We start from the raw sequence: 113,182 nt of genomic DNA, 5'->3' as shown, positions 1-113,182 counted from the left end.
CCAGAAGCGATCTACTCGCAGCAGCAACTAGTCGGCGTGAACCGTCCGGCTGAGTCTGGCTCAACGTATCACCAATACCTTGATTACTGGCGTCTGTAGTCACAATTGTCTCCCACGAGGGAGAATATACAGCTAATACAGGAGGCTTTCTGAAAATGTCCTTGACAGATTAGAACGCTCTCTTTTGAGTGTCTCCCCAATACCACTCAGTGTCTTTCTTCAGCAGATCTCTCAGAGGCTTGCTAACCTCAGCTAGCTGACATGAGAATCGGGCAAACCGATTTGCTAGGCCCAAGAAACTCCGCACTGCTTTTATGTTGATCAGTTCAGGAAAATCCAAATTGCCTTGGATTCAGGGACCAGCATGAATGCCGTCCTTGTCAATGACATAGCCAAGAAAATCCACTTCTTGAACACCGAACCGACATTTCGATTCATTCAGGGTCATTCCAGCTTTGTGTATGCTTTTCAGGACCAATCGTAAACGGCTTGCATGTTTATCCTCCGTCTCTCCAAATACAAGTATATCATCCTTATGAACAATTACACCTGTGACACCCTCAAGAATCTTATTCATTTCTGCCTGAAAAATCTCTGGAGCGCTGCACAAGCCCTGTGGCATACGAAGGTATCGGTACCGTCCTCTATGAGTCAAAAAAGTAGTTAGGTGGCTAGAACTTGGGGTTAATGTGATCTGCCAAAAACCGCTGTTGGCATCAATTTTCGAGAAAATTTTTTTGTACCCAAAGCAGCCAAACTACTCTCAACTGTGGCCATGGGATGTATCTCTCTGACCACAAACTTGTTTAGCTCAGTGTAATCAGTGCAAATGCGAACTGCGCCATTAGGTTTAGGGACCACAACCATAGGCGCGACCCAAGGTGTTGGGTCTGTGACAGGAGTGATTACACCATCCTCAACCATGCGATCTAAAGCCTCATTAGTTCTCCGCCTTAATGGAAAAGCTACAGGGCGAGGCACATGAATTGCATATGGTGTGGCGCCCTTCTTGAGTAGTATACTATATGTTCTCTCAACTCAACCTAATCTCTCAAACAACTTTTTTTCTACATGAATAACCTGGCCAATTTCACATTTGTCTTTATCCATTGACACCAGCTGGAGGAGTTTACAGGCCTTGCGACTGAGGAGTGGGGTCTTCTGCCCCTCTAATACATAGATATTCTCCTCAACACAGATGTCATCCACCTGCAGTTGTGTTTCATTCATCCCTCTGCACCTCAGAGGGGTTCGTCCTGGGCCATACAGTTTGACGGTTGTGGGCTGAATTTTTCCCTCACAATAGGCTGATCTACAAACGGTCAGTGAAGCGCCCGTATCCAACTTAAACCTAATAACCTGGTCTGGGCTACTCTTGTTACTTTCACATTTGCAAACCATGATTTCCTAGCTGCAATCTCACTAATATCAGCAACCTTACCTAAATACAACTTCTCTAAGCTGGCATTTGCCGTTTTCTCATCTTCCACCTCACCAACTCTATTCACCTGAGATGACTTAGACTTGCACATTGCGGCCCAATGTCTCTTCATCCCACCCTTATTGCATTTCTGATTATAGGCTGGGCACCGCCGAGGTTCTTGATTACGCCAAAGCTTGGCTACTTGATTATAGCCAAAGCTAGTATTCGTTCTTGGTTGCCTTTTGTGACCTGCATTTCTGCTGACAGAGTTTATCTCTGATGGACCTGGATTTAGTTCCTTCGAAGCCTCCTCAACTCTAACTGCTCTAATGACATAGTCCAGAGTGAGCACTTCATCTCTCTCACGGGTTATTAAACGATCTCTAAGCTTCACATTATCCAGCCCAAACAAAAGTTTATCCCTAATCAATGAGTCACGTTGATCTCCAAAATTAGTTCTCAGCCAAGCGTCTAAGCCTCATTAAATACACATCAACTGATTTGCCACTCTGAGAGCTACCATGAAATTCAAAGCGGCTCGCCACCTCACCAGATCTAGGGTTACAATAGGTTTAGAACCTTTCTAACACCACGTCTAGTGTTCTACCCTCCTGACCTTCTGCCACATCAACAGGGTTCCCATCTCCACCCTCCCCAACAAACTCCATTTGGCTGTAGATCTCTCTAACATCTTCTCCACCCACGTGGCGGAACAAAGCTAGCTTGCGTCGCTCTCAAACCTGGTCAGCAGCAACCAAATTGATAGCTAACAAGTAATCTCTGAAGGATCGAACCCAATGGCGCTATTCCCCAGACAAGTCGACAGCCCGCAAGTTTAACTATTGCGGAGGGTGAATTTCTTCCATTATTCGACCATAGAAACTGCTGCCACCATGAGAAATTAATAAGAAAAATGTTCTTTGGTAAATATCGTATATGCACACTCAGTTGTTTACCTGGATTACATCATAGTGAAGGTCAAGATGTGTTGTCATCCTAACTAAGATGGATTGTCGTGGCTGGCCAGCCCAACGATCAATTAAAGCAATTATAGTCGAGCTTATTGTATTTACACGTTTTAACAATTCTTTCATTTGGAACGGAAGTCTCCTACGATTTCTCCTAGCCCTCGAGAGTCCCAGGTAACGGACATGGTAACTAAGTAACTTATTTGTGATGCTAATAATATAGTTCGATATATATATATATATATATATATATATATATATATATATACAACATTATGGTGTTTTGTGTTTGATTGTTATTGATAGTTGTGTAAGAGAGTTAACTTGTTAGTCAATGTTTGTTGAATAGGTAACTCAAGATGGTAGAGTGAAGCCCGTCATCATGGCTCTTTACATCACAACAGTAGAGAATACTGAATAGGATGTGAGCAATAAAACAAAATGTACAACTGAACTACTATGGAACATGAAGTATGTAGATCTGAGGCCACTACTTGTCAGGGTTTGACAGATTTTTCAATATGTCTCAAAGTTGTTTGACTACTAGTGATTTGATCGGACATGCATCGCACGTCATGACCATCTCCTTTACCGTTTTTGACCGTTCAAGTCACCAGACTGATCTTTTCCATAGATTTGGCGATTTCCAGATTCCAGATTTTATAGTGACTTCCCTCATAAATCCTGTTCAGTATTTCTTGTCTCTCCAACAATGGTACCGTAATTTGGTTTTGATATACCAGTAGGTCATAGGATGGATGCACTGTTATAAGCGCTGTCTCCTCAAAATATGGTTTGATAACATCAGTGCAAGAAAATATGAAGGCCATTCCATTACTGCATATCAGCGTACTATCTGTAAGACTTCATCATTCTTCGGTGCTTTTGCAAGACGCTCTGAGCTAACATCTGTGGCAGGAAAGGGTATGGCCCATTTAAATTCCTCTATTCATTTGCTGCATCAATCCTGTGAACAGTTGGTGCTTCTAAAGGGTATCTTGAGAGTGTATCATCGGAGTCATTTTGTTTTCATAGTACAAGACAAATGTGGAACTTGTATTTCATTAATCTAAGTTTTAAGTGTAGTATCCTGAAAGGCATATTGTACAAGGTTTGTCTTCCAGAAGTGGCACTTGTGGTCTGTTTGAACCTCCAAATCCCAGAAGATAGTTGGAGAACTTGTCACAGGCCCAAACCACCCCCATAACCTCTTTTTTAATGACCGCATAACCTTTTTCAGCTGATGTTAGAGATCTGCTAGTGACCGCTACTAGCTTTCTTGTGTGTTTGTCCTGTATTTGGGTCACGATGACACCTAGGCACTTGTTCAAAGTATCTGTGGATATAGTAGTTTGCATATCCACCATGACTGGTGGTTTCAAAAACTCCTGTTTCAGTTGATCGAAGCCTTCTTGTTGTCAATAGTCCTATGCCCTGAGCACACCTTTTTTTTGCAGTTCCCACAATGGCTGACGTAAAGTCAGCCATCGTGGGAACTGCGAAAAAAAGCTAACGTAAAGTCATTAAACCTGAATCGAGCTGGCTGATTCACTAATTCCAAAAAACTCTGTCTCCTACCTCAGAGAGTGTGCGGAAGTATGTGATATTTCTGATTTGCTCTTCACTGGCATGTATTCCATTGGCATATAATGATTGATCTAGAAAAGTTACTCTTGGTTCGCTGAACTCGCACTTGCTCCTGTTCAAGGTCAAACCAGATTCTTTAATTTTCTGAAGTGCCTGATCCAGATTAGCATCATATTTCTGTGGGTCCTTATCAAAGGCTATCACAACATCCATGTGGACAATCACACTGTCTACTCCTAGTATCCTTAACATCTCTCGGCAGAATATCACTCGTGCGGAACATAATCTGAACGGGAGGTTCTTAGACAGAAATTAATTGAATGGAGTAAGGAATGTGGTCAGTTCTTGAGACTGAGGGATAGGAAATCTGCCAAAAGCCACTGTTGACATCAAGTTTGGAGAATACTTTTCCTGAAACTTTTGATATACTGTTCTTTACATTTTCCATTGGGAAGACTTCTTGTTTCAACTGAATGTTTAGCTGTGTGACATCGGAGCATATTTTCACACTTCCATTACTCTTGGAGATCACCACCATTAGCGAGCACCAGTTCGCTGGCTTTATAACCCTCTCAAACACCCCCAGTTTCACCAGTCTCTCAAGCTCAGCCTTCGTTTTGTTCAACAATGATATAGGTACAGGCCTAGGGATATTAATACCTATCTTGATATTGTATGGTGTCTCTAACCTGGCCCAAACTTTCAAATACAGACTTATACATATTCAAATTTATTTCGCTAACAGAACAAATCAACAAGCCTAGAGCTCTCATGCTCAACAAATTGACTTTCTGTTTTCCTATGGCATAAACATCTTCCATAGTACTGTGAATATTGTGTGATAATGCAGTTTTTGTTACTCCTAGGCATGGTATCACTGCATCACATATGCCTATGAGGTGTCTCTTACATTCTGACTGAGTTATGTCGCATGGTAGTTCATTTGGCACACATACTGTTACAGCCGCACTACTGTCTGGTTTGTATTTAATATCCAAGGATTTGTTTTTCCTGTCATATAATGTTACAATTACCTATGATTATTACCGACAATTACCTACCAATTACCATGGTGCTGCGGTTCCTTCCGCTTTCTCTATAACTCTGGGAAGTAAATTGCAAACCTCATTTGACACATTGTCTAACTCGCTGACAACCCTCTTGGTGTGACACTTCCTCATGAAATGTCCCACACTGGCACCATTGAATGTCTTGTTGTTTGCCAGGCACTTTGAGCGAGGGTGTGGGGGCTTGAATCCGCAGCGAGAACTCTCATCCGTTCGATAACTAGTTATAGCAGTGTGTCTTTTGTCATTTTGATATTTGGTACACCGTCTGATAGCATTTACCTCTACTGCCACATTACTGCTATTTGCTTCCCTGACTTCAGCTTGCCTGCGTATCGGTTGTGCTCGGCTCAATCGAGTTGGTAGGCCGAGAGGTATGGCAAGGATTTGACGATTCTAGCGGATCGCGAGACTCTCGTGGCAGTGGATGATGGGGTCCCAGTATTAGTGGCCAAGAAGATAATATCAGATCGGTTTCGGTGTAGGTGACTACCACTATTGATTTAGGTCACAACAGATTTAGTGAGATCTTTTGATGGTGGATAACAACTCCTTTGTCATGGGTGGCTCTCATGACTACCGGAGCATCCTTGTTCATCGGACAAAGAGGAATGGCTTTGTAAGTATTATTGGGACAAGTTTAAGAGTTCTCCTACTCATTATTTTTAGCCTTGAACATCTCATGCTTTGGAAGTTGAGGTCTTACGTTGTCTGGATGGATGATTACAGTGGTTCTGAGAACTATTTATCAGTAGTTCTGTTGGAAAATAACCACCAATGATAGCCCTTGCTCGCTATGACAACATTGCCAGAGTTTTTCTCAAGCATCCTTGTTATAGTCTGAACTGCACGGCCAGCAGCTCTGTTAGTCTGGGCATAGTGGGAGCTGCTTGTGACATAAGTGAATGTTCGATCTGTGGCAAAACTGAAAAATTCTGTGCTAGCGTATTGGGAACCATTGTTCGAGACGACCACATCCGATATTCCACGCTTAGAAAAAAAACTCTTTCGATCGGTGAGGATTTTTTTAAAGAAAGTACCATCATCAAAGAATGCTACTTTTGGATACTTGAAATAATAGTCAAGTACCAGTAACCAGTAAGTATACTTCGCCTTTGAACTAAAATAAATCAGTTTCTGCTATTTGCCACGGTCGATCAGGAATTGCGATAGGCTGCAATAGCACCAAAACTTTGTTAGCATCGGTTTTACAGACTTGGCACTGAGCTACCATGTTGTCGCTTTCTCAATTATACCTAGATCCTCTCTTAGCCTCAAGTCATGATCTTCCTCAGTCTGACCAAATACAACAGTATCATCCACATAAATGACTACGCCTGATATATCCTTCAGTATCTTGCTCATCTCTGCTTGTAAGATTTCTGGCGCACTGCGTAAACCTTGATGTAGTCGAAAATATCGATACAATCCTTGATAAGTTGTCCTTGAAATGGTGTAAGTCTGCTGACTCTGCACTCAATGGAATCTGCCAGAAGCCACTAATGCTATCAATCTTGGACAAGATCTTTGCTTTACTAACAGTAGCCCGATTATGTTTGATAGTTGCCATGAGGTGAATTTCTCTCTTGACAAACTTGTTTAGTTCAGTATAGTCCATGCAGATTCTAGCCTTGTCCTGACCAGGTTTGGTCATGTAGTACTGTTGGTACTATCCACAAGGTTGATTCCTTTACAACTGTTATCACACCCTGCTTTACTATAACCCCAATGGCCAGTTTAGGTTTATCCTGTAATGGAAAAGGTACACAACAGGGCATGTTGATAAAAAAAGGCTTTTAATCTTCCTTCAAAGTGATAGAAAACTTTTTAGCGACTTTTCCTAGACCTCGAAACAGCTGTTTGCTCATGGTCACCTATTCAACCACACAATTGTTTTTGTTCCTATTATCAGCTGAAGATTCTCACAGCCTTGCTACTCAGGAGTGGGAGTCAGATTATCGACTACATGAATGTGTTTCGAAAGAACACGATTACCTGTGCCAACACAAAAACTGATAACTCCCAGACACTTCATTGGTGTGCACCTCGGTCCAAGTAACCTTTTGCTAGTCGGTTGTATCTGACTAATCACATGCCTAGTTTTACAGGCACTCAACGCTGCACCAGTCTCAAGCTTGAACTGAACTCAACAGACTGCTTAGACTTCTATCGTGTGCTAACATTGAGAATGGAATACCACGAACCTGTGTCAATGTTATCTATCTGTGCTATTTCTCCAAAATAGACCTCTTCTGTACAGTTATTTTTATCATACAACTCATTTATAGCTGGTTCATCTCTACAAACATTAGCCCAATGGTGTTTTTTATTTGCACTTGTAACACTCCAAACCAAATACCAGGCATCCATTTGGAAAAAAGATTTTTTCACACTTTCCACAATGTACCTGGCCCTTTTTTCAGTCCATATTTTATGGGCGACTTGTGTTTAGTCTACCTCCAAGACTGATTGCATTCATGTCAGCAAAAAGTTTTTCATTTGACTTAGCCACTAGCTGCTTCAGCTGCTCAAATTGAAGAAAGCTTTTCTTGAGCCTCTCTCATCAATTTATCTATAGTCTTGCCATCATTCATTTCAAACATCAGCTTGTTTCTCACAAAAAAATCACATTGATCACCGAAGTCACAACGTTCTGCCAAATGTCTCAACCTCATGAAATAAACATCCATGGTTTTATCATTCTGAAAACCGTTATAAAATTTGTGCCTAGAGACTACGGGACCAGATCTTGGGTTACAGTAATCGCAGAATCTCTTTAAGACAACCAATTTCCTTCTATCTGTACCCTCCGCAATAGTGAATAGAGAATTCACTTAGTGAATGCTCTTTGAGTGTACACTTCACGCACATCTATCTTCCTCTCTGACCAGGCGAAATAGAGTTAAATTCATTTTTTCAGCAGCTAGAGTCCCTGCAATCTCATCAATAGAAGAAAATTCTCCAAAGCTGTGGAACATTTTCTCCATTCACGAGCAATGCCCTTAGATCTTAAATTCAGGCGTGAAATACCATCCATAATTGACGTGTGAGTAACGATTTGCGCTGCTATCATGTTAGATTATTTGTTTGTTGCTGATATACCTGTTATATATACCTATATATTTATGGAGACATAATCCAAAAATGTGTGACATTATTTTTTCTAATATGATGCATGCTAGATGAACAGCTCTTCAATTTTATACTACTCACCTTGTATAGGTATAGTGCAATCAGCCATCCAGTATTAAAAAAAATTTAAAACTGCTTGCAAAAGATATGTACTCTGAATTCACTGAACATTTGTAAGGCCTTTACCTATATATTGGTTGGAGCTAAAAAACTTTTACTAGTTGCAAAAACATGAAAAAGATCAATCGAATAAATTGTTCATGTCTTTAGTTTTTTTAATTACGATTAAAACTCATAAATCATGAGTTAATTTTTTTGCTCAATTTTTCAACTTGACTCTGCTGGTTGTAGAAGTTTGTTCTACTCAACAGAGCAAAGGAAACTACCTCCTGCCTTTTCTCCATCTCCTCTTTTTCTTTATCAACTCCATCTCTCACCCCTCTCTCTCTCCCTGCTCGCAATTGCTCTGATTAGCGTATAATGTTAATGACGTGTTCCTTAGTGGCTCAGTGATCCTATTTTGACTTGCATCTTTTATGGCTGCAGATACAGATGAAGGAGCCAATCTTTCCAAAGATTGAGCTAATCTGTTTTTTCTCGCTGTTCAGAGTTTCTCATAATGCTCCATGCTCTCAAATTGAAAAAAATATCTCCGCTCCTTGATTCACTTTACTTCATATTATTCCGTTTTCGATTTGACTTTTCAGATATTCAGGTTCATGCAGCAATGCTTCGAACCATGTTTTAGGTTTTCTTTGAACTGTTTATTTTTCCCACCTTTCTTCCATTTACCATTTTCATGCTCAGCATACAGTAATTATCTTAGACAACCGTTGTCATTCTTCCTCTTTACATGTCTAGTCCATCTGAGTTTGTTCTTGGCTGTGATACATTCTTTGTTTGGGATATCTGATTGCATGTCAATACTGCTGTTGGGCTGACTAGTTGATGTTCGTAATATTCCTCAAGACGCCCTTGAGGATATTTGTAGATATTTTTACACAAACAGTTTCATATCAGTTGTGAAACACTCGCTCTCTTAGTTGTCCGTAAACAGTACTTTGGTGATTGAACTCGTCTTTCAGTCTTTTTGTCACTATTAGCATTTCATGAAAAGATACTACCATGCATGCATCTATGTATCTATGTACCTATGTATCTATGTATACGTGTGAATTGGTCAAGACCTTCCAGATACTACCCACTTGTCTCAATTTCGGTTGAGTGATTTCATCTTATGTCCTGCTGGATTTGGCTAGTAGATGACTTGTCTTATCAGTATTCAGATGCAGTTTGAGAGCAATTAGGCAAACCTAAAATTATTCATGGTAGTTTGTAGATATTTTTCACTGCGTACCTGTTGTATCCTATGTGAAGTTAACAGTCTTGTGTGTTGGAATTACATTTATGAAGTCACTGTATTTTATTCCAATCTTTGTCTTTGTTCCAATCAGCTAGCTTCGTAATTTTTAAGACAACACAAAAGCGTTCTTCCCTTAAAACAAAACGCCACCTACCATACACTGGGCACACAACTCTAGCAAAGTACAATTTACAGAACAATTGGAGAATAACTCCAACTTAATTTACACAAAGCATTACAATGCCATTGCTGAATTTTTATGGGCATATCAAGGCTCTTAACTCTCTTCAGTTTAGAACACTCTTGATGGTGGTGAAGATATCATCATCAACTTTATATCAGATATTAATGCAAGATAATGTGCAAGATTGACCCAAATGTAGCACTGCCAGAAGAAATGTGGAGAATTGAGTTAGTGTTAAGACACAGCCCTGCTTGACTCCTGTGTTTACTTGGAATGTATCACTTCTTCATCAATCGTAACCCATTCTCTCATGTAGCAGCCTGTCTATGGACACAAACCTTTTGTGCATCTTTTTCTGCTTAGTCTCTTTCATAAGGTTTATCTGTTGACAGTGTCAAAGACCTTTCTTTGATCGATGAAAGCAATATATAGATCTTGGTATCGCTCTTTACAGTCCTGTAGCTGCCTTGCAGCAAACATCAGGTCAATTGTAACCCTACCAAGTCTGAAGCCACATTGGGTCTCTGGTAACATCTCTTCAGCTAATATAGACAGCCTTTGTGCGAGTAACCTCAGTAGTATTTCGTTAACTTCTGCGATAAGTAATATTTAACAGTAGTTATCGCATTGTGGTTTGTTCTTTTTGAAATACAGTGAAACCTCGGTTCACGAACTCTTCAGTTCTCGACCAACTCGGTTTTCGACCAAAGAATTTGAAATTTGTTCGTCTCGCATCTTGAACATAAATTCGGTTCACGGCGAAACCGGAGCATGCGCATTAGATTTAAATGTTCGGAACAGCTCCAGAAACAGCGTGGAAACATTCGTTACCATGGCTTCAAGAACGAAAAAAGATGCTGAGAAAAGACGAAAAATTGTTTGCAAAATATTGAATTTAAAAAGGAATTGATAGTTAAATACGAATTCGATGTGAGTGTATCTGCGTTGGTTAAGGAGTTTGGCATGGAAAAATAGACCATAAGTACCATCGCAAAAAACAAAGAGCAGCTTGAAGCAAGTGATGTTGCTAATGGATCTAGTATTTTTAGCTAACAAAGGCCACAGCTACTGGGAGAAGTGGAAAAACTTTTGCTTATTTTATAAACAAGAAAAAGTTATCCAGGGACATTCTGAGTGAAGATACGATTTGTAAGAGCAAAACCTTCGAAGTGTTTACTTTTTGTTCTCTCTTTTCATCATAGAAAGGATTAAAATTATATTATTATATAACTTTTATTAGAATTAAACAAAGTCTATATTTACCCATTTTTATTTATAGTATGCAGTATACAGTACAGTTTATGTTGTAAAATGTTAAAAAATACTCTACCAAAGTTCTTTTCTCGACTTAGAATGGATTAAAATTTACATGCATTAATTTTGATGGAAAAAAATTGTTTCGGGTCTCGGACAACTCGGTTTTCGAATAGACTTTTGGAACGGATTATATTCAAGAACCGAAGTTCCACTGTATAATTATTGTAACAGTGTCTCAATTGTCTGATAGAATTTCCATAGTCGTTTAATCAAGATGGTTTTCCCCTTTGAGTACTTTTTCGGGGATTCCATCACATCTTGCAGCCTTTCCATTTTTCATGGCTTTAACTACTCTAAATACACTGTCAACTTCAGCTCATGCTTCTTTTGTGTCAGTCTCAGTTTTTACTGACAACATCAGAATGGGCCCAAGTGTCTCCTCATTTATTGTAGAGTGTTATTTGAGCAGCTCAGACAAGTGTTCTTTCAAGTGTTCCCAGATCGTACCTTTGTAATTGTGCAACGGCCTATGTTAAAAATTGTCTTAGTTATCTTAGGTTGGATTTATGCAAATTTTAGTTGGCAGCGTAAAATTCTGGTCACGTTCCAGTCAGCCAAACCATAAATTTCATCAGCTTTATATTTGCACCAATCATCTTTCATCCCGCTTCTATTTGATGGTATGTCTTTTCTTCTTTTCACATTTCTTATTGGTGTTCTATTCTTGGAAAGCTTAATGTTTGTCAATGGTTAGCTTGTCTTCTAAGAATGCTCATAAAAATAGTTCTCATTGAGTCTCTTTGCTTTACTTAAAGTTCTTTAGCACTCACACACACTCTCTCTCTCGTCAGTGTCTTTCAGGTTGTCGAAGTGTCAAAATTGACACTTGTCATACACAATGGTGTCAAATGGACACCAGATGTCAAAATTAATCTTGTCAACTTATAGAAGAACTTTCAAAGTTTCTGGTTTGCTAAGTTTCATATTTTGTTCCTAAGTTTGCAAAGATGTCATACTTCTATTATGGTTGTCATTGTAATTGGCTGCAATTCTCCTTCAGCATAGACCTGAAGGTAGAGCAGATCATCTGATGGTCAATCTAGCAATTGTCTAACAGTTTGACCGCTCTGCTGATTTGAATGTCTCATTTGCCAACACTTCTCACAATGACATAATCAGTGAGATGTTACTGCCCAGGTTGAGGATGGCACCATAGTTTGTTTTCAAACTATTTCTCCGTGTGAAACACGTATTGGCTAAGACAATATGATATTCTAGGAGGCTAGTTTCATTGAGCTTACCTATCTCATTGTTGCCTGTTACATTTTTTTAGGTCTCGTTGTTTTTACCAAAGTGACCGTTGAAGGTGCCGAGCCTAATTATTCTCCGATTATTTGGGGTTTCAAAATTCTCCTATATAGGTCTCAATAAAAGATTATTTTCTTCAATAGTTGCCTGTAGTGTAGGAGCATAGGCTGAGATAGGAGTTGTTCAACATTGCCTGTCCAGCTCTAATTGGAGTGTTATGAGTCGTTCATTAATACCAATTAGGAGATGTTCCATTTGATTCATGAACTCATTTTTGGCGAGACAAACTATCTTTAGCCCCTTCCTCTCATCGAGGTGACCATAGTGGATAATGAACAGGTATGTTCAAACATGAGACCAACTACTGAACTGTTGTCCTGTCCCTTTCTTAGAACAGTGTAACTAACATGATTTACATTGTTTTTGACTAAGAACAGCACGGCTTCACGTCCATGTTCTCGTTGCCGTACCCCAATCACCAAATGACTTTTTGCAGATTTTAAGTAAAAGCTGTTTGTGACATTAACGTAAGTGACAGGTGCACGTCTGTTACTGGTGATCTTGACCGACGTCATCTTGGCCTGGTGGTAAAGAGAACCTAAACAGCTCGAGAGCGTTGCAATGAGTCGCCATTAGCTCATTAATAGGCTCTTTTACTTTGACTCAGGTGTTTTAGTTCATCCTGTAGGGTCTCATATACCCTACATATCAAGGTTAGCACGAGTTGTGGGTGCCATGTTTAGTCACCGGCTGTTCAACATTGATTGTTAGCCATTGGCTGTTGAAGTAGCTCATCCGCCTGAGTCCAAGGAACCAGTTTGACATATGGCTGCTGACCCTATCGTGGGTTGCTCCGCCCTCCGACAGCAATATTTACGCTGCCAGGATGTTCATCTACTCACCACTATTTTGGGATCAGATCATATGGGACTCCAAGTCGTCTTTGTAAGCGGGTTATACTAGCTTGCCATAATTACCAGTAGCGTTTTCTGCCAAAGTCAAACTTGTCCTATTTCCTTTGGTTCGTTTTAATAATTTGATTTTAATGGCACATAATGAAAACATATTTTTGCAAAATGATATCGATGTCAAATAAAGTTTACAGCTACGTTCTACTAGCTGTTTTGTTGCAGCATGACTGAAGTCGTGGAGGCTATTGCTAACCTACTTAAATTTATTAACTGAAATAGTGTCAAACGTTGTTAATAATGGTTCAAACTTTGATCGGCCAGTCTTTGCACGTTTGTTACTGCCAACCTCAACAACAAATGTGTAGTAATTGTCTTAGGTGATTTTTTAAGGATTTACAATCTTTTAGGCGAAGTTTTTTTCCACAGTCTATTGAAAATGGATGCTGACAGCCATATAGACGATTTAACTGCTGGGGTCGTCCAAGTCGATCCTGAGGTCGCCAAACTTATTGACTCTGAGAAGGCTCGACAAGCTAGAAGCTTAGAGTTGGTTGCTTCCGAAAACTTTACTAGTCAAGCTGTACTGGACTGCCTTGGTTCATGTCTCACTAACAGATACTGTGAAGGCTATCCAAACAAGCGGTTAGTTCAACTTTTCATTTCTCAAGCTTTTCCTACTGCCTATAATCATAATTTGTTATAAAACCTGAGGAATTTGTATTTGTAATTAAATGTTAACTCACGGCATTTTTCAATTACTTCAATTTACACCAATATAACTAAAAATTCCACTGTCATACAGCCCACGACCAAAGTGATAAAGGAAAAAAGAACGGGTACTGCTGGTTGTTGAAAAAGTAGTTGTCAGCAGGAATTGACAGAGTATAGTGTAAATGAGAGTTGTTTGAAATGATATAAAATAAATTTGAGGGAGCATCATCATCATCTAGAAACAAAAGGGCTGCCAAGTCCATGTCATTTACATCGCGTACATCTACTAAAGAATTCTCTGAATCAGATGAGTTGTTGTTATTAATTTGAGTAGCGTGTTGTTGAACATTAGCATTTGATGTTGATGGGTGCTGTGAGGACCTTCTATTTATCCTCCTATTGAGCTGTAATAATTGAGAGGCACGTGGACGGCCACTGCGTCGACAACGTGGTGTTCTGGGGAGTTGTATGTTCATGGTAGTTGTCAAGTTGTTTTGAAATTAAATTCAAAAAGTCAATTATGCAAAACAAAAGGTTGTCTAAAATCACACCTAATCTACTACTATCTCAAACCTATGTTTTACAACAATAAGATAAATATTAATTAAAGCTGTAGGCCTAACCTACTGTACGTAATTTAACTAACAACAGCAATAATAAGATATGTTTATTATATCTCTAAAATGCAATATTAGAAGTAAAATAGCAAGCTGCTGTGTAATATACACAGTTTGAAAGTTGGTTGTGTTGAATGTAGAATGGTTTTGACAGCGACCTGTAACAGAAAGCGAGCATCAGAATTCACGCGCCTGGAAGTTTTATGCAAACTGGAGCAAAATAAAAAAATGTTCTCGTCATAAAGGGGCATTGTAGTCCGGCCCTAGCTTGTACATAAGGTGTAAAGAATAATTTAATAAAGAAATAATTTAATGAAACCTTCGGTAATTGGACAATAAAAACATAGGCTGATAAACTGTGTACCACAATTTCGTACCTGTAAATCGGTCTATGCCTCAAACGGTCTTCGTTTATTACAGAAACCTTTGGATAAATAAATTCGAATGATTATTCTTATAATTAAATCTTATAATAGTTTTATAAAATTGAGTAATTATTCTTATAATTAAATATTTTTGCAAGATATTAAAAATGGAAAGATATTAGAAACCTTCGGCAATTGGACAATGCCATAGACTGGTGAAATTTGCACGTTTTTCTCGTGAAATACACACAAATTAATGTCCTACTCTCGGTCACACGGCTTTATCGGCGTTTCGTTGTTTTGATTCTTAATTTTGATTTAAAAAGGCCCGTCAGGTTTTAATATCGATTTTATGCCAAATTAATCTGTTTAGTTTGGTATTATCCGATCAGATGGGTAAGGTTTAGGATATTGTCTACAAATTTCAAAGACTTGGTAACATATTTAAATAGGTTTATATGTGTTTTGTATCGTTATTATACTTAAACGAATCCATTGAAAAATGGTTAAATTTGTTGATGAGATTTCGGTACAAGGGTTTGCGACGGTGTTGATGAATAATTTTCGTGAGTAGTGTGCACATATGCATTTATCATAAAGCTCTCAAACAATCGCTTCGCTCGTGTTTGGTCGTGGATCATGAAATTTCGTTTTTTTAGCAACTATTTTGATATTTGTTGTATTACACAGATGGAGAGGATGGCTTGGATTAAAACGAGAGCGATATAAGATCGTTTTTCTTTAATTTTGTATTTAACCGAAAACGCATGGTCATCCCCAGACATGAATATAATGTGCTCGTAAAATGCAAGAGTTGTCTACTCTTAATGAAAACATAAACATGAGAGGATAACTCGCACTTGTACTAATATCATTACAACATCCCTTCACAAGCTCAAAAGCTGGCATATCTATATAATGATCTACTAAGATAAATCGGCACATAAAACCTGTGACAACCACATAAGCTATCGTAAATTTGTATGGGTAAATGCAACGCAAGTAAACAACAAGAATATTAGTCAAGATAGGTACGTAATAATATGCAATAATGATTGTCTAGAGTTCATAGTTTGTTGCTCAACAATATGATGTAGCAGCATGTCGCAGTATGGTAGTTACCATACCCTTAAGCTTATGCCTCATATTTATCTGGCTGTTGCCTGAGCCGCATACTCATCCTCGGGGTTGCCGTCATAGCTGATCTGACATTAGCTCTGCGTCTTTCCGCAGTTACATTAGAGTCATTAACTGAGATTACTGCTGACCTGTTCCTTACCAAGTGCTGACCATTATCTCCCTCTATGATAACCTTTCGATCACCATCTTGGTTAGCTCTGACTACTGTGCCCTCCTGGCTACTATCTCTCACCATAACACGATCTCCACCACACACTGCTGGAAGATCTTTTACCTTAGGATTGATATCGTGGTTCATCTTCATTCTCTCTTTGTAAAGCTCATTCTTGGCTTTAAACTTCTCATGATCGGGTAGCTTTGGCATTAGACTATCAGGATGTACTGCCAAAGTTGTCTTCAGCATCCGTCCCATAAGCAATTCAGCGGGAGAGTATACTCCTAACTGTGGTGATGCTCTGTAAGCAAGGAGAGCTATGTATGGATCTTTCTCCTTGCTGAGCAAGGATTTTACTGTTGCAACCACTCTCTCAGCTGCACCATTGCCGCGAGCATACTTCGGGCTACTTGTGGCATAGGTGAATCCATACGCTTTTGCAAATATCTGAAAGTCCTCAGATGAATACTGCGGTCCGTTGTCAGACACTAAACAATCTGGAATACCGTGCCGGGAAAACATACTTTTCATGTGGGATATGACATTCTTTGATGTAGTATCTCTACCTAGTAAAGCTATCTCAGGGTATCTTGAATAATAATCTGTCACTATCAGGTAGTTGTTTCTCTCTAGTTGAAACAAGTCAGTGCCTAACATTTGCCAAGGGCGATCAGGGGTAGCGGAAGGTCTCAGGGGTTCGTATGTTATATTCAATTCTCTCTTACACACTTCACAATTAGCTATCTGTGCCTCTATTGCCTTTGCCATAGACGGCCACCACAAACTGTTTCTAGCCCTTGCTTGGCATTTAGTAATGCCTAAATGTCCCTTGTGTATATCTTCAAGAACCTGACTTCTCTGAGATAGGGGAACCACCAATCTCATGCCTAGCATCAGCAGTCCCTTGTTCATAGTAAGTAGTCCTCGCCTTTCAAAGTACGGCCTCAGGATTGTGTCCATGGATGAAAGGTAAACTGGCCAACCCTGTTCAACATAATGAATAACCTGTCTCAAAGTTTCATCTTCCCTTTGTTCCATTTTGAATTTCTCCAATCTGTCGCAGCTTCCATTCCAATGCACACTCTCTCGTACGTAGCTCTCAATCACTTCTACTCGTACTATATCACTCTGTTCTGGTTCCTTAGTGTTATATCGTGATAGTGCATCCGCTGCCTTGTTGTCAGTTCCACTCACATATTTGGTGTCATAGTAGAATCTCTGTAGTCGCAATTTAAAGCCTTGAATTCTGGGAGGCAGCTTATCTAGAAACTGATTACCGAACAAGGGAATGAGGGCTTTGTGATCTGTTTCAATCGTTACATCTTTCATTCCTAAAACATAATGAGGAAATTTCTCCATTGCCCAGCACACTCCTAGCGCCTCCTTTTCTATTGCTGCATAACGTTGCTCAGTTTCACTAAGGGATCTACTAGCAGCCGCCACTAGCTTACGAGTGCCGTCACCTTGAAGTTGACTCAGAGTAGCTCTTAGTCCTTGATTGCTGGCGTCTGTGGTCACAAATGTGGGCTTTTCTGTACTGTATGGAGCAAGGATGCTTGGTTTGCTGAACAGCTCTTTGTCTTCTTGAAATGCACTCTCCTGCGCATAACCCCAGTGCCATTCAATACCTGTCTTCAGCAAAGCCCTCAGAGGGGCACTCTTCTCAGCCAGCTTCTCTGAAAAGCGTGCATATTGATTTGCAAGACCAAGGATTCTTCTTACAGCTGTCACGGAAGTGGGTGTGGGAAAGTCTTGTATTCCTTGTATTCGCGGTCCAGCGCTTATACCCTCCTTGGAGATGATATACCCAAAAAACTCCACACTTTTTTGACCAAACTTACATTTTGACTTGTTCAGTGTCATACCCGCCGTCTTGATTGCGGCCAGGACCAGCTCCAAACTTTTGTCATGTTTCTCTTCCGTTTCTCCAAATACACCCACATCGTCCATATGAACGTCACATCGTCACTCCTTCAATCCCATTCAGCATTCTATTCATTTCTGCTGAAAATATTTCCGGGGCACTACAAAGGCCTTGGGGAAGTCTTTCATACATGTATCTTCCCTTATGAGTCAAAAAAGTAGTCAACTTTTTTTACTCTTGACTGAGTGGTATCTGAAAAAATCCACTGTTAGCATCAATTTTTGAAAATTTTACACCATTTCCCAGACTAGCAAGACTGCTCTCCACAGTGGCCATTGGATGAATTTCCCTCATCACATATTTGTTGAGTTGGGTGAAGTCTGTACAAATTCTAACTTTGTCTTGGCCATCTTTTGGTACAACGACCATTGGTGCAACCCAGGGTGTTGCTTCAGTAATTGGCGTGATGACTCCATCCTTCACCATCTCATCTAATGCTTGCTCTGCTTGTTTCTTTAGCGGGAATGCTATTGGTCTAGGGACGTGTATGGCAAAAGGTATGGCATCCTCCTTTAGTGTGATGGAATGTTCACTCTTCACTTTTCCTAGACCCTTGAACAGCTGCTGGTCCACATTCACATCACTCACTTCACATCTGTCAACATCCACTGATATTAACTGTAGTGTTTCACAGGCTTTTCTGCTCAGCAATGGTGTCTGTTGATTCTCAACTACATATATATCTTCTTTTGTGGCAAATTTACCAGCTTGGATGCGGCACCTTATAACCCCTAAGCAATTTAACTGTGTTTTACCTGCCCCGTATAATCTTTTAGTTGAAGGCTCCAATCTCCCTTTGAAGTGATTTGGTCCCCAAACACTTAGTGCAGCCCCAGTGTCCAATTTAAAGCTGGCTGTTTGCCCCTTCTTCAAGCTTGTGTCTACTTTGACTGTAGAATGCCATGCTCCTGTGTTGATGGATTCCACTAGGTTTATTTCCCCTAAATAAACCTCCTCCTGAACCTCAGTTTCATCTTCTTTTAGAACATTTATTTCTGCTCTTCCTCTGCACTGTCTGGCAAAGTGGTTAAATTTATCACAGTTTCTGCATTTTGGACCCATAGCGGGGCACCTTACTTGCTTGCTATGATTCCTTCCACATCTGCCACAAAAGCCTCCACCAACTGTTTTTATTGCTGGTTTGGTTTTCCAGCTTTTCCTTTCACTCCTTACTACCTCAATATCTCCATCCTTGATTTCCTGCTTTTCTTGCTGTGAGGTGGCAGTCACATTTTTTAACTTGACTGCCATTTCTTGCACTCGAATTGCCTTGACAACGTACTCTAAAGTGAGCTTCTCATCAGGCTCTCTCATTAGCTTATCACGAAGCTTCACATCATCCATTCCAAAGAGTAGTTTATCTCTGATGAGTAAATCCCTCTGTGTTTCAAACTGACACCCTTCAGCTAGCCTCTTCAGCCTCATAAGATATACATCACATGACTCACCTGACTGAGTGCAGCCGTGGAATTGAAATCTATTCACTATAGTTCCGGACCTTGGGTTGCAATAATCTTGAAATTTCTTTAACACGTCATTCAACTTCCTCCCCTCCGTTCCTTCTTCTATCTCATGAATCAGACCATTTTCATCAGGGTCAGTTGTGAATTCCAGCTGTGAATATACTTCCCTTACATCTTCACCTCCCACATGTCTGAACAAGGCAAGCTTCCTTTTTTCTGCAGCCTTGCTTGTTGCCACCAAATCTATGGCCAGCAAATAATCTTCAAATGATCTGGACCATTTTCTCCACTCTCCAGAGAGATCATCAGCCCTCAGATCTAAGCCGTGTGGAGGCGAAACACCTTGCATGACACCCAGGAACAAGTTTAGATCGCTGCCACCATGTTGTATTACACAGATGGAGAGGATGGCTTGGATTATAACGAAAGCGATATAAGATCGTTTTTCTTTAATTTTGTATTTAACCGAAAACGCATGGTCATCCCCAGACATGAATATAATGTGCTCGTTAAATGCAAGAGTTGTCTACTCTTAATGAAAACATAAACATGAGAGGATAACTCGCACTTGTACTAATATCATTACAACAATATTAGTGGAACAAGCAACCAGTTTTGGAGACAAAACATTCGCGAAGTCAGCTCCAAGCTGTGAAAAGAGGTCTTTTGTTGACCAATCATAGACGTATGATATTTGATGTCAATGTTGACGATTAGCCAATGCATGAAAATGAGACATATTCCCCATCTAGTCACCACATCACATGCTTTAGTTACCCAATATCGCAGATACTTCTAACACAAGGTCAAAGCAGGTTCTGCAAATATAAAAAAAGTCTCTGTATCGTATTTCTATGTTCCATATTAACCGTCGAGCATTACTTATTGAACTACACCAATTTGCTTGCGCGTACACTTTGTAGAGCGCGCTCGTAAAAAAAATTTTTCATACAAATAAAAAATTTAAAAGTTGTACGTAAGAATTAACTATTCTCGAAATCATTTCTTCGAACTTGTTAATGCATACTCTGTTTTCGTGAATAAAGATTTTGAACAGACATTTTTTAAATAATCTATTTTGCAAGACAGTGATTTTAATATAATTACATAACATTGCAGCTGTCACTTGTCGATGATTTGGAAAGGCACAAATTTTTTTGTACATTTTCACGGTTTGAAAATGTAGATTAACCCTGGTGTTTGATCAAAATTATACAAGACTATTACTTGAAGCTCAATCTGTAATGTTGTCTGCCAGTGTTAATGCAATAAAAATGTGTGCATTCAGTTAACAGGCTGAGAAGTGGTTCTCACATAAAATGACATGATTAGTTGCAATTTTAAAAGGATAATTAAGTGAGATACATGTAGTTGTACTCACTACTGGTTTGTCCTACTACCAGTAACTATAGTACTGGTCACACAGACGTATTATGTGTTAGAATATAGAATGTATAACTAATCACATGACCTTTTGCTCTGTTGATTCATGATAATGCTTATTTTTCGTTATAAAGTAGTTATTTATTTCATTATTACTAAGTTGTTATTTCATATGTATTATTATAACTAGAATTCAATTTGTATCGCTATGACTTGCTGTCTCCAACATCGAAAGGTTAGGAAATTCTGCCAGTGATTAATTTAATTAATGCTTCATTTTTATTCATTTGCTCCTGGCAGATGTGGAGGGTAGAAAATGTGGAATTGTTTACCCATCGTCTTGTTACTTCATATTTTTCCATGTGTGTGTTTGGACTGTCATACTTACAGTGTTTGTGTTTGGACTGTCATACTTACAGTGTATGTGTTTGGACTGTCATACTTACAGTGTTTGTGTTTGGACTGTCATATTTACAGTATTTGTTTTTGGACTGTCATACTTACAGTGTATGTGTTTGGACTGTCATACTTACAGTGTATGTGTTTGGACTGTCATACTTACAGTGTATGTGTTTGGACTGTCATACTTACAGTGTATGTGTTTGGACTGTCATACTTACAGTGTATGTGTTTGGACTGTCATACTTACAGTGTATGTGTTTGGACTGTCATACTTACAGTGTTTGTATTTGGACTGTCATACTTGCAGTGTTTGTGTTTGGACTGTCATACTTACAGTGTATGTGTTTGGACTGTCATACTTACAGTGTTTGTGTTTGGACTGTCATACTTACAGTGTATGTGTTCAAACATTTAGCTAATACTAATTTTTCAAAGCCTTCCATAAAAAAGTAAATAGTTATTAATGCAATGACGTTATTAATTATTGACTTAATGCAATCATGTTATTTATTATTGACTTAATGTAATCATGTTATTTTATTAACTTAATGTAATCATGTTATTAATTATTAACTTAATGTAATGATGTTATTTATTATTGACTTAATGCAATGATGTTATTAATTATTGACTTAATGTAATCATGTTATTTATTATTGACTTAATGTAATCATGTTATTAGTTATTGACTTAATGTAATGCTGTTATTAATTATTGACTTAATGTAATGATGTTATTAATTATTGACTTAATGTAATCATGTTATTAATTATTAACTTAATGTAATCATGTTATTAGTTATTAACTTAATGTAATATTATTATTAATTATTGACTTAATGTAATGATGTTATTAGTTATTAACTTAATGTAATCTTGTTATTTATTATTGACTTAATATAATCATGTTATTTATTATTGACTTAATGTAATGTTGTTATTAATTATTGACTTAATGTAATGATGTTATTAATTATTGACCTAATGTAATCATGTTATTAATTATTAACTTAAGAAGCTCCTAAAATTAAAAAGAAGCTTACAAGTTTTGCTTAAGAATTTGGTCGTCAGTTTTCCGGAAAAGATTCTCAGTTTACTCTAAAAGGTCCTATTCGTTCTAGATTGGCTCAATTTTGTTAAACTATTTTCAAACTTTTGTTTTTTGGAGTTAAAATTAAATAGAATTAAAATTGTGATAAAATTGATCTCATTCTCATGCTTCAGTATCAGAGATTTTTCTTTTCGAAGAGTTTAATATAAACATTATTTCTGCTCATATTAATAGCCTTCATTTAAGTACGAGACTTAGCTAGTTCTGTTCATTCAGTTACTATGGAGGCCAGGAATTTATGGACCAGCTGGAGCTGTTGTGTCAGAAGCGAGCCTTGGAAACTTTCAAACTTGATCCTAGTGAGTGGGGAGTCAATGTCCAACCTTATTCTGGATCCCCAGCAAACTTTGCTGTCTACACAGCTATAGTTGAGCCACATGGTACGCTATATTTAACATAGATAGAGATGTGAATATTAAAAACAAAGTTTTTTCAGCAAATATCATTAGATGCAACAACGGATTTTCAACAAAGGCCTTCCTATCAACCAGTTTGTGCAGACATCCAACTTGGTAGTGCTTTTTATTGTTGTGTTGTTATTTTAATGATTTACTGCTTTAAAAATAGGGTGCTTTTAAAGATGATACATCTATGGATATGTGTAAATTATTGCTAAACACAGATACGTCATCTCTTCTACATAAGAATTTCTCAGTGGAACCACAATGGAACAATAGAAATGAAACGCTACATTATCTTGTATCTAATCGATGATCGTAATAATTCTCCTTCTCCGATATCAGAAAAGATAAACCAGCTAATGATTGATCGTAGCAGTCAGCTCTCTTGGGTTAACAGGGAGTTGCCTGCTCCTTTTGCTCATTTAAGAATTCAGGAAGCTGTAACATTGTCTCGTTGTCATCTAACTGCGTCATTTTTGACCTTGAAAATGCTAGAGGATCAGAATTACTTTTGTCATGAACGTTTCCAGCATTCGTTGAAAATTATAGTTGAATTATACAACCCAATACAATCCGATTGAATTATAGCAGCCCCTTGAGTGATTGCAAGTGATCAAACACTTGCTTCCAGATACCATGTTTCTCCACATCTTAACTGCATGGTGGTCAGACTAATCTCATTGTCACTAATAATCTCTAAACAGTCAATAGTAAAGGGCAGCAAAATAATTTTATCTTTGAGTTAGGGTCGGATGTCATCCTGTCAACCAGGTTTGTAAAAGTTTTACCAATTGCACCGTGTTTTTGTGTTTCACTGTGATTAGCTAACTCAGTTACAAAGGTTATCTTAAGATATCTATCAATATTTTAGTAGCATACAGTCGTACCTCGATATGTCAACTCTATCCTTTTCAACATATACTTACGCTTTCTATGTATATTCTCATAAAAACACATTGTATTTCGTTTAATTTGTTCAACTGCCTAGAAAGCAATGATAAATACTTATGCTAATTACATATAGTTTTAAAATGAATGCATTATCTGATGCAAAAATGTAATGAACTAAATTATATGCAAAAATAAATTGATAAAGTAGTGATCAGTAAAAAGTGTTTGTTTTAACTTCTTAGAAACTTTTTGTAGAGAAGCGTAGGCTATGCATAGGCTTCTCATCAAAATAAGTTATAGAAATGCACAATGTAACTTTTTGTTACTAAAGTTTCATATAACTTTATTTGTATTTTCTATTGTTTTTGCTAGGTTTTTACTTATCCATTATAAACCGCTTCAAGAAACATGAGACATCGTACGGTGGAAATGACTTCATATGTCGAGGCAAATATTTACTATAATCTTATGTTCTCTTTTTGAGAACTCCAGTATAGTGGTGCTCGCAAGTCGAGGTTTGACTGTAGTGAACTAATTCAGTGCAACTGATTAAATTCATTAATAAATCATATGAAATTCTACAGAGTTTAAATTATTCTGCTAAAGATTAATACGGCAGAACATTGTTTTCGTAGTGAGGGCAGAGCATCCAGTGGTTCTTGCTCTCGTTATCAGCTTTTTTGCAGAAAATCAAATATGGCTAAGTCAAAATTTAATGCCGCATTCTCGGTGTAATTTCTGAACTCGAGCTTTGCTCTATCAGACAACTGTTATACCTGGTATGTTTCAGCTCATACTAATGGAGTGTGTGTTCATGTATCATAATAGACTGATTTTTTGCACTGAGGCAGGGCGTATCATGGGCCTCGATTTACCAGATGGAGGACATCTGACTCACGGCTACATGACTGCGAAGAAAAAGATTTCAGCAACCTCCCTATTCTTTGAATCCTTTCCGTATAAAATCAACCCGTCCACAGGGCTCATAGATTATGAACAACTCGCATACACAGCCCAACTCTTCAAACCACAGCTTATCGTCGCAGGTAAATATATTGCTCCAGGACTACCATCGCAGGTAACTCTGATGATTTAAAGAGTTATTATCACTAGTGGGACACATTTTTTAAAATTATAATACTCCTAGATTCATGGCACTCTAGTGATATTCAGGTTATCTGACTCTGACCTAGTTAGAATTTGAAAAACTTGGTCAAGAGGAGACAAAACCTTTAATCCATGTAAATATAATCCTATCCCACATTGCCCTTTTGCAAATGTCTGCTGCACTGTTAGCAGATCTACTACCATACAATCATGTGGAACGAAAGTTTGACCACACTGTCTCTTTTACAGGAATGTCGTGTTATCCTCGCAGGTTGGACTATGCAAAGTTCCGAGAGATCGTTGATGATGTCGGGGCTTACCTTTTAGCTGACATGTCACACATCAGCGGATTGGTTGCTGCTCAGTCTACTGACAACCCTTTTCTCCACGCTGACGTTGTAACTACAACTACCCATAAAACCCTGCGTGGGCCCAGGGCTGGCATGATCTTCTTTAGGAAAGGTTCATGTTTCCTGCATTTAGGCTTTTATAGTCGAGCAAGAATGATATGCTGGAATGTTGTTTTGTCATTTCAGCCATTGCTATCTATTGGCAATAATCCTTGTAAAAGCTTTAACAAAATGAGGCAAAAATTTAGCTTGTCCAAAGTAACAAATTACTAGATTACTATATTTAAAGGTTGTGTACTCTTTGAAGTGAGAAAACAACTCCCTACAGGTTTTGTGAGCTTTTCTGAGTGAATGGCTTAACATAAATTAAAATCATGACATTGAACAGCCTGAGTTGAAATACAAACTGTTAAAATGAATTGAATTTGTTATGCAGGTTTGAAAAGAAAAACCAAGACCGGGCAAGAAATTTTATATAACCTAGAGAACCCTATCAATGAAGCTGTCTTTCCAGGTCTACAGGGTGGTCCCCACATGCACCAGATTGCAGGTACACACTCTAAATTTGATTGTTGTTTGTTAGAAGTTAACTTTTTGTGTGCTCCTTTGTAAGCTTATCAAGTCATTTCTAATAACTACATGTGTTTGTTGTGTGGTCAATCATATTTCCATAAAGCCATTCAGATTTATTAAGAATTATCATATTTTTGTATGTCTAGGCGTTGCCGTGGCTCTACGACAAGCCCAGTCTCCAGCCTTTAGGACTTATATACAGAATGTTCTGGAAAATGCAAAGACTCTTGGCGAGGAGTTGAGCAAACTCGGCTACTCCGTTGTGACTGGTAGAGTAACTTTTATTGAACATTTCTATCTTAAGCCTGGTATGCACGAATCTAGGCTAACATCAGGGTTGTACGCGGAGCATAACTCAGTAATCAAGTGATAATCAGGTGATAATCAGGTGATCAGGGTAATCAAGTAATCAGGTGCATAATCGCTCCTTTTTATCCTGTAGATAAGATTCTATTGGCTCGCTGCTCACCTTTTGACTGCGTCATTATTAATCATTGGCTAGGAAATCTAAATCGAGTGAGTGACCTTGAACTACATGTTGTGGGTGATAGCAAAAACATGCCATGTATGCTCGCATATAAAATTGCCTTGATCCTATCAATCATGTGACAGGTCATAAGAAATGCTCATGCCCTTAGGATTGTGCAATTTTTCATGATTGTTGAGTTTTTTTCTTCATGCTTCTAATCTTACTTTTGATAACCAAGTTTGGAGTTTTCACCTTTATTACCCTATTATTGTTGGCAGTTATCACATTTTGCCATATTTAGTGATCTGTTCATGCTTCATCTTCTGTCACGCATGTAGTTACTCAAATTGGGAATCAAGCGATAGTAGTAGTTATCTCTCCTTGCAAATACAGCGACTATTGCTTCTCTCAACAGGAGGTACGGACACACACCTTATTCTAGTCAACTTTAGTCCCCAGAAGCTTACTGGCTCTAAGATGCAGCATATTCTGGAGCTCATATCTATCACCTGCAATAAAAATACATGTCCCGGAGACAAGTCAGCCCTTAGTCCTTCAGGGGTCAGGTTTGGGTCACCAGCATTAACTTCTCGAGGATTCAATTGTGAAGATTTTAAAACGGTGGCTAAGTTTATACACGAAGGTTAGTTGCAAGGCTTTTTCTTGTCCATCCAATCAGTATATACATGTAGTTTCAAATAATCTCAAGTTGATTGGTCAGATTCAATCGCATTTCATTGCATCATCCTCATCACTCCACAGATTATGTCATGTAAGAGAAAAGTTGCCAAGGGCCTCCCAAGTTATAGTAATGCAGCCTGTAGTTGTCATGAACTTTTGAGTGGCATTAAATTTAACTTAAATTTCTTGGGTTAGTTCTAGTACAATAACGCTAGTTCTTGAGTATCTGTAGATCTATAGCATACACTTCTAAGTCAAGTCCGCCGAATGGTAAAACAATTCCATAAAATCTATAGCTATTGTAAAGCTAGTACAATTTTCATTAGTAGGAAATCTGATCAGGAGCATCGAATGTGAACCTTTTAGCCAGCTGAAATATGTAGTCAAATCTCTCCTTATGATCATCTAATTGTATAGCTTAGAAGTTTGTACAAAGATTTCACTCTACGCCTAAAGTATTGTTAAAATATTAAAATTAAAAATTGAATGTCAAAAAGATGAGAAATAAACATGGGTTAGTTTAAATTTAGTCTGTATCTCTATCATTGCCTACTAACTTGTGTACAGCTGAGTCTAGACTTAACTGCGCTTGTAGGCTCCAACTTTATGGTTTGAATGTCAACAATGTTATTAGTGTTAGAAGCGCTTGGCTATGATACAGTTGGTCCTCGTAAAACAGACCCACGTTAGTTCAGATATCTGATAAAACAGACAAATTTTGGCAGATCAACTGCTATCAAAGCGCAGTTATGTCCAATCAATTAATAATTTGTTTATGATTTTCAGTAAAAATTTAGAGAATCATTAAATGTAAAAACACTTGTCTATTGGAGCTGTTTATATAAATTACCGCAAGAGTGAATTATGCTTTTTGATCGTGTCGTTTGTGTACTACTCGACTTCCATGATGGTAAAATATAATTTTATATGATACACTAATATGTTACAAAAACCACAATACAGTAGACCCCCACTTCTTCAGACTTCACTTCCTTGGAGTTTCAATTGTTCGGACTAGGGCTAAGGCGATTGTAGATTTGGCTATGTCTGCCCGATGAATAAAAACTGACTGATAGGTGACTGTGTAAATAGAGATGTTTGCAAGTAATTTACTGTTACAGGCATTGCCTAACCTTCATATACAGTAGTCTAGTGTGCAATATATAGCGTAATGTACGTTATTAATGTGGTTTTTCCTGTATACATATAGACCTATACATCGGTTAAACGGGGCAATTGGGTAAACGAATCCCAAACGCAGTAAAGTAATTAGTTCATTTGTTTACAATTGTAAGTAATTACTTTTAACATCAAAATCTGTAGATATATTACTGAAAAATCTCAGCATACCAAGTGAATTCATCACAAGATTAGCACCGCATGTATTTCATTTAATTCGTTATACAGCCCAAAATTAAAAATACTCAAGGTTTATACATGTACCATGTATAAAACTGAGAAAAAACTGCACCGCTGAATTATTTGCTAGATACTAAATTTATTAAGTAATCATGTGAAAAAGAGGATTGCATTGTCACAGTACCTCTATGTTAGAAACAGATGAGGGGAGGTGTAGCGATGGCAACACAGTAAACGGACAGTGCACGGGTAGATGTGGTGATGGGGATGCGGAGCAGCCCAAATTAAACAAATGAATTTTAAATAACTTTCTTTGTTTATATATTTTGTTTAGTATGCTTGGTTTTTTTACCCTTTACTGTTCTCATTAATGCCTCTAGGGTGTCAGGGTGGCTTAGTGGTATCATCTTTGACTATCAACCATTGGGTTGGTGGTTCGAGCCCTGCTTAATGCCAATCTGACAAAAAGCTCTCAGCAAGCTTTCAACCCTAAATTGCTGGGTCTTTCGGATCTAGACCTTAACTTGGAGGCCCGGTGTACCACACTGACAACATGGGCACGTTAAAGATCCATCTTTGTCCTTCGCACATTGGACAAGTGAAATGGGTACCTGGCTCTGTCAGACTGGACGTGTTGCAAAAATGTATCCCTTCAGGTTAATCTGACAGTTCCAGAAGAAGCCCTTGATAAGTGTTAGGACCACCCAAGGTAGCTTATAAAAAACCTAGTCCTGGTGGTGTGTTTCTCTACTAGAGAACACTACCAAGCATTGTCACCACATGACAGAAGCATGAAATTATTATTATTAATGCCTCTAGGCTTCATTTTCACACAATGACTTCACAGATTCTTTAAAGAATTGACCCAATGATGTTTCCTTGCGTTTCAGTGATTTTGTACTTTCATTTTATAATCATTGTTTCCTTTCTCTTTTTCACCTCAAGTACTACTCATTCTAGTCATCTTGGAATCCATGATTTAAAACCACAAAAAGGTATGCAGCAGTTAAAATGAATTTAAACCACTGCAGTACCAAGCTACTGCTGCAAGAAGCTTCTGGATCTTTTTGAAAATTACTTCTGGTGCAAAGAGAAATATTTGCTCAAATTTCAAATGTTGAAAAATTTTTGTCGTTATGATTATAAGTAGAAGTTTGACTATATTGGCAAGCTTTCAGAATGTATTGAATAACTAAGTAACACTTCAAGCCTAGCCTTGTACACACAAGTAAGCCCCCTGATCCTAGACTATTAACAACTTTCAATCTACTGTGAAAGTATTTAGGAGAGCACAACTCCTTGTCAACTAAATACCATTCCAAAGTTGCAAACTTGTAGAACTCAATAAAAAAAGATCCAATACAGTAAATAGTTTTTTGTACTCTTTTAAAGAGGTAATATTTTAAAGGCAACTAAAGAAACAGAATGGTACCTGATAGAATGCATATTTGTTATGAATAGAAAGCTAATAGTTTTAGTGTAAAGCTCTCATTGCTGAGAAGCAGTCTAGCTTTGTCTGTTTCTAGTTTTTACTGTTCGTTACTAAGGATTTTAGTCACTGGAAACTAATGTTCCGTCAGCAGTAATTCTTCATTTATCGGTCAATTAGAAGGTATGTTGGCAAAATCTCATCTCAATTACTAATAGTCCAACCAAGTTGTTCGAAATTATACTGCAACCCTATACCGTGCGGAACGACAAAAATTTTGTGATCTTAAAAGCACGGAAAGTACGAAAAAAAAACAAAATTAAACTAGGAAGTCGAGTTTACTTGGGCATAAGATCGAATAGACAAACATTTCCCTAGTTAAACGTTAACTTTTCCCATTAGTTAAACACTGCATGCACTGAACAGTTTCCTCAGTCTAGGCATCATGTCCTCTATTCATGGCACACTTATCTGTTGCATGTTTTGTCTGTCATACGCTATCTGACGTGTCACTGTTATTAGCTGCCTCGATAGCCTTAGCTGCTCAGGCTACAGCCCCATCCTTTCTGCTGAAGGACTTCAAGTCAACATGCCAAAGTCTACCTTTCTCCTCTCAGATAGAAGCTTTACAAACTCGTGTGGAGGAATTTGCTTCAAGGTTCCCAATGCCGGGTAAATAGATGGTCATTTGGGTATCAGAACTGTCAAGTTGGTGGATAACACTGCTGCTTCTAGCTAGTCTTGCTGTTGTGTCGATTTATATTTTTAGAAAATCTATGGCTAGTTTTTTACTTTGTAACAATTATTTATTCGATGTTTGCCGTCAGCCAATCTAAGTTTTTTATGTTTGTTAATAAAGTAAATACTACACTTTGCAAATTCTTTTTCTCAGCAAATTCTTACACTCAGTTCCTACTACCCAGAAACAAAAGATACCTCAAGTGTCACCAATGCCGCCAAGCTGGATGATCTCTAGTCTAATGTATTCTGGCGTGTTACAAATAGATGCACAAATTAGCTAAATATATCTTCTTTCATGACAGATGGTGGATGTAACGTGTGACGGAACGTAAGAAGTGGAGTAAGTATGGTTTCCATGTAAAATATATCTATTGTCAAATACCAGTGTCGAGAACAAGGATTTAGTTTATGATGAAGCAAAATCGCCGATGATATAAAATTGCACAGGCATGTCTAGTATACGTGGCCATACAGCACAAAATCAATTGGACTAAAAATAACCTGGTTTTTAGGATTTGGAAAATAACAATTCCACGCAATACTACATTTAGTACAAAACATTTGTTAAACATGAAATGTTTGATTCTTTTGAAGAAATGCACTAATTATACTACAGCAACCATTTCTCTTCTAGTCACCATTTAACCCTGGCAACCGCCATTAGAAGAGTTGTGTTGTGATTGGTCTCCTATTAGATGGCGCTATCCAATGATACAGAAAGCAAACACCCCAATAGTTCTATTACTAATTCAAGTATAAATTGGAAAGATGTTACATCGCATACTTCTTTGTCCAATCGCCTGCTATCTCAGTATATCGTTTCCTGTCATTTTTGTAGATTCGTGCGATTTCTGGTACAAGGGGATCATCTGGATTAGGATCAGTTAATAGCGAGCATATAGATAGTAACACTGCAAACAAACGAGCATTACATTATGGAACAGATATTTTCAAAACTTGAAGCTACCTTCAAGTACCCTCTACTTGAAAGGAACTTTAATGTGATTAAAAGTACTATCTAGCGAATGGTTTGCATGTGAACCTCATTGTAAACCATCGGAGAATTGAAAATAAATATAGTCGCACCTCTATTTAAGAATCTTTCTGCGTAATAGAATATTCAGCCTAAAACACAAAACATCAGCGAATATTTGACTACACCGATCGTAATTTTCAACACGCAAAATTCGAAGCCTCTTAAAGCATTACTAAATTCTTAAGTAAAAACAAAGAAAATATTCAAAATAGAAAATAACAAAAATATATAATTTAAGACTTAGTATAAATTAGAGAATCATTCTCTACATTTAAAGCGAAGCCTACACCTACATTGGCCCGCCGCAAGGGTAAAATAATAACTTTTATTATTACATTAATTTTTTCACATACAACTTAACATGTAACATAAATTTACATAATTCACTTGTTTTTAACACTGATGGAATACTTACAGTATCTATTAAGAGGTTATCATGTTCAATCCTGATAACTGCTATACTGCGCATGAGAACACAACCCCAACCTTTTTAATTTAAAACCAGAAACCTGTGAGTTCAATGCGCTGTGAGAGATTGCTAGGTGTAACAACATGCGGAATATCAAAATAACTGTTATAGAATAGATTTACTAAACTATAGTGTATTCTTACAGAAATGCTTCCTCGAATATACCACGGCTTTCACATATGAAACAGATGGTGGACTAAATAATCTGTGTATGTAGAGGTTATTTAACATATCGGTTGATCAACAACCTTCTATTCAAAACCTTGGTGACTTAGTGAAGAAAAAACAACCTAGTGTGTGAGTTAGAGAAAGGACATTCAGTTGTATCGAAATTAGCCAAGTCTCGCAGGAAAGGGAACCACACAATTCTATTGCGGCAAGAACTGTTAATGACTAGCAACAAATAAATTCAGAGGGATTTGAACTTGGTACGCTAGAACTACCACCTATGCTAATCGATTGCCTTGTGACAGTTTCCACAAATGGTGCAGTTAGTTATAACACCTGACAATCTCTCACAGCGCACTGAGCCTACAGGTTTCTGGTTTTAAATAAAAAGAGGTTGTTAAGGTGTTGTGTTCTCATGCGCAGTATGATTGATGTCAGATTGAACTAGAGCAATCTTGAGTTAAGCCAAAGCGAGTTCACTTACCACAAACCTACTGCTGGCATTAGCTAAATTCAAATCGGCCATTTTAGGGCTGACCCAAAAATTCTGACACCAAAGAATGACTTGGCAGCTCTGTCAAACTTCCATGCAATTGCTATAGCTTTCCGATACAAATAGGATGCAGCCCTCCGTCTATCAACTTTACTGGGAACAAACTATTCTATAATTGGGCATATAGGGAAAAAGATCCTGAAGAAATATCAAGCTAATTTGTGGGGAATCGACAGACATTGCAAATGACGCTGTGTAGAGAGATAATACATTATCAGTGGTATTAGGAGTGCTCGTTATTTGCGCCTGCCATGTTTTCATGGTCAGTTAGCCAGGCATCAGCGAGTGTACTTTAAAATTAAACCTAAAACACAAAAAAGGTAGTTTGATCTGTAATAAAAACTCGGCCGATCCAAAAAAATATAACATGTCCATAATAAAAGTAGGTTTAAAAATTTGAAAGGAATACTAGAAAATAGTTAGTAGCAAGGCCGATACTAGTACTAGCCTTTCGCAATGCCCCGCTTGGTCTTTCTACCTTTTTCTACGAGAAGTATAGTCGGCCCCGTATCAAATATAGATGCTCGCTACTTTACACTTTTGTTTCGACTGGGCTTAATCGTCTAGTTGTAATCTGATCATGTGACCCATATTTCCTGCCAAACAGCTCGAATAATTTCTGCAGCTTTTTTCGATTATCACAGGTGACCAACAGGTTCATCATGTTAATCAGACAATGATATGTACTTCTTCGAGCTAAGGTTAAAAAATTAAACGAATTTTCACGGTAGGTTATAAGATATCAGTTCTGAAATATGGACAAACTAACCTTTTGAGATGGTAAGGGCAGGCGACCATTGTGATCGTAATATGTCTAAACAAATACTTCCATTGCTGTTTATATTTGGATGATAGATTCTTGTAGTGAATGTCACCTAAAGAAAACAAATCACAGACTAATTGATAAACAAAGAACTAGCTGCAGAGAAGGCACTCAAAGCGTCTGTAAATTTCTACAGGGAATACAATTAAGCTAGCATCTGGCTTGAATGGATTTAGAACAGCATGGGAACTACTGCGAAGTGAGCAGTATAAAGAGGTGGTTACACCAGCCGAGTGTTGAGGGTATCAATGTTTAGACAGCGGTGTTAATAAGTATTCAGGCCAACCACACTCGTAAAATAAGCTTGTAAGATTTAGTTACAGGTAAGTATTAGACTTTGAATAAAGGCTGAGTAAGGTATATCGAACAATAACAATAGCGATAGTTTCTACTATCTGATCGAGTATGACAGTTGCGGTAATAATATTTTGTGAGTTGAATAAACGTTGATATAGCATGATTGTATTTTTAAGCAGCTTTACTACTTGCTGCTAAAATTGGGCATATTTACAATAATAATTACTCAATAGCAACTGAATACAATCAGAAGTTGACCAACCATGTTTTACATAATCACAATTACCTTAGCTTATAGAGTATGGAACTTCCATCATTTTTTTCACTGCTCATTCTAACAAATGTGCCTACAACCTAAACTTATAGTTTGCCAAGTTGGATTGGTTTTTCATGCTTATAGTATCTAGTACTTTATTTCATCGTTTAGTGATTTCAAGGCATTTTTTTATTTTTTTCTTTTACGTTTTCTCATAAAAAGTTTCTTTGCTTGTACACAGCTACATTATGTTAATATAGAAATGTAGTTTGAGCTGCCTTCTTCCTGAATAAAAAAAACCGAATTACTAAAAAAATAATAGAAAAGGAGAATTACAGGCAATTTCGTAACACTGAGTCCATCACTTGTGAGCAGCCAATTGATTAATTGGACTTGCGCGCAATAGGGTTGTTTAATTGGGCCTGAAACGGTTAACTATGAAGACAACTGCCAAAACCATCCTTATTGAGGAAATACCTAATAGCTAAATATGAACACAGAAATGTGTAACACAACGATAACTTCATGAAGGTAGGACAAAAACAAACTAAAGTTTCCTACCTTTGGAGGTTTAAATGGATAGTCTGTAGGAAATTGAATGTTTAAAAAGAAAACTCCGTTTTGATATGGGCTCTCAGGCTACAAATAGAAGATATGGATTGAGAGAGTCAAGGAAAGGACAAGTGTATAGCACTATGCTACCGCGATTTGTATGTGAAAATGGTGCATAATATTGTACACAGATGATATATAAGCTCTAAGCTTCATACGTTGAATATTCTTGTAACAACACAAATGGCCAATATATGAAAGTGGACATAACAATGACAAATGAATTTTTTGGGTAATGATGAAAGAGACATGGTTAATTCCCTTGATAAGCGGATGCAAGAACTTGACAAAGACAAGAAGTTAAGTAGATAATGAATAGGAGGAATAGAGCTTTCTCAAACAGATAAGGGTAGACAATTTCACAAGCAACTAAAATAATACTTACCGGACCCATTATTGTAGCTTGCCAATGAAACACTACAAAAGAGGCAGCAAAGACTCAACAGCAAAACAATAGAAATTTGCAAGCGCTGCCTAGAAGGTACACAAAAGCAGTGACGATATACCTGTACTATAGATACATGTACTTTACGATTTTTGAAAAAAGCTAAACATGAAAGGCCCTCCACTATGCATTCATATATATTTGTGACATGAGCTCACTTGTAAACCTTCATGCTGCACAACCTGACAGTCCCATGGACAGCAGTGTTTTTGACCATGTTGAGTGATTTAGCATAAAAAGTGGGTAACAGGACAATGAGTGGCAAAACAATGGGTGGCAGGACAGTGGCTGGCAGGATAGTGGGTGGAAGGACAGTGGGTGGCAGGACAGTGGGTAGCAGAACAGTTGGTGGCAGGATAGTGGGGGCAGGGTAGTGGGTGGCAGGACAGTGGGTGGCAGGACAGTGGGCAGCAAAGTTAAATTTACTTTTTGCTATAAGTATATTCTTGAATAAAATATTTCTCAAAGTTTGTGTGTGTATTCGTGTATCTGTCGTCGTTGTGCGTGTCCAGCTATAGCTATTAGTATATAGACGCTAATTATTTTAGCATTGCGACCACGCATTACGATGCCTCTGTTAAAAAATATTTTGGGACCTAGTAAGTATATGCAGCACGATGCTTTTTCATCTTTTTTTAGTTAGGGCTAATTTGTACCGCCTCACGATATCTACAATAATCTATCTCGAACTTAGAATTTGGCGATTTGTGTACTGATTATATACGTTATTAAAAGATGTACGTTGATCGCCATGGCGAGGTCAGGGTTATCCGTTACAGTTAAAAACCGTTTCGCAAACAGATAAATGATAAAATTTTAGTTCAAAGTTTACTACAATACGTACTAAAACTATCTCAAAGTATGTGTTTAGTAAGTTAGCTAAATTCATTTAAGCTAGTTTAAAGGTTGACTTGCAACAAAATTCACATTACAGTTATTTGGTATCAAAAGATTAACCATGTCTTACTCTGCTGTGTTGTAGGTGCAAAATATGTGGAAATGTGATTACAAGCTCAAAAACGAACAGTTAATCGCTGCCATCACGAAACCGCCGTAGATCGGAATCAGTTTATTTCTCTGATGTAGTCATTTCATTTGATTATTGTTTCACGTGATCATGTTCTCACGTGAATTGAAAAGCCAATAAAAGGCTCAATATAAAACTCCTCATAGCATTAGTTTATGACAAACACTTCGGATTTTACCGAAGACCCCGTATCAAATATAGATGCTCGCTACTTTACCGTTTTGTTTCGGCTTGGTCTAATCATCTTGCCAAAAAAGCACAAATAATTTCTGAAGCATTTTTCGATTATCACAGGTGACCAACAAGCTCGTCATGTTTATCAGACACTAATATGTACTTCTTCGAGCTAAGGTTGAAAAATTAAACGAATTTTCACAGTAGGTTATAAGATATCAGTGCTGAAAGTGACAGCATTACAATGACGATGAAATAGACACGCAAGAACAATAAACATGGTTTTATTGAATGCGTGAAGTATATTCGTGAAAATATTTCGACGAATGAGGTTGCACGAAAGTGTAAACAAAAGCAATCTCGATTATCTACGTCCCATTTGAGTCGTTTTGGAAAAAGATTCTAATCTACGGCGGTTTTGTGATTGCGGCTATTAACTGTTTTTGAGCTTTTAAGAGCTTGTAATCACATTTCTACATATTTTGCACCTACCACACAGCAGAGTAAGACATGGTGAATCTTTCATACCAAATAACTGTAATGTGAATTTTGTTGCAAGTAAACCTTTAAGCGTTTATGTTACACGTCTGTCTCGAAAGTAAGACCTCTGCACGTAGTACATTGTAATGTTATATTATCTTGCAGATCATAATCACAAGATGCACTAAAGTCATTGTAGGTACCTACGGTTACTAAGGTTAACATATTGTTTTGTTACTATTTTTTATGATTTTGATGATTTTTACCAGGAGATTGTTGTAGATAATTAGTATAGGTTTCTACACCACTCTATGTATGTCTATAGCCTACGATATTGAAAATTGGCATGCCAATTTTTGCATGCCAACACTGAGGCAAACTAAAACCATATAATTGTAAACTAAATAATTTTTCACTGTAATCGTTGAAAACAGACTATTTTTAGCCATTACTTGCTAGTGATTTAACATTTACATTTAAACACCTTTAAATTTTTATTTTTCCTCCTAAATTATTTCAATGAAACACTTCTTTCAAGTTATGAAGTTTTAAAGTTACAGTTGTTTGCCAAAGTTTGAAAAATTTTACAGTTGTTTTATTTATTTTTAAATCAGTTGTCCTGCACAAAACCTTTTTCTCATGATATGAAGTTTGAAAGTTATAGTTGTTTGAAAACCTTTAAAGTTTCTTTATTTTCTCTCTTAATTTATTTCAACTACACAAAACACTTTTCTCATGATATGTAAGTTGAAAGTTAAAACGGCAAATGTTATTATATGTTAAATACTAATAAATTTTCTGTCCAAAGTCTCGTTTATTACCCAGGCAACACCGGGTAGTACAGCTAGTTCTTGAATAAAATTGGCCATACATAGGAAAGAAAAAACAACGAGTTTTTCCAGGCTATAGTCCGACTCCTTCTTTTGGTAAATACATCCATCTTTTAGAGTGTTCAATTGTTTAATAGGTAGAATCAAAACAGAGCAGACAATCCCCAAAACATAAAATAGACAGTAGGCGGTCTCTTCAGTACAACAATTGGCGAAACTGAAAGTGGATTCAACCTAAGTTTTTAAAAAGATCGACGGAAAGCAGCTTGACTATTACAACACCATCTTGGAGACAAAATGCTAAGGAAACAAATAGTTTACCATGAGTGAGTAAGATCATTATGTCTATTAATATTCTACACCATAGACATAGACAGCTATGATCAAATACATACTGTCGGTTTCTTCGACTGGCCCTGCAGAACATTGAGCTGGTGGGTCTCGCCCCAAGTCTTGTAGTTCCTAGAAATGCAAGTGAGTGCTGGTGAAACGTTTAGTAAAATGCATGGGTCACAACAAATTTATAGATGTGAATTGGTTTAACACGAGATAAGAAGTACGTAACAAATCTCTTACTACAATATGCAAAAAAAAATATATATATATATATATTTAATACTATTTGAGAAAATAATTGAAGATAAATTTCCCTCCTTTCATGATGATGCAAGGTGCACTCAAGTTGAGGAGGAAGTTCTTTTGGGATTCCCCTTCCCCCCACAGTTAATCCTAGCTGATACGCGAATTGAACGATAATATGACTAGTCCGTATTGCAAAACATACTTTGAGCAGGAAACAGTAAGACTGAACAGAAAAATATCAATGTATTTATATTTGTCAAGTGACAAATCTTGATTTTGGAAGGCTAGAAAAGAGATGACAACTCATATTAGTTTGATCAAATATTGCAGAAATTATGACTAATTAACACACCAGTAACAGAGAAGCTACCGCTTAAATGCCAATTAGCATTGAGCTAACAAATGAGAGCCCTGATATATTTAGTGGAAGCTAGCTGTAAATAACAAAGCTAAGCATACAACAAACCACAAGATTCAGTAACAAACCACAAGATTCAGTAACAAACCACAAGATTCAGTAAAAAACAAAACATTGATTTTCGATTAAATAGCAACCAGTGCTTGTGAATTATTTAATGTTAGCATTATTGAATGAAGCTTCAACATGTCTACAATATTACTTGTATAAACTCTATGACAAACTCCTAACAAGTTGCTACTAGTGTTATCATTATAATTCTATTTAATAGCTGATGGCCATTCAAGAAATTGTTTAACCATTTGATCTATGGTATAAGTAAATAAAGTATTAAGAGCAAATAAGAGTTCCATAAAAGGTAGAATAACAGAAAATAATGATATGAGCACATTTACTAAATCTTTGGCCTTGTAATGTAGGTAGCAGCAAACAATAAATAGTTATAGCTAAATCATTGGACATAAAATGAAATTTCATGACACGCTCCTAATGAATGTGAATCAACCACTTAGGTATATATTTAGTTTTCTATTAATAGATTAAAATGAACCAATTTGTTAACAGACTTGGACATTTACATTGTCCATACCTATGAGTCTAGCATCAGTTGCAAGATGCTTCGTCAAGCACGAAACGTAGTTCATTCACAACTCGAAACTGTTTGCAATAAAATCAGCTACATATTTAAAAATCCTTAAAAAGTATATGGTTGATTGCAGTACTTATTTTCAAAAAAAAATAAACGTTACAGGCGCATGGTCAATAAGATGTTTAGTAGCTTGCGCAGCCTTTTGAACAATTTTTAGGTGCGTGACAAGCCCAGACTCAAGCATTCAGTAATAGCTGAGCATGTAACATATTTTAGTTCATCATGTTCAACGTTTTACAAAAAAAAGCATTATGGCAGTATTGTCAGAGACACCAGTTATGTACCATCAAAATAGAACATTACAAAGATAGTTGTTAAGAGAAGCGAGAGACTGGTATCTACTCACCTTGGATATTCTTTTTAGTGCCATAATATTGTAATGATAATATTTATGACTATAACCTGAGATAAGGTAATGCTACTTATTATAGTGATATAACCGGTTGTCGACTGAATGTTTTACTCTGTTTGGATTTAGCAAGGGCTCCAGCCTGGTAACAACGCTTGAATTCCTAATATTGTCCAGATTTCCTTGAATTACGTCGGTCGTAAGAATCGAATGTCAAATGCGGGATAGCTAGAGACGATGCGGAACGCATTTAGCCCAAAACGACGGTGGTGAAAAATGGTTAGAAAGTTGAGTGCAGCAAATTTTGTAATAAAAGGATAAAAAAGACGACAACTCCAAATTTTGCCTTTTATCTTAAATAACAAGTGATGACTCCGAAATGTACAAGTGCGGATGATAGACATAATAAACCCTTACTTATTACACTTATATCTATGGTGGGGATCAAGTGATCTACTCTAAACTGCTCTTGCCAAGTGCAGATCAATAAAAAACCTGGTTACAGTTCTAGCGAGCAAGGTTTAAAAATATTAGCGAGACAAGTTCATTCCGCTCTATTTGTATTTAGATCTTGTACATAACGTATACAGTACTGTACCTATTTTAATTCGCTAATTTTTTGGCTAGCTGTCGGCTGTCGCAAAGAACCATTTAAGTCGTTTACTCTTTTTTTACTTTTTTTGTTACGTTAGTCATCATCATTTTTATGCAGTATAAAATAATGATGACTAACGATGATTGCATATTTTTATGCGGGTGCCAGAAATTACGCCTACAAGTGATTTTGCCTACAGGAGATTACGCCTACAAGTGATTTTGCCTACAGGAGATTACGTCTACAAGTGATTTTGCCTACAGGAGATTACGTCTACAAGCTGATAGACTATGCCTATATGGCGCCTTACAGTGCCTCGCCTTGCGCGTTCACAACTCGAGTTGTACAACTCGAGTTGCACAACTCGAGTTGTGAACACGCAACGCGACTTTTCAAAAGTAAGGTGCAATATATCGGTATTACGGTAGCATAACCGTAGATCTAGTTATATTAACAATGGTACATCAATAGGCACCCGTTAGCTAATAGAAATTAAACTGTATGTACTGTAAAACTAGAGCTAATAGCGAATTATTAGAATTATACTGTGCCGAGTTTGCAACTCGAGTTGTACAACTCGAGTTGTGCAACTCGAGTTGTACAACTCGAGTTTGTAAATATAACTCGAGTTGTGCAACTCGAGTTGCACAACTCGAGTTGTGTAACTCGAGTTGCAAACTCGGCACAGTATAATTCTAATAATTCGCTATTAGCTTTAGTTTTACAGTAGGGGAAGTGGGGGTATAACGGGATACTTAATATCAACACACAAAATTTTCACTTTCTCGTATCCTGAGACAAGTAATAGATGTTTTAATGCAAGCTGGTCTATGTCTATTTTATATACTCAAAGCCTCATTGCAGTTGTTGATTATGATATTGAAAATTTTTGGGGTTTTATAAATTAATCCAATTTCCCGTTTTACCCCAACAGTGTGGGTAAAACGGTACGCTACACTAATATCAGTAGAAAAATATGGATAATTCGAACTCATGCTTTTATTAAGTATTATTCCTTCTAATAATTCAAAAAGAACCAAGTAAATTACATAGCTTTAGAAATAATATATTGTGAGCCCAATCATTTGCATAGTTCACACATAAAGTCATCATCCTCATCATCAAGGCCAGCACAAAGCTCGTGAGCCCAGCTACTACAATGCCTGCATTTTACCCATCCACTGTCAGCGTTACCTTTCCAGTAGGAATCATTGCAGTATAGACAGCTAACATCTCCGTCATCGTTGTCGCTACTTACTGGTGTAGGAGTCTTCCTTCTCTTAGCCTGTTTAGTTCTTTTCTTTTTAGATGTTATATGACCACTTGTTGAGGGTTTCTCTGCCAAATGAGTTAAATAAACTTCATTAGTTAGTATAGCGGTTCTCCCTCTGTTAGTTTTACGTTTTTTGAGTGTGTCAGTTGATTTCTTAGGAAAGGGTGCTATTTCTTCTGGACTTTTGTGAGAAGATGTGCCTTCAGTAGTTAGGGCAGATGTTGATGGTTCGCTTAGAACAGGTGAGGGAATAGGATTATTACCTTGAAGATTTTCATACGCTTCTGTATTGTCAGTAGGTGCTGCTGCCTCAAACATGTCATCAGTAAAAACCCCACGGTCTGTTGGGAAAATTCCACTCTTCCTAAATCCGCCCAAGGCATTTGCTGGAACTGTCGCTTTGATATAGGCCTTACCAAATAAGGTTGCTACTTGGTCCAATGACACTACATGGCCGGGATTATTTCGAAGCCATATCTCAACTTCCTTAGCATAGTAGGAGCTGAGTGGACCCATCACAGACACATCCAGGGGCTGCATGCGGTGGCTACAGTGTGGTGGCAAGCATAATATGGTAACTCCATTGTCTTTTGCCTTTTGTATCACAGGGATATTCTGTGTGTGAGTTTTGTGGCCATCAAGTATCAGCAGAGCTGGGTTGCTCAAGGTAGACCCAGTGTGTTTGAGAAAGTGGTCAAACCACATTTCAAACAGGTGACTTTGCATCCATCCAGAAGGGTGTGTGACACAAAGGGAATCTGGCGGGGCCCCTAACTTGAAATGAGGCTTCATGCGAACACGAGGAAAAATTATCATGGGAGGGACAAACATTCCAGCTGCATTCATACACATTACTGCAGTGCTCAAGGTACCCCGTTCAGCTGATGTCAGGGAGCCCACCTGTTTTTTTCCGCGAAGAGAAACCACTTTAGAGGTTTTGGCCTGCACTGTAGTAACACCTGTCTCATCCACATTAAATATCCTACTTGGTGGAAATTTTTTAGCATCCTGAATACTCTCCAGGAGGTCAAAGAATGAAGATACAGATTGCCTGTTGAAACCTCGGGCTCGTGCTGCGGAGGTAGCCTCAGGGCTTCTCAGTGACAAGTTATGCCTACTCATGAAACTTCTCATCCAATCCCAACCAGCCTGTTTTGACTCATGGTTGAATGGATGGTGAATGTCGTTGCTCTCAGCATATTGATACGCTAAACTACGCAGCCCAGTTGTAGTTAGACCATACAACATACCATCCATGGACTTGACATAGGCTACAAGCTCCGCCTCTTGATCAATTGTAAATGTAGTTTGTCTACTACCCAGTCCTTTACTGGTTCCTTGGAATAGTTCGTTGCCATCCTTACACCGGCGCTCTAATGTGCTCTTTGGAACATCGTACTTCTTTGCTGCACTCAGGTATCCACATTTGCCTTCCTTTACCTCAGCTATTGCTTTAAGCATAGAATTCTTATCCCATGACTGCCTGTTGGTCTTTCTTACATAATTCCGTGGCATAATGGCACCTAGAAAGTGTAAAGAAATGAGGTTTTACAGCTTGAGGTAAAATGGGATAGCATTGGGTAAAATGGGATACATGGTATCCCATTTTACCCAATACTCTTAGCCTATAAATTTCATGTGTAAAAAGAAAGTGAATGAATAAATCATTTTTAAATCCTATGCCATCTGCAGCTTAAACATCAAAAAGGTTGTGTAGGTTATTACAGATTATAAAATAGACAATTTGAGATTCAATGACTAGTCACATGACCTTTGGTTTTTGCAAGAAACTTTGAAAAATATGAAAAACTCACCTCAAATTTTCTGATCATGAGAAAATGAAATATGACCTTGACATTCAGTGAGCATAGATCATTGGCTTTCCCTCTCTGTGAATTTGGAGTTGCTACCTCCTTCCTATATACAAAATATTGCCCTATCCCATTTTACCTCAATATCCCGTTATACCCCCACTTCCCCTACATACATATAGTCTGGTGGCCACAGGGCATTTTTGTGTCGTTTTTTTGCCAAGGTGGCACGACAATGGGGTATAACGAATCTTAGATTTAATGGATAGAATAAAACATCTCCTAACTTTTTTATTATACCTACCGGAAATATTCTTGTCAAGCAGTGATTATTTGCCATTAAAAGATGGGTAGAAATGCATAAATGTGATTTCCCTTGCGCCATGCGCAATTAGCCAAATCAGTCAATCAGCTAGGTAAACATAAATCTATGCATTTGTTTAATACGGGGCGTATTTGCATTCACCGATAACATTTGTGCCCTTAGTCTGTTTCCGCTGTTCCGTGTTAGAAACTGCCGAATACGTCGGTTAGTCTTCTATTTAAATTGATTACCACAGCTAGCTATTATCAGTTACATAATTCATTATAATCAAGTTTTACATGCTAAGAAGTCAACAAAGTTTTACTAACGAAAAAAAGCGATAATCCAAAGTTTTTATGAGATGTAGAGCACCATCTACAAACAGTCAGATCGCAGCTCGCAGTGTTAGTCGTATGTAAATGCCACACTGAATGCTTGAGGAAGATTGCTAGTGAGTCGAAATAACAAAGAGCTTCTCAAGTTGCAAAGAATCTCAAACCCCTGAAAAAATAAGATGAGATGATAGCAAACTCATTTACTTAATATTTATGAATAATTAATCAAAGATTAAATGCATTGCTTTATTGAAAATCTTGCGTTTCCTTCACTGTGTACTGTAGTCAGTTGGATCAATGAGTGATAGGTGTTGATTATAATGAATCAAACTCTCAAGTCAAACTTCTCAGTCCAGATTTTACATATTGGTTACAAACTATACAATAAACTAATCTCTGTCGTAGGTATTGTTGCTGTGTCTTCAGACACTCACTGTTTCATACACTCAATAGCTTAACTCAATTTGTTTAATTTTTAGGCTAAAACGGTAGCACTACATAACATTATAAGCTACTTATATTACTTATACTTACTTATACTAGAATACCTAGATTGGGTATTTTTTTAATAAACCAGTAATACTGGACTATTTGTAATATAGAATGCCTCTGCTGATTTTTATTAAGACTTAGCTCGCCTATTTACAAAATTGGAGACTGTATTGCTCTTTGAAACGTCAAACCAATATCAACACAAAGTGTAGTACCTTTATGCAAATGTATGATTGTTATTTAACTGATGGTTTGGTTAGTTTTAAGTTACTATATTGTGTCATGCAGAACTTATCAGTACTGTATTATTGTGTTATTACACTATATTCTATTGTATTATAATAGCTGTATTATGTTGTATTGAACTGATTTGAATTGTGCTATAGGACTGATATGTTGCATTATGTTGTGTCATATTATATATATTAATACATATTTTGTTGTATTTTAATCAATTGTATTATATTGTATTGTTATAGCACTCACATATCAATTATTACCTTACAGAAGTATGCGATGTATGAGTTAACTAATTATTGTTGTGGTTAAAGCTAAAGGGGGTACATCTATTACTTTTATGTAGGGCTATGCACATTGCGTACACGTTCAAATCAGTATTGTAGCTCTTCCTATTTTCAAGTTTTAAATTTATTGCTACATGCTTTGATAGATCGTTTTTCGGGTAGGTTATGATCGATAAATATTGCACCATAAATGTATGTCAGCTCTTATATGTCTATATGATCATTTTGTATTTTGAACTCATTGTCTCTAATGGATGCAATTCTTTACATTGTAGCCGGCCGCCAGGGACTTGATATGACAAACATTTCTCGCCATCACCTTAGCCACTGATCTGCCAGAAACCCTCTTCATACTCGTTACATTGATACCTGTACAACTACTGATTGACAGGCTATACTGTATACCTCATTAGGTACACTGGTTGTGACGCAGAGTAACTGACAAATCTAATGTAAACTTAATCTTTCAAATGAAATTATTATTATTAAAATTATTTCTTTTTTATTTGACTGACATCAATATGCGAAATTTCTGGCTTAGCTTTAGATTTATTGTACTGGTAGCATGTTAAAACCATGCAGTATTTTGAAACCATGTATGGTTGAAATGTTGAATGTAACCAGTATGATGGAATGTGTGGTGCAGTATGTTCGATGACAACCAACTTTCTGGATGATTAATTAATATCATGTCTTTGTATGGGTATCTTAGTACTTATGATGACTAGTATGAAGACTATGAAGACTTATGAAGACTAGTATGATTATTATATAGCATGTTTACCAAAGTACATAGTCTGTTTATCATGATACATCAAAAACTGTTAATTGTTTCTAGAAAGCATATTGCAAAGTATTTAATAAAACTATTACATAATTATAATCTTAAAGCTCATCATCACCGTCTAATTGATTACCATCCTCAATCTCGTCAGTCATTTCATTACTGCACTCTATACAGCCGCATAGACTTGCAAACTCTTTTTTTTTTGCATGAGCAACTGGTCCATTGGACAAGCTGCCTAGGAATAGCTCTCTGATCATCAGGAAAGCATTGCCCAGAAATCTCATCATCATCTTTACTCCAGACATGGTTTGTGGGATCTGGGGGCACCATTAATGGTTGATTTTTCCACTGCTGTATTGCTGCTTAGTAATTGACTCTCATTAAATGCCGACGGAGAGAACCCTCTTGGTGGAAGGTTTTTTTTCATAAGATGTCCTTGATGAGAACAACCTCTATCTGGCGTCGGCTTCACTTGTAGAATCAGACTTGCCATAAAGATGCAGTGTTGAACGTGTTAGTGCGTTGAACAACCTTTTATCTAATATAATGTAGTAGTTGATTATATTGAATTATGTAATCCATGACAGCTAGCTTTGGAAATCGGTATAATTAGTAAATTAAAGTTTTCGATCATTACTCCAAACGCCGGCGGTCGCTCGATGAGACAGGAAACTGACAACAAACCTAATTGATATCGGGGTAATTTAATATCCCCGTACTGCAACATGAGGTAAATGTTGGTCTACGGCTTTGATTAGCTGGTCCGACTGACTGCACACGGCGTAAGAAAAAATTTATTTTTGTATAACTACTCACCATTTAATGGCAAATTACTCTTAGCTTATCAACTGAAATAGCGGTAGGAAACTAAATTAGTAATGAATAAATTAGAAACATGTTAAAAGTGTCAAGTTACCATAGACCCCATCTTCTGCCACCTGTTGACACGATAATGCCCTGTGGCCACCAGACTAATAGTTTAATTTCTATTAGCTAACGGGTGCCTATTGATATACCATTGTTAATATAACCAGATCTACGGTTATTCTACCGTAATACCAATATATTGCACCTTACTTTTGAAAAGTCGTGTTGCGCGTTCACAACTCGAGTTGTGCAACTCGAGTTGATCAACTCGAGTTGCGAACACGCAACGCGAGGCACTGTAAGGCGCCATAATGCCTAGGATATTGCCCCTACTTCAATTCTGTGAATTGTGATGCAGAAAATTACGAATGGCACAATGAATGCATGTTATGAACGTGTGTTGATGTATTTTATTATGTAAATTATTTTTTATATCAAATCCTACAATCATCCATATATCAAATCCTTGCAAATATATAAATTTAATTCGAGTTGATTATTGGGAACCATGGTGATTTAACAGTCGTTTATTTGCAACCAACTGTGTTATTGAAGTTAAAACCACATTTTTATTGAATTATTAAGCAAAAAACAAGCGTATGTATTTTTGAAGTTGTTACTCTTATACATACAGACACACGTCAATAACTGAGTATTTCTATGTTATCAGCAGCCCATCACTAAAAGTGATCAATGGTTGTTGGTCAATATATCATTTCATAACTTTGGAGTTGTTTTTTATCTCCTATTGCATACCATTATGTTTCACTTTTACATGGAGCCTCCCTCACAGCCGGTTGAGATCACCCTTGGGTACATATGCATATATACAGAGTAAATTACAAATACAAGTTCTATGATTTACAATAGTGTCATCCATCATAAATGAGCAAAAGAAGGCTCTCATAAAAATTTGATTTTCTGCATATAACCTGTTATTTCACTTTGATACAAAAGAAATTATTTACTAAACAATATTGTTTTAGCAAGAAAAAATATGACATATAAAGGAGCCAACTCTAAATTAACAAAAAGACCACAAAACAATTAAGCACGTTTGATAAAATTATGCTAAAGTGGCCATAGCTTCAACCACATTGTAATGCTGTAATAAATATCTTTGAAATGAAGTAAAAACCCATTTCTCAATCTCCTTGCATGGCTACTATAACTGCTCCTTCTCTTTAGCTTTGCTATATAATAAGCATACATTAAAAGACTATTTCGAAGTGAATATCATTTAGACTTATACAAAATTACTCACTTTTGTATAATTTGGAGGAATTGGGCTACTTTTGTACACACAACAGTTCATATGCTGAGTACACATTCTTGCAGTATTTTTGCTTGCTGAAGTTTTCCTATTTCATCAATTGAATCAATAGATAGATTATAAGTTTAGGATTTATTCTGCAAAAAAATACAAACATCCAGTTACAGATTTATTTGCTCCATTTTCTCATTCATCACATATAAGCACCATCATGTCAGTGATACATCTTAAAATGGTAGTATCTGTACTTGTACTAGTATTTGTTCAATAACGTATGTATCGTCATATCACCCTATCTTCTGACTGTCATCCTTCTTTCTCAATCGACTTTCAATGTTCTACAAAGTAGAGTAGAAGGTCATGAAAAAGCAATATGTTTTTGAGAATATTAGAAAGTATGATAATGCAATTTACTTTCTCTACCTCGATACATCAGAAACCCAACACTGAGCGGATAAGAAAATTTGCACAGAGAACAAATGCAAGATTTTGCAAGATTTTTGCAAGATACAGAACAAATCAACTTAAGCTAGGTTATAGGTATAATATTCTAAAATGTTCAAACAGTAATATAATGATTAAACTTTTGCTTCATTTTTGTGAGCCAAAAGCCCTGCTAATCATTGTATGAGCTAGTTTAGCCTGTTTAGACTAGCTTTAAGAAAGGAGTCGTGTGTTCAACAACAGCAAAACTCTAACAGACAACTTCCAAACCGCTTGTTGAAAGAGTCTAGAGCTATTTTTGTGCCTGCTACATATTGCATAAAATGATGCTTGGTAGGCTAAGAGATGAGGTATTAAGGGACTCCATGCGAGTGCCAAGAAAGTGGCCGAAGATGAACTGACAACTTAGCTGATAACACAAAGCCTCAACAGCTACACAAGACAAAGCTCCCATGCTGCAACAAGATTTATGCTCTCTTGAATCTTGAGCCAAAACTTGGCACATGAAATTTAATCCACAAAAATATTACCATCTCTCTATTGGCAAGTCGTCTTTGCCGATGAATACAAATAACTTTCTCATCTTATATGATCACCATCTTCAAAGTGTGACTTCTAATCCTTATTTTGTGGTAGAGTTGCAGAATGATCTGAAATTTAATCAACATATTTTTAAAATTGAATCCGAGGAAGAGCAATTAATCGGCATGCTTACAATGGTTCTGAAAGATGCAGATCAAAAGACAAGAAAGATAGCTGATACATCACGAGTTAGACCTGGTCCTGAGTATGGCTGCATGGTTTGGGACCTTTACCTTACAAAGGATATTACTTTACTAAAGTGAACTCAAAACGCTGCACTGAGATTTTTGTATAGACAAAAAAGCAGAGTTAGTTTTCTTCAACTATGAGAAATTAATTATTTTGTAACCTTGAAAGACAGATGAGTTAAACTTTGTCATAATGTTTTTAGTAAAATTCTGGGTGGTGATATTGACTTATTGATCAGGACCAATATCAATATACCAATATTGACATTGGTCCCATTCGCTACCTGGGACTTGTAATTTAGATGTTGCGTACAAAGCTACATACATGGAAAATGGTAGCGTACAGCCTGCTACACGGTATTGGCGTTTCATAATTTACAGTTTTAGACTAATTGTACTGCTCAGAGGATGAAATTTTTAATGTAATGTTACTTATCACAATTAGCCATCCTAAGACAAGCAGTTTTAACTCATGATTCAACCTTTCGATCAATCAACCTTGCTTGCAACACAAAATAATAAAACCACGACATAATTATATACATGTAATATATATTATGTATGTGGTATAATATACCAAATATATAATATTACTACTACTATGTATATATTAGCAATGCATAAGACATTGCTAAAACAATGTTTTACAAAGCAAGCTAAAACAAAGCAATGCGTAAAACATTAAAAGTGACCAGAAGAATGGAACAATTTAGTTATAAAACAACTATTTATTTTTTTGTTATTTATTCGCAAATAATCATACTATTTTGTCTCATTCATTTACCCACACTCGTTTGACTATTAAATTACTATAAGCAGACAGACCAATGCCCAATATATCGAATTATTAATACTAGTTCACCGTTAGTTGCAGACTTGTTGTATATTGTTAGAGTTATTATATCTTTATTAATTAGTAATTGATAATCAGTCTGGATAAGAGTTGTCTACCCTTCTTCCCATGATGCTACAAGACCTTCCCATGATGCAACCAAGAACAGCACTTCCTGAGGATCTGATGAAATGCTAGAACGCTAAATAAATTACGACTGTAACTTTAATCTTTAACGATTGACATCGTCTAGATAGTTTAGGGCTGGCCAGCCATTAGGTTTCATTATCAACTAACCAGACAACATTTAGGTAATTATCACAACTTATAACATGGTGGCAGCAAAATACATCAAGATTTGCTGATTGATGAGAACCCAGCCAAGTAATATATTTTGAATATCAGCTGATTAGGCCTGCTTCTTATTTGTTTTCCAATTTCTGTGTACTGCTTGTGTGTTGCTATGGATGGTTTTGGATTAACCTCACCGGCTGAGCTGTGCATGGATGGAAATTTGGCGGAAAACTGGAGGAAATGGAGGAGGAATTTTGAAAATTATTTGGATGCAATAAACCTCATTGCTGGGCCTGCTGATGAAAATGGGGCTTGGCCGCCGGCAAATAATGCAATATGGAGGAGACAAATAGCTATACTACGACATTGCATTGGCGAAGATGCTGTGGAAATATTAGATCAATTTGAATTTGATGAGGAGGCAGAGCCACCTGAAGTTAGGACTCGCCTTCCTGATGTCTTGGCAAAATTTGAAGGTTACTTCAACCCGAGGAGAAACCTATTGTATGAATGGTATGTTTTTATGTCTTTGACTCAAACCGAAGGTGAACCTATTGATATGTTTGTTAAAAGGCTAAAAACTCAAGCTAATAAATGTGAATTTGCTGAGCAACGAGACATGATGATATTAGTACGCTGTGTGTTTGGAATAAAAGATCAGAGGCTCAAGGAAAAATTGTTGCAAAATAGAGACGTAAACCTGAACAATGCCATTGATATGATCCGAGCATCAGAAGTCACAAAAAATCAATTAGCTGAAATGGCTAGTGAAAAAGTGGTGGCAGTTGTAAACAGAAGCAACGGAACAAGTAAAGGACCTCCTATACCAGCGCCTAGGAAAATTATTGACTGCAAATTTTGTGGTTATGACCACTTTAAAGGGAAATGTCCTGCCTATGGAGAGACATGCAATAAATGTGGCTTGAAAAATCATTTTAGAAAAAAGTGTACTGGTACCAAGAAGGAAGTAAATTCAGTCACGGTAAAAAGATCGGATATTGGGGTTAGTGACCTATTCATTGGAATGATAGCCAACGATAGAGATTCGAAAAAAGGATGGTATAAATCATACAAACTTTCACATGATTCTGTTTCAAAACAAATCCTTTTTAAAGTAGATACTGGTGCACAGGCAAATGTTTTACCATTGAAGTATGCCAAAGATCTGAAGGCTATCATACAAAAAAGCACTGCAAGACTTATAACATATTCCAATGATGTCCTACCAAATGCTGGCAAAACCACGCTAAAGCTAAATACTGACAAAACAGAAGATGAACTCGTATTTGAGCTCGTTGACGAGGATGTTGTACCGATATTAGGCCTTCAAGCATGTGTGGAACTGAATATAGTCAAGAGAATTGACAGTGTTAACAACCAAGCCATTTTAGAGGAGTATGCAGATTGCTTTCAGGGAATGGGCTGTCTCGAAAAAAAACATACTATTAGGGTAAATTCTGAAGTGAAACCAGTTATCAACAGAGCAAGACGCATACCTCTGAGTATGGTAGACAAAGTGAAAGCTGAGCTAGACAAAATGGAAGCCAATGACATAATTGCCAAAGTTGACCAACCAACACCATGGGTAAACAGTATGGTGGTGGTAGAGAAACGAGATGGCAGTGTCAGAATATGTCTAGATCCAAAAGAGTTAAATAAAGCGATTCTTCGTGAGCATCATCATATTCCAACGCTAGAAAACATATCATTCAAGTTCACAGGAAAATCTGTTTTCACCATTGTAGACATGAAAGCAGGATACTGGCATGTTCCACTCGATCGCCAATCACAGCTACTTACAACTTTCAATACGCCATTTGGCAGGTACTGCTACAAGCGTCTACCCTTTGGGATTAACTCTAGTGCAGAGGTATTTGAAAAGAGAGTCGAAGAAGTATTTGGTGACCTTGATGTTTGCATCTATTTTGATGACTTGATTATTGCTGGTACAGACCAAGAAGATCATGATAGAAAACTCAGAAGATTGCTACAACGGGCAAGAGAGAACAACATTAAATTTAACAAGGACAAAATTCAACATAATCAGTCGGAAGTTAACTATTTGGGCCACATTGTGTCCAAGCATGGGCTAAAACCTGATCCAGAAAAGGTCAGAGCAATCAAGCAGATGCCAAACCCAGTAGACCGACAAGGAATTCAAAGGCTCATGGGATCACTTAATTTTCTGAGAGGATATATTCCAAATATATCAAAGGAAACTCAACCAATTAGAGACCTACTAAAGAAAGACACTCCATGGGTATGGGGCAATCAACAAGAAGAGGCTATGACTAAAATAAAAGCTGTTCTAACTAATGAACCAGTTCTGAAGTATTTTGACACAGAAAAAGACATTGTTTTGCAAGTTGATGCTTCTCAGGGTGGTCTAGGAGCAGTTTTGCTTCAAGCGAATCAACCAGTAGCTTATGCCTCACGGGCTCTAACTAAGACTGAAGAGGGCTATCCACAAATTGATAAAGAGTTGCTAGCTATAGTATATGGGTGTGAAAAATTTAACACTTATACTTATGGACGTGGAATTGATGTTCAGACAGATCACCAACCTCTGGTCTCCATTGTTCAGAAACCACTTTGCAAAGCATCACCTAGACTACAGAGACTTCTTGTAAGATTACAAAGATACAGAGTTGAAAAGATCCACTACGTGCCTGGCAAATATCTATACTTAGCTGACACTCTGTCACGGGCATATCTCAAGGGCATCAGCGATAACATTGAAGATGATGTTGTCATGATTCACTCACTTCAGTTAGAAGAGTCCGCCAAAGAAGAATTAAAGATGCATTATGCCATGGATGATACCATGAAACTCCTAACATCGGCAATTCTAAGTGGTTGGTGTTGGGCTGTAAAAAAACAGGTTCCAATTGAGTTACAGCCATATTGGGGTGTACGTGATGAGTTATATCTCAGTGATGGATTGATTTACAGAGGTGAGCGTCTAGTGATCCCTAAGTCTCAGCAACGCCCATACCTCACGAAGCTTCACTCAGGACACTTGGGAATGGATAAATGCATCGAGAGAGCGAAACAAAGCATGTACTGGCCTGGCATGAATCAACAGATTAAGCAACTTGTAGCTGAGTGTCCTATATGCCTGAGAAACCACTATGTTTTGGATCTAAACTTCCGAGGAAAGGAAGGATGTTGTATATTGTTAGAGTTATTATATCTTTATTAATTAGTAATTGATAATCAGTCTGGATAAGAGTTGTCTACCCTTCTTCCCATGATGCTACAAGACCTTCCCATGATGCAACCAAGAACAGCACTTCCTGAGGATCTGATGAAATGCTAGAACGCTAAATAAATTACGACTGTAACTTTAATCTTTAACGATTGACATCGTCTAGATAGTTTAGGGCTGGCCAGCCATTAGGTTTCATTATCAACTAACCAGACAACATTTAGGTAATTATCACAACTTATAACAAGACTATTAATTAATTACAAACTATCAATAAATAATAATTCATAGTACAACGAATGGTACTACCACCCTAAGGTGGTGATGATTTTATCAGACTCAAAGCATCTACCAAAGCTTTGAGATTTTAAGCACACATCTTAGCGTTTTTGTGGCTCCGAACAGCCACCAGTAGTAATAGTAGCAGTGGTAGTAATCGTTAAGAAAGCCAAGAAAGGAAAGGAGATAATAAATTGTTTTTATTTTACACTTCCACGATTTTCGTTCTGATTGATAGATGACTTTAATCAATAGTATGTTTTTCAATCAATGTTAAGTGAAAACACTATTATTGCATTACTTTTTACCATTTTTCTTCAACAATCAATGGTATGCACCATCTCCATAACTGTAGACGTAATCTCCAGGAAGTGTAGACGTAACCTCCAGGAAGTGTAGACGTAACCTCCAGGAAGTGTAGGCGAAACCTCTTGTAGCCGAATCCTCTTGTAGGCGTAATCTCTGTAACCCTTTTTATGCAATCATCAAAATATGCTGCATGGGCGAAAGTTCAGAATCAGAATGGAGTTTTCTCAGCAAAATCCACAATATGAAGCAAAAAGCGTGAGAGCTCATTTATTAATATGTCATAACTTTCTTTTTTATACATATTCGTGTATATTTACTTATTATTCTATAATAAAAATACAAAAGCCACAAGTATATAGGCCTACATTTATTCAGTGCAACCTACGACCTCCCATCGGATATCCCTTATAGTACGAGGCCAAAAAGAATTAAAAAGTGCGTTTGTTTAAGTTGTTGGTACAAGAAGACCCGAGGGTTGATGGGTATCATGTGAGTGTTTTGGTGCGTTATTTTATGTATCTCGCATAACCTCACTAGATTTTACTCTAAAAAACAAAGACACTCTTTTTTTCTCTGATATTGTCTCATTATTGCTAATGAAACAATGTCTGTGTTTTCCCGTAGCTTTGAAAAACTAACCTGATTTCTCAATCTAAATATGAAGCGCAGTACTTTGTTTTGCTTTTTTCCAATTTATTTATATCTTCCTTTAGGTATGGATCCCGAACTTGGCATCCATATTCTAGTCCAGGTTTTATCAAAGTTTCATAGGCAACCTTTCTTGTTGTTGTATCTGCAGATTTTAACACTCTGCGCAACATGCCTAATAGTCTAGAGGCTTTAGCCCCTATGTTACTTTTGTGTCTATCCCATTTAAGGCTACAACTAAATTCAATGCCTAGATATGGATGTGAATTTACACAAGTTGTTTAAATATTTGCATATGCTTAATAATAAACATGATTTGGACAACCAGATTTAAAAATTACTAGTTTTTTGTGATTTTATTTGCTACTTATGAGTGAAAATATTTACGGAAGTGTTAGCGGCTTGTTCTTTGCTTCTGCTTTACGTATCTTCACATTGTTTGTGATGGTCGTCCACTAAATGGTTACTGTTTAGTCACACTAAACATAAACAATTTAAGTTTGCTTGTCAAAAATGCTGCTCTGGGTGAATTGGACACTCTAGTCGTTTTTATATTTCACACGCCTATAATACTTTTTTCATGATTATTTATATTTTTTAATGATATCACTTTGCCCTTATCAATATGTTAATCAATTAATACACATTGGCATTTAGTTTATCTATGTATAATATTTATTGAGGTTAGCATGAGAATGAAAAATTCTGTCGACCTCACTGTTACTAGAAAAAAACTGAATGGAACCTAAATGAGTATACATATGATATGTGTAAGGATCGGGTACACTATGTATGTAAGCAATTAAGTAAGGGATGAAGTAGAATATATTAAACTGTATATACATGAGATAGGAAAAGCTATACATTTGATTTGGTTATTGAACTAAAATTCGAATTAATTGATTGTACTAATGGATATATGTAGAAAAGTTTATGCATCCCGGGAGACTCCCTACTCCATCATTCAAGAGCCAGCTATGGCCTAAAAATGTAGTTGGCCCATTTTTATTAACAAAGGAAAAAAACAAGAATATATACACACAAACACACTCCCACTTATATATACGTTCACACCTATACATGTGCTCATAGACATACATATATATACGCAATAAAAACAGTTATAAAAAAAACTATGCTGGAGCAAGAAAACTGGTGTCAGTATGTTTCAAAAATTAGTTAACCAGCTGGAGAACAGATCTCCTCCTTCATGATATTCCTCCAGTTATATTTCAAAGAGTTTTTACTATTTTCTTTATTAGTAGAGGTAGTAATGTAAGTAGTTAGACCTCAGACTTCTGTGGGAGTTTTGTTGCTCCGTCTACCTGATGATATAGTCATATAAATTGTTGTGCTGAGTCTGACTGATATCTTTCCCATCAAAACTTTATAAAAGAAATAGTGACGACTGGCCAAAGTATACAAGTTTAATAACATTCGACCATCTGTGACTGAAAAGATCCTAGGGGCTTTACAAATTTTTTGAAATTGTCTTATTATGGCAAGACTATCCAATTGGACAATGTTTTGTTAACAAAAGTAAGTAAAGTGTTGCAGTAGTCCTGTCTACTTCTTACAATAGAGACGCAAATTAACTTTGCATCCTCTGTTGAAATAAGATGCCTAATTTTTCTGAAAGCGACGAGGAAGTGTCTTGCTTTACTGACTGTAGCATTATTGTGGGACTTGAAACTAAGATCTAGGTCATGAGTGACACCGAGTAACTTTATGCTCGAATGAATAGGAATGTCAGTAGCATCAAGTTTTAGGGTATAGGTGTTATTTATCGTATAATCAATATCGATCAATATATGTATATCAATTATATATGGTATCAATCGAGTGATTGGAAAAAATAACTGCATCAGATTTGTCTATGCAAAGAGTATTTTTCTATGTGGTTTAAAACTGTATCATGGTTTAAAGATGTATCATGTGTACTGTAGTGTTATTGTGCGGAAGTGATATTAGATGATGGTTTATGATTTAGAGCTTGAAACAATTCAAACTTATTACTACGGTTTTCACACGCCTACCCTGTAAGTGCAAAAAACTGTCCACACTAGAAGTGCTAATAAAGTAATCAAACAGCATAATAATGCACTAATACAACATGTATGACTGATCTATGTTTAGTTTAGTATCTCATAACATTGAAGCCTATCAACTGAAAGTGACAGATCTAAAACACCAAATGGCAAAGGTGTTGATTGTAAGCAGAATAATAGAACGATGTAAACCAACAAAAGAAATATATCATATAAACAGTATGAGAAATACGACAAACAGTATGAGAAATACAATGTTCGAACAATATGGAGTATCGTGTGAATGAATGTTTAGTTTAATGAAAGGTTTAAGTTGTGAGCTCAATGTTGACTATGATGAGGATCATACTAAAATTAGCAACACTTCTTACCACCGAGTCTGCATGGCATAAATATTCTTAATGGTTCGATACTAGATGTTTTTGATAATGATTGTAAGCCGTATTATTGTATTCTTGGACATATGTGTATTGTGATATTTGTAAAATGTTGTTAAAAAAGCAGGCTTCCTTATGCAAATTAAACACTGAGATGACTTAGTCATGTCTGAGAGGCAAAGGGTGTCATAAATCAGTATATTAATCACGAAACATAATTATTTGATGAAGTATTAATGGTCATGGTCCAATGTCATAATCTTGCAGTAGTTTAGAGGCATCTACCCTTCAACATAAGCTCACTGTTTTTTATGTTATGTAATACAATCGTTGTCAAGTGCTGTCTTTTATTAGTATTATTATTTGCATATTAAAAAACAGCTTTCTGCTATTATTTTCTATGCCAAGTTTTTTAGACAATAGATTACCTTACCCAAAAGAATGTAAGCATAATTTGGTGTACAATTGAAACATCACAATCAATTTGGTCACTTTATCTTACATAATCTTTAAAATGCCAATCAAGAACATTCAATGAGGAAGAAAATGGCTTACAACTCAGAGTTGCTTGAAGTGGAAGTGGTTTAAGCAGCAATGAATATTGACAAATGAGCCCGATTAGGAATGATTGATGATGGAAATTGATTAACTTTCAGATGAAACTATAACTGTTATTTCCCGAGTGAAACTTCTATAAAATACTCCACAAGTTTGCTTCTCGCACATTAATAAAATGTCCAGACGAATGTCTTTCACATTGTTCATACATGCCTCATGGACAACTTTTGCTGCTTCTACTCACAATTTAATGCCTTTTATTAATTGTTTACTATATTTACCCATGATGCTTTTACTTCTAAAAAGAAATGGCAATGCTTCAATTTTTAAGGCACAGATACAGCAAGGGTTAAAAATCAAGTTTCTATTAATTTAAGACTTTTTCCTAGTAGTTTTGGTAGCAATGAACAAAAGCCTAGGTCGAGTTTGGTTATTTTAATTCATTTTTCATAAAGGTTAGCTATTGTGCAAATACTAAGATATATCTTATTAATATTATATTATGCTATATAAGATATACTGAGCTAAAGCAAAGTTTTTGATGTCAGAAGCTTAGAGATGCATCTGATGCTAAAAAGCTTAAAACAGAAAAGGATCAACCATGGCCAACCAAATCTTGCATTTAGATGGGTAATTAATATTAGCAAGTGCAACAGTCCATTTATCGCCTCACAACCAGTTGAGGAAATTGAAATTCAAAATTTAACAATTGGAATCATTCAACACAATTTTTAAAGTTTAGACTGCTAGCTTTGGTTGCTTCAGAATGTATCACTTTCGCTGGCATATGGCCACCTCCTTACTATTTCATCCTCACTTTCAGGAGCAATGCACTTGCATCATTGCCTCAGAAAGCATGGGTATTGTTTTCCTCCCAAAAAGCCTCATACCTCGCTCTGCTCCACTCAGTAATTACAACATGTGTTGAGTGTTAATTAGCTGGTTTATCATCAACATACATTTTACATGTGGTCGTATAGGTAGCACTCATAATCATATGGCTAGTTTAACACAGGTTATCTTTCGCAGAGTGAGCTCAATAAATATTATAAAATACTGAATAAAAATTGTTTTGTGGAATGGTATTCAGTAAAATCATTTTACCGTACACGAAAATTGTACAACTTTTTTTTCACTTTATTTCCCAATTAAGCAAGCAAATTTAGTCAGTTTCGTGCTGTAGTGACCCTGTGTGACCTATCTCCTACCTGATAGCGGGTTTGTAATTTATGAGAGCGATATTTGAAGAGCTTGCAACAGCATAAATCGTTCAATTGTTATTAGTGTGCCTCTACTTTCGTCCACTCAGGAGATACTATGCTTATGGTCAGTAGTGATGTTATAAACTATGAAATGCTTCCAGTACTTATTAATCTGTAGCAATTGCTCATTAAAGTTTTAATGCAGATGTACATCAAGAACATATCCTAATTATCATATGCTGTCTGCTCTAGAAAGGCATTAATGGGCCTAATTATAAGCAGCAATGCTTTACGTCGCCCGTGTCTTTTGGGATCAATGGCTGCATCATGTTTGGAGAAACTTTTTAATCCAGGAAGACCGAGGGACTGGAGCAGGGTTGTTGACGACTATTCCATAACAAAGAGCGGCCGGTAACCCAGTGGTCTAAGACGGCTGGCCTGCCAACAACAGTTTGAGGTTCAATTCCCACACAAGGCCACTGGTAGTGACAAGAATGACATCCAACCTTACATTACTCTCTACAACTGGTCATGTCTCCAGTCCTTGAGCTTCCCTTGTCAGAGGACTCTGACATGTCCAGAGCCATTGTGCAATAATGCTCAAAAAACATGTACAGCCTCAGACATCCTACTTGACCATTGAGGGTTGGGCACACACTCGACACAGTTGAGTCTGTGCCCAACCCTCATGTTATGGCATAGAACATGCCCAACCCTTTGTAGGCTAAAGCTATTCTGTAGGCCAACTAATAATATCCACATGCTAACAACTGTTAAAAATATTTAAGACTTCCCAAACACATTTACACGTCTCGCATTTGGCACTCTCCCAGCAAAGGCAGCCCAGATGATTTTAATTTTTTAACTAATTTTATTCACATTATCTATGAAGTCAATACAATATACATCAACCAATAGGCATCGGTAACTGCTGCTGGGATAGATTTTATTTCTTTATGACAATGTAAGTGCAAAGATTTTCAGCAGTAGCAACTCACAAAGCAAAAGTAGTGAAGTGTATAGTAGCTAAGTTGTAACCTTTCTACACCTCTTCCATACAACGCAGAAAACAAGGGACCGAACGTTAAAATTTCTATAATCCTTTTTAAGAACCTGAAGCCCTGCTTTTATGCCTATGTTAACAATGTTTTCACCAGCACATTTATATAGTATATATATTATACTTCCACATATATAGTATGATGAGCAGTGTCATGCAACAAAAATAAATGAGATTAAAAGCACCAGAATCAGTTTTGCAGGCTACAGTGGCATGATATTCCACAACATAAGACAACTCCACATGTCAGATACTCGCTAGACTCACTAGAAGCTGCACGACAGGTAACTGTTCCTAAACTACTGTAGCTAGTCTAGTCTTTTGGTAAATTCTGCTTCACATATTAGCTGTTCACATCGATGTATGTCAGTCTTAGTTCAACTGCCAGCACTGTAAAACAAGACAATATATAATAATTAATGTTGCAGTCATAAAGTTGAAAGTTAATTAGGTTCACAAAACAATCAAGTTTTTTGTGCTTTTATCTTTGTCAACAATACTAGACATAAAAATACTAAGATTTAGGAATCTTTCATTGTAGCTCTTCTGTATTAAGGATTATACAGGATTATTAAGGGTTGAAAGCTCGTTTAGGGATAGCTAGCGGAATGCCTGGCATTGCATCAGTATTAAAAAACAGCGTAAAAACAGTGAGAGGTACTGGAGCTGGCTGGCACTCCCCATTAGTCTGGCACCTTGCCGATGAATAATTTGAGCAAACTAGTAATTTGAACTTACTGATAAGACCCGTGAGAGCAACCATAAAATCACGCTGCACAGAGCGGTATGCGTATTTTCACCCACATAGTGATATATATCGCCCAAAGAATTCATCAATCTCGTATAGCTCAATGGTTTAGCACATCACTTGGAGATTGAGAGGTTCTGAGATCAAATCCAGCACAAAGTGGTTATTACTTTTTAAGTTTTAATAGCTGTAGCTGGACACACCAAACGATGAACTTTGAGAGTTACATCTACGTAAATATCAAAATGTTAAAGATAAATGCTATCAAAAAACTAATAAATTCATATGCAACGTGTTCATAGTGTTAATAATTCCAAATTATTATAACCCCATCAAACTTTAATTAAAAACTGTTAACGTTCATAAGAATATTGAAAGATTGATTATAAATTCATCAAAGCAGTTTTAATAGTCGCTATATAACAGACTGATAAAATATTATTTTCAATAATAATGTAACATTGAAAATAGATCTATTTTGAAAATGCATTTCCTTTTATGGACATTTTGGGCACACGCCATTTTCTAGTAACGTCGAGACATGAGTCAAATCTTTTAACTCGTTAGTCAGCTATATAGTACACATAACCATGTACAGTATCAGTAATCTTTTATAAACAATACTTAAAGTATCACCTGCAGACAACTACTACATATCCGAGGCATGTGAAGAGACGTGTCTAGTTGTTGGTGTCAAATTCCTTGCCATCCTGGTTACGATTTCATCTTGCTGTTAATAATGATCATAACCATAGAGAATGAGAACAGACATCAGTGGGCGACACAAATTAGCAGGCTTGATGAGAAAAGGTGCAGGTCTGAGAGAGAAGACAGAGTGGGGCATGAGCGAAAAGGGCAGATCGGAGAACCGCCTGTTCATTGAGAACTAACCGCTTTCAACTTGGCTTTGTCTATCTTCGATTTCATAATGGCTGATTTGATCTGTGCTAGAGCATGCATATTGCAAATCCTATCTTCATCCTACAAATGTGTTATCCAAAAAGGTACTCTTCATTTGTATTATCAGCAGACCACAAACCGAAAGGTTTTAACGAACTTAAAGCTCCATTTGCAATGGTTCAGATCCACCCTGCCAATAGGCATTAAAACCTACATTAAGGTCAAAGAAAAGTAAAAACAAAAAGTTTTAAAGACATAAAAGTTAACAGAGAAATCTGACCTTTTGACAAGTGTATCAACAAGCAAACACCATACTACTATGTGGCTGCTTTGTTGTGCAAGCTTAGCTAGTCAAAGCAATAGTAATAAAAACATTAACTAACGCTTTACAGATCTTGGGTTTAAAAGCATTCGACACACCCTAAAATCACAGTCCAAGCATAAAATGTCTTTTGCCAGAATGACATAAGTTTTTGATGCCAATTGACAAAATGATACAATGATTGCTTGATGTCAACTGCCAACCGCATACAAGTTCTTGATGTCAACTACCAACAGCACACAACTGCTTGAGGTCAACTGCCAACAACACACAGGTGCTTGATGTCAACAGCACACAACTTCTTGATGCCAACTGTCAACAGCATACAACTGCTTGGTGTCAACTGGCAAAAGAACTGCCTGATATCAATCGCTAGTTGTCAGCAATGATAGCTGTTTACAAATTGTACCTGTGATGGAGATGGCGTTAATGGCAATACATAGCCATTAGAATCAACTCTTTCTGAACAAACATGACCCGTTCTTACTGCCAATAATTTCCTCCTCTTCACCTCAACCTGTGGAAAATAGAGAGTTCAAATCACCGACCGGTCACTAGATTATGTTTACACTAGCGGACAAGATGCTAGTAGACTTGGTGCCAATTATGTTGTAGTCCATGTAATCACATTTTGAACATTAACATAAGTGATGCGCTTCGCTGTTCTTGGTCTTCTTCGTTGTTTTTGTTGCAACAGAGAAATTAAGTTTTCCAAGTAAATATGAGTCTCTTATTGGAATTACAATTCATGAAATCTGAAGCTATCTTGCATATACTTCAAGTTTCGTCTCACAAATCAAGATCATTCTAAGTTGTCCTTATCTAAATGAAGGAAAATGACACTAATTTCATCAACTGCCACTTTTCATTAAAAAAAATTAAAAAGCTATTTTTGATAAAAATATGAGTATAAATATAAACAGATTGCTGCTTGTCATATTGGTGTGTTTATATAAGCACAAAACTAGCGAATAACAATTCGATGAAAACATTTACTTGTTACATTGCCGCACTGGCAATGACTTCATTGCCGCACTGGCAATGACTTTAAAGCGGTTAGTGGATGACACAAATCCGAAAAAAATCATTTTAGTTTATATCATGTGCAGCTAACACATTGACTAATATTGAAAACAGTTGAACTGCAATAGTTGCTAGTAATAACAGAGATACGGTGAACTTTGCAAAAGCAAATATGCAAATTTCATGAAAAAAAATTGCAATATGAAGTATTTCTAAGTGAATCTTATCATTGATAATAGAATAAAACAGACAGGCCGAATGTTAGAATTTTCAGATTGGTCACCCAAGCTGAAATAATCATCTAAAAATTGAACACAAACCATCTAATTTCTGACAGAATGCTGATACTCTGAAATTGTTCTGAATGAATGGCTGATAAGCTGATGATATAGCTGTAAGCATATATCTGTTCAAGTATTCCCAGTGTACATGCAGCCTTATGTTCCCACCTTAAACATGTGCCACTTCGCTATTATCTTAGTAATAAATGTGTCAGAACAATGCTAGCTTCTAGCCTTTGAACCTGCCAGATAATAATAATCTACTAGGCCAGCGATCATCAAATTACAGCCTGAGGGCCGCACAAAGCCCGCCTCCTTATTTGACTTGAACTTTTGTTTAAAGAATCGGCTGCACAAATCAGCATGTTTATGGTTAATCTATGGCTCAAGATAAGTCTCATCGATGAATCATTGTTAGGTCATTATTGCTGCAGCCTTGTGATAGCCTCATTCTATCAGGCCTGTATTCCCTGTTGCAAGTTGGGGCGGCAAATGTTAAGCGACTAATTATGAACACCTGGGGTTTGGGGGGAAATGTAAGCCACCCAACGGAGTTCGGGGCAGTTCCCCGAAGCTCTGAACATTTTAAGCATCAACAACCCTCAAGGTATGCATAATTGCAATCAATTGTAAGCATCAAAATCTACATAAATATATTGTTTATAGTTCATGGTAGACAAAACCTTTTCTTTATCAACGAACGATCATAAAATTACAATATAAAACATATGACACTACAGATTTCTATAAGGGACATTGACAAAACAAGAGCTCTTACTTTTTATTGCAATAGCGCTTGTTTTGTCAATGTGTCCATGGTAGAAATCTTTCCCAACTGACTCTGTATCTATTGCAACATCATTATATATGTGTGATATTAGAAGATTATTTAGACGAGCCTGCACTATAGTGCTCCTCATCGATGTTTTGATTCGGTTATGATAAGGAAAATGCAAGTTTCGAGGTCTTCTTTGCACCCCCACTATAAGCAATAAAGTTCAGTTTCCAAGTCTTAACAAAGTCTCGCAAAATCATTCATTTGGCGAGATCACCACGGAGAGAATATAGAATGCTAGTTGACAGTAAATTAGTTGTTGGAAATTCCAAGTGAATGAGCTTAGACTGCAATTCTTAGTAGTTAGCCGCCAAAAATCACTTAAAAGTTGGGGCGGCTCAGCCAGCCAGCCGCCCCAGGGAATACGGGCCTGCATTCTACCGTTACTAACAGCCTTTGTGACTCATGAACTTAAGCTGAGTTTCAGTTGACGACCCTCTAGCTGCCTTGTCTAGCCATGTTGTTTCTTGTGGTGGCGCAATTGGTAATACTTTTTCCATTATTCAGAGAAGAATCAGCGCCCCTAGTTCAGTTATCAAACGCACAACCATCCTTTCTATTTAAATACATTTTGTAATCTGATATTATATGAATGGAATATCTAGTACTTGTTAGTTTTTATATCTTATTGAAAACTATTTTTTTCGTCTGAAAATATCCTTTTGTCACCAAAATATGCTTGAATTTATAATAAACAGCAATTCATCACAAACCAAACTGATAGCAAAAAACTAACATGCATCACTTGTGCAGTAATGGTGGATGTTTTGTGTTGGTCTTTGAGGGCAGAGATGGTATCATTTTGTATGAATCTAATCTTATTTGCTGTAGTTCTGCTTCCAGTGTATTTGTATCAAGCTCAAGATGTCGTCGATAAACAGTTTTAACAAAAATTTAAGTGTAAACAAAAAGAACAAAACAACAGGTTAAACTGATTGGAGTGGGTGGTGTTTCAAAAGCGATGAACTGTTTCCTTCGACCCGGGTCCACTTCAACTGGTCAACCTACTTATCATTGTGAATAAACATTTCATTGGGTGAGAATTACATCAGAGTGTAGGAACGGCTATATAGAGGAAATATTAAACAACTAGAGACAATCATGAGATTAATAAAGTCGTCTCTACTCTAAGATGATAAACTGTCACACGTTAAAGGTGATGAGCCTCAATGGTTAGGAAAACAGGCTAGTGAATAATTAATTTGATAGACATAGAATAAATTTTCAATAGCTTCCATGAGTGTGATTAGCTGCTTGCTGTGAAAACGAACCTTGCGCAATTATTTCTCCATAATGAATATGCAGCACAAATGAGCTACTCACGCTCAATAAAAGTTTGACTTCATTTTAGCAACACAAGATTGGAAATAAAACCTATAGATTGTTTGGTGCAAACATACCTCTTGGCACATGACGATCTTGTGTTTTAGTTGTGCATGTACTAATAAAGCCCAAGGAGTTGGTCTAGTCTCGAAACATTGCGAGCACACTAACTGGCCCCGATGACCATGGACACCTGCAAAGCATTGTCAGAGTAAATGACTGGTTAACACCAGTTAACTTTAGTATTCAAGTAGGAGTTACATAAACACGTCACAATATAAAAAAACATAGCAGGAGGCCAGAGGTCCAAAACAAATCTGGGTCATCACAGTTATGATAACCTGAAAGGAGTTATGATAACCTTTCTGAAAGGAGATGCACAGCACATGCATTTATTTACGAGGTTGAGAGTTGTTGATATATTGTGGAAAACTGCAGCTCATAAATATACAAGCGCTAAATTACCAATAAACATATTGAACACGGAAAACAAAATTCCCAGCAATGCATTGGCTAACTCTCTCAACAACAGAAACTTCTTACACTTGGAACAAGTTGGTTGCATGAAGCAGAGTTGCGGGAATGCTCTGTGTGCTTGGAGCTCCTCGATACTTTTGAAGCATTTGCAACAGCGGCCACAAATGACAATATCTGGCTCATTGCAGTCAGTAAGGGCTGCAGGGTGGGTGGCCTCTATATCGGGTTTTTCCTTCTTCATCAAGTCAGTCATCACCGCCTTAAAACCAACCTCATTTTCGGAAGGAGAGGATAACTCTGCACCATACCTAACACAGATAGTTCACTTGTATGCCCATATATTGTTACAGTTAATTATGATGAGCCATACAAATGCCTAGCAATCAAACCACGACATATGAATTTAGTTACTCCCGAATCTTCTTTGCATCTTCAAACTAGTGCTGGGCACGAGTACTTCTTGGCCAACGAGTTTAGACCGCCCCCTTTCGTTTGAGTTTTTCGAGTATCGGGTAGCTGGTAGTGCTTGGCACGAGTACTTCTTGACTAACGGGTTTTTCAGGTACTGGGTTTGTTTCTATGGGTATATGTCTAAAATTTCTAAACATCAGACATATCTTAAAATTTACAATGCAATTATAGTTCTATTCAACTATTTATTAATTTTTACTATTTTCTATCGACCGATATTCGAGTTCGCAGGGTTAACAGGCGAGTTGTTAAACAGTGCTTAGAGCGCATGGCACAATAGACTGAGTTTTTGTACACTCAACTTGACAGATTCATGTACCAACACCCGAACTCGAAAGTCAAAACCCGAAACTGCAGGATCGAAATGCTCAAAATCTTTACTACCCGAGAGAAGATAACCCTGCGAGTTCAACAAGTTTTATCACCCGTGCCCAAGACTAGTTCAAACAGTTGCATAGTAGTTCAAATATTCCCATAAGAATTCAGCATGAACTAAATTGTTTCACAGCTAAAAACTTATAATAACGCCATAATAAATACTGAAGATAACTACACACTGTTAGAAAACAAACGCTCTATAGAAAAATGTAAAAAATAAATTAAATTATCAATTAAATGGTGTTTTTATTGGTCCTTTACATTCGCGATACCCGAAGAGGAGGCTTGATTAATGAGAGCATAAGGTAGGAAGCAAAGAAGGTAATAGATGTGAGCAGTGTAACTTAGACCAGGTGATGCTTGGCTAATTTGACTTACATTTTAATTATACTTTCTTGTTTCACATTTCTTTTTAATTTTTACTATTTCTTTTGAATTTCTTACGAAAATATGATGATTAAAAAATTAGAATGTTATATGTTGAAAATTCCTTCAGGTGCAGTCTAATAGTTGCTGGGAATATTGAGACAATCATAAGTAGAGACCTGACTATTCAAATACGGAGCAAATTTGTCGAAAGAAAAACATGCAATAATCAAAAGCTTACCGAATACTCTATGCTACGATGCTTTACGCTATAACGCTTTACGCTATGATGCTTTACGCTATAATGCTTTCAGCTATGACACATTACGTATTGGTGAGCACTTAATAGTGATTCAGTTAAGGCAAAGCATGAAGGAATCTCTGAATGAACTGAACAAAGCTAATTAAGAGTATCTCTTCCATGCAAGACTATCAGCACCACCTTTACCACAGCTAAACCAGATGCAGACACCCTACAAGTTACTATCAATTATCTAATCACCCTTTCTCAGTGGTGCAGTTAGTCGTGTTAGCAAAGATTGAACCTTACCAGTGCGAAGTATCACCAAATTCTGTTTTAATATCTCTTGATGTATGCTCCTTGCATCCACCTACAAGAACTCTTACATTGATGTTTGCTTTGTCAAATAACATATATTATATCTATTATATAACATAATATTATTCATCATTAGTCCTAACCAGCAAATATAAATCAATGATATTCAGCGGTATAGCGGCATGAACACATTTTAACGTGTTCGTAGGTTACACTGAAAAAAATGCCAATTCAATAGCAAACTTGCAGAATTTTAAAAACTGAATTGAAAAAGACAGGAATTATGCTACCTTGGCTCTTCGGATTTAGCCCGAAAAGGGATTCAAAGTTACTTCTGACTGAGGATGTCTGAAGAGAAAATAAACCACCGTGTGTAGATTGCAACTTCAGCTTATCTGATGCTTCTTGGGCAGGTGCACAAAGTTGTGGGAGTTTTTCAAGTTTTGGAGTTGGTAATAACGGCGTTTGAGCATATGGTGGTCTGTACGAGTAGGAGTTGAACTCCTCTGTTGAACTCATACGGGTCATAGCAACAGAATGATTTACTCTCGCTGTAAGTACAATGCAAGAAAAAACATTGTCATGAAAAAAATTCTAACAGAGTCCTAATATGACACAAAACTAAAATATGTAAATAATCGAAATACTAACCTACTACTCTCTATTCATGAGAAACAGAATGCGTTATAAATCTGTGTTTTCGCTAAACAGGCTAGTATTCGTCGAATATAACAAGCACTTGAAATCAGGGTTTTCTTCTAATTCCAAAACATTTGGTAAACAGTTCAAATCATCTGTGCATGAAGTGTTTACCAAATGGTTTAACTGAGAAAAATATGAAATGGCATTTATCAAAGTTTCAATAGAAAATAGCTAGAGCTACATATTTTTAAATATCGTCTGCTTTGCAATACAGCATTTGAGAAATGTTCAGAGACAAACTGTAAAATTCTGTAAACACATGCTTTTTGCAATTACAGACAACTCCACATTCAGAAATATTAAAACAAAAACTTAAATAAATTTTCAAGTCAATTTTTTATATAAAGCTAGGGTAACGACATGGCATGTCAGTACTGAATTACATCGTACACAAATTTTACAACTATTCTATTTCAATATTAAACTCAAACCATCCATTAATAATAGTCAATCTGCACCGGTGAATATGTTTACGAGAATAGTGGTACAGTTACCACTCGTCAACAATCCGTTAAATACATTTCATCTGAACTTATGAAGATAATTTATTCTATCATATGAACCAAATAGGTCTTACGTTCAGTTTTTACTTCAGCAGGAACCAAAAGCTTGTCAAATGATAAATCATTATTCACTGAGTCGTATATCAATCCAAGGTCCTGCTGAGAGATCATGTCAGGTCAGGCTCTACAATCAGCAAATGGGCATCGGGTAAGGTTAGTGTTTTACCTAATATCAGAAGGTTTTGAAAAGTGTAATCTCGGCGATGAGGGAGACAGACTGGCGGAGATAACGACAGTGATACAGAGCTAGTCTACGTTAACATAACTTAAAACACAAATAAACATAACTTATTTCCATGCTTTGGCTTATATATTTTTTATATTTGGTTTTGTTCTAATTTTATTTGTAGTTATTATGGCAAGGTTCTCTATCTTGACTCATTCAAGGCTTTTATCTTTACTTTCACTCTTTACAAAGTCTTCACAATCACTAATAGACATCTTCTGAGATTTTAAACAAATTGATCTGAAGGCATTTGCTTTGGGAACTGAAGCTAGGTTCCCAAATCTGGTAGACAAACAGAAACTTTGTCTGTATCTGTCAAGACAAATATTTTCTCAAATTAAAATTTTTTTGTTAACGAATTTAATAAAGGTTGGCAAAACAGCATTTTACAAGACATTGCTTCGCCATGTCCTTGCAAAAACAAGGTAAAGCGTGGAAACCTACAGACAAACCAAAAAGCATTGAGAAGATTGAAGCAGGAGAAAAGCTATCAGCGATATTAAAATGGGAAAGTCTTCTAAAAAGTATTATGTCGACATGGATTAATTAAACGGAAGGCGAGGATAAGGGAGCTATGCGACCACAGTTCGTGAAGGTAAAAATATCGTTCAAGGTCCGAGAATGATTTGGAGGGTGTATTGTTGACTTTGTTTAGACAAATGCATGGTGAAGGCGAACCTATTGTTGACTTTGTTTAGACAAATGCATGGTGAAGGCGAACCTATTGTTGACTTTGTTTAGACAAATGCATGGTGAAGGCAAACCTATTGTTGACTTTGTTTAGACAAATGCATGGTGAAGGCGAACCTATTGTTGGAGAAATTTTAATAGAAATGGCTAACAATCAGCTTCCTCAGGATTTGGAAAAGGATACCATTCTGTCTGTCTGTCTTGGGATTGAATCAACAGGTGGAGGAAATGACATATTGGTCATCACTAAGTTATTGGAGAGTCAACTTCCATCAATGTTGGAGAGGGAAGGAAATGAAAATAGGAAGTGTTGACTTCATAACTGCAAACCCGGCCTGATGATGGCATAATCAATATGGACAATACCGGGTTGTTCCACATGATAATGATTGACAAAATTTATTACACCTTGAAGGAGAGAAATGCAGAGGAGGGAAGTTGTTGAAAGATGACCGGCATTTTGTGCAAACATGTGGGGCACTGAAAAGAATGTTCCAATTGTATTTAGAAAAGTTCAAAAAGCCCGTTGTTTCAAAAATTTTATTAACCTTCTATGTAAGTACTACCAAAAAAGGGCAAAAGATTATATTTACTGGATGACACGGAAATACAGAAAAGTTCTCATCATTGACAACTTCCTGGAACTCCCAACACCAAACCTATATTCACTCTACTCAATACTACAGGTGGACTTTAGTTTATGGGCCAAAGATTACCTGAAATTTAAATTTTTAGTACCGTCAACAATTTTTTGCAGTTCACCATTTATTACTTTGGCTCGCGTAGAAAAATGCCAGATGTATCTATCACTGTCTTGCAAGCAATATGCTGGGTACACAGAGCTTGGAACCATGTCACAAAAGAAACCATTGCCAACTGTTTTCACCACAAGCCTGGTCACCAAAGCTTTGATAAAACGGATGTGGCTTCGATCGCTGACACTACTGAAGACACTGAGAAATCTGAATCTGCTCTAAAACACCATAGATTCTAATTCTAATGCGACAGCGGGTAAGTAATATCGAAATAGCATAGGCTGCTATTATATCACAAACTCAACTCGCTGGTGTTCTAAATTTATGACTGTCTATGTCAATTAACCAATTCTTAGAGATTGTCTTTTTCTCCACAAGTTCAAGTTTAGATGCTGTTTTGCAGATGAGCTTTTGTCGGTGTATGCAGAAGTTACAGTTGCTGAGCACTTAACTGAAGCGGAGAATGTGTAGTCTGTATAATTGCACGGTGCCTCGGATGATTTAGATGATGAAAATGACTATAAGCTTGAAATTATTGAACTTAACCCACCTACAGTGGTTGACGCAAACAACAATTTACATGTCCTCAGACATTTTGTAGATACCAAAGAATGCAAGCACTACAATAAGTGTTTATAGTCTATCTACACACTCAGTTATACTAATAGTCTTTCTTGACAAAATATCTTGTCACAGACCTCTTTTTGGTAAGAATTTTAGATGTAGCAACTGATCAGATACAAAGAATGCTTCGTTGTGTTGGTCACAACTTGGCTTGCTTTTTGACTTTTTATATAGTTTGTCTATCTACATGTATTCACTGGTAAATATATGCAATTGTGACAGTGCTCAGATCTCAGTGACAGTGCTCAAGTCCCCTTCCAGACTTGAGAATTTAGTATTCGCCTCAAGATCTTAGCTGTTTTGACTAGGGCACTCTTCTACAAATGAGTCCTATTCGGTGTAACTGGACATTGGTTGAGCCATATCCGATGAGTAGGGTTTACTCCTCCTAATACTCTTATGACTACTGATGTTCTCATTTTCCAGCATATTGTTATGATATTTTACCACTTTCTCTTCTTTTTTGCTGGCTATATTTTAATGATCTGGAGCCATGATGTGAATTACTTGGTCTTCTCTATTGATTACCGCAATAGCAGGGCTGTTTGGATGTATAAGTCCAAGATTCCAAGAGTCCAGGATCTACAGTCAAACCTCAACATGCGAGCCTAATGTGTTCTGGGACTGGGCTCATATGTCACTTTACTCGTGTCTCAAGGCACTATTTCCTATATAACATAACTAAATATACCTACAAATAAATCCAGTATCATACTATGAAAAAAACACATAAAACAGGATATGAGGGTGGAAAAACGTGTTTTTTAATTATTGAAATTTAATATCTACGATAACAAAGTAACAAATACTTCTTGAGTAGTTAAAATCTGTAACAAATTATAACATTCCTATGTACGCTACAATAAGTTTTTACCTTCAAGACACACGTAGTGGCTAACAGCTGTCTGAGACTTGTTAGCAACGCATTCGGTACACTAAACCTTTGTGACGCTATGCAACAGAAACTTTTAAATTAACTTAAATGATTTTAGCTTACTAAATACAAGCTTAAAACTAAGCTTTAGTTTATAACTAAAGTTACTTAAATAGTCTCATAGTCTCTATTACTAGTTACTTTAATTTCGTTGCCGCTATTTTTATTATGTTTCCGGTTTGATGTTTTTTGCCAACTTCTTGTCAAACTGTTTTGAGGATAAAGACCGAGTAATGCTGTTCTCAAAAGTGGCCTCTTGCATACTTGGCCATATAGAGGCCATTGAGAACCGGCTTATATGCTCATATCTCAAAGATTACTTGAATGTCAAAGGAGAAACTTGCTTGAAATTGTACTCATATCTCGATTTCTTCGTATGTTGGGGCACTCATATTTCGAGGTATAACTGTATATCTACTGTAAAACCTTTATTCGAATGCCATGAGGCTCTACTTTTTAACCCTTCTCTTAAAGTGTCACTTTCTTGAAGAAATAAAGGGTGGCATTGTATTTTTCAAACACCTCGTCAGAATATTGAGAAGAAAAATTTAACTCTTTCACAGGTGAATCAAATGTCACCTAAAAACTTCTAATTGAATGCCACCTCTATTTGAACACCACCTCCAATTGACCGCCACCTTGAGAGAAGGGTTGAAAAATAGACTACCATTCTCTAATTGAGCACCACCTCCATTTGACCGTCACTTTGAAATTATTTGATCTTTACGAGCCCAGAATATAAACTGACCAGTAGAAAAGCGTTCACAAAATCGTTTTAATAATAAATCGTTTATATCAATAACAATTATTTCTTTCATTGTCCAATTCCAAAACTTTGCGTTTTTTTTCATTAAAACTCTGAAAGCAACACCGTAGCAATAATCAATAATAGTCTCAGGCTAGTAGTAGTTCTCTGTTTAACGCGGTATTTTTACTTCGAAGTACCTATATATCAAAAACGGCTTAAATTTACGATGGTAGATGAACTTTCAAAGCAACGCTATAGAAATAATTACTGTCTCAGACTAATAGTGGTTCCTTGTTTAACACGGTCCTGATACTTCGAAGTACATGTACATATATAAAAACGGTTTAGATTTACGATGGTAAATGGAACTTTGAAGGCAACGCCACAAAAATAACTACTAACTGTCTCAGGCTAATAGTAGTTCCTTGTTTAACGCGGTCCTAATACTTCGAAGAACATGCATATAAAAACCGGTTAACAAGTTTTGGACCTAAGGTCACGTTTACCGAGCATACTTTTATGCGTTGCATTAGTGCTAAATTTAGCGCGTGAAAATTTTGATCTGCCAAAAAATTGTTTGGACGTTAATATCGAGTAGTTCAGCAGTGCAGAAGAGTTGAGGCCAGAAAATATTGTGGAAGGTATTGGACAACTAGAAGATGTTCGTTCTATCGAAAGCAACAATAAGAACGTAGCTATCCGAGCAAACGATGGAAATATTTTTTGTTTTAAAAACGTTAATTTTTGTTTCTGTGTGTAATACAAGTATGGTCCGTTTATGTTACTTGCTCATGAATATATATTTGTATCATTTGATAGATTATTGTTGTATAACTTATAAATATGCAAATTTATAGCATGTTATTTAATAGCATCCTTGCAGCTATCTTAACACAGCTTACAATAGATCGATGCTCATAACTCCACTTTTATTGCACATGAAAAGTTAGTTTTGACTGTACACTGTAGCAAACGTATCAGTGAATGCAGTGAGCTTTTATTCAACAATGTTAGATATAGATATATACTTATAAAATAAAAATATGTCTTCAAATTTAGAAAGAAATAAAAATTAAAAATGCCAACAAATTGCAAGGAAGGACACAGGCTATAATATCATCGCAGGTTAATTGCAAGCAATAGATATTAACTAGTAGAGATATTTCTCGGTTTCTCGATGCATATTTATTCAGAAATCTTTGACAAGAGAGGTAAGTTAGCAGATTTATTGCATCCAAATGGTTCAATATCGCTCCACTGAAAAAAGAAAGCAAAATATAGGTGACATTCGCTTCGCCCGTAATAGGGTTAAATTTATCTTGCAAAAATTCTGACGAGCCATTTGAAAAATAGACTGCCAGCCTTCATTTGAATGCCGCCTCCAATTGACCGCCACTTTGGAGAAAAGGTTGAAAAATAGAGCGGCATGGCATTCAATTAGAGGTGTTACAGTATATTTTGCAGTCTCCTAAGAGCAGAGCGACAATAAGCATTTGGGTGAAAGAAATCTGCTAACTTACCTCCAACTTGTCGAAGATTTCTACATAAATATGCTCGGGAAAGCTGATACAGGTCTCTACCAATTGGGTCGCGATCTCATAAACCATGGTTAAGTCGCAAATCACGAAGTTGAGTTATCTGACTTTGAAGCTGCACTAACTGAATTTATAATATTGATAACGATTTTTGCAACACGTGCATCCGGACCAATCAAAGAGTGATCTATCTGAATCTGAAGTCAGTGAAGCCGATAAAAGTCTCCAACCTTCGAAAAAAAACTTAAAACTGTTGCCATGATAAACAGGAAGTAAGATAAAAGTAATCGTTTTTTTTGCAAATTTTAAAGATAACTCTGCCATTTTGGACACTTTTAACGAGTACTTGGTATTTCAGCTGATGCCAGGAGCAGTGAAAGTAAAGGGAATGACGATGATTTTTCCCTAACTACTCTTATAAGATTATTATAAGAATAACTATTCAATTTTATAAGATTATTATAAGGAGAACATTGTTAGTTATTTTGCACAAAAAAATTAATTCTAGCTTAATTACAGCAGATTTTATAGTCAATAAACTGAACTTACGTTCACCATTAGTGCTAAAAAACAGTTCTGAGAAAACTGGTGTTAAAGTTGGAGAAACGAAAACCAATGCACAATTTTGTTTACATTTCAAAACGTCATAGGAACCAATACCAAGAAATTGTGATATCCATCTAGATGTCTGTATTTCTATACAAAAGAATATGCTGAATTTAAAACTTTTAACAGATTTTAGCTGGCTGTCATAGCAATAGCTGTATATCTATTAGAAAATGTGAGAATAGAACACCGTACAGGATGAAAATATTCGTTGGTTATAAAAATTCGCGATTTCGCGAACAGACAACTCCGCGAATTATAAAATTCCGTGAATAATTAGTTCTATTTTTAATCACAAGGGAGAATAACTACTGCATCAAATTAAAAACTAGCCGCTAGGCAGGTTTTTAATATAAATAATAAACGTAGTTGAGTTTCAAAACATTTTTAAAATCATTGCCTGGGCTTTGAGCTAACACCATTGCCAATGCATCACATTTCTTTACAAAATTATTCAAGGTTGTCACAAGATATGCAGAACGGCATCGTCGCAAAAATAGCCACTAGGCAGAAGTACTAAACGTAGCCGAGTTCCAAAACTTTTTTAAAATCATCGCTGGGGCTTCGAGTTTTATTGCCATTTCATCAAACTCTGCAAAATTATTCAAGGTTTTCACAAGTTATTCGGCATGGCTTCGTCATCGCAAAAAATCCCTCCTAGTCTTTTTACATTGAAATCAACTCCATCAATCTCTAATACCGAAGTTGAGGACGATCATGATTCTGATCTGGACATTATGGTATGTAATTGATTTGCAGTGCAGATACGTTTTTCCATAATTAACTGCATTAGTTAATTCTTTTGTTTAAAAACTGATCGCTTTCATTAAATACTTCAGCTATTGTTTTTGTACTTCCTTGACACTTGTTAATATTTTTTTCTTTTTTGTGTTTACTGCAGATTGAGAATGAAACAACCTACTCCGAGTATGAAAACTAGAGACAAGTAGTAATATTCATCAAGGCAGGAAAATTGGCAGAGAAGCAATCAGTCAACTTAGACCCCTTCATCGACAACAACTCATTGATATCGCTGCAGCAAACATGATTAAATTATTTTATATTTTATTTCATGTATAGATATATTATAATTTATTACAAACTTGAGTGTACAAATAAAATATTTCAAATACAAATAAAATTTTACAAACGATGGAGTAAATATAAACAGTTTAGTCATTATGGCGGTTATCTAGCAATAAAATTAAACTGGTACTCTTGTAAGTGAATACTAGCGTGTAATGGTGCTCTCTGACTAGTTATTTTGGTAATAGCAGCTCTGTCACTTTCTTGGGTAGATGTTAAAGGCGATTCTCTCGCTACTACATGACTGGTAAGGAATTTATCATCAGAACTCTCCTCGTGGCTTGTAAAGTTCTGCCGGTTGGCCAAAGATTTGTACTCATAAAAGGCGTTTTTGTTCCTTTTTTAAAACAGATATATTCTCCTCGTTAGCAGCTGCGGCCACTTCTACTTCAACTTCAAGACCTCCCTGAATGATTGGTGATCTTCTAAGAATGACATCTACCACCTTTGCAATCATTGTTCTTCCGTGTATGATGAAAAATTTCTCTCTCACACTAAAACAAATAATGAAGCGGTAGGGATGGAAAAACAAATATTGCGTTTTACCGAAGAACCAAAGTAAAATTCAACTAATTTAGTAAATGTGAAAAACTCATTACTTACCACAAATTGTTGGTCCATCAAAGGCCTCCAAATCTATGAATATTCGTGAAAACCTCTGAACGCAGCAAAGAATTTACAGCTTAGCACGATCCACCCGTAGTTGTAAGCTAAATAGAAAACAAAACGCGCTAAGCGCGTAGTCGCGCATGCGTAAGGTTAACTCTATTGCTAGGCGTAATAGAATTAACTTTTCCTAGAGAGTGGCAGTTTTCAGCCGCGAATAAATTCATCCGCAAATTTGCATGAAAAGACAATTTTCGCGAAATATAACTCCGCGAATAAATTCATCCTGTACGGTAGTTAACCGATTTTACAAAATCGGAGTATAGAGTGTTTGATGGTGTGCAACATTTTACTGTTATTATTTTTCTAAAGATTTTGTTGGTGATATTACGGCTGTGCCCTAAATCGCGATACTGCCAAGCCAGTTTTAATATCTACAAAATTAAGAATAAGTAACACATTTTCTAATAGATATACAGCTATTTCTATGACAGCCAGCTAAAATCTGTTTAAATTTTTAAATTCAGCATATTCTTTTGTATAGAAATACAGAAATCTAGATGAATATCACAAATTCTTGTAATTAGTTTCTATGACGTTTTGAAATGTAAACAAAATTTTGCATTGGTTTTCGTTTCTCAAACTTTAACACCAGTTTTCTCAGAACTGTGTTTTAGCACTAATGGTGAACGTACATTCAGTTTATTGACCATAAAATCTGCAGTAATTAACCCATTCAGGCCTGTTCCCGGTTATTACGGGAAGAGTTGTGTTCTCCTAGGGCCTTGATTCACTCTATTGCTTAGCTGTTTAGGTACATCGGTTTTATTTATTCACCAAACGAAGTTTAAGAGCCTGGGCATCATTTTGATACCAAATATGTGATTGGACAATAGATTTTTAACTAACAAATTACGTGATAGATATTAACTGTTTTGAAAATTCGTTGATCGCCATTTTGGAAAAAGTTTATTTGGACGATGGCAAACTTCTCAAGTGAATCAGATGTGGTAATCAGCTTAGAGGAAGAAATTAGCAACAAAATTAATGTTTGAGCAAAAAAATGAGAACTTATTCATGGAAGAAGGTAAGTTTTATGTGACTATATATATAATTTTACCGAAAAAAAAAACAATAAAAAGCCGAAACTTTTGTTGTGAATTTCAAACAAACTATACTCTAACAGTGTAAGATATGGATTTTTTATGATACACAAGATTATAACATTATCAAGCAAATAAAATTTAGACTTTTATCGATTTCTAGAACTCATCACTTGATTATCCTATAATAAATAATAATTTTATGATTTTCTTGTAGAACTACAAGAACTACAAAAGCCAAGAAAATACTGCATCAATCAATTTATAATGGGAGCAAATGTGCATGGGTAGTCGGCATCAAATAACTCTCAATGTCTCGCCATTTTTTATGAATACATTTTTATATATATATATATTTTTATACATATACATGTATAAAATGTTCCTTTTTCATGCATCTTCATTTTTACTGCATTTTTTAGTTTATTTTACTTTATTTTTACATATATTTTCCTTGCTGGTGATTGTCTGTTAGCTGGTAACTTATTATCTTGTTTTATGCATAATATATCCATAATAACCTCTGCAATGGATTTCAATATAAATTACTAAGCTGTTCGATTATGTAATTGATAAAACTGTCAGCGACGTAATGTTAGTTAGAAGCTTGTAACACCTGTTCTATTACTTGGAATTGAGAAATCTTTTTTTGATTTGCTGCTGATAAAGCTACCTATCAATCTAACATAGTCCAACAATGTCACTACCAAAAAACTGCTTGATAGCTGCTTTGAAACATAAAAATGCACTTTGATCCAAAATATTTTTCGCGGAAGTATTAGAAATTGTGGTTAGTAGAATTTGTAAAGCTACAGAGATATTTATATCAAATTGTAGCCTGGAATGTTTCAGTTAAGCAGCAAAAAACAAATCAAGATTATTATGAAAATTACTGTAGTTATACTCAATTTCGTGTAGCTCTATTTTAATTATAAGGCTACTGAAAAATTAATTAGGCTTAGGGGCAGTCAACCGATAACTAATTAGTGCTGAATGGGTTAAGCTAGAATCAAATTTTTTGTGCAAACTAAGAATGTTTTCCTTCTGCTAGTGTAGATAACTCCAAATCTCACACACCCGACTTAACCATGGTTTCTGAGATCATGACCCAATTGATATCTTGCAATTAACCTACGATGATTTTATGGAATGCGTTGCAATTTGTAGGAGCTTTCATTTCATTTCCTTCTAAAATTGAAAGCATATTTTCATTTGATAACTATGTTTAACAAGGTTGCATAAAAGCTCATTGCACTCATTAATAATGTTTGCTACAGATTGCAGCCAAAACTGACTTTTTATGTGCAATGGAAGAGGAGTTACGAGCCTCGACCCATTGTAAGCCGAGTCTATATAACCGCAACGATGCTGTCAAATAATATGCTATAAACTGCAAACTTACAAGTTATATAATGATCTATCAAATGCTACAAATATATATTCAAGACCAAGTGACATAAACAAACCATATTTATAATACACTCGAAAACACAAAAATTAACATTTAAAACCACAACTAACATTTTAAAAACATAAATATTAGCATTGTTTGCTCGGCCAGTTGCATTCCGATTGTTGTTTTCCTTTGGAACCACTCCGTATTCTTCTGGCTGTTCAATACCTTCCCCAGTGTCTTCTGACCTCAACTCATCTTCTGCGCAGCTGAGCTAGTTGATAATAACGTCCAAAAAGATTTTTTAGCAGACCAAAAACTTTGGGTGATTCGCTTTAGAATACATTTACATATACATTGTGCGAGTTTCGCGCGATTAAACAATGCAAGTATACAATGCTTTTAGCATGAGTTAAGAGAAACCGCGTGTAATCGAACAGCCTTAAAATTTAGACTCAAAATACATAGTAGAACAGATTTTATCGTCAAAACAAAAACTTTTTTCACATACATCTAAGTATTAGGATCGCATTAAAAAAAGAAGTAATATTAGCCTGATAAAGTTGCTAGGTGTTTCTATGGTGTTGCATTTAAAATTTACCAAAAAAAACAGTAAAGACTTGGAAAATGGATTTAGATACGAACAGAAACAACGAACGTATTAATTGTTATTGATGTAATCGAGTTATTAATAATATGGTTTTGTGGACACTTTTCTATTGAACACTTGCTGATATTTGTCCGTAAAGATCTACAATGTCAAATAATGGCAGTCAAATAGAAAAGGTGTTCAAATAGAAGTGGCTTTAAATTAAAGGGTGGCGCTCTATTTTTTAACCCTTCTCTCCAATAGAGGTGGCATTTTAATAAAGGTAGCATTCAAATACAGGTTTTGTTAACGGTAAAATACAGTAGCTTACGTATATGCATGTATATCCTTGCCATGAATAGGCCTACATGCAATAAACAAAATAATTATTTTTTATGTTAAAAAATTTTGCATTTAAAAACAAACGTGGATAAGAGAAAACCTTGCAAACAGAAAATAAATAGAACAAAAACATTGGTAGACTTTGTTGATATTCAATATTTGGAATCGAGGACGTTTCATGCCGTATGTCAATAGATCGGCAAGTCAATCAGAATCTCTGATAACTTTAAAATCAATTGAAGATGAGTTGCAATCCGATCATTTTCAATAGCAACCAAATGCTACAGACTGAAACATAAGAATGAGTTAATTTCCAAATAACAAGAGATGCCTCAATAAGAGATCGCACTTTCAAGACGTGGCCAAGGCTTCACCAAGGTTTAGAAGCTGAACTTGGCGAGCCTGATAAGTTGGAAATTTACGATAGCCACCATGTTTCTCCAACGTTTTCCGAGAGTTAGTGAAGGGCTGAGAGATCAGAAGTCATAAGTAGAAGAGGATGAGTTATAAACAAAATTAGAAACAGAGAATCAAAGGAGTGAAGAAAGGTGGAGCAAACCGTCATCAGGCACCTATCCGTAATACTTGTGCAGTAGAGGACTACCCAAAACAGAAGAAGCTACAATCTTGCAACCCTTGGTAATTAGGGTAGCACAATAAATGCTTCAAGAATAGTGAAAGTCTAGCCCAGCGGCATACCACGCCAACACCATACAGTTCATCATAATTTCGCCAAACGGTAATGCCATGTAGACACCGGCATGGAGCCAAGTACTGTAGTTATCATAGACATGATCAGTACTGAGGTATATTTTCTTTTATATCCTACCTGATATGTTAATTGATTTTGATGTTGTAACTCATAGTTTATGTTTTGTAACAATACATACGAAATGTACATATAAGTTGTGCAATATTGCTACATTAGCCCCCACATCTACCCATATCAACGAGGACATCTCGCAAAGCCACCTAATTGGTCAAAGGGGATGTGTATCAATTTTGGGACTTGGATTCGACAATAGGATAGCATTCTTCATATGGGTGAGGCATTTGGAAGGGGAGCATGTGCAAGTGCCTCAACTAGTGGGCAGCTTTTGTAGATCATTTGTTGTCATTCAGTTTAATTGAGATCTCTTTCTTCAATGTATGTGGTAGAAAACAGTGTTAATAACCATTACCAGCGATATATATGGGCCTTGACTCCTCTTTTGTTTGCGATCTGCTCTGCACTGAGTTCTCAGATTGGCTGGTGATCGCATTATTGGAGTCTGAGAGAGAGGCAGTGTTTCCTTTTTTGAGAATACCTTGTGCAGGAGTTTTATCCTGAGTTTTTCCCCCAAAAGTAAAAAAACTGAAGTTCAAGCCTCTCTAGCTTTTGACACACTTTTTATACCTATCAAATTACAGACCATGTGCACACCACGATTTCTTGTCGTGTCAAGGATTTCAATTTGTCTATTTGATGTGGGGCCCCATGCCGCAAATTCCAGATAGGAGCAGATTGCTTTGTAGGCACTCAATCGTGCTTGATGGACCCCCCCCCCCCAAATAATGCAACCTTGCATTATTTGATAGGTTTACATTGGCCTTTCTAAAATGTCTATAACCTAGTATGCTTCACGTTCAACATTTTGCTACTGCAATGCATACGACTTGCCAACAGGCCTGCCAACCCAAGAGTGGGGCAATGCATGAGATATGGTTTTGGGGCAATTGATGTATCAATGATAGTATAGGCCTATATAAAATTGTGTAAATTGGGGCAAAAATCTTCGAAAACGCATTTCTCACGCATTTTCATTTTTTTCTTTGGGGTGATTGCGTGAGTCTCACGCCCAATGCGTGAGAGTTGGTAGGTATGCTCGCCAAGCAACAGTACAGTACTTGATAATAAACACAATACTTTAATTAAATAGTTTTTGTTTAAATGAGCTGAAAAATAATTTAGTAATGAAACTTACTAAAGCGACTGCTTACCAGTTCAAAGTTTCTTGTAAGTTCAAAATGTTCTTAGTTTTTTAGAATTAAATTGATTTTTGGTCAATTTATCGGTATGGTGGAAAAACTGTAGAACTGAAAGTTTTGTAATTCACGCGGCGTGTACTTGAAAACCGCGATGCGTTAAAAGCTTGAGATACAAAACCGAACGAGGCTCAGAACGCAGAGCCCAATCAGGAAGTACGTTTTCGGACTACACTTTATGGTGCGTTTACTTATCGCGTCTATTTCTAAAGGGCAGACAAATCTGATTTACCCATGATAGCCATGTAAGAGCCGTGTATAGCGCGCTATTCGGCTCCTATTTAGGTACCTTAGCTGCTAAAGGTTTTGATGTCTAAGGGCTCTTGAGCGTTCTATCTAACTTACGTTTATCATTACTTGTTTCAGTAAAAAAATTTGTTCATGGAACAAATATGTAGCTTGAAAGTCACAGAGGCAGCAAACGATTTTATTCACAATCGGGTCAGAAATCAAACCATTGCAACACGAGATAAACTTACTATGAATCACACTTCTTAAAAAAATAATTCAAAATTGTATCCTTTCATAGCTCCTAAACTATGACTACAATATTTCATAAGCAATCAATGAACAGGCTTAAGTAAATGTGTACAATGAAGTAGATATCGTATAAGTTGACAACCAATCTCAGATTCTATGTAGGCGACACAGGAAACAAGTAAAAGTCTTTTGTCAACGTTTCAATTAATGTCAAAACCTCTGTAGTGTCTCTTAAAAATCTTGAGCACTTTTTACGCCTGATTCTCATGGCTAATTCAACGATGTGATGGCTGTGGGCATGCTTATAAAATGTTTCTACGAGCACTCGGGTGCTTATACTACCAATCGCAACATTATGAAGAGCGGTATATCCAAAAAATGAAGCTAAAAGCAGCACAAAGTCTGCCTTGCAAGCTACCTTAGCTTGGTAAGCATCAAAGACAGGATTTGAAAACTCCTTATGTTTGATGGTACACTTTTCGTAAACTGTACGGGATTGTATGACTCGAATTGGCTGGAGAGGACCAGTTGGAGATTTAGATATCTGATGGCTTTCATCAGCTTTTGGTAAAGAGAATCCTTTATCAGATGCTAGAGCTTGGCTGTTGGCATCAATATATATCAGCTTAGGCTTGCCGGCCATTGCAGGGAAGTTGTTACTGTCCAGTCGATCGAGCAACTCATCTATGTAGACTTCTGATAGATCTGACATAACGATGGTCCCGGTACTTCCGTGAGAGAGAACGCAAAGTACGAATGAACTGTAGGATCGTTGTTTATTATCTCTCGTCAGTGTATCAAGCTTCAAATTCAAATCCGTCTTAGTTAAGTTGCTAAAAGCAAACATATACAGAATTTAAAATTGATAAAAGCGGAGACCTTAAAATTTACTATATACAAACTTTGTACATAAACAATTACAGCGTGATTCTCAAAACAGTTAATGACTTAATGCTTCACTACTTAGAAATTATGCAAGTCAATTTTGAGTAAATAAAATACATTTGTAACTTGACTTTTTAAACGGGGCACTGGTATTCACCCCTGGTATTGTTACATATTTAAAAAACCAACTCTATAAATAAAAACTAAGTAGTAAGAGAAGACAATTACAAAACAGTTTTATGTTAAAATTAGATTAATGACATTTTTGAATTTTAGCCAAACAATTTAAAAAACTATTTGATATAAAATTATGCTTTTAACTAATTTTAGAAAGCAAGAAACAAATTCCAATTCATGTAAGTACAGTCACATTTATATTTTTTGATTGCATGTTAGGTGTCGGCATGTGGTTTAGCAAAGTCTCAACGTAGAGCAGGACTGTAGTAAAAATGACACTGCTACCCCCTCCCACAGAAAGAACACTGGATATTTTAATCATATTTGTATCAGTTCAATCAGAAAACCCTTTATGTTCAGCGTACTTGAGGAATCCACTCATAGGTGCCCGCCATAACGTAACGGATTAGCACAAGTGCTTCGTACTCTTCTGGTTATTGCAAACATTTCCTGTGACAAATCTTTTTCACATTTAAATACAGGCAAGCTTCGAGTTACAAGTGCCTTAAAATGCAATTTTCTAACATAAAATTCCAGTAATTATTATAATTACATCCTGATATAGTTCTCGACATACCACATGCGAAGCTTATCAAACCCAAATAGTTCGTGTGCACCTGACGAGGTGAAAACAAAAAACAATAAAGATTATATAAACTAAGTTTGTTTAAATTTAACCATGTCTATGTTAAGGTTACTTGTAACATTTCTTTGTAATATTTGAATATTACCTGATTATTATTATTTATTATTATTATTTATTATTGCTCCAACTTTGAACCGATGTATTGCCAACCCAAGACTTCTACTAGCCGATGATACAGTAAGAATGAAGTACTCTTTTCTTGATCATTCTCACTCACTCTTTCTACTAAACTCGAGTTAGCTGCCTGGCAGCGTGCTGACTAATCAGTATGAGCTGATTTGACAAAAAGAGCACTCTAAGGTTGGATGCCATTCCTGTCACCACCAGTGGTCTTCCTGGAAATTGATCCCCGTCTGCTGTTTCGAAGTGAGGCACTCTATACCATTTAAACACCGCTGCTCCCCGATTAATACATTCTCAATTTATTGTTTTGGTTATTGATCATTAATCTAATAGTTTAGCTTTATTGTGTAATTTACATTTAGTTTTCAAATAGGTTAATGTAATGCATAGGTTTTAACATTATATACAATCACCTGCAGTAGTTATCAAGGTGTAGGTTTTTTGGGCTATAAAACAAATTAAAGAAATGACTGTATAAGCATATTTGGTCTGAAAACTATAGTTTCAGCATACACAGAAATTCTCAGAACAAATTAGCTTTGTATGTGAAAACTATGGTTTCAGCATACAAAGCTTTATTTGTATTTATTTGTATGCTTATATTTGTAAGTATTTGTATGCTGAAAACTATGGTTTCCGCATACAAATAAATTCTCGGAACAAATTGGTTTTGCATGTGAAGGTATGACTGCATTAGCCTATGCAATGCTTTTATAATTGATTTTCTCTTTTCAACTTCCTTGTGTAATCATCTATATTATGTCTAAAATACCTGGACATCTAGATATACTATCCTTAGAGATGTGAACTTTGAACTCTAAATCTCACAATGAAGCTTTTCAATACATTAAATGCTGGTTCACACTATATCCGCGTATGTCAGTGTTAATCGCACAATACTTTGGTGATCGTCTGTAATAGCAATGTTCACACTATCACAAACCCATCCGTGTTCACATCAGCAATATAGTCCACAGCGTAGCATTCTTATTATACAATGAAACGAAGAAATACTAGTCCCGCAGCAACTATCATGAAAGAGAGTATGGATCAAGCAATTCATGCCGCCCAATCAACATCACCAAAGTGGTGCACATTACACAGACTTATAGGTAAGTGGCAAACTTTATTCAAGGAGAGGACAACTCCAACATACGATGATACGATGTGTACCAGCCTTTATAAAAACAAATGTTACTTTACAATCAATGCTTGCTAGTACCACCTGTACACGAGCACTTCATATCCGAGCCAAGTGAAAAGACGATGGAGGTTGTTTGTGTCAAACTCCGAACCATTCCGGTCAAACTCTCGTCGTGAAGGGAACTTGCTGTTGATGACGAGCATGGCTACGCCCCTCACCCGTGAAGATATTGGATACACAGCACAAGTATCGGCCAGCTATACAAATTAACAGTTTTGCTGACAGAAGATGCAAGTCTAGAGAAAAGGGAATATGCAGAGGAGATCAGGCGCATACAGTACTTATACAACATAAAACTGCAAATTTACTATACAAAAGTCACGCTATTCAACCTGCTTTAAAACATAAAACAGCTTTAGAGATGAACTTACACAAGATTTTAGTAAATTTCATCAAAAAGTATAAAATATGATCATCTACTAATAAAATATCCTCATTTATTAATGAATGACCCTCAAATGACCTTCAAACAAATATGATCAGAAGAAATTTAGCACTCGCTGTTATGCAACAAATGGCTGGTTGTTCTAGACAAAAAAACATCCATTACTGCAAATGCTGAGATTTTGTAATTTACTGATAAAATTTACTAAAATTTTGTGTAAGTTCATCTTCATTGGTGCTTTTGGACGCGTAGGAGACCCTGGCAGTGCTTTCATCTGCCGGGGATATGCCTATGCCATTCTGATTCCAATCGTGTAGGTCTTACGGTTGTTGAAGAATTCAGATGCTTTTGCAATGACTCGTGAGAAATGGGGTTAAAAAGCCTCAATGACAGCAGGTAAGCAGCATGGGTAAAACACAATCTGCACATTTTTTACAGTGTTGAATGTTTTTGGTCTAGAACAACCAGCCATTTGCTGGATAACAATGAGTGCTAAACTTCTTCTGATCATATTTGTTTGAAGGTCATTTGAGGGTCATTCATTAATAAATGATCATAGTTCATTATTATTAGTGTGAGGATCACTAGTCTAGGTTTATGGGTAGACATCAGCCTGAAGCATTGCAATAACAGTTACGTTTTGCACCAGAGGGTGTGTGTAGAAATCTAAAAGCGCCTTTACTAGTAATCTTTCATTTTCAAGTTGTTAGTGGTAAAACAACCAATCAAATTTTAATGAGCACAAGCAGGAAGCCTAACGATGCCCAGGATTTCTTCCATATTCAGTCAGACTGCTCGCAGACTGAGTTTTAAAACCAAATATCTTTAGTGACCTGGTGGAAGGCACAGAGCATACGCGTACCAATGAAATTGGCCAGAAAATGTGGAACCATGTAGCATATACAGAGACCAATAGAAAAGTGACAGACACAATGACAAAGTGGAAATGTATGAATAAATATGATTGTAGTAGTTTGTTAAGAAATAGAAGAGAGGCGAAGAGTGTTCAAGTGTTATCTACTCATGCGCTTTATTCAAATCAGGTCTGAGCATGACAATCATATGACAATAGTGCACACCGAAAATGTAGAAAGTTACGGTCACATAATATGTGACCATATTATGGTGATAGTTGGGCCACACAATGACCTAGTAGTAGAGAACTGATATATGCTTCTGCAAGGCATTGTTTGAATTTCTGCACATGGCATTAAACTTAGCTGCAATTCCTAGCTTTTTGGTGGGCACTGCTCTTTTACCTGTACATTAGTTGTAGCATGAACTAAACTATGTATGGTTAAGGCTGACAGTCTAATTACAATTGTTTTAAATTTTCGCGTTATCAATGCCCAATCGTGTCGGTTTATAGCCCTTCAAGCTATCAGCATAAGTATGTTTTATGTCAATCATGTAACACGTGCTTAATATTCCAATAGTACATAAAACACTTTGAGGCGTGCATGGCTAAGTGCATTGCTGATCCTGTCTTGCTAGCATCTATTTTTAAACAACAAAAACGGTATTTTATTCCCATAATAATTTGTCCAATACACATCTGTTATCTGGATCTTTAGACTAAAAACATTTCTATTTTAGTAAGTCAGTATAATTGTCCGAGTGAAATGAGTGTTACACTATCTATATTATCATGCACTTTGTGAAAAAGTTACCATGAATATTAGAATCTTTACAATGCATTACAGTTGTAAAGAGTTACAGTTACTAGAGGATAGACATATACCTATATGCCTGTGTAGGTTACAGTACCCAACAGCGGACCATATAACAAATCTGTTCACAGAATGCCAAAAATATCCTTATTGGGTCCATTTGAGAGTTGTCCTCTAATTGACCCTTTATCATTGAAAGTAGCTCCAAGAAAGAATAACTCCAAGAATGCTCGTTGCCCAGACCATAATAGATATTGGACAGGTGAAACCTAAATTTGAATTCACAAGGACCCTTAAGAGCATGTTGTAAATGTGATTATAAAGTACAGTACATGCAATTTCTTAAGGTAAAAAAACAGCATGAATTATTAGAATAAATTTGTTTTTACAAGTTTTAATAACAGATTTTTAAATCAAGACCTAAAAATGAAGAAATTCTTGCTAGTTTGGTACATCGTGAAGTCAATCTAGGTGATGCTCATTATTTTCTTTTGTTATACTTCATTATAACAACAATAATCATAATAGAGATTAAACAGTGATGCAGTTCCTCAGTATGTACTTACTGTACTTACTCCTCAGTAAGTACATGTATGAGATGTTGGCACTACTGGAATACATAGAAAAAACATGATAAGTTCGTACTCTCATCAGCTGGTAATCACGTGAGCTCTACAGTTTAATCGCAGTGATAATTGGTACAACCAAAGGATGAGAAAACACAAATGGAAAAATGCTGTGGCAACTAAAATGTCTACTGCGAAAGAAGCGAGGAAACCTAGTATGGTTGTCAATGACAAGAAAAATAGAGAGACTCTGGTTATAGATATTGCTGTGTCATGTGACTTATGAGTGACAGAAAAAGAAAAACTAAGGAAATACCAGAACCTCACGCTTGACAAAAATAGAATGTGAAACTTGAGGGGGTCAAGTGAAGGGGGATCCAAGGGGGTGCACTTGGAGCTATCCATTGCTCAGATGACCGGATGAGAGCACTCTAGATTACCCAGAGGAGACTAGACAGCTTTATTGGGTTCAGCAAATATTCTAAGACGGTTTGAATAAACAATCAGTCATTCTTCAAGGATAGCAGTGCAACATCTAGCAGGTGTAAAAGACTACCATTACCATGAGCGAGCTGTCATGATTTATGTATGCGACTAAATGAATGCCCGGTGTTGCGCGAATAACAAAAAGTTTTTTGCATAAAAAATTTATTATTAATCATCATATACAACATTTACCATTATAACTTTAAAATTTGAGTAAATTAAGCTAGGAACTTAAGCTATTATCTTAATCTTTAGTATAATAAGAATCAAGTCTGTCCGAAACAAGCTAAGAGCATTAGGAAAAAAGATCACACCTCACAGGAATCAAACCCAAACATTCAGCTACACGAGGATGTTAAGCTATGTGCACGACCACTACACCACACAACCATCTTACTACGCTTTGGAATAATTGTGCATATAATCATTACACATCATGATCTCTCATGGCGCACTCGACTGCAAGCGTGCGTATTTTAACCAATCGCTATTAACTAGACATACAAACGACGACAGACAAGCACTCGATTTCATATTTTTAGATTAGGCATTGGTAACGCACCAATTTAAAACAATTGTATTTAAACTGTTAAGTTTAGCCATAGTTAGGCACATGCTACAACGAATGTATGGGGGTAAGAGAGCAGTGCCAACAAAAGAGCTAGGAATTGCAGTTAAGTTTAATGCCATGTACAGAAAGTTTAACAATGCCTTGTAGAAGCATATACCAGTTCTCTACTACTAGGTCATTGTGTAGCCCAACTACCACTATATGTGACCATGACTTTCTACAATTTTCAGATTCTACATTTGTGCACAAATGAAATGTGACAGCAATGCGTGCAACTAATTTAATTACAGCCAATGAGTAGATAATCCTTAAACAGACTTAGTATGCTTTATAATTCATAACTACTACAATCATCTACGCAACCGTTACTATAATAAGAGCTGTGTCTGTCTGAAACTTCGCTTAGAGTTTAATCTAGCCACGTTTAGAGCTTAGTCTAAGCCTCGCTTAGAAATTAGGGCAACCAATTGCTTTTAATGGGATTCAAACTCACGATTTTTGGCCTGCTAGATAGACACTGCCAACTGCGTCAATCGACCGCCTTGATACGATTTAGAATAATTGTACGTACAGTTATTACACCTGACAATCCCCCCTCCCCCCCCCCCCCCGACGCAAAAAACTGCTAATAATCTTTACTAGAATAAAAGCCGTGTCCATCCATCTGAAGCCACGCTAAAAGTGTTAGGAAAAAAGATTGCCTCGCACGAGAATCAAACCCAGGGCCTCAGATTCAAACGCATGCACCCCACCACTCCACTACTTGGGTGTCTCAGTGCTTCATGGGATGATTCTCCAAATATTGATTACTCGTGAAAATCTCTCACAGCGCGTGTGACTGCCAAGCGTACTAGCAATTTTAGTAAATGCAATAACCATGACAATAACTTTAGCCTGAAGGAAAAACATCCGTTCCGCCTACCTTTTCATTCACAAACTCTTCGTTTGGCAGCACGCCTGGCATATCCAAGACTGCTGTTGTTTCCTTGCTGAGACTCTCACATGGTGATTCGCCGCCATCATCAACACTGTCTGTTGTAAAGTCACCCACCGAAAGATTAGGAGAATGCTGGCTACGCCCCCTTAAAATGGCTGCATGGAGCTCAGCCTGGTTTGATGCCAGGAGCCAGCTTAAAAATTTATCAGCAAGGTCAGTGCTGTTGCGACGGCATACAATGCTACAATAAAACATTCCAAAGATATTAATTTATCACATTTGAAATCAAATCCAAATACAGTCAAACATGGATAACTCGAACTTCACGGGACCGTGCAAAAGTGTTCGAATTATCAGAGCGTTCAAGTTATCAGAGCACTGTCACAAGTCCATGTATTTACTTATTTATTGGTAGATACATGTACATATACAAACTATAATATAAATCAAAAGCACAAATGGCTTGTTTCAAATTAAATGCTTCTAATGTAAAGTTTAAAACGTTTTTATCAAAAAGTATAGAGATTTTTCTATCACTTGAGATTGGTTTGTTGTTTGAGGTGATGTTATTGCCAGGACGTTTTTTAAATTGACATTGGCAAAACTTGATCGTTGTTGAAATGCTCAAAAGAAAAGACATCTTTTTCTTTTGAGCGTTTTACCCACGATCAATTTTGCCGATTTTTCTTGAAGTTCATGTAAAAATTACCTCACTTTACCTTGCTTCCGAAGGGCGATCGCTAAGCGGATGTTTGGTATAAATCAAATTTCACCAAACCTTTAGAAAAGTCGTTGACAATAACGACGCTTATGAATTCCGAAAAGTTGAGGTTTACCTCTATGGCTTGGAATAAAGTGATTTTCTAAAGCGATAACAACCGTTTCGGTAGCCTTTGGGCAAAAAACAGTTCGAGTTAACAGTGTTGAGTCCGAGTTATCTATAGCAATTTATCATTACGTGGAAACGGACCAAAGAAACCGTTCGAGTTAACCATGTGTTCGAGTTATCCGTGGGCGAGTTATCCATGTTTGACTGTATATAGAAGAGAGAAGATAAATCCTGTAAGTACAAATAGAGATTTTAATATCAGAAATAGTTATTCTGCCCTTACTGGTGAGATTCAATGTTAATGACGCGTGTAACTCTCCCACAACTGTAAAAGATAAGCAATTAAGCAAACACAAAGAGTATGAGTCTTAACGCTGAAAAATGCAAGATCTTTGCATTTCATCCACAGGATAAGCAATCCCAGCATGCACCATGGCCAATGTAGCGCATGAATAATGGGATTAGTGTAATTGGCTGCGGTCTTACAGATAGACCATGCAGCATAAGTATTGCAGACAGAATATACTGTATTAAAAAACAAATATGGTTGGTTAGTCTGGCGCTACGCTGGTCACTACAAAAGGCACATCATGGGATGCCATATCGTATGCCTACATGCACGAGGTATCAAAAACAATCTTAGTTTGGTTGATTTAAAAGTCAAAATCTAAATACCTTAGCATAACACTTGGTGAAGAACAAGGCATGTAACATGGACATAACAAACCCACAATGTTTTTTAAAAGTGCTTGAGCTTTCTGTTCGCGTTTGCAACAGTGGAGTTGAGTTGAAGCCTCAGGGAAGCAACTGATTTTCAACCATTCTTAAGTCACTTATCCTAACTATTGTAGAAATGGAGACAACCTAAAGAGTAGAACAAAGGAGTAGACTGTTGTGAACTTACTTGATGAGGTCATCTATCTTAGCCGAAGCTGTCGGCAAATCCTCATGATTTACAATGATGGCGTAGACGATATTTTCATCTTCAAGCAAAGTGTAGAGAAATTCCAAAGCGGGAGGTGACAGAGTCGTAATAAGTAGGTCTCTGTGCTCTGATATCGCTAACCGTGCATCCATCTTCCCTGTTTAATCATTCAATAATAAATCAGCAAAAGTAATAGTACAGCAAGGCTAATAGTACAGCAAGAGTGTTAAATCTATATTTCTCAAAGTTGCGTGTAGGTATGTGGGAATGTGAATGTGTGTAGTTCCAGCTATAGCTATCAAAATCTAGGAATAAAGAATCTGGATCGCAAGAGATTTCATCTCGGACCCTCCACTACACCAGTCCGATGCCCTACCAATTTAGCTACACCAGCTAGGCAATATATGTCACTATATGGGAGCAAATACGCTACGCTCTCGGTCAAGACGCAAAGTCATGATAAGCCGTAGCTCTTATTAGTAAGCTTACTCAAATTATCTATTGGCAATGTGTCAAGCTAATAACAAGTGGCAAGCAACTCTCATTGTTTATAAGCTGATTTTTAATGCCCAAACAACGGCGGGCAGCACAGCTAGTTCATAATAAAGGCATACTATGTTGATGTTGCCTTCATCAAAATTCCATAACAATTTATGTCATAGAACACATTCTTTGTATGTGAGCATCAGACTGTAAAAATTGCAAAGACCTTAATGTTGTTTGGACGTTTGGTCTAAAGGTTAGCGTGCTTTGAGATTGAAAAATGCGAGTTCAATTCGTGACTGATGCTGTCAAACTCCAGCATTTTAGAAATCCATGAACCTATGCATGCATAAGATACAGCATATCCAAAAATATAGTATAACATAATGTAGATAAACCTTTTTACCCATACATATACTCCTATTTGAGTGCATATTTATATTACTATATAATACATATATACAACATATATAGTATACATCTATAGTATGTCTACATCTATAGTATATGTATATAGTGTATATACATATTGATATACAGTGCACCCCCACGTAACGATGTCTCTGTTATATGATTTTTTTGCCTTAAAATGCGGAACACAATGTTTTTTGTCTCCGCCGTACATTTTTTCTGCTATAAGACATCAACAACAAAATTTTCTCGAAATTCCAATTTGCTGGTGTGTTGAATATGTGAGAATAACAAAAATGCCGATGTGCTAATCCTCGGAATTCCTCCTACAACACCTAAAAGAGATACGATGCTCACCTGGTCTTAATCTTAGTTCAGCAGTATTTGTTATAAGTTATAATGAAAAAGAAACCGGAAACAGATAGGTGATAAAACTTTAGACGATGGCAAAATTAAAGTTAAGTAAAATACGTACTGAAACTTAGCTTCAAGTATGTGTTTAGTAAGCTAAATTCATTTTATTTAAATTCAAAGTTTATGTTATACGTCTGTCTTGAAGGTAAGAACTTCTACGATATGTACTGTACATAGTGATGTACATTGTAATGTTACATTTTATTGCAGATCTTAACCATTAAATACACAAAAGTTATTTTAGGTAACTATGGTTACTAAGGTTAACATATTATTTTGTCACTAATTTTTAACATATACAGTATGTACATCAATTTTGATGTTTTGTACCATGAAGTGTTTGTATTAGATAATTACTATGAGTTTCTACACCACTCTATATGGCATTTTCGCCTTATGATGCCAATACCGGAATGAATTAATATCGCATGGCGGGGGTCCATGTACATACATATATACAAACATATACTTTATGATGTTGGTATGCTCGTCTCACGAGTGACAGTGCTCAACATCTTATTTGGTTGAATTTATGGTGCCTTGGCACTTCTGTTGTAAACTTTCCAGGCTGGCTGCAATACTGTGAAGGTGACCAGCTTGGAGTTTAGACCTCCAGTTATTACAGTGCTTAGAGAAGGTTGTCAAAAAAACAGGATCAATGATGAAGTCTTTGAGGTAGCACTTGATAACATCATTTAAGCGAAATCGTTGCCTCCATGGTTGTCCTGTGCTTTCTTCCAGCACTTTATGGAGCAGGAAACAAGGGGGTCTATAAGGAGGCTCTGCTGACATGTTTAAATACAATCTAAAGAACTTCAGCCGACTTGCAAATGATCCAGAGCCAGTAATCTTGAAGATCTCAATTGTCATTCTGTCTTCCAGGTCTTACAGAGAAAATACTGAGGTTGAAGATGTGAAAGGCACTCAGTTTTGACTCTTGAAGTTGATATGTAACCCAGGTCTCAGCAGCGTAAAAGAGGATACTTAAAACACAGGCTTCATAAGCACAAACTTCAGTACAAATACTAAGATGTCGGTTTCTCCAAACTTTTTTGGTAAAATGCACAAAAGTGGTTGATACTTTGCTTAATCTAGAGAAGATTTCTTGCCCTTTTTTGATATTTCTTGTGTACACATACTATACATATACACATATATACATAAAAATATATATGTAAAGTACATAAACTATACATATAAACAAATGTACATATAAATGTAGATAAGTGGTGATGGATAGAAAACTCAAACTATAGGAATTGGCAATCAATTATAATATATAATAGTTTTTAAATATAAATAAAAATACTTATCGTTATGACAATGCTGTTTGATGCTTATACATATATACATATATATATATATATATCGTATATATGTATAAGTAAAAGTGTAAGAGCCGAGCAGAGTGCTCAATGATAAAATCAGAGCAAGTTAAAATCAATAAAACAGACTATAACTTTAGATAAAACACTTGATTACTATTAGTTTTATGCTTGGTAAGAGCAATCTTCTGAAGATTGCTCTTACCAAGCATAAGAGCAATCTATATTACTTATATTACTTATATATAATGATAAAGTAGTCAGGCCTACTGCTAACAGTACTCTACGCTTTGAAACATTCTAGTTGTTTATAAATATATATATACATATGCATCAAAATAAAACATCAGCTTTTGTAGCTAGATCTTAAGCCACCCCACGATATCCACAATATAGACAAGCTCCACATTCTTATTTACACATATGACATATTGTCTCTAAAAATCTACACTTGATTAGTTAGTTTCAAGTGAATATTGTAAGTAAGATGCAAGGCATAGTTTCACCTAAATCTGTAAAGCACTGACTAGTATTTAGTTAAACAGCTGAGAATCGAATAACAGTTACAGAACAAACTAGATATATAGTAAATCAATTTGTTTTGGCTATTATGAACAGACAATGTCATGACTTTCATTCAGCAGAAAAGTATTGATTGCTCACTTTGAGGCTAGCAATTTTGCAATGTGAGTCGCCTGCGTGTTCTACAGAAAAAATTTATCTAAATTGTCAATGGCATATCCCTGCTTCTTTCGTATCGCAACTAAAATCCATGGAGGTAGGTAATAGCAGTTTGCAATAATTTCTCAATAAAAGACAAGAAAGCAGAAACTACGTGCTATGAATAAACACAAATATGTCAGATAATAAATAAAAGTTAGCTTGTTATAAATATAATCATGGCTGTCAATATGCTCCAAACAGGGGTTAAACTTCCTTGAAATACATAACTGTCATGATCTGAATTTAATGCCAGTGCTCACAGTAACAACAGTAAATGAACATCGTACAAATATCAGAACATCAATTGTGTTGAATCTATCTATGACAACAGCACCATCGATGTAACGTTGAATTATAAAGATAAGAAAACCTACTAGTTTTTACACTGCCTAATAATACAAATAGTTAATCTGGCAAAATGTAGTCAAGGGAAATAGACAAAAAACATTATAATATTAAATTACTCAGTCTTGCTAAGTCATATGTAGATATACAATCAGCTCCAAAGTTGCTATACGTTACCAGCAATTCCTACAAAAGCTACGTATTCTCGCCGAGTGTGTAGAAATATTAGCCTAAAAATAAAATTATCGGATGGGTATATCAATTTAGACTGGATTAGTAACCATTAAAACGAAACTAAACTCATTGTAGCGAGTCTTTGTCTGTAAAAAAAAACAAGCAATTAAAAGAACCCGATTGATTGGTTCTTATAAGTAATATTAGCTAATAGAAGAATTTATAGCAGGTTCACTGTAGCGATTCCAGTTCTAACCTGTGATTATTTTTTCGTAACCGGTTTTTGTCATTAATAATACGCAATTGTACATGCATATGTATTCCAACTATGTTTTAATGTCAGTCAATAAAAACCAACCTGTTTTAATTGTTATAGCAACGTTTATAAGTTTCAAGTTTGAGCCAGTATGGCTTTAGAAAAGGTCTCTCCTGCACTACGCAATTAACAGCAACCCCTGGTGACATCGTGAAAATTGTTGACAATAACATTGTGGTACATGCCGTGGTCATTGACTTCTACAAGGCTTTTGACAAAGTGCTTCACGGTTTGCTAATGAAAAAATTATTTGAATCGAATATTGGCACTAACATAGTCAAAGGGATGGCAAACTTTTTATCCAACAAGAGTCAGCGAATGGTGGTGGAGGGGCTACGTCTGCCTCTGAATGTTACATCGGGAGTTCCCTAGAGCTCTGTTCTGGTGCCTTTCCTTTTTTTGTTGTGTACATTGATAAAATTTCGAAAATCCTAAAAACCATATATCAGGCTTTATGCAGACGATGCATTTGTGTATTGCCCTGTAAAAACTCAGACTGATAAACAAGTTTTTCAGCAAGACCTTGTTTTACTGGAGCAGTGGGCTGATAGAGAAAAAATGTTTTTTAATACGAATAAATTTCAGGTCATTCACTTTGCCAAGCGAAGTAGTCACAGTAATTTTACGTATTACCTTAACAGTTAGCAACTAGATACTGTGATACATTTTAAAATGAAATATTTGGGAGTAAATATTGCCAATTATTTTAACTGGAGCCTGCACATAGACTCACTAACTGTCAGGGCCTCTCAAAAGCTTGGTCTGATTAAGCATGTTTTGTATGACTCGCCCAAAGAAGTGAAAAATATCGCATACCTCACATTAATTAGGCCAATAATGGAATATGCCAGTGAGGTATGGGACCCATATGTAATGAGACAGATAACACTTTTGTAAAATATGATGAGAAAGGCAGTTTGTTTTATTTCAGGGATTAAGGGAACACTGAGTGTATCGGAGGCACACAACAATCTTAATATCGAACTCTTAGCACATATACGAAAGAATGCTCACATGTCTTTAGTGTTGTGGTTTTTTATCCGAGGGTGGTCACAGTTTGATTATCAACAGTTTTGAACATATACAAGATTTTATTCACAACCATGAAACCAGACAGGCAACAGGCCGGGCACTCTTAGCATTATCCACAAACCAAAAATTTTATCAAAAAAAGCTTTGTACCCCGAACTTTACGTAACGTTTGTGGCTATGATTAAAGGGCACTAAGTTTATTTTGCATGTCCATGTGCAAGCGTTTTTTTATAGAGCGCCATCAAATTTATGGCCTTCCTTTACCTGGCCTCGGGGTCTAAAGGCTCTATTTTAACCTAGACCTAGAAGTTGTATTATTAGTTTTCTCGTCTTGAAAATATTTTATGAAATGTTTTGTGATCTGGAACGCGCTCATTGCAGTTGTATCATTAGAAATGAAGGTGCAACTTAGCAATTATTTTGCAAACTTTCTTGTGGAGTTGTTGAACTACTGGTTGTTATATGCACACAATATGTTTTAATCGTACCATCAAATAAGAACATTTAAATAAGTGGTTTTAAGTATGGTTATCAGAGAACATTGCTGTGCCTTGGTTACACATCTGCCTATGGTAACCAACATCACAGTTCAACTGGTAGAATCCATTATTTTATAAATATAAAATATTTCAAAGTAAACATTCAAAGTATTTAGAAGATTGTAATAAAAGTTTTAGCTGCTCTTTGCCGTCGTGCTCGACAAGAACTTGTAACAAACAATTGTGATATAATCGCTTTCAACAAATGGTACATGTATTTGTTAGTTGACTAAAGTGTTATTGCACCTTTTTTAAGGGGTTCACATAATGTTTAGGACAAATATAATAAATTCTACTGAGTTTTTAACTAATATTCATTCGTCATCGTCTTTTTGCATTGGTGAGAGAAGTTTGAGTGTTTTTATAAGGTGGCCTCGCATGTTTAAACAGACTAGTAGAAAAGGCAAAGTATATTGTTTTGTTTAATCAACGTTATTTAACTGATGTACTGATAATCTTTGGGTATTGGTTTGGGTATTGTATCCTCCTCTACTGTCTTAGCCATGCTTCAGCCACTGCAAACTTTTCCAAAAATTACCGCTAATGTAATGTGAAGTTATTTGGTGAGTCTATGGTTACCTCTATGGTTACCTCTATGGTTACCTCAGAAGCACAGTATCTAACGTTTCTAGGATTGAAAAATAGTTCCAAGCAAGGATCAGCGAAGCACTGCCTTTGGCAAGCTTAAGCGAAGACTTTGGAAAAACAAGCATGTCTCAGTCAGTGTGACGTGTAGAGTGTATCGAGTAGTGGCTTTGTCAACTCTTTTATATGGCGCAGAGACCTGGACGATTTATCAAGCTCAAGTAATGAAACTATATGCTGTGATGATGAGACAATTGAGAGACACCATGAACATCATGTGGCAGCACAGATCACAAACATAGAAATCTTAAAACTGGCAGGCGATCATCAATGACTGAAACGGAAAGGTTCAGTCATTCTTATAAAGAAGTTTTGAGGTGGTGACGCCATGCACACAGAATAGAACAAGACTGGCTTCTGTGTCAACTATTGTACTCGCAACTATGTTAATGGTAAGCGAAGTCTAGGAAGGCATAGACTCCACCATAACGATTTAGCTACGCGGAATTCAAAATGGAGGCAGATCAATACAAACTCATGGAAGATGACTGCTTGTAATCGATATGATTGGAGATCTGCTATCATGCATAAGCAACAACCATAGATATTATTAGTTGCCTCGACTGATTACGAGAAAAAGAGAGAGACTGGTAATATAACTTGTTGTAGCTATAAGATTCAGTTGCTTTTACTAACATAACGAATAGCTAACCAAAACTACTAAATTCTGCTACTTTTGAATTGTACTAGCTATACAGCTTTAATATTAGCTGTAAAGTTAAATTTTGACATATGAAGTTAGTCTCATCCAATATTTCTTTTTATGTCAACATATTTTATTTTTATGAGCAAATATTTTTGTAATAATACAGTATGTCTCGTTTAGCTAGTTTGGTGGCAAAAAAAGATAATATATAATTTAGGTAATTTAGGTTAGGTCATATAACATTTATATTAATATGCTACACAACAATATATAAAACAATAAAGGTAAAATTATAAATCACATGCTAATCTTCAATTAGTAAAATAATAATTAGTAACGCCTTCATTGTTCCTTTATCTTAGAGACACGTGAAAGGAAGTGTAAGCCCGTCAATGCTTAGATTCAGCCGTAGAGTTATTGATAGGAATACGCGTCGCTTAACTTACTCTAACTCACACCAGATGTAGCTTAAAGTACTTGATTTATGTTTTTTTATAATTTTGTTTTTAATATTTACCAGTTTTCTACTATCACTTACAAAGTAGTGAATTTTTAGGAAATGCTAGACATTGTATGTTAGAACATACTTTGTATGTTGAGACAAATGTTTGCTAAAATTTTACATCACAAAATTTGTTTATACATATATAGAAGTGATTATTAGTTGGTTGTACATTCATAAGTGTTGCTTCACATCCCATCAACAAATTGAAAGTTTTTATTTTGTTGAAGTTTAGTTTTGAGGCAAAATTATCTAGCAATGATATCCTGTCTTGAAAGGGTAGTTGTAACGCTGTGGCCTGTACCTTTAGGTAGCAAATGTAACTATCTTGCATAAGCGTGTTTTTTCATACAAAGTTTTTTTTCTCAAGTCTATTCTGTGTTTTAAAATGGCTGCATTGGAGCAATTATTATTAGGATATGCGATATTTGTTTAACTTGTTCTGTAGTTCAAAATTTAATGACGATTATTTGTGGTAATTGTATAATTTATATCATCAAAATAAAACTATGTGATTTATATGTCAAAGCTTAAAATAATGAAGTAATAATCAATCAAAAAAGGTTTTTATTGTCACATTAATGGCTGGTGACAAAAGTTGTTTTTTCGGCGTTGCAGGAAACTGAAAGTTTAGGTAGAGGTGGGGATAAGAATACAGAGCTTAGACAATGTAAAGTAAAAATTAACATATTATTAAAAAATTAATAAATTATTTCTTCTTTCTTTTTACATCTAATTTTTTCTATTTTTTATCTTTAATTATTTCAGATAGCTTCTTCATTTTTACTTGTCTCAAGCTTTTCTCGCACTTCCCTCGTGATGAGTACCAGATGGTTTCGTAGCTTTTTAAAAATTTTATAAAATGATGGTTGCTCATATTTGTCTGTAAATTTTCGTTTTAACCCTAAAGAAGGCTTTACTTTCTTCTCACTTGGCTAACCCTTGTCTTTTTGATTATCAAGCTAAATGTGTGAAGCACAGTCTAATTTTAATGTAACTCTGTAGGCTTAAACTACGAGAGCTGCGTACACATTTACATGTACATTGTTTACATATTTACTGAATCGCATAACTGCAATGCTTTGAAAAGCTTCAGATGTTGGATGTTGAAACTTTACTTTGTATGTTGAATTAAATATTTGGTCAAGTTTTTGTTGTGTTTAAAATTTGCATTTTAAATGAGATAAGCACACGTGTTCTATAAAACAACAGTTTTTATAACTTATTCAGCTAGCAGGGCAGATGAATCCTTTTAGTGCAAATGGAGAGATTTTAAATACCAAAAAATAATTATTCTGTTTTGCCTGGCTATGCCGCTAACACACCTGACTATAAGACTTCCTCGAGATCTTATTTTTTGATATGTACATGTTTCAAATGCGCACAAAGGTTATTGAAACAGTACATTGCTACAACCTTTTCAGTAAACTATGAAGATCAATGAAAAGCCACATGGTTTCCGACAACAGCTTTCCGTGATATCATCTACTCTGAGACACAATCCACACCTGTGGCAGACACCCAAGTACGTAGGCTGGACACTCCTCATATCCGGTGTATCGATGGGCTACTACTACATATACAGAGCGGAGAGTATGTATGTCTTTACGTTATCTTTTTATTCTAACATTAAATTTTAATAGTAGCTTTGCCCTAGTCAACATAAAATATATGTTAAAACATATGTCTGATAGAAGTAGTCAACATATATGTCTGATAAAAGTAGTCAACATATATGTCTGATAAAAGTAGTCAACATATATGTCTGATAAAAGGAGTCAACATATATGTCTGATAAAAGTGGATGTGAGGGTGCCACCTAATAAATCATCACTTCAGTTCATACACTTTGTTGAGCTTTTAATATGAGGGTCTTATTAGTTGCTAATAGCTCTGTATCCAAACTGGGTAGCAACTGTTAAAACAGGACTGCAAGTGGAGCGACTGCACCAAATATTGACATCACAAAGTAGCGCTTGTCTCTGCAGTGGCCGTATTGTAATATCATTTGTTATGATAGCAACTTTTCTTGTTTGTTTAAATATTGTATATATATATATATATATATGTAGTTTATATTATATATATATACATATATAATATATATAGGCCTATACTATATATATAATATAAATATATGTATATATATAATATAAAGTAGTTTATATTATATATAATATAAAGTAGTTTATGTTATATACATATACGTATATATACTATATATAATATATATACTATATATATAATATAAACTACATATATAATATAAACTACATATATATATATAAATACAAAAATGGAAAAATTTTTAGCAACAGTTTATTACTTAAAGTTTCATGATGCAAAAGGATGTTAAGTTTACACCAATCATCAGATAAAAAATTGCGGGACACAAACACAGAACCAAGAATACACTAAGAACACCAAAATGAAGAGTTACTTGTATAAATACAAAGATGGAACAATTTTTAGCAACAGTTTATGACTAAAAGTTTCATACTGCATGCAGTAATCATCAGAAGCTATTGTGAAGTGCTTGTGCATAATACTTGGTCAAATCAAGTATAAAAGCCTAACTATTAAATTGGTTAATTGGTGAGCTTAGCCTTAGATAAGTAAAATTTGGTGACGTGTCTACAGGGTGTTACTATATTACTTCTCTGATTCAGGGTAGCCATGTGAGGTTGGAAAATTATAAAATACTTCTCAGTTAAGCATAGATTGCACTTAGAAACACCATTCTGACAGGCCTTAGCTCTTGTTATCACTTTCCAATCAATACTAAAATCCTTTCCCTCGTCTTTTAATTGCCATACCCTAGGACACTTATGTATTCGCGGCATCTAACTTTCGCGTTTTCGCGGTGTCATCCTCTCGCGAAAGTTTCATGTGCGAAACTAAACTATCATAACAAACGAGCGAAAAAGCGAAACTAAATAGCTTTGTTCATTGATACTGTATAATTGAATTTTTTAATGACATTTATTTTAACGTTTTTAACGACCACTATAGCACCGTTAAAATATAAACCGACAAAATAATTTGACTCAAAATTTATTACGTTATTATTTTGCAATTATTTAGGATTATTTTCTCATTATAGGAATGATTTATAATGATAGGAATTTGATGTCAATGCACATGCATTAGTTAGCGTTATCGTTTGCTGGGGACGTCAATCAATGCAGTGAGCACCGTGTGTTGAAAGAAAATAAGACACATGCACTGACACTCGCAGTACTACACAAGCAGCATCAATACCTCAATAGCATCAACACCTCTTCAATAACTTGTAATTTTTTTTAGATTTGTTTTGCTTTAAGTGATGTGACTGACGAGACGTTTTTAAATTAAAGTACGCAAAACATGACCGCAGTTAATACGCTCAGAAAAAAAAACATCTTTTCCTTTTGAGCATTTTAACAAAAATCAATTTTGCGGATTTTATTTTAAGTTCATTCGGAGGCTTTTACGCTTTCGATGGGACACGGCCAAGCGGGTGATTGATAAAACTGAATCTTTTGCAAACCTTTATAAAAGTCGTTACCAAAAAATATTTTGCCGATGATGATAATAATGATGCCTAAGAAATACTAGAAGTTGATGTTTGTCTCTATGGCTTGGAATGAAGTGACATTCTACAGCGATAAAAACCGCGTCCATGGCCGTTGGGCAAATAACTTTTCGAATAAAGGATGTTGAGGTCGAGTTATCTGAAGGAATTTATTATTGCGTTGGAACTGACCAAACAAATCCGTTTGAGTTGACCTTGTGTTTGAGATGAAATGTTACATTTTATCTGAGGGCGAGTTTTTCGAGTTGGACTGTACGTACTTACCGTAAAAAATTCCCAAAAAGTTAGGGCGGCTCAGCCGGCCCGCCGCCCCAGTGAAAACTGGCCTGTTGATAGTCCAAGAAACAAATGGCAGCAAGCGATCAAATTGCATTATCGACCTTGCCCACATCATTCTACCTGCGGTTCACAATTACAAACTAGTCGCAAATTGAATTTTTTTATCGGTGAACCGAACCTGAGGAATATAATTATGTTTGTTCCACTGCATTTATTTTCACATCACTATATTTTCGCACTCATCAGAGCTGCGAAATTAAGTTGCTTCGAAATTTTACTCTGTGAGCTACTCACGAAACTAAATACTAGCGAAATATAAGTGTCCTAGGGTATATATCTGCTTGATTCGGTAGTCTTTCTCTTGTCACTAATACCAAAGGATGTTTTGTGGTTGTTGAATGTGTCCTTAAATTGCCTCTCTGTTAATCCGATGTATGTTTGACTGCTTCTGCCGTCTGTGTCAACTGTTGCCTGGTATATAATAGAACTTGTGAGACACTGACCATTTAAAGGGCATTCATTTTGATTTCGGCAATTGCATTTTCTGCTGCTTTCGTCTGTCGTAAAGTTCGCTAACAATTTGTTGTTGTGCTGGTCTATAATTGATTTTAAATTAGGCATACAGCTGTAGCTAACTTTCACAGTATTTCGGTTAAAGATTTTGTTTTAACTTATTGTTGTTAGTTTCTGTGTACCTACAAGTAGTTGTAGGTATGTAGGAGATCCTAAAGTGCCTTTACTAGTAATCTTTCATTCTCAAATACGTTAGTGATAAAACAACCAAGTCCAGCTTTAATATAGATTGTTACAGTAGTTTTTATGAACCATAAAAGAGATTAAAAATGTATAAGAAATATTTATTCTTAGAGTTTATTTAAAAGAGGTCCACACATGACTATCAGATTCCATTTGCGCACCTGAACAATGTAGACAAGTTGGAACAAATGTTCCACACTATTTTAGGTTTTTCAGAACCTCGCAGTTCGAAAGTGAAAGAGATGAGACTGGTGAATGTTAAAAATAAAACATGAATGCTCTAAAATGTCTGTAAGTTAAGTTGGCTCAGCTTCCACTTACCGTAAAGTTACTCCGGTCATTGCTAACACCTTCTCATGGCTGAGTCTACACTCATCTTGAGCATCTCTAAGGAAAGTAACAACACAACACGTTTATCCATTATGGCTCGATCGATTTGTTTACATGCGGTTTTGTGCCTTACCTTTAGTTTTCTTCATAGCTACATATATATGCGGTGTATATATAATATATGTATAATATATTATAATGTATATATATATATGCATTGTATTATCAAATTTTTCGACATATGACATAAAACTTGGCCAAACATTCAAAGTAATTTTTAGCATAGTCCATCAAAAAGTTATTAATTAGCCCCACAGTACTCAGACTGAAAATTCAAATAGATATTCAGTGTTTCACTTCAACTCATATCAATTTGCAATAATATCTAATGATATAAAAACAAGAATTGCATTTTTATATTAATACACTATAACATTATAGTGTATTATACACATTATATATAACATTATAGTGTATTATACACATTATATATAACATTATAGTGTATTATACACATTGTATATAACATTATAGTGTATTATACACATTATATATAACATTATAGTGTATTATACACATTATATATAACATTATAGTGTATTATACACATTATATATAACATTATAAGTGTATAACATTATACACTTTACACTAAAACATTATTACACTACTGTACTTATTATCAAGTTTGATAGTTCTGGTGTGCTTATCGAGTTATATGTACTTCAAATTTAAAGAAAACTAATTAACAGTAGCCTCAGGTCATATGACTTGTTGTAAACCAATCAATTCTGGTGTCATTATGTAACTAAAAGATTACTTTCTGGCTTAAGCAACTGTTTTTTACTCATATGCATATTTATGGTAGTACAGCTCTACAAAACTGTTGTCACATATATGTCACACGGGATACTGTGGGGTTAAGATATTGCTGTTTTGATGCAGAAGAACATCAAAACAAATGTACAAAAGTAATATAAAACATATCATTTAAGGTAATTTAGATGTTATGCGGTTAGAGGCAGATTAAGCTACTCTGAGTATATTTATGGCCATTTCACCTCTGAACTTATACACTAATGAGTCTATATGTCAGTTGTTTTCTCTCTATAATCAAATACTATAAAATACCTATGAAACCCTTTTTTATTGATAGTTATTTAATGTACAATTTACTTTTTATGTAGTTTTATATGATGCCTTGTACATATACCTGTTGAAATGGTTAGCATTAAAGGTTGACTTGCAACAAAATTTACATTACAGTTATTTGGTATCAAAAGATTCACCATGTCTTACTCTGCTCTGTATTGTAGGTGCAAAATATGTGGAAATGTGATTACAAGCTCTTATAAGTTAAAAATGAACAGTTAATCGCAGCCATCTTGAAAATGTCATAGATAGGAATCCCTTTCTAAAACGGCTCAAATGGGACGTAGTTAAACACGATGGCGTCTGTTTACACATTCATGCAACCTCATTCGTCGAAATATTTTCACAAATATACTTCACGCAATCAATAAAACCATGTCTATTTCATCATCATTGTAATGCTACCACTTTGAGCCCTGATATCTCAAAACCTACTGTAAAAATTTGTTTAATTTTTCAACCTTAGCTCGAAGGAGTGCATATTAATCTATGATAAACATGATGAGTCTGTTGGTCACCTGTGACAGTTGAAAAATGCTGCAGAAATTGTTCGCGCTATTTGGCAGGAAGTATGGGTCACATGATCAGATTACAACTAAATGATTAAACCAGGCTGAGACGAAACTGTAAAGTAGCTAGCATCTATATTTGATACGGGCTTTCCGATACAACCTGAACTGTTTGTCTTAAACTAATGCTACAAGACGTTTTATATTGAGCCCTTTATTGGGCTTTCAATTCACGTAATAAAATCACGTGTCAAAACAACCACAATGTTTGAGTACGTCGTCGAAATAAAGAGATTCTAAACTACATGTAAGTATACTTGTGAAAATATTTCGACGAATAAGTTTGTATGAAAGTGTAAACAGACGCCATCGTGTTTAACTACGTCCCATTTGAGCCGTTTTGGAAAGGGATTCCTATCTATGACATTTTCAAGATGGCTGCGATTAACTGTTCGTTTTTAGCTTATAAGAGCTTGTAATCACATTTCCACATATTTTGCACCTAAGAATCTAAACTAAGGTGTTTCTGTGATGGCGGTGATTAACTGTTCGTTTTTGAGCTTTTAAGAGCTTGTATTCACATTCCCACATATTTTGCACCTACAACACAACAGAGTAAGACATGGTGAATCTTTTGATACCAAATAACTGTAATGTGAATTTTGTTGCAAGTCAACCTTTAAGATTTGGACCTGTGGGACAGGTTAAACATAACAGTCTCTTATGAGTATTTGTTCCAATGCACGAGTGGCATGTGTAGGAATAACTTTGTATGTCAAGGTTTGGTTATTTTTGCAGTACCTATACTTAGGTGAAAAGCCTATTGGGATTTGAACAAATTAACCAAACTGCAGTGTATTCTTATATATATATTTGTTTCAACATACGATGGTTTTAACATACGAAGCTAAAGATTGACCTTTTATCTGAGTATTAAATAATAAAACTTATTATCAATTGATAGACCCTTGAGTAACTATCTGTTACTAACATCCATTGTCTACTCTTGTTTCAAGAAGTCAACAGAGAATCTGATATATATAAAGAGTCTATAAGGCACCTAGAATCCTACACTCCAGCGCACGCTTACATAGGTACACCGTACAAACTGCGACGCATCAAAGAGACGAGTATTGACGACGAGTCCGTCATCATGGTCGTGCCGATCAGCGGCCCTAAAGCACAGGCTAAACTGCATATATTTGGAAAGCGAGGGGAATCAAACAAGTAAGTTTTGTGTATTAGATACTAACAGAGTTTTATAAATATGCATGACTCAGTGATTAGCTACTAGTGGTAAACTGTGAGTTAGGAGTTTTCTTCTACCGTATGTAAAAATACCTGTCTACAACCGTCAAAGATCATTTAACACGATTTAATACAATTACGGACACAAAAGAACAATCCTGAAAGGAATTTGTTGAATTTAAGTTATTGTGTAGGATTACTATACTATGCCTTTATGCTTAGTATAGTAATCATAATGCATATTTATGATTACTATATGCTTTATGAATATAGTAATCATAAATATTACTATATTTTTGATAACTATAAATATATTATAGTTACCATAATATATTATGTTATGATTACTATAATATATTCATAGTTATCATAGTATAATTTCCAACAAGCATTCTTGATGTAAAAGCCATTCAATTTTATTGTAGGTAACACCTTGTACTCTCCGTATTAGTATTTCAGTTTTCCAATGATATGCAGCAAGTGCTGATGTCATCATACATAGTCATCTGCAATAGTCAGTGAAGTCTCTTTCACTGTTATCACTCTATTCATTTATACTATTTAATCAGCCTTAACTGTGGATTTGAATCACTTTTATCTTGTATGTTTGGTTGGACATCCTGATTTCGCAGGAAACACACATATTCTTCTAATGTGGTCCAGAAAGGGCATCAGATAGTTAAAATTCCTTTCCTTCATGTTCAATTTTTGTAGGTTGCTTCTAGATCATTTAGACATCGAAATCAAATCCCAAGATAAGCGATGGACTTTTTTTTGTCCATCTGTGGACACGCAGTCCAATAAAGCATCACAAGTAACAGATACTACAGATTCTCTACGACACTCGGTAACAGTAACTTCAGAGGGTAAAGATTCTGATCGTCATAAGGTGACAGGTGCTCTGCAAGCATGTGAGGGTAAAGATTTTACTCGACACACTGGAAGAGGTCCTTTTCAAACAGCCGAGTCAATTTCTCCATTGGTCGATGTTAAGCTAGCCCAAAAAGGCTAAGCATGTAAAAGTAATTACAATCAATGTATATTTATTTTATGAGTTGTCTGCTTCTTGAAAATATTTGAATGACAACTTTGATTTATATTAGATGTTTTCTAATAAAAAATTCTATTATTTCACTAACAAATCGAATGCTATCTCTGTAACCTAAATAGGTCAAAATGATAAAAAAAAATTACTCATGTTAATCCAGGAAAAAATTTGTCTGAGTAATAAAGCTAAGAAACATTCTTGCAAGCTCATGCAAGTGCATGAACATATGTTTTGATGTTATGCATTTGATTGTCGTCTTTTACCATTTTCTATCCAAAGGATAGCTAAGCAATTATTCACAAAATAACATGATATATTAAAATAATATGGTATATTAAAATAATATGATATAGCAAAGTAACGCAGTATAATAAAATAAGGTGATATAGCAAAGTAACATGGTATAGTAAAATGACAGCAAAATAACACGATATAGCAAGATAACACGATATAGTAATATAACATGATATAGCAAAGTAACATGGTATAGTAAAATAACTTCGCGCTGTTCCTTGATGGCAAGGCTACTGCGCTACAGTATTTAAGTACATGGGATATGGGCCTGTGCAAGCTGTAAAAAATTCAACTGAACGCGGATAGTTTTTTTTCTACTGTAAACCGAGTTTGGTTTCAGATTTGAGTAAAACTTGTTTCCAGATTCTGTCTACAGTCAGCTATACAAGCAGGTAGAAAGTGTTATATCTGAAACTATAAACAACACTCAGTAATAATTATTGTGGTATACCTCATCATAACAACTATAAGTTCTGGTTCCTTGCTCGTTGTTAGGCTGTATAGTATTTCCCAGCTGAACAAACAAGTATGGTAGATGCTCCCCTAACATAAACCTTTGATAATTTTCACATAAAGTAAAGAATTTATGTGAAGTTTTTTGTTTAGCATTATTTGAGAAATTCCGTATAACCTACAGCGTAGTGTCAGTGCAAGTTCCCGTATAACCTACAGCGTAGTCTCAGTGCAAGTTCCCGTATAACCTACAGCGTAGTCTCAGTGCAAGTTCCCGTATAACCTACAGCGTAGTCTCAGTGCAAGTTCCCGTATAACCTACAGCGTAGTCTCAGTGCAAGTTCTCGTATAACCTACAGCGTAGTCTCAGTGCAAGTTCCCGTATAACCTACAGCGTAGTCTCAGTGCAAGTTCCCGTATAACCTACAGCGTAGTCTCAGTGCAAGTTCTCGTATAACCTACAGCGTAGTCTCAGTGCAAGTTCTCGTATAACCTACAGCGTAGTCTCAGTGCAAGTTCCCGTATAACCTACAGCGTAGTCTCAGTGCAAGTTCCCGTATAACCTACAGCGTAGTCTCAGTGCAAGTTCTCGTATAACCTACAGCGTAGTCTCAGTGCAAGTTCCCGTATAACCTACAGCGTAGTCTCAGTGCAAGTTCCCGTATAACCTACAGCGTAGTCTCAGTGCAAGTTCCCGTATAACCTACAGCGTAGTCTCAGTGCAAGTTCCCGTATAACCTACAGCGTAGTCTCAGTGCAAGTTCCCGTATAACCTACAGCGTAGTCTCAGTGCAAGTTCCCGTATAACCTACAGCGTAGTCTCAGTGCAAGTTCCCGTATAACCTACAGCGTAGTCTCAGTGCAAGTTCCCGTATAACCTACAGCGTAGTCTCAGTGCAAGTTCCCGTATAACCTACAGCGTAGTCTCAGTGCAAGTTCCCGTATAACCTACAGCGTAGTCTCAGTGCAAGTTCTCGTATAACCTACAGCGTAGTCTCAGTGCAAGTTCTCGTATAACCTACAGCGTAGTGTTAGTGCAAGTTCCCGTATAACCTACAGCGTAGTCTCAGTGCAAGTTCTCAAATTCAGTATGAATAACGAGAATCCCCTAGCCTTAGAAAATATAATTTTTCTTTTGCCACATCTGAGAGAGAAAACGATTTAAAAGTTATCTCTATTATATATACTAGTACTCTGGCAGTCTAGGGCGCCGTGAGAGACCATCAGGTGTGCCGATGAAGTGCAAAAAAATTAGCTGCACCAATTATTCACAAAATATTAATACCTAAAGGCTGGTGATTGGTGCAAGTGTTAATGCCAGCCTACCCAGGCTGAATGTCACGAGTTGGTGTCTTTTTTAAAGCTATTTTCCATCCAAGCCTCTAATCCTGGCAATGAATAAATGGACGAACAGACAGATGCCTCTCTTATTCTAGCAATGGTACATATATTTGTATATTACTTTATTTTATACATTTAAAATTTTTTATTATTTTCTGATTGCAGAATAGACCTTGCTGTCAATAAAAATATGAAAAAGTCAATTTAAATTGATATCAAACATGTACACTTAAATTAACTTATCATGAAGTTAAGTCTAGTTTTTCCTTTTCTGAAGGAGTGAGTTTGGAAAGATCTTAGAATAGATAAGGCAATTTACATGTATGTTACTGTTCTGTAAGATAAAATTCTCACAATGTAAACATTCCCAAAACAGATTATTTATGTTATAGTAGCGTCTACTGTAATAAAAAATGGAAGTTTTTATGTAACAGAAGCGCCTATACAAGACACTGAAAACAGGCCGGACACACTTTATAAATCATTTGTAACTAATTTAAACTTTGCCAGCAAGTCGTGCCAAGATTGATTCGGAACAACTTGCCCAACATTTGATCACATTGGTGGTACTACTGAGTCATGGTGATGCAATACATCATTGTTCTTAACTGAAATCCAAATATTTATTACCAATTTTATGCTGAGTCGTAGCTGAGTGCAAACCCTGGATATGCATATTATTACTCTTTGCCATAAAATGCACTCTTACTAGATGTTATGATGATGATAAGGCGTAACCACTAGCATGCCATAGTTGTGGGTCTATTGTTTTCATGCCAAGTTATATATCCAGAGTAAACAAACAAGCCAAACCCTGTGTTGTTGACAAGCATACTTTCTTAGTAGAATAAATTTACAATTTACCCCAAATAGCTTCTCAGTTCTAATGAATAAATAATACAAAAACTTTCTCCTAATTATAGCTATGAACTTTCTGTGACATTTCCAGGTTCAACACAAAGTTGAGCTGACCGTTTTTTCTCATGAATGCTGAGGTTTGCAGTATTGCCTCGTTGAAAATACAAATACTGCAGAGTGGTCTTGACAATGTACTTGCCCAGGTTTGAGTAGGTTTCATCAGAAAGTATCAGTATTTTTCTATAATTTGCAGTTGTTTTTGATGTTTGAGGTGATCTGATGGCCAGGATGTTTTAAAATTGAATTCAACAAAACTTGGTCATGATCAAAATGCTTTTGCCCACTTTAATCTTGAAACATACTGGCAGTCAGACCACCTCTAGTCCTCTAACATCAAAAACAGTTGTGAATGATAGAAAAATACCGAAACTTTAAAAAAAATCTACTAAATTTTGTGCAGGTTTATTTTTAATGAACTTAGACAAAAGCGCAAGACGAAATGCCTAAAAGCATTAACTGTTGAATAGACCAACATGAGACTGTGATGAAAACTGTTTCCTTATTTCAAGGAAACCTGTTTCAGAGTCTCATTAGTTGGAATATTTAATTTGCATATTCATCTCGTCTTCTTTAAATTATTTCAAGTTATAACGATATTTATCTTTGTTAGGAATTCACGAAGATTGTAATTAAAAAAACTTGATTCTTGTCACAACAATCTTGAGCCTCATTTTTTGAGCTCCAAATTGTTGAGTGCCCAAAAGCTATTATTTAATAAATGAGGAGATCAACGCTGTTGTATTCTCTTAGGAGCCTATCAGCAAACGCTTATCATTAACATAATATGTGTGTAGCAATTAGGGATAAATACATACATGTAGCTGCAGGTTTTTTACGTAAGAGTTGTATTAACTTTGTTCGAAACTAATTTTCTTACAAAATCTGTTATGTAATTATTGATATTTTTACAGATATTGTGCATGGGATGAATTGTTTTTTCAAGAAAGACACATCTATCGAGGTTGCTCGGCATAGCCTTGAGTATTTGATGCACACAGACCAACCATACTTATATGTATATGCAGTTTTTACAATATGCAGCCTTCAATGTACATGTATTTACTGCATTATTAGAGAATGAATTTATGAAAGTATCTTGCTTAAGAATTTTTAACATTCTCTAAACACATTTGCCCTTTGGCAAGAGTTTGATTATCTTAGTCTACAAACAGTAATTACAGTCAAACCTCGACATACAAAGTTAATCTATTCATGTGTCAAAACAGTTGTATGTTGGAGAAGCAATCTTTATCTATATCAAAGGTTAAATTATGTGTAAGAAACTTGATATATTTTTGAATAATAAATTGGAATATGTATTTTATTGTCACTTCACTTTAACACATGAATCTAAGTGCAGCCTTAACAGTACAAACAATGATGGGGCGCATAGGTAGAGGTCACAAAAAAGCTGGAGGGCTAGTCAATGTTTTCAATGTGAACATTAAATCAACAGAAAAATATACAGCAACGTTTACGTTTTAGGAGATTTACGCTTTAAGAACAGTAAAATACATGTAAATTGCCTAATATGTTCCAAGATCTTTCCAAACTCACTCCTATGGCCATGTAAAAAAGGAAAAACTTGACTTCACGTTTTTAATTTGTTGGCCATACCATATCTTCAGTATTATTAGTTTGAATGGACAACGTTTCACCTCTTTATCGTCAATCTCACTGGTTTTGTAGAACATGATTGCAAT

At 36.1% G+C, this 113,182-nt stretch overlaps 6 protein-coding genes and 1 long non-coding RNA gene across 10 annotated transcripts; 2 read left to right on the top strand and 5 right to left on the bottom strand.

Annotated features, from left to right (window-relative positions):
• The first annotated feature begins 2,745 nt into the window (after positions 1–2,745).
• On the top strand, positions 2,746–30,602 carry LOC137388713 (serine hydroxymethyltransferase, cytosolic-like). Its single transcript, XM_068075165.1, has 9 exons — positions 2,746–2,862; positions 13,627–13,842; positions 22,686–22,849; positions 24,613–24,807; positions 25,118–25,330; positions 25,655–25,768; positions 25,938–26,060; positions 26,676–26,903; positions 30,252–30,602. The coding sequence occupies exons 1-9, from the start codon at positions 2,858–2,860 to the stop codon at positions 30,407–30,409; spliced, it is 1,416 nt and encodes a 471-aa protein (XP_067931266.1). The 5' UTR covers positions 2,746–2,857; the 3' UTR covers positions 30,410–30,602.
• A 219-nt stretch (positions 30,603–30,821) lies between these two features.
• On the bottom strand, positions 30,822–39,873 carry LOC137388636 (ubiquitin-conjugating enzyme E2 2-like). The gene is made up of 6 exons (XM_068075112.1): positions 39,636–39,873; positions 38,036–38,102; positions 35,070–35,101; positions 34,634–34,711; positions 33,466–33,571; positions 30,822–31,381 (listed from the first exon to the last, which is right to left on the bottom strand). Exons 1-6 carry the CDS (start codon positions 39,657–39,659, stop codon positions 31,242–31,244), a joined length of 447 nt encoding a protein of 148 aa, XP_067931213.1. The 5' UTR covers positions 39,660–39,873; the 3' UTR covers positions 30,822–31,241.
• Positions 39,874–41,314: 1,441 nt separating this feature from the next.
• On the bottom strand, positions 41,315–43,021 carry LOC137388488 (uncharacterized). The gene has a single exon (XM_068074973.1). The coding sequence runs from the start codon at positions 43,019–43,021 to the stop codon at positions 41,315–41,317; it is 1,707 nt and encodes a 568-aa protein (XP_067931074.1).
• Positions 43,022–48,016: 4,995 nt separating this feature from the next.
• Positions 48,017–54,192, bottom strand: LOC137388692 (uncharacterized). Its single transcript, XR_010977995.1, has 3 exons — positions 54,035–54,192; positions 48,874–48,993; positions 48,017–48,237 (listed from the first exon to the last, which is right to left on the bottom strand). It is a non-coding gene; the product is annotated as an uncharacterized lncRNA (long non-coding RNA).
• Positions 54,193–59,797: 5,605 nt separating this feature from the next.
• On the bottom strand, positions 59,798–82,220 carry LOC137387824 (uncharacterized). 3 transcript variants are annotated; one of them, XM_068074333.1, is made up of 10 exons: positions 82,094–82,220; positions 68,891–69,000; positions 67,902–68,162; positions 67,603–67,663; positions 65,904–66,145; positions 65,438–65,553; positions 62,308–62,415; positions 61,568–61,657; positions 61,313–61,406; positions 59,798–60,318 (listed from the first exon to the last, which is right to left on the bottom strand). In XM_068074333.1, the coding sequence occupies exons 2-9, from the start codon at positions 68,985–68,987 to the stop codon at positions 61,326–61,328; spliced, it is 1,056 nt and encodes a 351-aa protein (XP_067930434.1). In that variant the 5' UTR covers positions 68,988–69,000; positions 82,094–82,220; the 3' UTR covers positions 59,798–60,318; positions 61,313–61,325. The 3 variants fall into 3 exon arrangements, with proteins under 3 accessions (XP_067930434.1, XP_067930435.1, XP_067930436.1); XM_068074334.1 differs by lacking the exon at positions 61,313–61,406; XM_068074335.1 differs by lacking the exon at positions 61,568–61,657.
• Positions 82,221–82,549: 329 nt separating this feature from the next.
• Positions 82,550–95,930, bottom strand: LOC137387670 (caspase-6-like). Of its 2 annotated transcripts, none has more exons than XM_068074154.1 (5): positions 95,843–95,930; positions 92,002–92,179; positions 90,254–90,509; positions 85,675–85,850; positions 82,550–83,451 (listed from the first exon to the last, which is right to left on the bottom strand). In XM_068074154.1, the coding sequence occupies exons 2-5, from the start codon at positions 92,172–92,174 to the stop codon at positions 82,773–82,775; spliced, it is 1,284 nt and encodes a 427-aa protein (XP_067930255.1). In that variant the 5' UTR covers positions 92,175–92,179; positions 95,843–95,930; the 3' UTR covers positions 82,550–82,772. The 2 variants fall into 2 exon arrangements, with proteins under 2 accessions (XP_067930255.1, XP_067930254.1); XM_068074153.1 differs by having other exon boundaries at positions 95,901–95,930.
• Positions 95,931–100,986: 5,056 nt separating this feature from the next.
• Positions 100,987–108,605, top strand: LOC137388644 (uncharacterized). The gene is made up of 3 exons (XM_068075115.1): positions 100,987–101,170; positions 107,194–107,404; positions 108,140–108,605. Exons 1-3 carry the CDS (start codon positions 101,008–101,010, stop codon positions 108,435–108,437), a joined length of 672 nt encoding a protein of 223 aa, XP_067931216.1. The 5' UTR covers positions 100,987–101,007; the 3' UTR covers positions 108,438–108,605.
• Positions 108,606–113,182: the final 4,577 nt, after the last annotated feature.

This window comes from Watersipora subatra, chromosome 2, assembly GCF_963576615.1.
Source record: "Watersipora subatra chromosome 2, tzWatSuba1.1, whole genome shotgun sequence".
In the NCBI taxonomy this organism is placed as follows: Eukaryota; Metazoa; Bryozoa; class Gymnolaemata; order Cheilostomatida; family Watersiporidae; genus Watersipora; species Watersipora subatra.
The sequence above is the reverse complement of the archived record's forward strand: the minus strand, read 5'-3'. Positions and strand labels throughout refer to the sequence as shown.

Bases quoted from the DNA above. Each gene is read 5' to 3' on its own strand.
- LOC137388713 (XM_068075165.1), top strand. The intron at 13,843-22,685 runs GTTAGTTCAACT...CTGTTCATTCAG, and splicing joins GAAGGCTATCCAAACAAGCG to TTACTATGGAGGCCAGGAAT. The intron at 24,808-25,117 runs GTAAATATATTG...TCTCTTTTACAG, and splicing joins ACCACAGCTTATCGTCGCAG to GAATGTCGTGTTATCCTCGC.
- LOC137388636 (XM_068075112.1), bottom strand. From the start codon at position 39,659: ATGGCACTAAAAAGAATATCCAAG. The intron at 38,103-39,635 runs GTGAGTAGATAC...TTGCATTTCTAG, and splicing joins CACTAAAAAGAATATCCAAG to GAACTACAAGACTTGGGGCG. The intron at 34,712-35,069 runs GTAAGTATTATT...TTCTATTTGTAG, and splicing joins AAGCTACAATAATGGGTCCG to CCTGAGAGCCCATATCAAAA.
- LOC137388488 (XM_068074973.1), bottom strand. From the start codon at position 43,021: ATGCCACGGAATTATGTAAGAAAGACCAACAGGCAGTCATGGGATAAG.
- LOC137387824 (XM_068074333.1), bottom strand. From the start codon at position 68,987: ATGATCTCTCAGCAGGACCTTGGATTGATATACGACTCAGTGAATAAT. The intron at 68,163-68,890 runs GTAAGACCTATT...TTGTACTTACAG, and splicing joins TGCTGAAGTAAAAACTGAAC to CGAGAGTAAATCATTCTGTT. The intron at 62,416-65,437 runs GTATGTTTGCAC...TATTTTCCACAG, and splicing joins AGATCGTCATGTGCCAAGAG to GTTGAGGTGAAGAGGAGGAA.
- LOC137387670 (XM_068074154.1), bottom strand. From the start codon at position 92,174: ATGGATGCACGGTTAGCGATATCAGAGCACAGAGACCTACTTATTACG. The intron at 85,851-90,253 runs GTAGGCGGAACG...TAATTTGTATAG, and splicing joins AAGAGTTTGTGAATGAAAAG to CTGGCCGATACTTGTGCTGT. The intron at 83,452-85,674 runs GTGGTACTAGCA...GTTTGCTTTTAG, and splicing joins TATGAAGTGCTCGTGTACAG to CAACTTAACTAAGACGGATT.
- LOC137388644 (XM_068075115.1), top strand. From the start codon at position 101,008: ATGAAGATCAATGAAAAGCCACATGGTTTCCGACAACAGCTTTCCGTG. The intron at 101,171-107,193 runs GTATGTATGTCT...TCTTGTTTCAAG, and splicing joins CTACATATACAGAGCGGAGA to AAGTCAACAGAGAATCTGAT. The intron at 107,405-108,139 runs GTAAGTTTTGTG...CAATTTTTGTAG, and splicing joins AAGCGAGGGGAATCAAACAA to GTTGCTTCTAGATCATTTAG.